This window comes from Rosa chinensis, chromosome 2, assembly GCF_002994745.2.
Source record: "Rosa chinensis cultivar Old Blush chromosome 2, RchiOBHm-V2, whole genome shotgun sequence".
NCBI classification, from domain to species: Eukaryota; Viridiplantae; Streptophyta; class Magnoliopsida; order Rosales; family Rosaceae; genus Rosa; species Rosa chinensis.
Genome location: NC_037089.1, coordinates 70821201 through 70964166, shown reverse-complemented (window position 1 = coordinate 70964166; position 142966 = coordinate 70821201). Strand labels below are relative to the sequence as shown.

General features: G+C 38.0%; 11 protein-coding genes and 1 pseudogene across 18 annotated transcripts; 8 read left to right on the top strand and 4 right to left on the bottom strand.

The window, feature by feature from the left end:
* The first annotated feature begins 12429 nt into the window (after positions 1-12429).
* On the top strand, positions 12430-13707 carry LOC112184906 (NAC domain-containing protein 2-like). Its single transcript, XM_024323139.1, has one exon. The coding sequence runs from the start codon at positions 12430-12432 to the stop codon at positions 13705-13707; it is 1278 nt and encodes a 425-aa protein (XP_024178907.1).
* Positions 13708-15208: 1501 nt separating this feature from the next.
* On the bottom strand, positions 15209-22405 carry LOC112189270 (myosin-9). Its single transcript, XM_024328562.2, has 7 exons — positions 22209-22405; positions 20167-20270; positions 16828-20061; positions 16438-16680; positions 16183-16341; positions 15849-16007; positions 15209-15708 (listed from the first exon to the last, which is right to left on the bottom strand). Exons 2-7 carry the CDS (start codon positions 20233-20235, stop codon positions 15475-15477), a joined length of 4098 nt encoding a protein of 1365 aa, XP_024184330.1. The 5' UTR covers positions 20236-20270; positions 22209-22405; the 3' UTR covers positions 15209-15474.
* A 7773-nt stretch (positions 22406-30178) lies between these two features.
* Positions 30179-31795, top strand: LOC112184905 (annotated as a pseudogene).
* A 2054-nt stretch (positions 31796-33849) lies between these two features.
* LOC112187726 lies at positions 33850-34485 on the top strand. The gene is made up of 2 exons (XM_024326623.2): positions 33850-34112; positions 34217-34485. Exons 1-2 carry the CDS (start codon positions 34017-34019, stop codon positions 34328-34330), a joined length of 210 nt encoding a protein of 69 aa, XP_024182391.1. The 5' UTR covers positions 33850-34016; the 3' UTR covers positions 34331-34485.
* Positions 34486-34636: 151 nt separating this feature from the next.
* On the bottom strand, positions 34637-41365 carry LOC112187725 (gamma aminobutyrate transaminase 3, chloroplastic). The gene is made up of 19 exons (XM_024326622.1): positions 41202-41365; positions 40050-40165; positions 39809-39893; positions 39576-39648; positions 38877-38974; positions 38530-38622; positions 38023-38096; positions 37894-37932; positions 37730-37818; positions 37569-37645; positions 37394-37468; positions 36484-36531; positions 36321-36404; positions 36141-36228; positions 35991-36069; positions 35418-35508; positions 35242-35320; positions 34947-35062; positions 34637-34863 (listed from the first exon to the last, which is right to left on the bottom strand). The coding sequence occupies exons 1-19, from the start codon at positions 41241-41243 to the stop codon at positions 34789-34791; spliced, it is 1521 nt and encodes a 506-aa protein (XP_024182390.1). The 5' UTR covers positions 41244-41365; the 3' UTR covers positions 34637-34788.
* Positions 41366-51682: 10317 nt separating this feature from the next.
* Positions 51683-57146, bottom strand: LOC112187423 (probable protein S-acyltransferase 19). Its single transcript, XM_024326195.2, has 9 exons — positions 56711-57146; positions 55983-56096; positions 55042-55449; positions 54655-54723; positions 54472-54543; positions 54243-54371; positions 54055-54135; positions 53620-53817; positions 51683-53188 (listed from the first exon to the last, which is right to left on the bottom strand). Exons 1-9 carry the CDS (start codon positions 56753-56755, stop codon positions 52115-52117), a joined length of 2190 nt encoding a protein of 729 aa, XP_024181963.1. The 5' UTR covers positions 56756-57146; the 3' UTR covers positions 51683-52114.
* Positions 57147-60160: 3014 nt separating this feature from the next.
* Positions 60161-65995, top strand: LOC112185782 (protein FAR-RED ELONGATED HYPOCOTYL 3). Of its 6 annotated transcripts, none has more exons than XM_024324101.2 (10): positions 60161-60395; positions 61900-62055; positions 62293-64509; positions 64592-64648; positions 64884-64952; positions 65040-65108; positions 65201-65269; positions 65355-65399; positions 65486-65544; positions 65659-65995. In XM_024324101.2, exons 2-9 carry the CDS (start codon positions 62053-62055, stop codon positions 65540-65542), a joined length of 2586 nt encoding a protein of 861 aa, XP_024179869.1. In that variant the 5' UTR covers positions 60161-60395; positions 61900-62052; the 3' UTR covers positions 65543-65544; positions 65659-65995. The 6 variants fall into 6 exon arrangements, with proteins under 6 accessions (XP_024179869.1, XP_024179868.1, XP_024179867.1 ...); XM_024324100.2 differs by having other exon boundaries at positions 65486-65564; XM_024324099.2 differs by having other exon boundaries at positions 65486-65567; positions 65658-65995.
* Positions 65996-66889: 894 nt separating this feature from the next.
* Positions 66890-71664, top strand: LOC112187493 (protein FAR-RED IMPAIRED RESPONSE 1). The gene is made up of 8 exons (XM_024326315.2): positions 66890-67209; positions 67792-70020; positions 70119-70175; positions 70420-70479; positions 70577-70645; positions 70752-70817; positions 70920-70967; positions 71073-71664. Exons 2-8 carry the CDS (start codon positions 67867-67869, stop codon positions 71127-71129), a joined length of 2511 nt encoding a protein of 836 aa, XP_024182083.1. The 5' UTR covers positions 66890-67209; positions 67792-67866; the 3' UTR covers positions 71130-71664.
* Positions 71665-88529: 16865 nt separating this feature from the next.
* LOC112189531 (protein FAR1-RELATED SEQUENCE 2) lies at positions 88530-94205 on the top strand. 2 transcript variants are annotated; one of them, XM_024328872.2, is made up of 9 exons: positions 88530-88711; positions 88958-91239; positions 91327-91383; positions 91466-91531; positions 91635-91698; positions 93414-93476; positions 93559-93624; positions 93759-93833; positions 93927-94205. In XM_024328872.2, exons 2-6 carry the CDS (start codon positions 89008-89010, stop codon positions 93443-93445), a joined length of 2451 nt encoding a protein of 816 aa, XP_024184640.1. In that variant the 5' UTR covers positions 88530-88711; positions 88958-89007; the 3' UTR covers positions 93446-93476; positions 93559-93624; positions 93759-93833; positions 93927-94205. The 2 variants fall into 2 exon arrangements, with proteins under 2 accessions (XP_024184640.1, XP_024184639.1); XM_024328871.2 differs by having other exon boundaries at positions 93921-94205.
* A 280-nt stretch (positions 94206-94485) lies between these two features.
* LOC112189790 (cytochrome P450 97B2, chloroplastic) lies at positions 94486-99493 on the bottom strand. Of its 2 annotated transcripts, XM_024329145.2 has the most exons (15): positions 99364-99493; positions 99053-99255; positions 98375-98555; positions 97983-98090; positions 97599-97683; positions 97246-97484; positions 96671-96844; positions 96398-96445; positions 96228-96287; positions 96023-96109; positions 95826-95914; positions 95412-95503; positions 95156-95217; positions 94931-95077; positions 94486-94833 (listed from the first exon to the last, which is right to left on the bottom strand). In XM_024329145.2, the coding sequence occupies exons 2-15, from the start codon at positions 99193-99195 to the stop codon at positions 94609-94611; spliced, it is 1740 nt and encodes a 579-aa protein (XP_024184913.1). In that variant the 5' UTR covers positions 99196-99255; positions 99364-99493; the 3' UTR covers positions 94486-94608. The 2 variants fall into 2 exon arrangements, with proteins under 2 accessions (XP_024184913.1, XP_024184914.1); XM_024329146.2 differs by lacking the exon at positions 99364-99493 and having other exon boundaries at positions 99053-99348.
* Positions 99494-107353: 7860 nt separating this feature from the next.
* Positions 107354-108451, top strand: LOC112189934 (VQ motif-containing protein 22). The gene has a single exon (XM_024329330.2). The coding sequence runs from the start codon at positions 107440-107442 to the stop codon at positions 108187-108189; it is 750 nt and encodes a 249-aa protein (XP_024185098.1). The 5' UTR covers positions 107354-107439; the 3' UTR covers positions 108190-108451.
* A 4447-nt stretch (positions 108452-112898) lies between these two features.
* LOC112190732 (probable pectinesterase 8) lies at positions 112899-115174 on the top strand. Its single transcript, XM_024330205.2, has 5 exons — positions 112899-113337; positions 113433-113604; positions 113684-113890; positions 114438-114694; positions 114969-115174. The coding sequence occupies exons 1-5, from the start codon at positions 112931-112933 to the stop codon at positions 115126-115128; spliced, it is 1203 nt and encodes a 400-aa protein (XP_024185973.1). The 5' UTR covers positions 112899-112930; the 3' UTR covers positions 115129-115174.
* Positions 115175-142966: the final 27792 nt, after the last annotated feature.

Below are 142966 nucleotides of genomic sequence, written 5' to 3'. Positions count from 1 at the left end.
TCATGTTTTTGATCTAGATCTGAAATCTATAGTGGCTAAAAGAGGCTGGAGTTTATGGAAATGTCTTACACTCAAATATCAGTAAATATTATTTTATTTACACATATATCAGTGAATGTTTTCACACAGATATCAGTGAAAATCATTTCAAACTGATATCAGTGAATATTATCTTATTCACACAGATATCAATCGATGTTTTCATACCGATATCAGTGAATATTATCTTATAGATATCTGTTAATGTTTTTATACACGGATATCAGTAAATATTATCTTATTTACACGGATATCTGTAAATACAATTTATTTCATGATTGAAATCTCAATGTGTTAATTTTATTACGTACAGATTTCTGTGTATATAGTTATAGTCATGGATATCAATGTAGGTTAAGAAATACTAATTTAAAGTCTTACACAGATATATGTGTGTCTTCTTTATTCATACACACATCTGTGCATACAATGACAATAAATATTCTGGTGGTCCCAATCTAGCATATTAGATACAGATATCTGTGTCAGTTAATCTTTCACACAGATATCTATTAGCCAAATAGCCACCCTCAAGTATAAGGGGTACAAGTAATAGTATAGGGATTTAAGAAAGGTTGTCGAACCCACGAGGATTGGATTCCTTACACTAGCTAGGGTGTTAACCTAAGGAGAGCTAGAATATGCAAATGTATAATCACAAACCTAAATTCACAAGGAAATCTAGGCTCATGGTGAGTATGTGCATTGTGGTGGTACTGAATTTGTTTGTTGGATAGAGTAGTTAACCAAATTAAATTAAATGCTCAAATGTAAACTAAATTACTCTAAGCTAAACTAGTAATATAATGGATGAAGTTAGGGGTTGGATTGTCTACCACTAACCTCCCTTGCAAGTATTGAAGTTCAAATACAAGTGATGCTATTCTAATTTCCCAATTACCCTCTTTGCATCCGGATAAGACTACAAAGGCTTAAACTCCTTTTATTATATCAATTTCCACTGGATAAGTGCGAAACTAACTACCCAATAACAAGTTATATTACCGGATAAGTATCAATTCCTTGCTCCTAGATGCATAAATATTTGAGTTTAGATAATCAAGCAAGCAAACCAATCCTAGATCTAGGTGATTTTAACTCACTACCCTTACATGCACATAGAGGATGCTATCATGCTATTAATGTTCAAGGTTAACTACTCCCTAAACATTTTTCCATGAGATGACAAACACAACACATTCAAAATAGTTAAGTTTGAATGAATGCATTCACTTCTTGAATTAGCATATGAAGATGAAAATCACAAATAACAACAAATGTCAATTAAAACATCAATTCATACAAGTTTGGCTACGGTTTTTAACCCTAGCCCCAACAAAGTAACTACTCACTCATAATCATACAAATTGGCATCAAATCTATAAAGTAAATCAAGGTAAATTAAAGAGTTAAGGGAAGAAAGAACTAGTTGAAGCTTGACAAATTAATGGGTATCTTCTCCTTCATTTTTCTCCTTCAATGCTCCTTGAATCCTCCTTGATGGTGGAATGAATGGATATGAACTTCTTGATGGTGATGAAGATATGATGCTCCTTTGGCTAACTTTGAGTAGTGGTGATGAAGTTTATGGTGGTGGAAGATGGTAGTTGTGGTAGTGATGATGGAGTAGATTGGGTATTGTGGGTTTGGATTTTGGGAGGTGGAGATGGAGGTTTTGTGAAGGAGATGAAGAGAGAAATCAGATGTAATGGTATGAAGGAATTGGTTCTTGAGAGTGAGAGGATAATGTGTTTAAATAGGGAAGAAAAAGAAGAGTGAAATGATGAGAGAAAGAAAAATAATGAAAGTGGAGTATGGGAGTGGTTTGTAAAATAAGTAAAAGATGGGGGTAATGATGAAATGAAAGCAAAGCATGAAGGTGTAGAAACATGGAAGGGGATCTATTAAAGAGAATGGAGTAGAAAAATATATCCAAGGAAAAAGAGAAAAGCATCTAGCTTTTTTCATGTGGGTGGGAATATGTTGAGTTGTTTTTCAGGTCACTTTCTGCCCCTTTATTCCTTCAATTATTTTTCTACCAAAAGTTCAGATTTTGCTCGTGACTTCTTCATAACAAATGTTCCTTTATGAGTGTAGATCATCCTGCTAGAATTTCAGAGCTTTTAGAATAGTGGTTGGGCCGAAAATGCTACTGGACTCCTTACAGGTCCAGTTTTCCAGTTTTGCTTCTGCAGAAAATTGGACTGATTGTTTGAAGGCCTTCCACTTCTATCTGCCTCTTGCACTCTGCATAAGAAATGTTTCTTAGGATGTCTAGACTTGATATGCAGAGTTTTAGCTCATTTGAAGTTCATTTGTTCAGGCGGCCGCTCCTTCTTCCTTATCTAGCACACTTTCTCCTAGCCGGAGTAAGAAAATGTTCTAAGGTTGACTTTTTAGTGCATTTCCATTCTTCTCCATAATTTCCTAGCATGATAAGGAAAACATAATAAAAATATATATAAAAACACAAAGGTTAAGCAAAAGTATAAGATTAGGGAAATAATGAAATTGGATTAATCAACATTAAATTTGGACTTTAGAACAAGTAATTTCCATGTTTTAGGGGACAAATATGTATATGAATTATGATCCAACAATATCTGTCTAAAATAATCATTCATACTGATATCTATAGCTAATATAAATCAGTATGACAAAAATCAGTGTGCATTGATTGTTTTGCTAGTAGTGATGAATAAACATCGGTCCGAATCAATGAACACTAGAGATTTTGACACAACCTTTTATACTTCATGTGAATCTGTAAAATCATTTATGGAAAATGACACGGAATTAAATTTCTTCCCAACAAAAGAGAGGCATTAACTGATGAGTTTTGGAAAGAGGAGGTGAGTGAAGGTTGGGGAGATGGCCTCTGCTAGGGTTTCCCTTTTCGAGGGTTTCCAATAGCCTGGGCCTTGTATCTTGATCTGTTTTTTTTCGCTTGCCTGTCAATGATGTCTACATCTGGTTTTAGTTGCCCATGGTCTTTCTTGGATGGAAGTGCAGTTGTGCCGCCAAGGTCTTATGCGGCTGTGACAGCGACGCCAGCGATTACAATAGCTAATCTTCCCTTGCCTGTAATCCATGAAGGGAGAACTACAATTACTATCTCAGAGGATGTGTATCAATCTGGGTTGGAGAAGTGCAAACATATGCTGCTAGGGCATCTCCATCTGTCTGCCAATGTTAAACCCTACTCTCCTTCTGAATTGCACAGTAAGCTAGGATTGGTTTGGGGAGAGATCAATCCCTAGAGACTTATACCTATGGGGAAGGGCTACTTGTAATACCCCGAAAATTCAAATTATTTTCCGAGGACATTTTGGAAATTATTTCGTAGTCATGGAAGGAAGTACGAAGCTTTGAGGAGTTGTGAATTTAGCTCGAACAATTTTATTTCGAAATCGTACGTTATTTAGGGGCGTCTCAAAAAGTGACTTTTTATACGTACTGAATTTTGGAAAACTTCCTTCATGAAAGTTGTAGAACTCATCGATACGATCGCGTGCATATGTGGAACGCAAAAATCGGAGATCGTATGAATTAGTTATGATTTTTTGAAAAAGTCCCAAATTAGTATAAATATTGGATTTTCCGAAAAAAATTCAAGAAAATCCGAAAATTTCAGAAAATGGAGCTCTCGCCCGGAAATCACCCGATTTCTTCTTCAATCGATTTCTCCCTCATCCGGCAACCATTTGAGGTGAAACAAAGCCTAGAACAGTTCGCCACTTCGCCACGAACAGCCTGGTGCCCTCCTTTCCTCCCCTCACGGCGGCTACGTTTTAGTCAACGCCGGTTTTCTCCTAGCTCCGGCCACCAAAACTTTCGATCCTTAGTTTCCTGAACTCGCCTCAACCTGGTGATAATCATACCTGAAGGATCGCACCTGGAGTGACCGGTTTCACTCGACCGGTTTTCGATCGAAAACCAAAACCTTTCGATCGTGATATCTAGAGCTGTAGTGCATCGTTTTGATTTATTCTTGAACCAGTGAGTTCGCCTTGATGTTCTTAACAACTCTCCAGAAGGAATAGAGGCTTGAAATTGAAGTTTTTAAGTCGAAATAAAGGCTCGCCAGTTTCTGCATTTCTTCGCCGGTTTCTGGAAAATTTTCGGCCACCTTCAAACTGTTCTAGGTAATTTTCGACCACTTCCGTTCATTTTCAGACTTCATACTAGTTAGGAAAATTGTTGGGCTTGATGAGATGAAGAGGGGAAGCCCGGCCCCGACACCATTGGCGGTGGTCGGCGGCGGCTCTGTCAAAACTCCGGCGGCTCTATTCCAGCCACCTCCGGGGGTCCAAAATGTGATTTCTTTACATTTTTAGATACTACATTCCAATATGATCATTTTGATATATTATACGCAATTTTTGGATATCGTATGATTTAGTTATGAATTTTACGGTTTTGATTAATTTCGATTGTTCGATTAATGATCTGTGAAGATCGGACCGTCCGATGGACTTGTAGTTTTGATATGTTGATCGTATGACTGTTCCAGTGACCATGTGTGGTCATGAGCGAAGATCCGACCGTTGGATCTTCGTATAATTGCTAAATTGTTATTCGGAGTGCGATTCGTGAGAATCCGACCGTCGGATTTTCATGAAACTTTGTGCAGATGTTTAAAAGGACGATTCAGGAAGATCCGACCGTTGGATCTTAGTGATAATTTTGGAGGATGATTCTAAGGGCGATCTGTGAGGATCCGACCGTTGGATCATCATATAATATCGATCCGACCGTTGGATCACCTTTATTTTCGAATCCGACCGTTGGATCACCTTTATTTTCGAATCCGACCGTTGGATCGTCTTTATTTTCGAATCCAACCGTTGGATCACCTTTATTTTCGGATCCGACCGTTGGATCATCATATAATTTTGATCTGACCGTTGGATCATCGTTTAATTTTGTTTATGAGTTGTTGGCTAAGTTAGGATCATGTTTGATTAGGTGATTGACGGTCTTCCTTGGTGAGCGGTTTTGGTGTGTATTGTGAAAGTGAAGACGCAGCGGGATTAGAGGTGAGTAAACCTCACGTGGTTCTTATTTCAAATCGAGTACATTTAATTAATTTATTTTGTCGTAATTGTGTGAAAATATTTATGGAATAAATATTTGTTTTAAATCATATGGACTTGATCAACTACGGTCCATAGGTAAGTAAAATGATTTTAATTATACAAAATGAATTTCACGATTTTTGTGCTTGATTTATAGTTGGTATTAGTGATTATCCCTGAGCGGATGATTACGTATATATATATATATATTTACGTGGATATATATATGGAATTGTGTGACATTGAGGTGTGTGTGGAATTGCGATAACTTGGTTATGATATGATATTGTCTTTGAAATTACCATGATTATTTAGGATAATGCTAATCGATAAATGTGTGTGATAATCATGTTTACCTTCTGAGTTGAATAGAGGGTAGAAATGTAGTGCTCTGAGGACAGGGGGAAAGTCCGAAGACCGCCGGTTAAATAATAACCGAGATGTAGTGCTCTGAGGACAGGGGAAAAGTCCGAAGACCGCCGGTTAAATAATAACCGAGATGTAGTGCTCTGAGGACAGGGGGAAAATCTGAAGACCGCCGGTTAAATAATAACCGAGATGTAGTGCTCTGAGGACAGGGGAAAAGTCTGAAGACCGCCGGTTAAATAATAACCGAGATATAGTTGGATCCAAACAGTTGGGATGGACCAAAGTAGTGATATTGTGGATTAGAGGATTTTGGAAATGTATTCGTTGTGGATTTTCCGTGTTTTGGTTTGATGTTTCCTTACAGATGTTGAGATTGTTGGTTGTTTACTTGAGTTAAAAGAAATATGATTTAAAATCAACATTTCCTTCTTGTTTACTCATACGGGCTGTCATGGCTTACCGAGTTTGGTGTTGTTGCAATCCCGGTACACTATTCAAATTGTGTAGCGGGTAGTCCTGCAGGTCATGAGGATCATGGCGGAGATCGTGCGGATTAGAGTATTTGTTTTTAGTTTTACAGCCTTGTAAATTGTGAGGTGAGTGATGCCCAATTTGAGCTTTACAAATTTACTTTGTACAAGTGAGTTGTATTAATTAAACTGAGATTTTTCGAGATTTGAAATTTGAGTGGCGTGTGTTGTAGTTGTTTATTCATGTTTCGGATTTGAATTTATTATTCAAAATTCGGGGCGTGACACTACTACTCATTTAGCTTTTCCTCAGATGCAGTACGCTCTCTTGTTTGGGAGAAGGGTGCGATCGCGCTTAAGCCTGGAATAGTTAGGTTTATGCGTTGGACCCCTAATTTCTCCCCTGCGCATCAGAAGAACACGAGTGCTCAAGTGTGGGTGAATTTTTGGTACCTTGGTCTTGAATTTTGGGAGCCAATCACTTTGTTTGAAATAGGGGATGGAATTGGAGTTCCAGTGAAGGTTGATCAGAATACCTTAGATCGAAAATTTGGACTTTTTGCCAGGGTTTTGATTGACATTGATTTATCTACAGAATTACCTGGTGAATTGGCTGTACGTCGTTAAAATAAGGAGATGGTGATCATTGAGGTTGGTTATGAGCGCCTTCCTGATCTTTGCTCTCATTGTAGCAATGTTGGGCATAGGGTTACTGCATGTAAGCTTGTGCAGAAACCAGTGGTAACAGATGAGAGGAAGACTAGTCGTGGCCGATCTCGAAAGCCTAGACGGCGTCGACATAGAGCAAAGCAGGTTTATGTGCCCAAGCCTATTTAAGAGGACAAAGGGAAGAAGCAGGTTGAACTGGCTCCAACTACTATAGTTAATGTGGATGGAGAAGGTTCGTCTTTTGCAAGAAAATCTCCTCTTCTAGAGGGCAGGATTGATGCAGTTGTTGAACAAGCAGTTATTCCAGTTGTTGAGCACACAAATATCGCGCAGGTGACTGTTCCAATTGTTGAGCAAGAGGTTGCTCCAATTATTGAACAGGTTGTACCAATTGAGGGAATGGTTGCTGCTACTTGTCCTAATGTGCAGGATGTTCCTATCTCTGGGGAGAACACAGGGATTTCACCTTTACTTGCAACAACTCATAGGAGTAATGACGTTGTTATAGGGGATAATGATCACAACGTTGGTGATTCTAGTGAAGGCACAATAGTGTCTGATAGTGAATCGGACTCAGTTGCTCCCACTAATGACATTTCTTCTACTCCTATTGAGAGTTGGTATGAGGAAACTAAACAGAGGGAAGATGGGACTGCCCAAGAGTTTACTAAAGTGACCTCTAGGAGGTCAACAAGAAAGGCAGCGAAAGCAGAGAGCCGGGAGGCTTATCTACAACGTTTGAGTACTCAATGAAGATCTTTTATTGGAATTTAAGGGGTATTGCTAATGACCCCACTCAGGATGCTTTAAGAGAGTTTGTACGGGCTCACGACTCGGACGTTCTATGTATAGCAGAGCCTTTTGTTACCTTGGATTCAATTCCCCTATCCTTCTAGAGATCGTTAGACATGAGAGTTGTTGGTACAAATGATCGAGGTTCTTCATTACCTATTCTTTGGGTTTTTTGCAAGATTTCTCTTGCCCCTTGTATCCGGGTGTTGTTTGCCTCTGATCAACATGTTTCTTTGCAAGTGATGTTTGATTCGGTAAATTGTTTTATTACAGCTGTTTATGCTCGTACTACAATGGCTGGCCGTCAGAAGTTATGGGAAGATATTGCTGATGTTAAAGGTCGTTTTGTTACTGGGCCGTGGTTAGTTTTCTGTGATTTTAATGCAGTTCTTGGGGCTCATGAAAAGAAGGGTGGTGCCCCTCTCTGTAGGCGTTCGTGTGAGGAATTTCAAGCAATGTCAGATGTTTGTGAGCTTATTCATGTGGATACTAAAGGGGTCGAATTTACATGGGTTCGACGTGTGGTTTTCGTGGAAATGTGGAATTACGGTTAGATAGATGTCTTGCTAATTTGATTTGGAGAGATGAATGGGATAAGTTTGATTGATGCACCTTGCCCAGGGTTTGCTCAGATCATAATCCACTCCTCATGTCTTTTTCAAAGTTTTCAGGGGCCTCATTAGTCTTTTCCGATTTCGTAAGATGTGGTTGGAGCATAAAGACTTTATGAGTTTTGTTAGAAGTTGTTGGTCGTCTACTACTTCTTTCGGGTGTCAGTTTTCTATTCTGCAATATAAGTTGCGTAACTTGAGGAAAGCTCTCCGTACTTGGAATTGGGAGGTGTTTGGGGATGTTCATCGTCGGGTTGAGTTGGATCTTGCAGCCCTTGCTAATATTCAAAGTATGATTGCAGCTTCTGGAGGTACTGAGGAAGATTTAGTAAAAGAGACTAAATTGCAGGCTAATTTGAATGAGTCTATTCGCCGACAGGAACTTCGATGGCAAGAAAAATCAAGGTTGGGGTGGTTGTCTGAAGGAGACCGCAATTCTTCTTATTTTCATGCTATGTGTAGAGTTCGCCGGAATCGTTCTTCTATTACTGTACTTCGTGATGGTGATCAGGTGCTTGAGGATCCTCATTCTATTCAAACTCATATATTGGACTATTATATTAATCTTTTTGCTAAACAGGCAGACTATCAAGATAATGGTTTGGTATCTAGGGTGATTCAATCTATGGTTACTATTGAGGAAAATATAGCGCTTACTAGTGTTCCAATGCCAGAGAAAATTTGGGCGGCTGTCAAATCAATGGATCCTGATAGTGCTCCAGGGCCTGATGGATTTAATGGTCATTTTTTTTATCTCTTGTTGGGAGGTTGTCGGTGCCGATGTCATTAATGCAGTTCAGTATTTCTTTCAGCCTGGTCAGTTGTCAGCTTCTTTTAACTCAGGCCTCATAATTTTAATCCCAAAGGTTGATCATGCTGATTCCATAAAGCAGTTCCGCCCTATTTCTCTCACCAATTTTGTGTTCAAAATTATTCCAAAGATCATAACTCTTCGGTTGTCTCCAATTGCATCACGTATTATTTCTCCTCAACAACATGCTTTTGTTGCAGGAAGGAACATATCAGATTGTATAGTGACGACATCAGAATGCTTCAATCTGTTGGACTCCAAATGTCATGGAGGAAATCTTGCAATTAAGGTTGATATTACTAAAGCTTTTGATACTCTATCATGAGATTTTCTTCTTCATGTTCTTCAGGCTATTGGATTTCACCCGGTCTTTGTGCAATGGGTGCGTGCTTTACTTTTGCCTGCCAAGCTTTCTCTTCTTGTTAATGGGAGACATGTGGGGTATTTTTCATGTGAGGGGTGTGCGTCAAGGTGATCCTCTTTCTCCCTTACTCTTTTGCTTGGCAGAGGAGGTCCTTAGCAGTGGAATCACTTTACTAGTTTCTTCCGGGCAATTGCAGCGTATTTCATCTCCACGAGGCACTCTTTCTCCTTCCCATGTTTATTTGCAGATGATGTTATTGTTTTTTGCCGAGGTGACAAGCGCATCTTATTGAAGATTATAAGGTTCTTTGATGAGTATGGTACAGTTTCTGGGCAAGTCATTAACAAGGAGAAGTCTCAGATTTTTATTGGGAAGAGTAAGCATCCAAGGCGGCATTCTATTTCAAATTTCTTGGGCGTTCCTTTGGGGTCTGCTCCATTCATGTATTTGGGTGCCCCGATATTTCATGGCAAGCCTCGTGCTTCTTATTTTACTCAAATTGTGGACAAAATCAGGATAAAATTATCGAGCTGGATGAGCACTCTTTTGTCAATGGCAGGGCGTTTACAACTTATTAAGTCGGTTATTTCCAGCATGTTGGAATACACATTTCAAGTTTACTAATGGCCTGTGTCTGTGGTAAGAAAAATTGAAGTTTGGTGCCGTAACTTTCTATGGTCTTTATCTATTGATAAAAGAGGAATTCCTCTTGTGGCTTGGAAATCTTGTTGTTCCCCAATTGATGAGGGTGGTCTAGGGCTCAAGCAATTAGTTCTTCTCAATCGCTCTCTCTTATTAAAACGCTGCTAGGAAATCTTTACTGCTCACTCTGAAGGTTGTTCTTTTATTCGCAATCGATTCTCTGGCAGGAAATCTTATGCTCCATCTTCTATATGGCTTGGTGTTCGTCAGTTTTGGGGGATGGTTCAGGAGAATTCTCAATGGTTAATTGGTTCTGGAGATGGGATTTATTTCTGGAGGGATAATTTTATGGGTAGGCCACTTAATGACTTTTTTGGTGCGAATGTGGTGATGCAAGATAACCCGGATTTGGTGTCTAAGTATATAGACAATGGCTCATGGGTTCTTCCTCCGCTGCTGCAAATTCATTTTCCAGCATTATGTGATGTGATAAATCAAGTTCCCATTGCATTAGATCCTTCAACGAATGACAAACTTATATGGACTTATTCTGATTCAGGTGAGTTAACAGCAAAGAAAGCCTATATTTTTTTGCGTCATACTACTCCTCCAATGGTATGGGGCAAAAGATTATGTGCTAAGTATATTTTGCCAAGAATGTCTTTACTTGCTTGGAAGGTGTTAAGGGGAAGAATTATTTCTGATGATTTACTTCAACGTCGGGGTATGGCTTGGGTTTCCAAATGTGATCTTTGTGGTGTGTGCTCAGAGACTTTGAATCATACCTTCCTCTCTTGCTCATTTACTACGGCAATTTGGAATCACTTCGCCTCACTTTTTGAGTTGGGTTTGATTCCTTTTTCTATTTTGGAGCTTTTTTATTTTGGTCTGCAGGATGGGAGAAGTCCTCAATTAAAGGAATTATGGATAATTTGCTTCACCTCCATTTTGTGGTTTGTTTGGCATGTGAGAAACAAAACCAGATTTGACGGTCGTCGCTTCTCAGTTCAAGCTGTTTGTCGGCTTATTACTGGGCATATAAGAGCAACTAGCCATCTTACAACGGGTCCCATGCATAATACTGTCCAAGAGCTACGAATATTGAAGTGTTTTGGAGCCCCATGTCGACCTCATCGTGCTCCTAGAGTAGTTGAAGTTAATTGGCTCCCTCCCTCTATTGGTTGGGTGAAAATTAATTCTGATGGATCATGGAAACATGAAGAGGGACTTGGTGGTTATGGTGCTATTTACCGGGATTATAAAGCTACATTTCTTGGAGCTTTTGCTTCAAATCTTGAGATTCCTAGTTCGATTGCAGCAGAGATAATGGCTGTCATAAAAGCCATTGAGCTTGCTTGGGTTCGTGATTGGAAACATATTTGGTTGGAGGTTGATTCATCTCTAGTACTTGATTATATGCGTACACATTTTCTTGTCCCTTGGTCTCTTCGAGTTCGTTGGTTGAATTGCTTGTACAAAATCTCTCAGATGAATTTTTGAGCTTCTCATATTTTTCGAGAAGGAAATAAGATAGTTGATGTGTTGGCAAATCATGGTACAACTTGTTCTAATTTGGTGTGGTGGGATGATCCTCCACCTTTTATCGTGTCGTATTGTAATAGTGACATTAGAGTTCTGCCTCAATTTCGTTTTAGTTAGTCTGTTGTTTGTTTTTGTTAGGAGGTTTTGGTTTTGGTCCCCCTCCTTCTCTCTTCTTCTCTGATTAATAAACTAGTGTGATAGGGAGGCTTTTACCTCTCCTATCCACGATCTTTTAGCAAAAAAAAAAAAAAAAAAACTTCCCAACAAGAACGGCCAAATTCAAAGCCTAGATCATTAACCCTAATTTCAAAAATGATTTAGTGCAACACATTTGTTGGAAGCTAGCTAGGTTTGACCATGGTCCCGCTGAAGTGTAACATATATGTATTAATGTGTATATAAATATAGCTCTTTTAGTGATGTTCTGGTTGCTGATCTAATGCCATATTCTTCTCAATTCTTCTTGGAAAATCATTATTAATCATTAATCTAATTTTATTTTATAATTTTGTTGGGGTGCAATTTAATTCCATCTTATTTGCCATAATTAATCAGGGCCATAAAAAAATATTTATATCTAAAGACTCAAATGAATTGTAAAAATTTGTGTCAAATAATATTTTTTTATTTATCCGAACACCCTAAGCTGAGAATCTGATGCAACGACGTTAATGTTCATTATTGATGACCAATTACCTTCACTTTCGTCAAGGTAACTATGAGAAAGAAGTACTGGATGAAAACCCTCAGTTTTTAAGTCGGTTCCTTATTACACTCCAAGGCGGTACTTAAACTCCACGCTAATCGCCATGCATTAGTTGTTATAAATTGGACCCCATCTAAACCCTCCTCACATTGTCTTAGTATCCGAAGCCCTATAGTCAATCTGATTTCTATAAATTGATCCATCAAACCCTACGTAGTCATTAGTTTCTTCAAACTGTTCCATCGAAACCCTAGCTACTAGCTATTCATATCTTCTTTCGAGAAACAACTCTTTCCAAAACCAAGAAAAGCAAGAAATATGCAGCAAGAGTTTGCAATGGAAGAGAGCAGAGGCAATCAATTTCCTGGAGTGAGGTTCTGCCCCATGGAGGACGAACTAGTTCTCTTCTACCTTAAGCCCCTCTTGAGCGGAGAGAAGGTGCCGGGCAGAAACAGCGTGGTGTTCGACTGCGACCTCTACGGTCGCCAAGAACCTTGGGAGATATGGGAGGCCTACAAGACCAGAAGACCAAACGACTTGAGGCTCAACAAGGACATCTACTTCTTCACCCAACACAAGAAGATGAGTTCCACAGACTCACGCATACGCCGGACCGTTGGAAATGGCACCTGGAAGGGCGACAACTCCGGCAAGCCAGTAAAATCTTTGGAGACTGGTCGTGTGGTTGGCTTGAAGAAAAGACTTACTTACAAGAACGAAGCATCGGTGCACAACGGTTGTTGGATCTTGCATGAGTTCTACCTTGATCGATCACTCAGAGACAAGAAACAAAAGGCGAAAGACTATGTTCTTTGTCTGCTACGAAAAAATGGTGAACCCGAAACCAAGATCGAAAAGAAGAGAAAGCAACGTGAAGAGGAAGAGGTTCTTGAAAACAATTATGCCTGTGATGATGGAGAGAACACAAACAAGGAGCAAGAAGAGTTGCTTGAGCCACAAGCGAAGCGACAACGAAACGTTCCTTCCATTGATTATGCACTAGTACCAATGCCATCAGAAGAGGATGCATTCGCAGCTGAGTTAGAAGAGACTTTGCCATGCTTTGAAGATGATAATGCACCCTCAGAAGCTGAAGCAATTGTCTTTCAAGGTGAGGAGAATTGGGGACTCCAACAGTTAGCTTCCGAGGTGCAATCAGGCCCTTCATTTGGAGAGGATCATGGAATATTTATTCCACTACCAGAGGAAGATTTTCTCTTGGAGGAAATGGTAGAACAAATGGGTATGGTAGAAATGGAAGACCTGCTAGTTGTTAATGGTGCGACTAGTAATATGGAAGTGGCGGAAGAAAACTTGCTAAACAACACCCTTCTTCACACTCCCGCATCATCCTTGTCGGCGGCCTATGATGGCACTGATTTGCCATATTTATCCATGGAAAATGGTTGCACTGATTCAGCTGGAAGCAACAATGTTTGTGGAGGATCGATTGGCTTTCAGGATGGTGCGTACTGGCCTGAGTCTTTAGTGGAGGTCCTTACTGAAGAGCAACAAAAGACAGCTGATGGACATTGTTCAGATTGGTTGGAGTCGATCAGTTTTAGTCCTGAGGAAAACAACTTCCTTTGGAGTGAAGTGCAATGGTGTTTGTAGCTGACCTTGGCATGCAATGCTCTTATTGCCTAGTTCTTGAGATTGACAACAATGTCAGTCAATCTAGTTTTGGTTTGTTGTATCTTTTTGAGGAACGTGGTACTCTTTCCTTTGTCCGGGTTTTTATCCCAAAGGGTTTTACCTGGAAAAGGTTTTAACGAGGCCACACAATTTGCATTTCCTCTCCTTTGTAACTTACAAATTGTAAGACGGTTCTACATTAATGAAATCCTGAAGATTTCATTACAAGTACAAAGAGTCAACATTCAGATTCAACAGTTTTTACATTCCAATATATCCTGTGGCATGAAATATGTTAAGCTTATGTCAGTTTTTAAATTTCTTCATATGAGTTGCTAGAAGTAAAAGTAATCTCACAGAACTGCTATTGTTCTACTATCTTTCATTACGATAATCTTTATACATGGTTTCCTTGTTTTATTGGAGGTTTTAATGTAGGACGTAATTAATCTGATACTCGTATAGCGACTAGTTCATCTTTAGTGTCTGAATTCTGATAAACCATATCATTCAAATAATTCAAATTCAAATATATTGAAGCTGTTTCTTATCATCTGTTACATCTGATCATATTGTTTAGATTCAAGTACCTCATCATTTCTTATCTTGTATTTTGAATTCTAGGATATTTTCTGTTCTGATAGAGTAGAGTTCTGTTTTGATAAGTTTGTAATCTAGGACTTTATAATGTAAACGTCTATAGATATATACAAGCATACTGAACTTGATTTCTCAAGCCATTCAACACAAAAAGTTATTCACTTAAAGTTCTTGACAAGCAATGATTCAATAGGAAAGACCACCCGGTGTACCCTCTCCTTCTCTTGCAAAACAGATATGAATATCAGAAGAGGCAAGTGAAATGACCAGACTAGGACTAGTGATTTGTTATTTGTTTATGAGCTGGGGGTTATTGCTTGTGTTTTGCAATGGGAAAAATATAAAGGCTTAGACAGTGGGAAGGTTCTGAGATAATAGGTGGGAGAGATGAGGTTGCAGGAGGGACATGGTTGGCTTGTTCAAAAAGGTGGGAGAGTTGCTTTCCTTAACCAATGTGCTCGAGCTTCTTACTCTTCCGAAGGCAAAAGAGCCGGGGAGGCCAGCCTGTGCTTTTCTTTTTCAAACCGAAAAAAATTGTCATGGCATGAAATAATATTTCAAGAGCGCACTGCAGCTACGACCTCCTATTTACTCATACTTCTTGGCCTAACGAAGAATATGATGTGCCTTCGCTATATACAATTGGTTATTGTGCCTTAAAAAAGGCGAGATTGGCGCAATTCTTTCATATTCTACATGTTATGAGAAATAGGAAAGTGTAAAGGTCTGGTGTATGTTTGCAATAATCGTCAACGGGTCTTGGTAAAACTACGTCACATGCGCATATAAGATGCTGGTCCAGTCGAGTTATTTGAAATAGAAAGTTGAAAGAAGTTCATAACAAATGAAGGTGAAATTTTAATTAGAACTCTGAAAAAGCTGTCAAAATAAGATTTCTTAAAGCACCTGCAACCCAATCGAAAACTAGATACAAACTTGAATAACAATACATGAATTAGCTGTGTTTTGCTTTGCAAACAAAGCAAGGGGCATAGGCATCAAAATAAACTCCCAGACCAAAAACCTCAAAAACTATAAGCTTGAAAGCATAAAAACAAAGCTTTCAATCAGCTGTGCATAATTTATACCAAGGGAAAATATAAACCAAAACCTGAGGGGCCAAACCAAAACCACAATACACGAAAGCTAATATCGTTTCCCAAGAATGATGCCAAGGATGACAGACACAAGAGCCACTCCAAATATGACCTTAATGGTCATCATTGGGGAAGCATTGGCAGTGTGAGTAAGGCTCTCTGATGAGGATGAGGCTTGAGCAGAAGTTGTTGCTTCAGACTTTTTCTTACTCTTCCTTTTCGATGGAGTTGTAATGGTTGATCCAATGTCCCGGGATTTCACTTCCAATCCTGAGATATCACCCTGCAACAAGATTCAAATATAAGTACCTTTACAACTTCTTTGCTGGAAGACTTGGCTTCATGATTCTAGCAATTTTGTGCATGCCTGTGTTTGCATTTTGTATATACATAAAATTTAGACGGGAAATAGATGGAAAATACCTTTTCGTTTATATTGGCATCAGAAAGCTGTAATTTTTGCTCAAGGTCTTTGACTTGCTTATCTAGAAGTGCGACTTCCTTGTTCTTAGCTTCAAGTTGCTCAAGAGACTGCTTCAACGCTGCTTCTCGTTCCAGGTCCTTTTGAGAATCCGCTTCTTTCTGTAGTTGGGAATTCAAACATGGAAAATTTTATCAGAAACAACATTAAATAAATGATGTAGGCATAAGAGTGATACTTTGTTTGGTCTGAACAATCGGCAGCTCTCCAAGTATCGAACATCCTATAGTAAGGTCAAAGTAGTCTTATACTCTTAGATAAGGACTATTGCCTTACCTTTTCAGAAACAGCGGTCTGAGCAATTTCTAACTCTCTCCGAAGGTTTAGAACTTGTTCATTTAATAAATCTCTATCATGGACTTTAATTGCATGATCCTCCAATTTTGTAGTCAACTCTGCCTCTCTCGCAGCAGCAGCCACCTTAACGCTTTCAACCTACAATACCATCATACAAGTCAGAATGAAATAATGCAGGATACTAAAAGCTTGCTTTGTCAATTTATTTGATTGTTGCAATTGATAATAGTCTACCTCTTTTGCTAGTTGAGCTTCAGTTTTCACCAACTGTTCTTCGAGTTCCTTGAGAGACTTCTGTAACAAAGGTTTTTCAGCAACCTCAGCCTTGAGATTTTCAAACTCAGATTTTAAAGCATCTCCTCCTGCTTTGTGTTCCTGCAGTTGTTCTTCGAGCTGGGATATCACTTGCTGAAGTTCCTTCTTGGTACTTTGATGCAGTTCATTTAGCAGGTTGTTCTCATCCATAACCGAAGATATCTGTAGCACAAACATATACATTTTCAAATTATTAAAGGGCCGAAAAGCAACATACCAATAACCACAAAATAATATAGAAAAGTTTATCAATATATATATATATATATATATATATATATATATATATAGTAAAGTCTGATTGCAAACCTGAGATTGTAGTTTTTGCCCCTCAGAAGAAAGCTGCTGTGTTAACTCTTCTATAGTCTTTTGTGAAGTATGAAGTTGTTCAACCGTGTCATCCTTCTCAGTGATGGTGGTAGATAACTTTGCTTCTAGGTCACTCACTTTGGACTCATATATAGACACTTCCTCTGTAAGCTTTACATTTGCCTCAGCTAGCTTTCTGCTTTCTTCTTCAAAGTGAGCCGACTTAGTTTGTAGTTCCTCAACAGTAATATCAAGCTGCTTCAGCTTCAAGAGAGCCTCTTCTAGCTCTACTTTACTGGTTTCGGAAATTGCAGACGACTCTTGAGCCTTCTCTTCATAGACCTTTATTTGGGCTTCCAGTGCACTTAGTTTCTCGATCAGATCTTTAGCTTCCAAATCCTTCTCACTGAATCTCTGAGTGGCTTCTTGTAGCTTTGCTTCTGATTCCAGAATGCGAGCTTCAGCAGCAGAATGGAGATCAAAGGCTCTCGAGTGTTTCTCTGTTAACTCCTCAATAGTGCTCTTGTGGGAAATAAGTTGTCCAGTAGTGGCTTCTTTTTCAGATAGAGCAGAGTTCAACGATTCCTGTAATTCATCTATCTTGCTTTTTAGCTGAACATTTGTCCCAACCAACAGTTCGTTTTCTGAGAATGATTGAGAGGCTTTGTCTTCTGCTTCCAAGAACTGTTTTCGGAGTTCTTCATTTGTACTTTCTGAAGAAGCCAATTTACTCAAACAATTATCCAGTTCTTCTTTCAAAGATGCAGATTTTTCGGCTGTTGCAGCAATTTGCTCTTCATAAGCCTTCACCTGATCTTCAAGCACATTCAGCTTCTCAGTAAGAGATTTTGCCTCAGAATCCCTGTTAGTGAAGTTTCCTATTGCTTCTTGGAGTTTAGTCTCTGAATCCCTCGTCAGGGATTCATGTAGCGATTCAAGTTCTAAGTTTCTTGATGATGTTTGCTCTATCAGTTTGCTATGTTGTTCCAGTTGCTCCTCCGCCAACTTGAGTTTCTCTACGACCTCACCTTCTCTGATTCCAGCAGCCTTAAGATCATCTTCGATTTTCACCAATTTCTCTTGAGTTTCAATCAATTCATTCCTCAAGACTTCCACTAGATTTTCCGCTTCGGAATACTTCTCAGTCGAGCTGCTTGAGGCATCTTCTAACATTTTCTTCTCTTCAGTAGCAACATTCAAGGATTCTGTCAACTGCCTTTCCTTGTCTTTCGCCGTCTGCAGTGCAACTTCAAGGCTAGATGTTCTTTCTTGTAATGCCTCGAGTTCAGAAGCAAGTTCAGATACTTTATTTGAGTACTTCTTTGAATCTGCTTCAGCATCCTCATATTTCTTCTCCAATGTGCTTATTTGTTCCTCAAGTTCTTGAATTCTATACTTCTCAGTTTCAAGTAACAACTCCAGCTCACTCGCCTTTTTACCGGCATCCTCCACTTTGGAATGAGACACTTGGATCAAATCTTCGAGTTCCAGGCTTCGCTGATGAATTGTAGTGGCTTTGCCCTCATGTTCAGAGCATTTCTCGGTGGAAATCTTCAATTGCTCCTGAAGCTCTGCATTTTGCAAAGATGACTGGTTTAAGGCAGATTCCAGCTGTGGTATCTTCTCTTGGTATTCTTGAACCTGACCATTTAGCTGATTCTTTTCTGCCTCAACCTCTCCCAATGTTGCAGTGAGTGCCGATACTTTTTCAGAAAATTCTTCCAGATTTCTCTCAGCAATTCCTTTGTTCAACTCTACCGCATTTAATTGTTGCTCAAGCTCTACATTCTTTTGTTCGACTGCTATAAAGTGTGTCTGAAGCTCTGTCAGTTGCAATTTCGCTTCTTCTGCTGCTGCAGTTGAAGATCGAATAACACCCTCAAGCTCAAGATTTTTTTGAGTAGCAGTTGCATGTGCAGCTCCTGATTCGCTATGGAGCTCCTCCAATGACTTCAACTTCTGTTCCAGCTCTACATTGTTCGACAAAGCTTCAGACAATAGAGAATCTGTTTTTCCAAAATTCTCCTCCGAAAGTTTCAATTTTTCTTCAAGATCACTGCACAACTCCTTCATCAGCTGTACATTACCAGTGAGATCAGCCACAGCTGCTTCCACTGCTTCTTTTTCTTTAGTTACTATAGCCAACTGCTCCTGTACAACTAAGACCTGTTCTTCGTGGGTTCTTTTCGCAGCTTCAACCAATTCCTTAGCGCTTGATTCCTCCTGCAGCTTCAACTTGATTTCTTCCAACTCGGAAACCTTTGCCTGGAGATCTTCTTTAGTCGAGGCTAACAGATTTTCAAGAGCTGAAATGTCTTCCTTCACTTGAGACTCGGAAGCCTTTTTCAGGTCCAATTCCGCAGTTAGTTCACTTATAAGAGCTTCTTTATCAGAAAGTCGTTGCTCCAAGTCTACACCTTGGGACTTTGACAGAACCAGCTCCTCTTGAACTGCAGAAAGCTCAGCAGCAGCAGACTGAAGTGCTTCCTTAACTTTTTCATCTTCAGCAATCTTGTCATGCAATCCCTTAAGTTCTCCTTGAATAGCACCCATCTGCTCTTCCATCTCTTTAGCACTCACTTTTGCCACTTCAAGCAGCTTCTCGAACTCCAAGGCCCTCTTTGTCTCAGACTCGGCGTGCGAACCACTTTGCTTGTGCAGCTCCTCAAACTTCTGCACTTCACCTACAGAACTCTGCAGCTCTTGCTCCAGCTCCTGCATCCTTTTTCTCGAGCTTTCGAGCTCGAGGCTTAGACCATCGAATGATTCCTTCACCCCAATAAGATCCTTGTGCTTTTCTTCTTGAGCTTGCAATGCCTCTTGCAAAACACTGAGTTGTGAAATGTACTTCTCCTCAGCTTCAGTGATCTGCTCTTGCAATTTCTTGTGACTGAGTTCCAGCTCCTCGTTCTTCTTTCCAATTTCTTCGAGCTTCTCCTTTGTAAGTAAGACCTCATTCTTCAGCTCGGAATTCTCTGACTCCGATTGCTTCAACACACCAGCCAATCTTTCAATCTCTAGCTCAAGTTCACCTGTCTTCTCCCGCGCTTCTAGTAACTCCCTGCTTGAATTGCTTGTGCTTCTCTCAATAACAGATGACTTGCTGTCCTCCTCCGCCAATGTCTTTTCAGCTAGTGATTCCTTCTCAACTTTAATGAACTCTCCATCGAAATTAGCTTCATCCTCTTCTTTCTTTCCTTCTTTTCCAATCGGCAGGAAGTCTCCATTTGACACCTGTATGAAACCATCAGAATCAACACTCAAATCCTATTCAGATTTTTAAAAACAAATTGAACCCATGAAAAACGTGTAAATCAGAAAACACATCATGCAACTTACCTTTTCATTAGTCTCAGCTTCTTCAACACCCTTCACTGGGATATCTGCACTCACTTGTGTTTCATCCATGTTGCAACAAATGTTCACCTACTTTTCTTGCTTCTCTGAAAGTTACGACAACATCATGAGCTCCTTCAATCTTGTTACAGATAAATCATTAAACATTTCTTGTTTTGGGCTGAACAAATCAGTCAACCTAGTCACTCTAGAGATGATCATGTTGCAAAGGTGAAGCATGATAGAGGGCAGTTCTGTAATTACAGGAGACAACAGGCCCCATTTGTACCATGTTTGATTTGTGTTCCAAGCAAAAACAAACAACTTGACGTGGTACCCTAAACAGGGTTGCCCTGGTAGCCCATCAACATCATTTCAACATATTTAACTTCTTTTTCTTACACACAATTATTCCTAAATTTCCGTGTGCCACTTACCATTTTCTTTGTTCTATTTTGGTTTTAAAAAAAAAAAAATTGAGAATATATTTTGGTAAAAGTTTAAATAAAGAATTAATTTAAAACTTAAAAGAGCTCCTATTATAATTTTTTTTTGGACAGAAAATCATATTAATTATTACTAGTAATGAAAATAATTGCGGTAAAAATAAATAATTTTTGGAGGATTGAAAAACATTCCATAATTGTTTTTTTTTTTTTGTGTGATCTACCATGTGATGATTTCATGTGGATACTTCTCACCGTCTGTGGGACCCGAACTTCATTCATTCAAGCTATTTATGCATCAAGACAACAAGAAGGCCTAAATTTCATTTTTAAAATAGGCTTTGCATCATTTCATGATCTAATTGATGAAAAAGAAAAGAAAAGGACACATCTTTAGTTTTGGCCTTTCGGGTGAAATCAAGACCGTCCATTGCGCCGAGGAAAATATAAACAAATAAGAAAAAAAGTTAATGAAATTTTCAAATACACCAAAATTGAACCATAGTGGGTGGAGCCTACTACCATGGTAGGCACTCCCATACTTTTAATTTGTTTTGATCCCTTGTTTATTCAGATGGACAGATCACATTCAGTTATTCAGTGATCACAAACCCCCATCTCACTTGAACTGCTTTCTTTCTTTCTAACTAAATTTATGACCAAAAAGAGGATGGATGAGAAAAAATAAAAATAAAAAGGAATCTTTCAAAGGTCTTAAAGGTCATGGACAGGTAGCTTACCCATCATTTTCTTTTTTCCTATTTTTGATTTATGGCAGAGCCTTGGTCACTTTTGGGCTCTGTAAACAACTAAACACACACAAAGACAAGTACCCAGAAGGCCAGAAGTGACATATCATTTTTTTTTTTCAAAAAGAGGCAAATCAATTATGACTGACAATTGGGAAAAAGAAAAAAAAGGGTGCCCAAGTCCACCAAATGAGTTTGATGATCAAAGAAAAGTCCACTAATTGAGGGAATGAATCAAGATTGGTAATGAACACTGTATCTTCTTTACTGGAAGCAATCAAAACCTTAAGAACATATAAAATTACTGGCAAATTCATACTTTATTAATATTTACCACTTGATCTAATTAAAACAGCTGACGAATAAAATCCCCACCTAACACATCCAATAAAAACAAATAAAGGAACCGAAATAATATTAATTAGAATTTACAGATTTAGTCCTCCTTGAACAAGGATCTCAAAGACAGGTCTGGTCAAACAAGAGTAAACCAATTACAAATGAACTTGGAGCTTCCTCTGATCCATGATCAAGATGAACATGATCATGATCAAGGTGATGGGATTCTTTCAAATCCTTCAAAGACACAAACTTTGATATCAAATGATGATCTAATTCACCCACAAAGATTCAAATGCTTGGTTTCAAACCACATCTATATGTTCAGTACCCAGACATCAAAATCAAATAAAGATCAAAACTTGATGCTTGATCAACAAAACCAAGATCAGAACACTAATATATGAATCAGTAAAACATGAACCAGCAAAGCCAGAAACAGTGAGAAACCAAGTACAACCCAGAAAACAGAGCATGCAAAGAAACAGAAAAGAATGATTGATCGGTTTACCTGATGAAGATAATTGCTTGTCTTGCTTAGATATCTGGGAAACGTATTGTTTTTGTTGTTTGGTTTTCGAAACACTGAAAAATGTTTCGAAAAAACAAAGATGAATGGGGATGACAATGATGAACTGGAAATGAAAATATAAGACAAAGAAGAGAGAGAGATTCTTGGTTTTATATATATAATAGAGAGGGAGAGGGAGAGGGAGAGGGATCGAGGAGTAAAAGGGTCCACTTTTAGTGTGCAAAGGGACACTAAATGGGGGGTCTTCAGTGGGCAATCGGAGAGGAGGCAACTTTGCTGTGTCCGCAGTTTTGCCTTCCGATTTGATTTTAATTACATTTCCAACCAGAGCGTTATAGGAATGCTGCAATTTTATTTGCTTTGGAGGGAATAGTATCATGACAGATTTTTGGGTTTGGCTTTTTATGTTTTTTAAATGGTAGCATATTTTGCATATCAATAAATCAGTTAAAATCTTTGAACCAAAATAAATAAATCAGTTTAAATGTTTCAAAACCTGTTGATTTGGAGATCCATTGTTTTGACAAACCATTTTAAGACGTAGGTTAAGGTTTGGCGTTTTTCAAATGGACAATTTATATCATCATAAATAATGAATTAGTAATCTTATAAAAATTACAATGCGTTACAATCAATTTAAACTCCAGTGACAATGAATTATGAACTCATTTGTAAGGTTCGCTAACATTGAGCGCAGTTGGGTGTGGATCTCAATTGACCCAGCGTCTCATTTTCGCATTTGTGCCTATGTAGATAGTATTTTTGTCCTTTGGTTTAGCGGCTAGCCCAATCTCATACATTCTTGTCCGTTCATGTTCCTATTGCAATGCATCTAGTATGTTGGTGTGGTTTCTTTCCTATCTGAATCACATTTCATTTCAAGTCATCACACCGGTTGTTGGATCTCTTTATGTCAGAATTTCACCATTGATAAACCTATCCAAGTTGGTTAGTAGTCAAGTAGTGATGGTGATGAACCCATTTCTACAGTTCGCAAATGCCGAGCGCAAATGATAGGTTTTGCACCAACAAGATGTGGATCTCAGCCGACCAACTTCACATAATCGCCTTTGTGCATAGTATTTTGTCCTTTGTTCTAGCGGCTAGCCTAATCTCATGCGTTATTGTAAGTTCAGGTTAGCACCGACGTGCACTTGCACGGACATGAATAGATGGTTAGATTTCATTAAATAAACCTTTTGTTTTTTAAAAATAAGGTTGATAATAAATATCAATAATTGAGATTATTTTGTAAGTGTAGGGTTATTTGCATCGTCGGTGCATTGAATAATTTCTACTAGTATGTTGTTGTGGTTTCTTTTTTATTTGAATCATATCATTTCAAATCAGCGCATCAATTGTTGGATCTCTTCGTGTCAGGATGTCATAGTTTGTAAACCTCTCTAATTCGGTTAGTGGTCGTGTCTCTTCCCGGCCTGGCAGAAGGTTAATTTTTGGTGGCATACGTACGCTAAAAGGTAGTTGGCTTTTGAAATGTTAATTCGATTTGATAAATACTCTAATCAAATTATCAACACTAGGGACAAGCGATAACATCTTTGGATGAATGTATAACATAAGTTATCCTAAGGGAGGCTCAGATGGATGGAAGCATTCATTGAATGTTCATGTTGTAAGGACACAGTCCTGAAAGATGTTGTACTCCGAAATGCGTATTTTATGGATATTAAATTCCTTATACTTAGTTTTGAAAGCATGCTGAAGATGTGCAATGGACGTGCAAGTGCTTATTTTGGAGATTTGAGTTCACCAAATATTGATTAACCCTTCAAATGAATGCAAGAATCATCAAAGCTGTGTGTGTAACTACTATTTGATTTGTCGTTCATCTCGTTTGTTTTAAGATATTCATTGACTTTATTCACGAATCTATACCACTTTTAAATTGTTTACCACGTTGATCAGTAAACAATAACTCCTTTGATATTGCAGAAATGCACAAAAAGCTAGTAATATGTATCCTTCTATGTAATTGAGGAAGATAATATGTCAGTGACCCTATAAGTATCAATCTATCTTTAAAAGTATTTGGACAAACAGCTTCGAGAAATCTCAAGAAACCATTGTAAAAACGACTTTATAATGATCATATAATAAAATATTAAATTATGTTTAGTCCATGTATTTTGTCTCTTTCATTGTTTCAGTCCCTGACATTCTAATTTAATTTAAAAAAAACTCCCTAACCTCACAATTTCCCTCCAATAGGTCCCTCCCGCATCAAATTAAGAGTTTGCCTTAGGTGAAATGTCTAATATACCCCTTTGTTATTTCTTTTTCTTTTTTCCTTTCTAATTTCTTTTTTCCTTTTTTATTTTTCATTTTTCCTTTTTTATTTCTTTTTTCTTTTTCCTTTTTAATGATCATCGTATCCTGCTACATCGGTAGCGCCACGTCGACGAACCAATCCAGATCGACCCGAAACTCCAATTCTTGTTCTCCATGCCGGCGGCCCTTTTTTTTTTCTTTTTTCTTTTTCCTTTTTAATTTCTTTTTTCCTTTTCTTTTTTTTATTTTTCTTTTTTCCTTTTTAATTTCTTATTCCTTTTTCTTTTCTTTTTTATTTTTTCTTTTTCCTTTTTAATGACCATCATATCCTGCTGCATCGGTAGCGACACGTCGGTGAACCACTCCAGATTGACCCGAAACCCCAATTATTGTTCTCCACGCCGGTGACCATTTTCCTTTTCCATCACTATTCTTCTTCTTCACTTCTGGTTTTGGTCAACTTGGCCATCAAAAACCATCATTTCAACCAGACCCAAAATCCAAATCACCATTTTGAGCAAGACCCAAAAACCTCAGGGTTTGAAAAAATAGTAGTTTTCAGTGAAAAGTTTCCAAATTGAGGCTTGATGTGGAGAGAGAAAGTGAGATTTGAGTGGGAGAGAGAGAAGTAGGCTGTGAAAACAAGAGGTGAGTGGTTTAGAGACTAATTTCCGAGCTGATTGGGATCTGCTTGTGTTTGGGAGATGGCGTCGGCGACGATGGAGGCGAGGGCGGATCCCAACAGAGGGAGATGGCTTCAGAGAAGGTGAAGAAGTGATCGATCAGCTCCTAGCCTCTTGCTTTTGCTCGATGTCCATCTTTGCACCGCCAAACTAGGTCTTTGCTGGGTTTGGTTTCAATTTTGGGAGAGAAACAGATGGGTTGTGGAGTTTGATCGGAATGGGATTGGTGGGTTGAGGAAGGAGAAAGTAGGCAAAATGAAAAGAAAAGAAATTAAAAAGGAAAAAGAAATAACAGAGGAGTATATTGGACATTTCACCTAAGGCCAACTCATAATTTGACGCGGGAGGGACCAATTAGACGGAAATTTTGACGTTAGAGACTATTCAGATTAATTGAGATTTTTTTTTTTTGAAAAGTGAATTCATTGAAACTTTTAACGATTACAATCGTTTAGAATGGCATCCCGAAAAACCTTGGGAGCAGACACAAGCCACATACGGCTTGAAGCTAGAGCTAAGCTAGAACAAACCAAAAGGTGTACTACACCAACATGTTGTTCATGTACAATAAAATATTGCTTTGAATCACTTATAGAGAAACTAACAGAAAACTAAAGGTAACTTTCCAGCCTCCTCAAGATAATTACTAACAATGAGACCATTGCCACGACCTTGAGATTTGGAGACTAAACCATCAGAATCTGCAATCCGGGCATGCAAGATATCAGTAGACCAATCAAAACTATATTCGTCCCAGCATAAGTAACACTGTTCGTCAGGCACGCAATTGTGGTACTCACAACAATATTATACTGAGGTCTCTTATAGAATGTAGAGATGAGCAATCTACCTGCACATAAACACGGTATACCCGAAATAATATGGATAACACAATCAATAAAAAATATACCCAAAACACCTCCTGGTTCCCAAATCCTTGCAGAACTCAAGCCCGAATGGACTTCTCTACATTGGGCCCAAGACCAAATCATCCACAAGCTCCATTCTGATCTGGACTCCCATCTGGTCCTTCTGGTGTGACTGACCAACACCACCACCACCATCAGACGCTGCAATCGCTCGCGCCCGACCCATGAGCAGGCCCTCCGATCGACGACGTACAGGGAACCGCATTGGCCTTGCACCAAGAGCCACACAGGCCTCCATAGACTGTTGATCAGGCTCCCCAAACCAACGATCATCCTTGTTCTAATACACAGCAGCCACCCCGTCTCCCACGAAGATTGCTCAACGCCGGAAACCACTCCCAAAAAGTCGTGATGTGCACCGCCTTGGACTCGATGCCAAAGCACCGTTTCTCGGCGCTGCCAAAAGACGCGGCTAGGGAGAAACCCTAGCAGAGCCCCTTTTTGCTTTTCTAGCGTAGTGTTTGTGCTAGCTTATTTGGATTGTATTAATCTCAATTCAGATTAATTAAGAATGTCAGAGACTGAAACGAAAAAATGGTTATAGTACAGGGACTAAACATAGTTTAATGCTACAATAAACTTAGAAAACCTTCTCGTGCCTTTATGCCGACGGCTCTAATAGAATTAATTGTTTTTGCAAGGCTTTTCATCTTATCATGTAAAGAAAAATCACTAAATTCGGCACAATGAGTATCCGCAAGTAATTTAGCAACGAATCGTTGACCTCATATAAGTTGTAATAGTTTTCTGTTGATGCACAATTGCACAGGGGAAGGCATGATGTAACACCTCATGAAATAACTCATCATCTCCTTTTCAAGTGGCCCGATATAGGGATTCTGATTTCTTTTTCTTTGGAAATGTATGAAAGTCTGAATTATCATAGTAGTGAGAAAATAGACCCAGCTATAAGGTCAAACAAGTCATTTTCTATAAACAAAAAGAAATATTGGCTTTCTAGGTCTGTGAGTGGCGGCCATATCCCGACCGACCAAACCGCCCTTCCAGGCGTGCCAGCATCACCACCGCTGTCTTTCTTTGGCCCAATTACGACATTTTCCCTCTCTTTTCGGCTTCAATCTTCATCAACTTTTTAAACAGATCAAATTTCTCAATTGTCCTACACATATTTTTGAACAATCTTTCTTTCTTGCGATCTTCTTTTGTTTTGATCAAAAAAATATATTTTCTTCTGCTATATATTACAACAGGACATGGTAGGCCGAACATGCAATCAGCACACCTTTCTTTTTTTTAATGTCAATTCAACTTAAAATGTTAAGTATGAGAATAAATGTTCTTCATGACTAGCTCATACGTATAATAAAATTATTAGTTAAGTGAAATATATTTTTGATTAAATCCGTGCTTGAGTCTTTAAGATATAAAATCCAACCTATGCAAAATGTGTTTCTTCATTATCTCTGAACAAAATAAATGATAACTTGTTTAACAAGAAAACATGACCTCACTCGCCCTATTAAACTCTAGTGTATGCATTTTGTGACGTGAAGGTAAACATAGTAAAACTTCGTGATTTTTTTTATTGTTATGTGGTTACACCGATGATTAATTGCATGCTTTGTCTAAATTATCCCATAAGTGAAATGTTTGATTCACGTCTTTGATGAAATTCCTAATTTAGAAACAAACAGATGTGTACTATTAAAGTCACAGATATATCAATAATACTTTGAAAATTTACTGTGAATAACCATGAGCAACCATGAGCAAGTTAATTCCAGAAGAATTAGCATATAAATTCATTGCGTCTACCTATAATGTAATACTAATAAATGGAAATTAGCATGTGGTATCAAAATTAGCTGATAATTAATTACTTTACATGTACAAAAACAACTGGCTGCAAATGGTACGTACTGTGAATAATTGCTAGTTATGTGCGAAGTGGGAATGCATGTTGCATGTTTATGTGCATTTAAATTTGCTACATTCATTCATTATTGATTTAACTCTAGAGATAATTCAATCTTTTCAAAAGTATTGATTATATCTTAGTGAAGCATGAAGCTATTGTTTTACACATTAACAAAAGCCTAGAGTTTGTACAGTGTGTTTCACTATCCTAATTAAGTTCCTAACAACAGCTCCTTTTGCGTGCATAACGCTGATTTGGTTGTTGCTAACCATCTTTATTGGGTGGGGGACGCTCCTTTGCACATTAGGCAATGCTTAGTCAGACTTCATCAAAATGTACAATTCAAGATCATTAATGGCACCTAACCTATTAGCTAGACTTCGTTCATGCAACCAATCAATTACTTTAATGCACTGTTTAATTATAAAATCACGAGATATTTTAGAATTCGGCCTAATACCTCCGTCTTTTAATAAAAGTGAATAACTAAGACTTTATTTTTTTGATAAGATTAACTATTACCAAAGTTAATATATATATATGACAAACACTGAAAGAGGTTGATAAAAGAACCCAATATCTGACCATCTAATGAGAATTCCATATTAGAATTCATATATATAGCAATTCGAAAACATGATGACAGTTGGCACAAAATAGGAGACTAGCTAGCAAGTATTTATATATTGAAGAGAATGTTTAAGATTAATCAAATATAGCCGGCTAAACATGTTTGACTAGTTGTTTGAGACTTGTAAGTTGGAAACCAAGTCAACCAAACTACTCAAAATTTGGCGGAATCAAAAAAGAAGACAGCAGTCTTAATTGGTCGTTGATCATAGATGAGCTGTATATTATTCTCCAACATATAAATGGATGCTTACATTGGCGTCAAGAAACAAATTAATATGAATAATTGACTACTTGAATATGATTTCAGGCGGTTTTATATGGTTGATTCTGCTAATTTCACTATTTGAGCTAGACTTAGACGTAATGAACACTGGACACGAGTGCATACAAGATTAGGCTAACAAATGATTATACACACACACACACCAAGTTCACAAAGCAACTGTGGATTCGAGAATCTTTTTAATTCTTAATTTGTAGTGAGTTAACTTTGTTTGCTTAGCTATTTCATATTTGTCTCTCTGAGGCGTTTACTTAGCATCTTTGTCTTTCATGTTTGTGAAAAATTATTGAAGCAACTAGGAACCCTGGTATATATAGTTTAGTCACTTAGTGGATGAATTTCAAATTAAGCAGTGACATTTTTTTTTGCCATGCTAGTTAATTAGTTTACTAACTCTTTTCCTGAACTGTTGATTACTTAGTAATAACTTATGCTTGAAGCTTTTATATATTTGTTAATCAAAATTTGCATTATGATCATTTTACCATTTTTCCTAGATATATACCATCTAAAACTCTCAGAAAAGAAAAAAATGAAAAATAATATAAGGCTGGTAATTAATACCATTCCAAATTTCCAATAGATGTACATCAAGTTGTTTCAGTGTTCTCTTTCCTGAGTATTCTTCATCATCTTCAATTCCATGCCATGTTCAAATATGCGTGCCGAAGTTTCTTTCTTTCCAGCACTAGTCATTTCCTATTTTAATGTTGTTAATTTCCTGTTTCCTATAATAACCTTTATGGTTTCTGAGATTTTTCTTTTATTTTGGTTGGTTAATTAATTGGTGATATTTTTGTTCTGGTCTTGGGCCTTACCTCTCTGTTGCCTACCTAGAAGATGCAGATGAAGATGATGATTGATGACGTCGATCATTGGGAATAAGACCGGATTCTTGTATACTTGAGCTTTTTATGATAACCAAATCGACTGGTTTTCATTAACTAATAATTAATAACAAATAACAACTGATATATAGATTCCTAGATTAGTATTAAGATGAGAAGTTGCTAATGAATCGTTTAAAGCAATATTGGCTGAAGTCTCCTCAAGCACGAGCCTTGTACGTACTAAAATTGGCTCTGTGATGATGAGTGATAACATGCACCATTAGTTGACACGTCATTCCCAAACACAGAGTTTTCTATACACGTGTTGTCTACAAGCCAAGTTACAACGATGGTAAGAAGCTACTGTAGCGGTGCAGCAGCTACCGTATCTAATATCTTATACTCCGAGAGGCATAGAGAGTGATGGTATTGAGTAGTATGTTTTGCGCAACGAGGGCTTCTCTGTATCTGATGAACATGAAAACCTCAGTTCCTTCCTCTAGAGGCTTTTCTTCTGGTATGTTTTGTTATGGAATTTGTATACAAATCTTTGGTTTCTGTTTTATGGCGTTTCGATCTTATATATCTGTATAAATAAGACGTACATCATCTTCTGTCATGAAATTGCTCCGTCGATCTGCTTTTAGTGCTTTCTGGAAATTGGAGAAGTACCTCATGTGCTTTCTCAGGAAACACTTCCCAAGTCTTTTACCAAAGCAGTGAAAACCTTCTAGGTGCTTCTAACAAAAGCTTCTATATATGTGCTTCTAACAAAAGATTTTATGTGCTTCTAACTAGTAAAAGTTCTCGTGAAAACGTTTCCTATAAGCACTGCCAAACGGGATAATTAATTTACAATTAGTTAAAACATAAACAGCTTTGGTGTCGAGTGTTCTTTCACTAAGAGAGAGTGTTACAGCATAAAAACCACACTCACAGCAAGCTAAAATAATTTCGTGTCTGCAGAAATTAATGTCAAATAGATATTGAGAGGCTCAATCATATATTTGTTTCTGATTCCTCAAAATAATGATTAAAAATGGATTATTTTTAAGCTGTATATATATAACTATATATTATGTGTATCTTCACTTCTTCAGTTGTGAAGAGTTTAAAGTATGACAAGTCGCATGAGTGGGCGAGAGTTGATGGGATGTTGGCTACAATAGGGTTAAGTGATCCTGTTCAGTAGCACTTGGGTGGTATTATTATCCATGTTGAACTGCCTGATGTCGGTGAAGATGTAGCACAAGGCACCAGATGTGGTACTGTTGAGTCTGTCAAAGCCAGCAAGGGCCTCCACTCTACTCTCTCTGGCAATGTAGTTGAAGTAAATCAAAAGCTTCGTACCTCTCCTGCTTTGGTAAGCACAATTGCTTTCGTTAATCATTTAAGACTATCTGATCATTAGTGAGAGTCTAAATCAACAGCTTCTTTACTTCTCCAGCTTTGGTATGCATATATTCTCATTCAATATCTCAAAATTAGTTGACATTGTCTTGGCATATATGTTTATGCTGCCATAAAGTATACAACAGCATAAACATGTAGCCCATTTGTCAATTTCGACCATCATCAAATGATTTCTTGTTAGGCCAAAGTCGCATATCCCTGGGGTCATAAAAATTTACCATCACTCTTTGGGTGAGAATTGTTGCCAACTTCAATCCACTTATAAAGTTTTTATCCAATCTGTGTCGATTCCTTCGTAATATTGTAAAACTTTTCTAGAGGAATTGGGGATAGGGACTGAATTAATATAGGCAATCTTTCTCATCCCAAGCATGTATTGCAAGAATTTTAGCCATAGGGTTTAATTCTTAATTTGTTACTTCAAGCAATCACCGTTATCTCTTATGTTTTTATCTTTGTGATGGCACTATTATGCAGGTGAATCGAAGCCCGTATGAAGATGGATGGATCATGAAGGTAGAAATGAGCAACAAAGTGGAGCTGAATAATCTGATGGACTATGATGGGTACGCGAGCTATGTGAAAACCAAGTTGCCAAACATTGATGAACCAGTTGAAAACACTTAGAATATGTTGTATCAGAAGTAAAGAAATCACTGTCAAGACGGTTTAAAATGACACTTTCAATATATCTTTTTTTTTTTTAGGAGCTTGTTTTTTTTTTTAGGAGCTCATTGTTGTATATATGAGAAAATGAGTGCTTGTGTCTCCTTTAGTCCTGACGTGGTAATTTTGTTGTTTATACGTGGATGGTTTATATTTTGAAATTTATTTTAAGAGAAAATTAGAAAGAAAGAAAAAATCTAAAAAATAAGCTCCTCTTAGGAAAAAAAATTATTATTATTTTTTTAATCTACACCCATTCACATAATTAAACATTCCTTATAGGTTTTAAGTCTATAATTATGATTTTTTTTTTAGTTTGATTATTTTTCCCTTTTAATTGAATAGGTAAAATATTTCTCAAGTATAGCCGTTGAGTTTTTAGTAAAATATTCATTTCACCTCATTTACTAGAAATAAAATAGAATAATCTAACACCCTTGTCATTAACTTTCAATTGCTAATTTTGGTATTTCTGGATAGGGCTGCACACGGATTGAGTTGGATCGGTTTTGACTTCAAACCGTCTCTATGCCAAAGTGAGCGGTTTAGGCATTTTAGAAAACCGGTCATCAAAAAAAAAAAACTCAATCCGATCCGATCCAATCCAATTAAAGATGGTTTGGTTTGGTCAGTTAGCCGGTTTTCACCTATATAATATTAACATGCTATTTATGAAAAATTCATAGTAAAAATTCAACCTCAATAATTGAAATTATGTTAAATTATCTAATTAAAATCCAAAACATATAGTCCAAAACTAAAACCTAAATTAGATTCAAAGTGATTCACTTATTTAACGACTTAGCCATCAATACTAGCTTAATATGATAGTATTAAAGGTCAGAGAATGAGAGATTGAGAGATTAGAGATGTGATATGAAAGGATCAAAACAATTATAGCGATTATATACTAAGGTTTTAGGCCTTTGGGCCTTGAATTCAATATGATAGTATATCATTTTAGAATAAAGTTATAACTAGAGATTTAGAACTTACTTAGAACAAACCAGACAAATAAATATATATTTATTATGTGTATATATATATAAAAAAAACAATTCTCTTATATTTCAAACATACCGGTCGGTTCGGGTTCCGCGGTTTAAGTACAAGAGAAACCAAACCAACTCAGTTCATAAATGGTTTGGTTCGGTAGTGAACCAATTTTCAATTTCTAAAGTTAAAAAACCTTAACCAAACCATATTTATTGGTCGGTTTTGACCGGTTTGGCAGGTTTGTACCATGTTTTGCACACCTCTGTTTCTGGATGAACTATAGGCTAATTATTCCTATCATACGTACATGTGTTAAATATCATGTGAGTTTTAACATAAGCAAATGATTTAGGTACCTATCATTTAGGAGTTCACAATTTGTACCTATCAATCAGGGAATAACTTAGGTAAAATGAACCATAGGTAAAATTGCATAATTTTGTCTATCATTCAGATGTTAAACATCATGTGAGTTTTAACATAAGCAAATGATTTAGGTACCTATCATTCAGGGAGTTCACAATTTATACTTAAATCATTCAGAGAATGACTTAGACACCTATAATTCCAACTTTTAAATGTGGAGATTACATAACCTCCAACCCAGGTATTGATTTAGATTAGGCTTTTGAATGTGGAAATTACATAACCTCCGACCCAAGTATTGATTTCAATTGCTGGAATCAAGAGTTGATTAATTATGAGCAACGTCTTTGCGCAACCGTTTCAAGACTTGCATCTGCAGAAAGTTTGGGATAGTGGCAGCTTTAGTAATTTTTAACAACAATGAGTTTTAATATTTATCCTATTTAATAGGGTTTTTTTTTAGATAAACTTAATTAATAGGTTTGGGTGTATATTAAAATAATCTTGTAGATGGGTTTAATATAAAAGATGTGTGAATTTGGGTGTAGAATCAAATTCTCCTTATTATTTTTTATTTTTTTTGGTTACAGAATCAAATTCTCCTTATGTTAACTCGTCTTTTGATTTGTTTCTTTAGTGAATATTGTAACAACGCTAGTAGCATTTGCAAGCAAGAAACACAGAACTTGAGACAGTTGAAACATATTTAACCACAGTGGTGAATGATTGATACAGCACCTTATCCACTCTCTGAGTCTCAAAGACCACAAGATATACATGCTTGAAAGGAAGGTAGCCCGAGAGAGGAAAGTACAGAAATATGGATGGATTGCAGCAACTTGGTCTTCCTGTTCTGGGTATTGTAGCAGCTGCAGCTATCACCTTCTATGTTGTGAGCTTTTCTGAGCTAAGCGAGGTACCCTTCAGCTCTCTGTCTCCCTTTCTCTTTCTCTCAGATGCATAAGTTTCACACACACAGTTCCCTATCCTGTAGTTCCTGAGATTACTTTGAATCTGCAGAAATCTTTTAGGGACTTGGATAAAAAAGATTACGATGATGAAGGATATAAGCCATCTCCAAGCTCGAGGGTAAAGAGGGCCAGAAGAAAAGCTAACAAACAATCCAAGGGTTAAAAGGCATTACCAGGCCTATGCCACTTTAGTTCTTGCTGTTCCTTGCAGATTTTTTTTCTCCTGTTCTTTGTCGTCCTCAACTATCTGTTAAGTTTGTAAAATATGTTTCTAAATTTGTATGCAATCACTATCTGATCGAGAACTATAACTTATTAATCCTCTCGAGGTACCCTTCTCTGCAATATCAGCGTTTTGACTGCTAATCACGAAGTCAGCATCTATCATTGTACCAATGCTTAAATCGATTTCATTTTCGCGAAGTAGAATGTATAACTAACAAAAAAGGAGAGATAGAAACTCCAACAGTAACTTAATGTTCAAAATGGTTTATTTAGATATATCAACCTCATAAAACAGAGTTTGGAACAAGGGGAAAGAAAGGAGAACAGCGAATGGATTTTTCTTTACATGAAGTCTACATATTTTTCACCATCATCATCAGCTATTGTATATAACAACTACTTCTGCTGAGACTTGAGCTCCTTCACCCTCTCTTCAGTAGCCTTCAATGCTTTCCCATATTTGCTTATTAACTGAAAATCAAAATACATTCTTGCTCAGAATTTTTCTTCAAATTGTAATCTTTTCAGGGGGACAGGAATCATATTGAGCTTACCTCATCAACCTCACTAGGAGAAATTATAAATGGTGGGGACATCATTATAGCATCACCAGCAACACGTACCAACATCCCCTCCTTCTCACATTGGGCTCCGAAATATGCTCCAACCCCTGTTGACACATATTATCAGTAAGCCATATCAATACGAAAACATGGTTCTGGTCTCAACTAGATACCACTGTCCGGACAGAGATCATATAATTTGGGAAATGTCCCACAAAAAACTAAACACAACCATGCTAGATGAACTGAAATCTGTGTTTCCTTATAATACAAAAATGGTACATACCCCATTCAGGAGGGAATGGGTCGTTAGGTGACTTATTGTCTGTAAATTCTGTACCAAGGATCAATCCAGTTCCCCGTATCTGCAAAATGACATAAGCACTACCATGTTAATATCTCGGTGATCATAATTTCTCTTAGTGACATCTATAATTTGGAAAACTAAGGAACAGGACATACCTCTCCTATAATGGGACTATCAGAGAACGCTTTCACGCCATCTTGAAACTGTGGGGCAATCCTCTTTACTTGTTCAACAATATTTCTTTCCCTACAACAAGTGAAAGGATTATGGTTCAATAGTATAACAATAGAACAAAGGTTGAAGTATAGTGGACTCCTTCCGATTTCTAAGTATATTAAGTAAATAAAATATGCTTTCTAAGCTCTTTATGCTTATAAATCTACTAAGTCAAGCCGTGCCACAACAATCAAGTATAAGATTTGTCACTCGAAGTGCAACTTGGTCGGTTCAACTTGCATATTTTAATATATGCTGAAAGAACAAACCATTGAAGTATCAAAAAGAAAAGGGAGGAGCCATATTCATCCACTTTATAGCTTAGTCTTCATCTGGATTTATACCTCAAGTCTTTTCCTTTCAGACATACTTACAGGGTTCACAGAAAGATTTTGGTGATTTAGTCAGCAACTTCCTCCAGATTCTAAACCTAATTGTCTTGAATCCTGGGAAGTCGGAATCTAGATACATAAATTTACTTTTGAATATTTAGAAGAGAGATGAGAACACACTTGTAAATCTTGAGCGCTTCAAGTGCAACGGCACATGCTACAGGGTGTCCAGAGTATGTGAACCCATGAGAAAATACACCTGTCACCAAAGAACTCATGTCACTCAACAATAATGACAACGGGTGGAATTTCATACAGCTGCCAACATACCAAGCTTGCTGCTTTGAGAATGTATGACATCTGAAATTTCTGGGCTCACAAGAACAGCACCAATTGGCATATATGCAGAAGAAAGTGCCTGGGATATCCAACACCAGAGTGATGAGAAAAATGAATATCGTCATGGGATGGGAGAAAGCAGCTTGGTATTTGTACACTATCCTTACTTACCTTGGCTACAGATACAAGGTCTGGTTTTATGTTGTATTTATCACACCCGTACATGTACCCAAGTCTTCCAAATGCACAGATTACCTTGAGAAGTAAAGAAACAAAACCTTAGTAACCAACATATAATATCACTCAAACATTAAAGGAACAGAATACAACATACCTCATCCGCAATAAATAGAATGTCATATTTCTTCACGACAGCTTGAATCTGCATCAAAAACAAAATGATATCTCCATTAAAACTACCTAATTTGGAGGGTAGCAGAGACTGTCATGTGTATTTTACATGGAATAATAACAGCTAATACAAACCTAAATTGAAAGCTTTTTACACTAGTACATCAATTTTCTTTACCACTGTATCTTTTTTAAACCATATCAATTTAACGTATAGCAACACACTCTCAGAAGGAGCTCATAGCATAAGTTGCAACTGGGCATCATAGAGGTCTTTTTCTCATATAAGATTTTCCCTTTCAGATGAAATGTATTGATGCAGATCACATGACCAATGCATTGATGTCTACTCCAAGCAAAACATTTTTCTCTGTGCTGATTTTGAGTCAATCTATTATCTATACCAAATTATAGCAAATGATCTATAGCCAGATCAGCAGTGACTTGTTACACTACTGGGTCAAATGGTCTAAACATTACAATTGTATTTACCATGCTTCAATCTACAAATGGAGCAATTAGAAAACAAGTATACGAATAAGTCTCAAATAACTTATACGAGAAGTTTCAGTTGATATAGTGAGTTGCAGAGAACTTGATGACATGAATGAATTTCATGGAACCAGTGTGAGTTTAATTTTATATACAGAACCATATAATATGGAACTATAACAATTTACACAACATGTAGTAGAAAAATTAAATTTGAGCTCAGGCACCTATATGTAAGCATATCCATGTAACCTGGATAAGCATTTTTAAATAGTGAACCTTGAATATGTATTGTGCAGAACACCGAAGAAGTGTCTCATCCCTATCCAATTTAAAAGGAGAGCAATATGGTCATGAAACGTTTGCAAATACTTCATGCTTCTTAATTACTATAAGCTCACCTTGTCAAAATAAGTTGCAGGGGGAGGTATCACACCTCCTGCACCCATGACAGGTTCGGCAATGAATGCAGCAATCTGAAGGTAATAAAATGTGTCAGGCACATAAAGTATTCTCTGCACTTGTAGAATGATTTTATCTGTGCAAGGGTTTAAGAGAATATTATGAATAACTTACAGTCTCTGGTCCTTCTTTGAGGATAAGATTCTCCAAATTATTGGCTAATCTGGTTGAGAATTCCTCCTCCGTCTCACCTGTCATATCCATTAGCAAGATAAAGTCTGTTAGAACTGGTCGAATATGAATCTGAAAGATTAAACCAGTGAAAGTAAAAGGACCTGGCTGGTGATAGCGCCAATAATGGGGGCAATCCGTGTGCAATACAAATGGAGCAGGAAGATCAAATTTTTGATGCAGAGCTGGAAGGCTGTGAAAAGAAATTTACAGTTAATGAACTGAAGGCTGATATTTTCCTGAAATTTCACTAGAATATGTATCATACCCAGAAAGGCTTGCTGATATCAAAGTTGAACCATGGTACCTGTCATAATACAAAGATAACATCAAAGGACTTGAGTACAGTGACCAGAGAAAATAAGGAGAAAACAAATTAATTGAGTAGTGAACATACGATTTATGTCGAGCTATGAATTTCTTTTTATCTGGACGTCCAAGTGCATTATAATAATACCAAACTAGCTTCACCTACAAAGAAAAATAGTTCCAGTTATAGAGACATTAATAAATTAATAATCAGACTGATTAGTGATAGATATCATCATCTTTGAGCTCTTGATCAAACAGAGAATTTGAAGTTGCTATAAATGTGGGTGATTTAGGTCGAAGGGTAACTGAGATATCTCCAAAATGTGTCATAGGTGTTTCGAATTTCTAACTTTTATTTGATATTTACAGGAACCAAATTGAACAAGTCTTAAGAGTTCCGCCTGTATTCTAAGAAGAAAGATGACAATGTCCTTCGTTCATTTATCTAATTTGATTAATCCTATTCTCTCAACAATCCTGACAGAAATCTACATCATTGTTATCATGCAAAGGGAATTTGTAACATTAGGTTACTTCCCATCATATACATATGTAAATGGAATCAAATTGTGCTCACATAAGCTAATCAAACCTGAGTGTCATTGGCTTCGGATCCACTATTGGTAAAGAAGGCCTTTGCCATTTTTCTAGCTGTAAAAGTTTCCAGAAGATCTTTTGCCAAATCCTGTGAAGTGAAAAGAACTCCTGTTATTGATGAACTGCAAGCAATTTATGTAGGCATCTTTCAACTATGGCACTGAATAGATTTGTAGCAGCAGTGACGTATAGAGTACAGATATGAAGAATGATTTTTCTAAATAATACAATGAAAGCCTATAAAATATCCAACTAGGACTTGAAAGCATAATGACAAGCATGTAGCAGCAATTAACATATAAACCTTCACTTCGATACAAGGGAGGTTATAAAATATAATACCAAAGAAGGTTTGGTAGTACGATTCCAAAAGGAGTGGTAAAATGGCAAGGTATTCAACTGTCGAGTTGCAGCTTCCACTAGTCGAGGCTCATTTCCTCCTGCAATTTTTTTTTTTTTTTGACAATCAACAGTTTGAATTCAAGTACTTTCACAAATGAACACACAAACAAGCACTAGTATACATAAATAGATGTCATGGAAATTTATTCAAAATTACTTTTGGACAAATGCCTGATGCATAACTAACTTACACTGGTAAGGTCAGGCAAAGCTATTAGTGAGATGGGGATCAATGACGTCAAGTACAGGGTTTAAAATTGGTCAAAGAGAACCAATGGACATTGGTCCTACTCAGGAGGTTTTGAACAAGAGAAGGATGTTCCTAGAACTTCCATAAAGAAATGGACATACTTATACGTATACTCATAGTGTCCTCTGAAACTTTTCCCAACTTTTTTAAGGAATATCATAGCTTGACATACTTGGTGATGACAGTTATTTTTCTCTGCTTTCTATTTGAGATAATAATATTCAAACATAATAATGAAAAATGCACTGGCAAAGACACTCCTAAATTCTTTTAGGGACTTACGGCAGTTTCAAGTGAATAACAGAATACTAAGATCAATGGAACATCTTAAGAAGAAACCAATTGAAGCTGAGAAAAAACTAGTAATGCGAAACAAAAAAAATTTAAACCTAGTGCTGTGCACCATAGACCAGCAAGAGCATCAAGATACTTCTTCCCATTGATGTCATAAACATAGCTACCCTGAAACCAAGAATCAAATCAGTTAAAAGACTCTGGAACAAATCAGCTCTGGGAAAAAAGGGAAAAAAAAAAAAAAGGCACAGATGTAAACCAGTTACTTTTATTTTCTGAGAGAATGTTTGGACAATTAAAGGACACAACTAGGAAGACAGAAGTTTACCTCTGACTTCTCTATAACCAAAGGATTCACATCAGAACTTAGGGAGCCAGCTGTGAAGGGCGCAAGCATGTCATGCCCTTTAAACCTGAGTTCATCAATAAATGTGTTAGATTGGATTGTCTTGGACTCACGAACACATATGAAAATGCATACGCTACAACAAAAGTAAACTAGAATAGTTGGCATGCCCTTCTTCTGGGAAGGTTAAAGTGTAGATAATTAACATAGAAACACCACCTACCCTTCTTCTGCTTGCAATGTTGCACTTGTCCCATAGAATCTGGCTAGAGTGGGAGCCAAAAAGAGATGCTCTTGTGAACTTCTTGAGGCAGCAACATATTTTATACATGACCTAAGCTGTAAACCGAAAAAGCATACATTATCAAGGATGGGTAAGCATCGATTATCAAAATGAACGAACAGCAGAATTTTTAAGTGATGTTTTTATACACCCTATGATTTTGCTCCAGCAAACATAAACAGTACATGTATACACAAAATCAGATTCCATCATCAGGAATGGGGCCATTAACTTACAAACAAAAGAATATTTCAACTCCGTGGGCATTTGAAGGTAAGAAAAAAAATGGGAGAGCCATCCCTCTACATTAATGAGGAAACAGCTACACGGAATTCTTTGAAATAGAGATTATTTTCGGCTAGCACAGCTAAGTTTTATTAGGGTCATAGTATTCTCCTGCTTTCCGAATCATAGAAACCAAACAATTCGAATACGTTTCCTTTACATCATTTACTTGGGAACCAAATGGGTATGAGAGCTGAACATGAAGTGTATTAATATACCAACAAGAACTTTTAAGCAAGGGCATTAAATTCCAATTTCCACTTTACAAAACTTTTTGTATCAATCAGGTACTTTTGAAAATTAAAACAAGCTGGAAATCCTGGATCAAAGTCCTCCCTTTCCCACATTTTCTCAGAAACCAAACAGAAAGTCAAAAATTTAATTTTCTTCCAAAGTGCATTGAAAAGTCATCATTGCTTATACAGAAAAAAAAAAAAAAGGAGCTCTCTCTCTCTCCAATTCTAGATAAGAAAAGAAATAAGATTAATAAACTATTTCTACACTCTGATCCACAAAGTTTCAAAGGATTCAGATAAGTCATAATTTTGAGAAAAGTCAAAGGCGGTGCTCATCGCTTCCAACATTTTCTGAGCAGGAAAGCATCAACAAAGTGATCAAACAGCCAAAAAAGATTCCAACTTTATCTCAAAATCACAAAAATGATGAACAAAGGGTTCGAACCATTCATCAACTTGCCTCCCCAGAACAAAAAGATTCACAAGTCGATCACAAAAAACAAAAAAACTTGGAGACAAACATCGCATAATATACAAACAAAAACCAAAATGGGTTTGTGAGATTTGATACCTGGGTTGTGAGATTGGATCGAACAAGGCGATTGATGCTCATTTTTGGCAACAAAACATGCAAGAAAAAAAAAAGGAGAGAGCTTTCGAAATCCCCAAGTGTAAGAGGGAGAAGGAGAAGCGAGAACCTTGAGCTTGGTGGTGTTTCTATTTATGGATTTGTGGAGTTGAGCATGATTGAAAGCGACAGTATTGTATGTAATTGGCCCATTGTGTCCAAATGCGTTTCACGCTTACTATATGCTTGCGTGTATCATCGTATATTTTAGTCCAGTTGATGTTATCCAAGTTTGGTTCTTTTGCCTTATCAAAAAAAAAAAAAAAAAAAAACTTTTGCTTTGTCTCCTTCTCCGCAAGTCTGGGATTTATTACGCACCCCAAATCGGTATGGAAAAGAAAAGTAACTTTTACTTTATTTGTAAAAAGATTTAAAATTAATAAATTTGATACTCTCTTATTATAAGCAAAGTGGGAAAGGAAACGTATCGAATAAATGCATTTTAATTATTTCAACCAACCGATGTGATTTTATGAATTATTATTTTTGGTTTGAGGAAAGACTAAAACGGCCTGCTTACTCTATTGTCCACTTGTCATCCTCAATTATTAACAGATTCTTTTATTCAAGTATGATTCATGTCCCTGCAGTCTTAGAATCTCACAGGGTAACTTTGTAATTGCAGAACTGTGATATTCTGCCTTTAATTTTCATGTAGTGCCACTTTTAATGCTGTCAGTGTTCCCCATCATAAATAGTAACATTCTCCAATTAATGATCGTGAAAAGTGAATTGTTATACCATGAAAAAAAAGGGAAAAACTTACAAACAGTACCTGAATTACGGGCCACTAATAACTTTCGTACCTCAACTTCAAAAACTATCACAATAGTACCCAGATTATCTAACACGACCTAACATTCATACATGCCGTCCACTTTGCCGTTAACGGTGTTAAATTTACAAGGGTAAATCTGTCATTTCACTGTTCATCTATCTTATCATGGTACTGTTCATTTTTTAAAAAAAATTAAAATTTTTTTTTCTCTCTTCAGGAAGAAAAGATTTTTAAAAAAAATTAAAAATGAACAGTACCATGGTAAGAGAGATGAACAGTGAAATGACAGATTTACCCTTGTAAATTTAACACTATTAACGGCAAAGTGGATCCCAGGTATGAATCTTGAGTCGGGGTGAAAAGTTCAGGTACCAAAATGATAGTTTTTGAAGTTGAGGTACGAAAGTTACTAGTGGCCCATAGTTTAGGTACTATTTGTATTTTTTTCCCTGAAAAAAATGAAGTGTTCCCGGACCAAGAAATAAGAGTCTTTCTAAATGTAACTAGTAAATTTTTATATACACTCAATAAATAAAAAGGGTTAATGCTCATACACCCTGATTCTATCAAAATACTTCCCAAAACCCCCCAACAAATTATTTTTATTCCTCTTCACCCAGTCATCTGTCCCTTTCTTTCTTACCTACACAACTTTCTATTTTTCATTCCATCAGTATCCTTCTGTTGTTTCTTTGCATTAGTTTATAATATGTTTAATATTTTTGTTACATTTGATGAAACGTGGTGGACCCATTCTTAAAATTATTTGTTTAAACAAAAGTGTGATAGATAGAATTCATCCTCTATTTCAAAGGTAAACAGTACGATTTACTATTCATAATTTCGATCGTTGACAGACTCGAATGAATTGCTATCTGTAAAAATACTAGCAAAGAATTACAAAAAGAGAGAGAAAAATTGAGAAAACTGAAAGCCTATAGAGATAGTCTTAATAGAGAATCTCCCAACTATTGGGATATCATTTATAGACTTCAAACTAGAATCTATAAAATAGAACAAGAAATTGATAATCTCTTATATGTTCTAGAAGAGGAACAAAAACTTCTTGATTATTTGAGCATTGGTTAGATCCGCAACTCACTGGTATCAGAGCTTGTAAAATAGCTCAAAGGAGAACCCCTCCTAAATGGGGACAATGTCAGAATTGTTATTAGAGAAAATAAATTCTCTACTAAATTCATCTGATGAGAAATATCAGAGGTTGTTACTAGAATTATCTAGATGTCAAACTCATCTAGAAAAATTACCTGCTATAATCCACCAATTGGAAAGATTGGAAAACAAACTGGATTATATCAAGGAACTTCCAAAAACGAAAGAAGAAAAGCTGACAGTCGTCAGTAGAAAAATCAATGAACAGCAAAAAACACTGGATTCTATGAAAAATATACTGAAGGACAAGAAAGTGCATACAGTAAAAATAAAGAAAGCTAATGGATTCAAACCATTAAAAAAACCAGATACAAATCTTGTTCCAAACATGATTTTTCTGGAACCATCTATCCGGTATGAAAACCCGGAAAAAAGAGATATCAAGATGTTAAGCATCTTTGGAAAAAAGAAAGGAGTACAGCTCCTGAATGCTGAAGAATTCGAATTCAACGAAATTGAACAGGAGGTAAAAAAACTCCTCAATCTCAAAATTAGATTTTAAACAAATCTACAAGAGGGGAAAGTTTGATCTAATGGATAGCCATTATTTTAAACTACTGGAAATTACAACCCCCGCTAAAGCAGGAGGAGAGACTGATCTTCTACTGATCACTCCTTCAGAAGTTGCCAGAGCTCAAGCAAAAAAATATCAATTTATGCATATTGGAGCAGTCCAAGTAGGCATAAATCTGGTTGCTTGAGAAGGCATAGACTGTTCAGTTCTGTGTGTTCTACAAGACAACAGATTAACAGACTTCCAAGCTAGTCTGTTAGGAACACTTGAAGCATCCTTATGCGATCAAGTAGCATATTTCAACTGCTTTCCAAACTTCACCACCAGCTTGAAAGATGCAGCTCACTGTTTACGACTGAGAGTTAAGACAGATGGCATATCCATGAAAGAAGATATGCAAGAACTTGCAACAGTATATAGAATACTATAAATTGATGAGCACCACAGTAGCCCCCAAGACCAAAATAACAAATATTACAGGTCTTACTACTGGTTTCCTCACCAATCAGAAGAACCATTCACAACAGATTCATAAAGTTACTTGGAATGAAGTGACTTTTCCTCTTGAATGGAAACTATCCGGTCTAAAAAAGCTACCGGAAAGAGCGAAAGCAAAAATCTATGAAAGTAGAAAGACTGGAGAAATCAGTCTCAATTTTGACAATCACAGAAAAAGTGATGTCTGTCCTGAGAACCTCAGGATAAATAAAAATCTTCTAAGAAGAAGCTATAGCACTAGAGAAGCTAGTATTAGTAGTACAAAACCCACTATTGAAGAACCAATATCTGAAGAAGAATTGGAAGCTGATCTAAATAGACCAGTCCATATGTTCAGAGTCTTGCGAAAATCCTGAACGATTAGAAAAACTAATCGAAGAAATGAAAGAATTCAAAATCAGAAAGACGAGAAAAGTCTTTCCTTACCAAGATATAGAAATTGAAGAAGGAGAAAGCTCCAAAACTTTCATTAGCAGAGAAAGAGGGAAAACAAAACTCCCACTTCCGAAAGCCCCCACGGGTAAAAAAAAGGAAAGAAATTAGCAAAGATTTGTCCCAGAGGACAATATGCCCAGAGTTCCAATCACGAACTATGGCATCTGGTTAAATCTAGACAAGAGTCTAGACAAAAGAAAAACCATTGACCAATGGGTAGACAGCCTGATGATGGTTTCTGCACTTACCCTTGGAAAATTTGAAGCACCAGATTTGCAGGTATACTATGAAACTACTCTTATTGGAGTAGCAAAAAAGTATTATCTGTCGTTCAAAGAAACTGCCAGAGGAAGAGACTGGCTTGAAGAAATCAAAAATTCAAAGTCTCCGTATGATTTTGCAGTACCTTTGTATGATCAGTTCTGTGGAGATCTCTCAAATCTGAGTGAAAAGGCTAAAGAAACTACCAAATCGAATATCTATGCTCTCAAAATCTGTGACATGATATATTTCAAAGAATACTTGAATGAATTTCAAGAATATTACTGTACAATTGGTGAACTAGAGAATACTGATCTAGTTAATCTATTGCACAGAAAACTCCCTGAACCATGGAGAACAGCTGTGAGAGAAAGCATAGCTGAAAAACCAATTGAAAGATTTTCAGTTGGAGGAATTGCCGACAGAATCCGGCAATTATTGAAAGAGCAATGCAAAGCCAATCTTAGAGCTAAGATGGCCAAAAAAACAACTCAAAGGAGTTGAGAATTTCTGTTATGGAATACTAGATATGCCCACAAACTGGGGATGTCATGAATCCAAATTCCACAGAAAAAAGAAAGAAAAATATTACTCTAAAAAATTCAAAAAGAGTAATCAGAAAAAAGATTGGAAATTCAAGAAAAGTTCCAATTACAAGAAACAGCATGATGAAGATCCTAAAAAGAAATTCTTCAAGAAAAAGAAGAATACCTATCAGCATAAGCAACCAAGCAAGAAAGCTTGCAGATGTTGGTTATGTAAAGCTTGCAGATGTTGATTATGCCAATGAATGCCCGGAAAATGGTAAAAGATCTACTAAAGCTCTCTTCGAAGAGTATGAGCAAATAGTGGAAACAGCAAACCTGAAAGGCTATGAAATAGCCTATTCTGATGATGAAGAAGACGACAGGTCAGTTTATTCTGCCTGGTCTGAAGAAGAAGATTCATCTGAATCTGAGTCAGGTGACTCAGGTTCTGAAGTAGAGTACTTCGAATCCAGACAGATGAATGTTCTAAGAATCAAAAACTGGGAAGAAAGTAAGACAGAATCTTTAATGTCTTCTTATCAGGTTAACCCTGGTACATTCGTCTGTGACTATTGCCTATGTCACCAAAAGAATGGCCTGCCTATGTTCTGTGAAGAGTCAAAAAAGACTTATCACAAATAATGCTTCATAGCTGAAGCAAGAAGAAAAACTAAGAATGGCTTTGTCAGCCAATTGGTTGAATAAGAATAGGAAGAATATTTCTCTGAGCAAAAAGAGAAAGAAGTAGAAACTCTGTTCCAAGAAATCATGGAACCATCTTCCTCAAAAATAAAGGAAGAAATCATCGATGAAGAAAAAGTCGATAAAAAAGAAAACTTTGAACTTGTTGAATCACCAGAAATTGTTCCAGAAGAATGTAAACCATTCATTCCAAAGGAACAAGCTCAAGAAAATGAGCTTCATCAATCAAAAGTCGTCTCTACCAATAGATACAGCAACTACATAGAGATTGGACTGAAATTCTCTGACCATAAAAAATATCATCTATATGCCTTTGTGGATAATGGATCAGGATTTACTGTTGCAAATAGATTTGCAATTCCAGATGAACTCTGGAAAGAAGATAAGAAAAAATCCGCTACTGGTGTTACATTTGATGGCAGCCATCTCACCATGAATAAAGTAGCAAAAAATGTTCATATCACCATTGGTGGCGGAACATTTATCATTCATAATGTTTGGCAATCTGAAGGCCAAGGATCACATTTCCTGTTGGGAAATGATTTTATCCTCCAACAGAGATTCATTCAGGATGAGGAAGCGATAGGCTTCAGAAAAGGAGAACAGGTGTTTTGGGCAGACCGACTTACACAAGCAAAAAGTGTAGTAGGTCCTGGTTTTACTACTCAGTATCAGAGATTGCAACGGAATAGTGGTGATCTTACCCCCTACAAACCCAAATTCGAGCCAATACTCCAAATCAAACAACAAGAAAAGTTACTTGTTGAAGAATCTTCTGAAGAAGAAGAATAAGGAACTAGTGAAGATGAAGAAGCTAGTTTCATCCATGAGCATAACCTCAAGCACTTTCAGAATAAGCTTGAGTCTCAGAAAGTTCCTACTCTTGATAAAATCAAGAAACTATTAGAACAGAATATCAATGTAGATCCTCAGAAGTTTTGGGAAAAAGACCCAGTGGTCTGTGAATTAAGATTGCATGACATGAATGCCATCTGCCATGTCAAAGCTATTCCTCAATACAAAGAGGAAGATAAAAAAGAATTCAGAAAAGATATTGAAGATCTCCTGAACAAGAGATTAATTCAACCCTCCACTAACCCTCATCATGCTCCAGCATTCTATGTAAGAAATCATGCAGAAAATTTAAGAGGAAAAGCTAGAATGATAATTGACTACAGAGATGTCAACAAGAAGACTGTCAAAGACGGTTATCAAATTGCTCAAGTAAGAGTATTGATCAACCAGCTCAGAGGAGCCAAAGTCTTTTCGAAATTCGATGCAAAGTCGGGTTTCTGGCAGGTCAAGATGCATCCTGAGAGTATTCCTCTCACTGCATTCGGAACACCACAAGGTCATTACGAATGGTTGGTAATGCCTTTTGGTCTAAAGCAAGCTCCCTCAATATTCTAAAGAAAGATGGACAACATCTTCAAGCATGTGGCGGAGTTCTGCGTCGTCTATATAGATGACATCCTAGTCTTCTCCAAAAACAGAGAAGAACACATGAAACACCTCCATGAGGTAGTAAAGCTGATAGTCCAGCATGGAATTATCCTAGGCGAAAAGAAAATCTTCTTTATCCTCGATGAAGTTGATTTCCTAGGAATAAATATCAAAAATGGAGTAATAAAACTCCAACCTCATATCCTTGAGAAAATCTGTCGTTCCCAGATAGAATTCTTGATGCTAAGAGTCTAGAGAGATTCCTTGGAGTCATAAATTATGGGAGAGATTTCATTCTCAAGATCTCAGGGTTAACAGCAATGTTATCTCCTAAGACAAGTTCCAAAAGAAAATGGAACTTCACAGAAAATGATGAAAGAATTGTCAAGCAAATTAAAAATCTCTGCAAAAACATCCCTCCTCTTCAACAACCATAAGAGAATGATGAAATTATCCTCCAGACATATGCGAGTGATAATTATTGGTCCGGTGTAGTCTTGGCGAAAACTCATGGGACTAACATTGAAAAGATTTGCAAATTTTGTAGTGGCAAGTTTAGCCCTGCAGAACTAAATTATCCCACAGGAGAAAAAGAAATTTTGGCTGTCAAGAAAACGATTTTAAATTCTCCAGCTTTTCTTGGAAAACCCTTTACTATCCGCACCGATTGTGCCAGAGTAAAGAATTTCAAAAATTTCAAACTTGATAAAGCTGCTGATAGAGTAAGATTAGCAAACTGGCAATTATTTCTTAACCAATATGATTATAATGTTGAATTGATTGCAGGAAATAAGAACTATCTTCCAGACGCATTGACCAGAAAAATGGCAATGTTTAGCCAAAGAGATGACGACGAAGGTCGTAATCCCAGAAGCAGAAGAACTGGGAAAGAACATGAAATTGAAGAGGATCCCAAATAAAAAATCCTCAAAAGGTTTCTGCTAAGTCCAAAAGGACTAGCCACAACTGATCAATCCCAGGGTAAAGGATTGGCTAGCCCGTCTCAAACGGCAGGCGGTAAAGGCTCATCAAGACCGTTGACGGCTGCTGCTTTGCCAAAAAGCAGACCAACTCCAACTGGAGTTATAAATGTTTTTAATTATGAATTAAGAACTTTTGATACTCCTGTGTTCAGAACTGGCAGGAGACTAGCTTTTCACCAGAAGGCAATCTTGGATAATCTTTTATTTGCCTTTCAAGAAAGAAGCAGTGGTCTGATGTTCCCAGCTCTCTTTGCACTAGCTGAAGAACTCTATGAAAATGCTAGGCCACAGTTTGAAGAAATTCATACACAACAGAGTGTTGTAAGAAAAGAAAAAATTCACTTCCTTGAAAGCCCTGAAAGTGCTAGGGTCCCTATCATGGCACTCAATGAATCAGACTGGCATGGATTCCATAGTCTGATAGGAATTCATAATTCTGAAGATCGAGTTGCCCCAACTCTCTTTATCATTGCAGGACCTTATGTTGGGAGATACTTAGTCAATGTTCAGAGAGAACATCCTCAAGAACACAAGCTCTGGCTTGTTGAAAATGGTTTTGTCCATAATCTGTGGTCTAAAACAAATGATGATCTGAAAGGTTTGCCACCTATCATTGTTAACACAGTCAAAAATATAAGAAAAAATGACTGTATGCTTCGTCTGAAGTTTAGATCCACTCCTCCAGAATGGATCCAGAAGGCAAACGGTGAAGTTGAATATATTCCTCCATATCATTATGTGAGAATTATTCAAAGGAAATATCTTCAACCAGCCTGTGTAGGGTACAATGGCCAACCAAACTCAAGCATCCCATGGATGAAGGCCATGACTCTAGAATACATCAAGAAGATCATCTCTGAAGATATCCACAATACATTCCTGGCAGCAGGAGAGAAAACTATTATCACTGCTTACGATCATCCTGACGTAATCAGCAGTGACCTATTCCTATCTCTTACCAAAAAGGAGATAGATTCGACACTGGCATGCTTGCAGTGGGTGGAAAGGCTTGAAACTGACAACCACTACAAGATGTATGTTGATACAGATGTCGAAGATAACGCTACCACTGTTAGAATGGTCCAAGCAGACAACAACTCCTTTGTCTTTGGCCACAATTCAGAAACAGATGAGAATATGTAGCATCACGGGTGAAGCCACAGGTGAAAGAAGAAAGCACCAAAACAAAAGGCAACTGTTATCTTTTTCAAAAGATACTTTTGCTTTTCAAAAGAAGAAAGTGAAAAACATTTCACCTAACTACTTTTACTTTTCCCTGTCCGACCTCCACCAACAGGAGCACTCAGAAAAGCAGAAGTTCACGGAGTTGTTCTGTACATTTAGATGTTTTGAATTCTAGTTTGAGTTCCGCTCCCTATATAAGGAGCTTTAAGTTCCTATTGTAAGGCATCAGAAAATTGAGTAGAAGAGTCTTCTCTCAAGAAGTAAGAAAGCCATAGTAGCAGTGTGCCTTTTTCTGTTCGGTGTGCAGTAGTGTGTTTTCATTACAAGTAAGTATACAAGTAAGTATCTGTTCTCATTCTTATGGATAGCTAAACAGCCTGTTTACCTGAGAATGAGGCTCTGGATTTCTAGCATGTATTTCTGTTGAATAAATAAAATAAGGATTACCCACCCATTTTGTCAAAAGTAGCAAAATTAAATATCTTTAGCTATCACTATCCGCTTCATAGTTTTGCATTCTATCTTTAACTATCCCTATCTGTTTCATAGTTCTGCATTCTATAGCTATCACTATCAGTTTCCTACATGAAGTCTGAAGTTTTAAAAGTTTTGCCTACCAGAAAAAACCAGTTTTAAAATCGAGATTAAGACAAGCAGCAGTGATTCCGCCTGTTAAAGTATCCGCTAGGCAGGGAGCCGTTAGGAGAAAAACTTGGGCATGTTGAAGGCTAGTCTTGTTTTCATTTTTGTTTTTAACAAAGTTTCTAAGGTATACGAAAGCTCTAAAAGCTCAGGACGATATAGGAGACTACCATTTTTAGTCTTTTCCCAGGCAAATAGTAAGATACGAAAAGGTTGGGGCATTTGGGCACAATACATAGAATTTTTGGGCAAAAAGGAATTATCCCAAATAAAAATTCTATATTTCCAATTTTACCCCTATTGTTGGAAAAATGTTCAACCAGCAGTCCTCAACTCCTCACCTGAGTCGTCTTCCTTATTCTCAGATTTTGTGACATATACTTATCATATTAGCGCACCTTCAGAAAAGAATTAACAATTTTAATCTTCAATAGTTCAACTTCAAACCACCCTTCTTCTTCTTCTTCAACCCCCCTTAGCCCCAAAATTCTTAATGCTCTCCACATCTGTACATGAAGTGTCGACATACAGCAACTTTGTTTCACCGTCGCCGTGCAGGTTTTGTGGGTACATTATCGGCAAGACTCCAAATCCCATTCCCCTGAGAAACGCTCGCAACTAAGCCTCTGGTGTGAGGATATTGCACCTGTTCGGGGAGTCGATTTAAACCCCAAATTGCAAAAGAAAAATAATTTATCGCACCTGCCATCAAAAAACTGAACATCTTCCCGACCCATTTATCAGAACTCAGTGTATGAAATGATTCACAGTCCTTGAGGAGGCAAAAATTCGATTTTGGGCAAATGGGTATACAAAAGAATGCGTTTTTAGAAGATGGGCATAAATGAAAGCTTGGAAATTTTGTAGGGAAACAATGGTTTTAAGAAAAAAGTGAGTTAAAGTTGAAGTTGTCAGCGACGGTCAGCGTACCGGCGCTGGGTCCAAAGATGGGTAAAATTGAAAATTAATGGGCAATTGTTTTGCAGCTGGGTCTAATAGATATTTGTTAGGTATATTTAAAAACACCCAAAAATAATTGAAAATGAAGTGTTTAAAACTTTAAATCTTCAAGGTTGTGGTGTCAATCTAACTGGCCCCTCTCGTACATCATGTGACACGAGGTTCGACAACAGAGCTCACCCACTCGACTGGACCCTATGTATCACTATCACCTAGAAACCAAACAGGACATTACTACATTTGAATCAATTCCAAAAAAAAAAAAAAAACAACAACAACAAACCAAAATGAAACTCTGAACATTAGGGAAACAGAGAAGTCTGTAAGTAAAAGAAGAAAAATAATAAAAATGATAAGTGAATGGGATAAATCTAAGAAATTACATCCACATGTTGTCCAACTGAATAGTGGTAGACTACTGGCCTACTGGGACAATAGAAAAATTTCAGTGCATAATGGAGCTGTGCTAGACAGGAACCATTAGGCTACAATGTCAAGAAAGCGCAAGAACCACCTCTAAGTTGCCTCATTTACAAACCTCAGCTAAAGCCGGTGTGCTAACTCAGAATTTCATCAAAGGAATGGCTTGAACCCTGAGAGAAACTTCTGTTCGCAACAATTTCACGCAGCCAAGCAGGGATCAAGTGTAGTTCACATCAGCAGTTTCAAACTTGCAAACCCCTCCACTGTGCCCTGTCAAGAGGAGGAAGAAATTTCACATGCATTTGTCTGAACTTCAGGTCATAAGCGAATCATTATTTACCAGACCCGAAATTAGGGTTTTGCTCAAATCCTCCTGGGACAAACACAGGAAGCTGGTTTGACGCAGAATCACGTCTGAATCTAGACTCCCTAGGCAAGTTCAGTGCTGCCCTCTCTTGGCCCTCTCTTGAACCTGAACTCCTTTCATTTCTCAAATTATCCCTAACTGGTGCACTTAAAAGTGGACCGCCAAAGAATATGGAGTCTCCCGTGTACATCAGTTTCTCTGTTTGTTGCACTGGAGGCTTCGCTGCGGAAGATGAAGCCTCCTGTGGCGGAATAACTGGCCTTCTAAGATTGCTTGTTTCTGCATTAGGATTTGATAATCCTGGAATGGATAACCTGTTGTTTCGAGCTTCAGAAGCCGATACAGGAACTGAGACATATCTTCCGGCTTCTTGGTCCCAAACAACTGATGTCCTTCTGACGTCTCTGAGAAGAGAAGTAGGTGGACCAGAAAGTATCATAGGATCAGTACTACCCTTCTGTATTATCTTTTCATCAAATCCCAAGGGCTGTGACATTGTCTGATTGACATTGGGGAATGTTGTCCTGGAAGGTAATGGACGTTCAGGAACTAAGCTGGGGACTGAAGTGGCTGCACTGAAACGTCCCAGAGGACCAAGACCTTGACCCTGCGGTAGAGGGCTAAGTGTGACTGCTTCATGAATATGGCTTGGACTACTGAAGCTACTTATGCTTTGAGTTCCAGTTTCATACTCATCTCGGCTACCTTGACTTGGCGCATAAGAGTTCCTTGACAACCTCAGATCATTCTTCATCTCTCTATTTGTCCCAGTATCAGTGCTTACACTACTCCTCACACTCATATTGCCACTTGAGCTACGCTCATGATCAGGTTTATCAAGTGGTCGTAGAACCGAGGATGAAGCCCTGGCTTTGGCTGCTGCTCTCATGGCCTCATTGGAGTCTAGCTTTGCAAGCTTCCAAGCACTAATACGAACAGGCCTTTTTGGAGCTTTTTGCTCTCTTTCTGTAGTTCCAGCTGCATCTGGATCAATAGTTGATGGGACCATTCCAGGCTCCAAATGTGGTACAACTTCATCCTAATGTAGCCAAACTTGTGTCAAGTGTAAAATTTATAAAAATATCCATTTTATCATGCATGGAAAATAATAAGAAAATATCAGACGAAAAAGTGGGAACATAAATATGGGAGAATGCAGCCAATTCCAGAACCCAATTTTACAAGACACTGAGGACTAAATAATTATAGGAAGAGGACCCGAAGGACAAGCCACTAGTGAAAATAAATAGATATATGATTAACTATGCTTTATGATTAGTTAAGTACATGTTTTTAATTTCATATCCTCCCTTTTCCCTTCCAAGTTGTTCCACCCAGGAAGTGTAATTTATCACTTTATCAGAGGTTTCAAAGATATGCATATTGGAAGCCTAAGATCATTTCATTTGAATCATAGTCAATTGTTTTCAGGAAATACAAAACCAAGAAACAAAATGTATACTAAAGTACCTGATAGTCCACAAATACTCTTGGAGGGGTACACCATGCACCCTTGTATTGCAGACCTAAAGAACTTCCACCACTCAAGCCGGTTGTAGCTGATCCAGTTGGTGAGTACATGATATTATTGATAGCCTCATCCACATCTCCTCCGGGTGCCTCACTCATTGCTCTCATTGCCACAACATATTCGTAGGTAGTAATACCCTAATTCCAATAAACAATTTAGAGAAACAGGATTATTTCACTTGAATAACTATTGAAAAAATTGCCCCTCCTACTCTGATAGTTGTCTTTTCACCTTTCTGCCCATCTTAGGCTGGTACTACTAGAATTCCAACCCAACATTTAGTCGCATACTTCCAAAGTATAAAATTTCTCTTAAACCCGTCCTAACTAACCATGGCATGATGAAAAATGAAATTAACAACCATAGGTACTGACCTTCCTGATTAATATCATGTGGAAGAAAAACAGTTCACTGAGGGGTACACATGCCAGAATAGAAACTGCAGTACAAATAGCCTGGGCAAAGTGGAACCCAATGTTAGCAAAGGAAACCTTCTGCATTTGATACTTGTAAAAGATTAGGATGCCAAGTGTAGTTAAAGCATTTTAAATCCAGTACGTACCACAACTGTTGCAAATGGCGCACGAGTAAAACCATTTCCAAGTCTATCAATAATTTCTGCCTCCATGCTTCTCTTGTTAACAAAGCAGCGCACTAGTACAGCAATACCAACTCCAGCTTCAATAGCAAGCTGGACCAATATGGGCAAAGAGAAATAGAAAGAGAGAGCATCTTTAGTACTCAAGATTATTGTTGCACATAAGACTTATCAGACTGCAACCAATACCTACCCAAACAAGACTGATGGCCATCAGGCTTATAAAAGTCACATAATTTTTGTGCCCCACGCAGTTGTTAAGCCACTGCAAACCAACATATAATTACTGATGTTACTTTCGTGTGAAAGAACACTAAGATCTGTCCACCCAAAACAAGTACAATAGAAACAACATGAAAGTGGAAGAGTTGAATACCCGACAGTGGTGATCAAAACCATCAACACACTTATCACAACTTCTACAGTGTTTGCTGAACTTGCGAACCTACAACATGAAAAGTAACAATATTTTAAATAGTCCTAGCCTCTTATCAGCATATGGCCACTATTAAAGAGCATATAATCCATTTGGAACACGAGTATTTAACTAACTCATTTAAGAAGAATCTATTGACAGAGCGTATATGAGAGCATAATATTGAGTATGTGCTTAGCTAGTTCTTGGAAAAAGGAAGAAGCTTCACAACTTCCCATACAAGGTACTGGGAGTATTAGTTCGAAAAGAAACACATGATCGCCTAATACAACTAGATCAATGTTTGGAACAATAATAATAGCCCTAGACTGTTCATGATGCAAGTACCTCAGAATTGCACAATGTACAGAACAAAGCCTCTTCACCACCTTCACCACCCTGATGCTCAGCTGCCCCTTCCTGTTGTTTGCGGCAATCTTGATGTACAAACAAGGCACATAAGATTCCAACTCCTCCAACGCTGTTGGCCGTTGGTTCTGCTGGAATATTTACACCTAGATCTCCTATTGAGCCTTTCCTACTAGAGTTAGCTCCTGCTATTGAACTTCTGGAGACTGATGATGGAGAAGAGGCCCCAGTTGCACCATCATCAAATTTTCTTGGCAGGTCTTTTGCTGATAGCCCATGATTTGCATTAAAACTATTGGTTACCCCATTGTAAAACCTGGACATAATTCCAGGATCTGCAGGGTTTATTGCAGTACATCGTACATAGAGAATAAAGACAAGAAGTGCCTGCAATGCCATAACAACAGTATGGGAATAAGAAAGAAATAAAAAGGTAAGGTGCTACAAATAATCATGATTGAAATACACGATAAGTGTGGTAAAGCATTACAAAAGGTGACTGACATTATGAAATAGATAATTAATTTATCTCCAGTTAATCTAGTTTGGCCTCCTTGCTTTATATATTTAAAGAAAAGAAGTAAAAAATAAAATTTGGACACATGATAGAAAAATCATAACAGAAAACAAGCTCTCAACTGCATTTCCAAAAACTGGATAAATGACAGAGAATCATTATTTGACCCTATAATACTCAAGAGCACAGACTCTTTGCCAAGGTTTTACTATTAGTCCTCAGATGACTCTTTTTCACACTGATACAGTGGAACAGCTTAAGTGCTAAATTTCGAATCAAAAACTAATGGCATTATTCTTCTATGGTTTTCTAAATGTCTATAAAGACAATGAATGCATATAAAAATGTGAAACTTCTTATAGAATAAAATACTATTGCACATAAGTTAAATAATTTCACATACCACCGGAGAGTAACTTCCAATCAGAACATATTCCCAGATGCGGCCTCCAAGGAAAGGAGCAAAGAAAGCATAGAATGCGACCACTAACAAGAAAAATACGGTAATTGCGACAACCTATCAATTAAACAGCACAGCTGAGGTGAAAATTCAACAAACTAATTGGTAAGAAGCACAACAAATAAAACAAGACAAAACAAGAAAATGATGATCCTCCGGTATCCAGAAAAATATGCATAAATCATAAAACAGAAAAGCTTTCCGATACATTTAGTGAAATACTGCACAACCAACGTCTAGACCACCATTATGTTCAGGGAACAATAAATGTCAAAGGTCCAAGATTAAACAAGCCTAAACAAACATAAGCTCGAGGACCCCCAACATTTCCTTTTCACTTAAATGCGAGCCAGATACTTCATATATCACCCCCATACTCCTCAAAAAAGTAAAAGCACACCTCAAGCACCTAACTAATAGTTAAGATTAATAATGTCAGCTATATAGATTCTAACATTCAGCCATACAGATTCAACCTTTTACAGCAATTCGAAAAACCACACTCTCAAACAGGGATCAGACTCTAAATTTAGCCTTCTGACACAAACCCCACCTCACCAAACAAGTATTTCAACCAAAACCGAATCAAATTACAATGGAAAGAACGAAAATTTACAGCCATTCAACCAAACTGAGATTCAAGAAACAAAGTGGAGGAGATATCCAGATACCTGAAAGGTGTGAGCAGGCAACTGCCATCCATGCTTCCTCACCATAACTAATCAATCCAGACCAAAAACCCAGAAACCCCAAAAACCCTAGCACACTCCCAAAGCTTGACCGAGCAAGACCAGAACTAGAATGTCAAAAAGGAAGAAACTTTAGGCAGAGTGTGGTGCCCTATATGAAACCCAAAAGCCAAAAAAGGAAAGTAGCAGTCACTTTTAACGGTTAATTGCTACAGCCCACAGAAAACCCACATCCCATGGATTAAAGCCAGAGCAGAAACGAAGAGAGGCCCATTTCAGATAGAGGGAAATGGAGAGAGACCCAGTTGGGAGTGGTTAAGAAGAGAGAGCTTGAGTGAGAAAAGGAGTGGAATTTTGGGGAAGAAGAAGAAGAAGAAGAAGGGAGGAGTTGGGGAAGCTTAGTATATGCGAGGGCGTATGATATACGGTGGACATGTGTATTAGGTGGAGAAAACATGGTGTGGGTGCGGGTTATTAATGGTGGGGGTCCGCCTACCCAATAATATTCTCTTTCTCTAATCTTTCTTTGTCTCTCTCCTCAACTTTTTCCTCTCTGTTTTGTTTTATGCATGCTTCTGCTTTTATCTCGACATTCTTTGACTAATATTTTGTTTTTCTAGTCTTCTTTTGGTGATCCTTTGATCTCTTCAACGAAGACACATTGATTTTTTGTCAAACGAGAAAGATTCCTACTTTTAGTGATTTACATTTTTATCTGTTTGTAATTTGCAGTGATATCAACCTAAAAAGTTAGGCAGCGATCAACAGATTTAATACATGATTCACGTAAACAGAATTAAACTTTATCTAACTATTAAACACACCACCAATATTAGACTTAAGTTATCTCGAAAAAGCAGCAAGGAGTGGAAATAACATCGTGGACTCCAAGCCTTAGGTTGCACCACTATGGCCTTTTAGTACAAGACTACAAGGTAGCTAGTTTGGAGACCTATATCAACCAAAAGACAATCACTTTTCGAACACAATTTTGTTTTCCAAACGTTGCATGCTAATATATATGTGACTAAAAGAGTGAAATGACAAGAAAATTGTGCCGATAAAGCGAACAACATGTCATTGGTATTTCTCCTTCGAGTTGAAAGGAGGATTTTGTCCTTGAGGTTGAGTGTAGACCTCTATTTTACATATAACAACTGTTTATAATAAATTAATCTCGTCTAATTCTTTATTTAATTATAAATAAATAAAAATTCACACAGAGCCAACAGCTATGAAACAATCATGATCGAGGATGTTATTAGCAAAACCACGACGTGCTCTAACAAGCTTGCTTCCAACATCACTTATATATATATATATATATATATATGTTTATTAACCAACTCCATTTCCATAATTCCATTGTTAATTAGTTCTATGCTTAGAGAAATAGAGAATGCCCTTTTCATATTAAAAAAATAAATCAGATGTTCCCATCTTAGCGATGGTTGGCGAGTCAGACTTCAGAGACAAATATTCATGCAATTATGGTAACCTGGTAGTGATGCCTGGAAAAACCATTATCATTTTAGTTATGAATCAATGTGGGATATGATCCAACCATCTTAATGATCTTATGATGCAGTGCGTTTTGAAATGATGGAGATGCTGGCTTTTTTACCAGAACACCAATGAATCGTACTTTGAATTCATCTTATGATGGAGTACTTTATTTGATTCTAGTTAAGAATCAATATGGGATATCATTGTTCGTTGCCTTTTATTTGTGGTTCCTCAAAGTGATCAAATCGTAAGAGGTAGCTTGTAAAACGCTTATAATCATCTCAACAATTGGTTTGAAAGAGATTCAAAGATTCTTATTCATTGTCTAGGTGAAAAGTGTTATATTGTGAAGTTTTTCTTATTATCATCAATGATTTTAAATTATTTTTTAATTTTTGGATTTTAAAATTATTATTTATCGTCAGTCTGTCACCAACTGCTTTAAGTTGTCACATAAAAAACAATATATATATATATATATATATATATCTAAAAAAAAGGCGAACAGGAAGATTTATAAACCATACATAAAACTCGATCATTCAGTTTTGTTCGATTTTGTTTAGTCCAAATCCAAACCAAATTGATTAGAATATAGCTTGACAAAAACCACATTTTTGACTACTTGTCAAAGTCACCCTTCAACTTTTCCTTCCAAGCTTCAATTTTCATTTTCAATTTTTTTTAACTGTTTTTCGATGATCAAGCTATTAGTGTTACAGCCTCAATTGAATACCTCTCAAGTTTGAGTAATCTCATAGAGGATATAATGAAAGTGTTTGCTTATCCATGTTCATAGGCAAGCTAATAAAGTTGCTCATAGGCTAGCAAATCATAGTTTTGAATCTAATACTTAAATTGAATGGCTCAATTATGCTCTGAACTTAATTTCGGATGCCCTCTTCTATCTTAATTATATTAGATGAATAAAGCCTTTGTTTTGTAATAAAAAAAAATTATAAACCCTTCATCCCTCAAATCATTATTTTTTCATCTACTTCCTAGATTCATTGCTTTAGCCCTATGAGCTAACGAAATATTATATGCTATTGAACCCTCCAAAATCATACCATGACAAAATAGTCAGTATATTCCTCAAATTCATCGGAGTCACCTAAACCACATTTGAGCCAAACGTTCCCTACTTGAATAATGACATCTCCTAATCTTATGACTTCCACATACGAGAAAGACATGCAAACTTTGTAGCCTATTCTTTATAAATAGGAGACCAAATCCCACATCCAATACAATTTTCTGCGCTGCCAACATCTTTATTCTATCAAAAGTGTCACTCAACTAACTTGAACGTCAGATAATCCTTGACATTTCACACCAGTCTCTTTTGTGAAAATTGTCACTCAACTGACTTAAACATCAGAATATTCTTAACATTTCAAACCCGTCTCTTTTGTAAAACCTATCACTCAACTGACTTTAAGCGGCAGAGGGTGCTTAACGCTTCACACTAGTCTCTTTTAACTATGCCCTACATAAGTCTCTTGATCATCTCATTCCCAATTTAGGTAAACATGCCCCTCAATTGTCAAATATTCTCAATTAATTTTGGTCAGGATATGGGGCTTGATTAGACGACCAAAATCCAACGCGTGATCTCATTATTTTTTTTTTTTCTTACGAACGCAATTAATAGAACTGGCCAAGTGTGCGTTTTTATCTGCGTCATAAATACATAAAATTTCACACCCTATAAACGGTAAAAGCCTTGACTTTGGTGGCCAGCCTCCACGCGTCACACGCGCTCCCTCCACCTAATAATGCTGGCTGAAACCAAATCCGGGACCCACCACCTCCCCCTTGGCCGACTCGCTGGTCATAATTCACAGCCAAACCGGCGCAGCTGGCACGCGCGACGCGTGTGGGCTGTGACTGCGGGGCTTGAATAATAATAATAAAAAGGGACAGAGAGGGTCGGGGCGAGTGGGCAAAGGTGAGAGTCAGATTGGGCGGTTTCGAAACCCTAAACAGAAAACGAATTTGGGGCAAAATTAAATCACCTCCGTATTCTCCCACTCGCCCAACCCCCTCGCGTGTGAAATCTTCGCACTCTCTTCCCAGATCGAAGCTCGCTTTCTCTCCTCCTCCTCCTTCAACCTCCTTCTTCTATTTGTAATACAACCACAGATATATACATACACAGGTACCTCTCTCTCTCTCTCTCTCTCTCTTTTTTTTTTAATTTAGTGCTGTGGAATTTGGATTTTGGGTTAATTGTGAAGAAAGGCTTATGAATTTGATGCATTGGTGTGTGTGTGATTTGAGTTGTTGCACTTGACGCAAGGTATTGAAATGTAATGGAAAAATGAGGAGTTAAGGAACTACGAATTACTAGAAAGTGTGTATTTATGCTATGAAAAGTTGGTAGAGAGTAAATTGGCAAAGTTTGAACTAAGCTGAGCTTATTAATTTCATTTACTGGGTGCTTATAGCTGTATAAGACTATGAACTGGGGCAATTTTAATCTCTAGTATGACTTTGCCGAGTTATATTCGTGTGGACTAAAACTTTACGAGTTTCGATTGCAAGTTACCGAAGGGGGTTGGAAACGGTGTATGAATGAATCAGGAGATTGATTATGGGTTGTCTGGTTGGGTTTGTAGCTTGGCCTTGTGTTGGTGGCTCCATCTCTGAGCGTATTGCTGTTTGGTATAGAAAAAACTGTCCTTGTTTTGCTGGGAATGTAGCTCAAACTTTTATCTGTGTCGAAAGAAACCCACGTTTGCGGTAGAAATGAAAAGTTTGCGACCGTTGTGCTGACAGTGTAGATTGTTTTATCGATTAGGCAGTTTTTTTTTTTTTGTAGTCGATAACTATTTAAGTTGGTAGCTGATTAAGTGCTTTCTATGATGTCATTAGTCACTTGTTCTTGCCGATATACATGTTTTATGATTCTTGAATGGAAATTTATGAATAGATCTTATGCTGATATGTATGTTAACATTCTGTTAAATGTACATTAAATAGAGTAAAGTTTCAGTTCAAAAGGAGAAGTTATACATTAGAGATGCAAATGAGTATATATCTATTTTTTTAACTAGAAGTTGGAAGATTTATTAGAGATGCAAATGCTGCATCTATGAGAAAACTATAGCTGAAGTATGAAATGGCATAAAGATTGACTGATTGAAGCATGAGGGTCTCTTGTTCAACAAAATTCGGTTCTATTTAATTGACTATTAACATGTCCATTGTTCCACATATTTTTTGAATATAATTCATCTGAAGTATGTCCCTTTTTTTTTCCTTTTGAATCTAGTGAGGCTTATTTGGTGCTAAAGAGTCTCATATGGTAATACCTAGCTAATACTGTGAAAATTACACTGAATTTTCTGTATAATGTCAAAAATGAATTTTAAATTTTGTTATAGGGATAGGGTGTTGTCCTTGAATACAAGAAGAGGGGTTGTTCAGGTTAATGACTCAATGTTTGCCTGAAGAAAAAGGCGTTAGACCTTTTTTCCTCCTCAATTTTCTCTAATCTTGATAATCACTGCTTTTGTGATGATCACAATTTGAATGTGTGAGGGTGGTTTTTTCCCCCTATTTCTGTAGAATAGTCAGTCCAGTAAAATAATGCTTTAGTTTTTGTTCTTTAATGTCATCAAGGACGAAAAGTTATCTTCTTCTGTCTTTTTTCTTCTCAGCCAAAGCTTTATAGTAGCATTAAGATACCATGGGAGGTGGTAGTGGTCCCTTATGTTGGAAGAGGAGGATGCCATTATCTTCTTTACATTGACAAGGCTAGACCAATCTAGTTGGAGCTGTTAGTTGGTACTAGTGTACTCTGAACTTCGAAAATGGTGTGCATCTCTTTTTCTGTAGGAATGTAGATGTATTACTATTATCTTTATTATCAACATTACAGCATAGTTGTAATTTTATCTACGACTGTTTGCTACCCTTTTTCTTACTTTTATGTAAGATTATGAGAGAGTTATAGTGTTTCTTTATCAGCATCAGTTCATCATGATAAAGTAGCATAGTTAGAGCTTTATTATTTACATGTTTAGTTAAGTGCTGTAGTTTTTTTCTTTCAGATATTCTCTGATGATCATCAGTTAAAATTAAATAGTCTCACCATGGACATAGACCTTCGACTACCTTCTGGTGACCATGATAAGGAAGATGACGAGCCAAATGCAATTGATAACATGCTGGAACATGAAGAAAAACTGCACAATGGAGATATTGAGAGTGCACATATTGTGGATGTTAGAGATGAGGTACATGCTGAAGATGGGGGAGACTTGAATTCTCCCACAGCAGATATGGTAATCTTTAAAGAGGACACAAACCTTGAGCCGCTTTTTGGGATGGAATTTGAATCTCATGGCGAAGCATACTCTTTCTATCAGGAGTATGCTCGCTCTATGGGATTCAACACTGCCATCCAAAACAGCCGCCGCTCAAAGACATCAAGAGAATTTATTGATGCAAAGTTTGCTTGTTCCAGATATGGTACCAAGCGTGAGTATGACAAAACCTATAATAATAAACCACGGGCCAGACAGAACAAGCAAGACCCAGAAAATGCAACTGGTCGGAGATCATGTTCAAAGACTGACTGCAAAGCTAGCATGCATGTGAAGAGAAGATCAGATGGGAAATGGGTTATACATAATTTTGTGAAGGAGCATAATCATGAGCTTTTACCAGCCCAAGCTGTTAGTGAACAAACCAGAAAGATGTATGCTGCAATGGCTAGACAATTTGCTGAATACAAGAATGTGGTTGGTCTCAAAAGTGATCCAAAAAATCCATTTGATAAAGGTCGGAATTTGTCATTAGAGGCAGGAGATTTGAAGATGTTGCTTGATTTTTTTACTCAGATGCAGAATATGAATTCCAACTTTTTCTATGCCATAGATCTGGGAGAAGATCAACGTCTCAAAACTTTGTTTTGGGTTGACGGCAAAGGCAGGCATGACTACATCAATTTCAATGATGTAGTGTCATTCGATACCACTTATATTAGGAGCAAATATAAGATGCCTCTTGTTTTATTTGTTGGTGTGAATCAACACTATCAGTTTGTGCTGCTGGGATGTGCCTTGGTCTCAGATGAATCTGCAACAACATACTATTGGCTAATGCAGACATGGCTGAAAGCTATGGGTGGACAAACTCCAAAAGTCATTATCTCTGATCATGACAAATCAATAAAATCAGTTGTTTCAGAGGTCTTTCCAAATGCTCATCATTGTTTTTGTTTGTGGAATATTTTGGGGAAGGTGTCGGAAAATCTTGGTCATGTAATTAAACGTCACGAGAATTTTCTGGCGAACTTTGAAGAATGTATTCACAGGCCATCTACAACTGAAGAGTTTGAAAAAACATGGTGTGAAATTGTTGATGAATGTGAACTTAAAGATAATGACTGGATTCAGTCATTGTATGAAGATCGAAAACAGTGGGTGCCAACATACATGACGGATGTTTGTTTGTCAGGGATGTCTATGGTTCAGCGATCCGACAGTGTGAACTCCTTTTTTGATAAGTATGTTCATAAGAAGACCACTGTGCAAGAGTTCTTGAAACAGTATGAAGCAATTCTACAAGATAGGTATGAAGAAGAAGCCAAAGCAGATTCTGATATGTGGAACAAACAGCCCACAGCGAAATCTCCTTCACCATTGGAGAAGAGTGTCTCCTTGATATATACTCCCTCAGTATTGAAGAAATTTCAAGTGGAGGTTTTGGGTGCAATTGGCTGTAATCCTAAAAGGGACAGACAAGATGAGATGACCACTACTTACAGAGTGCACGATTGTGAAAAGAATCAAGATTTCACTGTAGCATGGAATGAAATGAAGTTAGAAGTTTCGTGTTCATGCTGCTTATTTGAATACAAAGGTTATCTTTGTAGACATGCTTTAATTGTTCTCCAAATGTGTCAGATTGGTACAATCCCAGATCAATATATATTAAAGCGTTGGACAAAAGAATCAAAGAGCAGGCATTTGGTGGTACAAGAACCTGGCCATGTAGCATCCAGGGTGCAAAAATTCGATGATTTATCTCAGCGGGCAATGAAGTTAATTGGGGAAGGATCTATGTCACAGGAGAGTTACAGTATTGCCTGTCATGCACTAGAAGAAGCTTTTGGAAGTTGTTTGGCTGTGAATAACTCTAGTAAGAGTCTGGTAGAAGCTGGAACGTCAGGCACTCAGGGCCTGCCCTGCATTGAAGAGGATAGTCAAAATAGGAGTATTGGCAAGGGTAATAAGAAAAAGAATCCAACCAAGAAAAGAAAGGTTTGTTGTTTATAGTCACTGAGATTATTAAGTTTTTGTTATAATTGTTTTCATTTAAGGTGACCTTCTAAATATTTTGCAGGTGAACTCTGAGCCAGGGGTTATGACTGTTGGAGCACAAGACAGCTTGCAACAAATGGTTTGTCTTGTCCTATAATTTTTTTTCTTTTATTATAAGCAATCATTGACTTTTTGGACTATTTACATGAACTATGATCTTAATCTGGATTCATATTCTGGTCAAACAATTTGGTTAACCTGCTTATGGAAAATCTGGCATTATAATGTGGGACTCTAGTAGAACGTGTATGGAATTGAAAATAATAAAATAACAAATGTATTTGACTATCGTAATATTTTGTAATTGAAAATAGGATAAATTAAACTCAAGAGCTATAACCATCGATGGTTATTATGGTGGACAGCAGACTGTGCAAGGAATGGTATGACCATGTCTTAATTTACTAGTGTAGTAAATACTTTCTTTTTCCCTCTTTTTTCAAATTGAAAGGCATTTTGTTTTTGGTCAGGTTCAATTGAACTTAATGGGACCTACGCGGGACAATTACTATGGGAATCAACAGACCATTCAGGGGCTTGTAAGTCATAGCAATTGAAATTAGTACTATAGCATTAGCAATACTGCATCTGAAATGAGTATAATGTTGAGACCTGGGTTTCATACTTGTAGGGACAACTGAATTCTATAGCCCCGAGCCATGAAAGTTATTACAATGCTCAGCAAAGCATGCATGGGCTGGTACAGTACCCAATGATAAGAAAATATTTAGCTTATGACCATGGTCAATAGACGCCTATTATAATTTTTGCTGTTATGTTTGCAGGGACAGATGGATTTTTTCCGAACTGGTTTTACTTACAACATTCGGGTTAGTTTGCTATATCTGGTGCTAATGCTCTCTTAATCATAATTTCTACTCGAGTCACTTTGCCTTAATTATCTCTTTCATGCCAGGATGACCCCAATGTAAGAACGGCTCCATTGCACGATGATGCATCTAGACATGCTTGACGGTACATATATCTTGCTAACTGTGGTGGGTATGCATATTTATTTAGTGTTTTGGCTATTAGCTCAAGTTGTACTTGAAACTGCCGATAGATCTGATTTGAATGAATTGTCTGTAGGTGAAGGAGAGGGAGATGTGTTGAAGATGTCTCTTGTAAAAATGAAAATGTATCATGCCTTGCTGATATGATGGAAATATTTACAATGGAAACGTCATTTGGTACCTGTAAAATAGGACACGACAAAGTAGGCTGTTGTTAAGTATTTATTAACTATTATGTTTCTCATAGGAAGTTGGACGTAAATTTGAGCAGGGTTCATATATATTTTGTAAAGGTTGTTGTATTGTTGTATCTCTGATTCCTTTGCCACAGTAGGATCAGTTGAAATCTGAAAAACTTAAACCACAGTCATTGCCATTGACTGGTGCCAATTGATGTTTTCCTTTTCATCTTCCGACTTCTGTATCGTTTTCCAAATTGTATTTCCCTATTCAGCTGCTTTGCCATTCTGGGGGATTCAAGACGTGGAATACGGGTTTATAAAGCAAGTTTTGGGGCATCTCTAACGACGGTCAGTCGGTCATAATTTTGGGACCCAAGTCACTATTTATCAAATTACATTTGATAATGGGGAATGCCCTTGTAATATGGATCAATAAGTACACATTCTGGGGTTGTTAAGGGTATCGGTCAAAGTTCACAAATCGATTGGTCCGTGCTTTCTTAGTTCAGTTATTTGTGCATCGTACCTCTTGCATCTAATCAGACATTGCATAGTTAGTTAAAGATGTTCCAGCATTAAGTGATAGGAAGAACTAATACGGCATTAAGTGATAGGAAGAACTAATACGGCATTCAGTGATAGGAAGAACTATTATGGCAACAGACGTATTCTAAAATTCTCCATGGGCAGTCTCCTAGGCACTATAAGGTGACTAATACCTTCTAGTGCCTAGTGTAGGCGGCATCTAGGCATGCCGTGTTCATAAAAAATACTCAAAATAATTTTTTCTAATTATATACTTAAAAATTAAGTTTCGATTTGTGAGTACTCATTACATAATTAATTTTTCTCCATGTTAACTATAATTTTTTGTTTCAATTAGATACTTATTTATATATTAAATTGAAATATAAAAAAATATCCGTCTAGACATTCGCCTAATCCCCGCCTAAGCCGCTAAATATTCTAGGCCCCTCTCCACCGCCCTTCTATAGTCGTTAGCCGGTCACTCACCTTTAACGTAATATCAAGATTGATTGATCACAAAAATTGTTGGTGTTGACCATGCGATCATTCTTAATCGAAATATTGGATAAATGTATTTTGGATTCGTAGAATCAATCACGTTAAAACAAAACAGCATTTGAACTAATCACGCGCCACGCGTAGCAGTTAACCCCCACCGATTAAGCGATTAAGCGAAGGAGAGAGAGAGAGAGAGAGAGAGGCACAGTAGACGCGCCGAGAGGGAAAGGAGGAATAGAGAGCGTGGGAGGAAGGCGAGTGGCGTCAGATCCCCAATTGCTACAACAGAACAGATCCGAGCCCTAATTTTTCCCCCGAAATTTCCCCCACTCGCGCAACACCCCACTCGCCGCGCGCCCGCGCCCCCCCTTTCAATTTCCGTTCCCTCTCTCTTGACTCCATTGCCTTTCCACCTCCAGGTTTCTCTCTCTCATTCCAACTCCCCACTTTGCAAATTTCTCTAAATTTAGTAGTTCAATTTCTTGGTTTGGGTATCATGAACTGTTAGGTTTCTGGGAAATTTTGCTGGAACAATTGAAAAAAAAAATGGAAAATGGTGTTCTAATTTGGATTCAAGGCCCCGGACTTTTGGAGTTTTATTATGGTTCATTAGCTTTTTCAGTAAAATCAAATTGCTATGGAATTGTTACCATTGACAATAAGATGAATTAAGCTGTCATACTGGTGTGACTTGGGGCTTAAGTTTCTGTAATTTAGTGATATTTTGATCAGTTCATACTTTAGTGAAGCAATGACATTTTTGTCTGATCGTCGAATAGTAGTTTCCGAAAATAGGTACTTACTGGCCCAGTGCTAAGCAACTATTTTTGTTCTTGTTAAACTTGTTATTTTCCTAATTGAAATTTTGTGCTGGAAACAGCAACAAAAGAAAAAGAAACAGACTTCTTACATGTTCGATACTGCAGAAACGCATTTGTTAGGTTTTCTGTTCGCTGCCTTGTTCTTATTATACTTTTTTCCTGTGGCTGTTTTTCTTTTAGGTATTAGTATGAGGGTTTGTTGGAAAGATTGGAGTTTCTTATCGGAAACAGATAATAAACTACTGTTAGGTGAGCATGATGGATAAAAATCAAAGATTGGTTGGAATGTTGGTGGACGGTCAAGACAATATGAATGATGGTAGGGTAAATGAGAATATGAATATGGTTCCTCTTGTGGAAGAAGCGCAAAATAGTGGTGGCGGGATCATCGGTTCTCCTAAAAGGGATGTTCAAGTGTTTGAGGGGGATGCAGATTTTGAACCGTGTAATGGCATTGAATTTGATTCACATGAGGCGGCATACTCATTTTATCAAGAATATGCCAAGTCCATGGGATTCACCACATCAATAAAAAACAGTCGGCGTTCTAAGAAATCAAAAGAATTTATTGATGCCAAATTTGCGTGTTCGCGATATGGAGTTACACCAGAATCTGATAGCGGGAGTAGTCGTCGACCGACTGTGAAAAAGACAGACTGCAAGGCCAGCATGCATGTCAAGAGAAGGGCAGATGGAAAGTGGATTATTCATGAATTCATTAAGGAGCATAATCATGAGCTTTTACCTGCTCTAGCATATCATTTTCGGATTCATAGGAATGTGAAGTTAGCTGAAAAGAATAATATGGACATCTTGCAAGCAGTCAGTGAACGAACTAGAAAGATGTATGTTGAGATGTCTCGACAATCTGGTGGATATCAATATACCGGCTTTCTTCGGACTGACACAAAGTATCAGTTTGATAAATGCCTGCATTTAGGTCTGGATGAGGGAGATGCTCAAGTAATGCTTGAATACTTTAAGCGTATCCAGAAGGACAACCCCAACTTCTTCTATGCTATAGATTTGAATGAGGAGCAGCGTGTGAGAAATTTGTTCTGGGTTGATGCAAAAAGTAGGAGTGATTATAAGAGTTTTAACGATGTTGTCTCTTTTGACACCTCTTACATCAAAATCAATGAAAAGTTGCCATTTGCTCCTTTTGTTGGGGTGAACCACCACTTTCAGCCAATGTTGCTTGGTTGTGCGTTAATTGCAGATGACAGTAAAGCAACATTTTTATGGTTGTTGACGACATGGGTTAGAGCAATGGGTGGGCTACATCCTAAAGTGATTATCTCTGATCAAGACGATAACTTGAAGGCAGCCATTGAAGAAGTCTTTCAAGATGCACGTCACTGCTTTTCACTTTGGAACATATTGGAAAAGATTCCTGAAGTTCTTGCTCCTGTAATCAAACGGCATGAGAATTTCTTGTCAAAGTTTCACAAGTGCATTTTTAAGTCATGGACAGAAGAACACTTTGACATGAGATGGTGGAAAATGGTTACCAGATTTGAACTTCAAGATGACGTATTGATACATTCGCTGTATGATGATCGTAAAAGATGGGTGCCTAGTTATTTGGGAGATACTTTTTTAGCTGGAATGTGTACAACTCAGCGTTCTGAGAGTATGAACTCTTTCTTTGACAAATACATACACAAGAAAATTACACTGAAAGAGTTTGTGAAACAATATGGGACAATTCTACAAAATAGGTATGATGAGGAAGCAATTGCAGATTTTGATACATGGCACAAACAGCCTGCATTAAAGTCTCCTTCTCCTTGGGAAAAACAAATGTCAACAGTTTACACGCATGCAGTATTCAGAAAGTTTCAAGTTGAGGTCTTAGGTGTAGTTGGCTGCCAGCCAAAGAAAGAACATGAAGATGGATCAACTGCCACATTCAGAGTTCAAGACTGTGAAAAGGAAGAATATTTTATGGTAACCTGGACTGAAACAAAGTCAGAGGTTTCTTGTTCCTGTCGTATGTTCGAGTACAAAGGTTTCCTTTGCAGACATTCACTGATTGTTCTCCAAATTTGTGGCCTTTCAAGCATCCCGCTGCATTATATTTTGAAGAGGTGGACAAAAGATGCAAAAAGCAGCCAATCGATCCTTGAAGGATCAGAGCTAGTACGTACTAGGGTGCAACGCTACAATGATTTATGTAAACGAGCCATTGAATTGAGTGAAGAAGGATCATTATCTGAAGAGACTTATAATATTGCTTTTCGCACACTCGTAGAAGCTTTGAAGAACTGTGTGAATGTAAATAACTCTAATGCAACTGTTGTGGACTTGAGTAGCAGTGTTCACGGTATTCGTGAAGCAGAAGAAGAAAATCAAGGAAGCCTTACTGCAAAACCAAGTAGGAAGAGAAATACAAATAGGAAAAGAAAGGTCAGTTCTGAAGTTGATGGTTGACAGATTTATACTAACCATTTTTACTTATGCCAAATGCAATAAAAAAATTAATCGTAGTTTGTTTTATATTTCAGGTGCAAGCAGAGCAAGATGTCATTCTTGGCGAAGCACAAGACAGCTTGCAGCAAATGGTTTGTCCTTCCATGTAGTTGCCATCTAATTTTACTGTCTGTGTTCAGAGTTCACTGGATAAAAGACTATTGATATTGTAGCTGTTCCTTGAATGCAATCCATAATGTAATCAGATCACATGAAAGTGTTCTTAAATGCTGAATAACATGTTCAAGTTACTTACAAAGTTTTTGGGGAATAATTCCATCCTCCTACATGATCTTAGCTGATATGCTTTCTTAATCCGGGTCTTCGTGGTTGTAGGAAAATTTGAGCTCCGATGGTATGGCCCTTAGTGGATATTATGGTGCTCAGCATGGACTGGTATTACAACTTCTCTTTTCTGGAATCATCTATGTGAATATTTTACAGTGCTTGTTTCTTGCATGATCGTATGACATTTTGAAACCGATGCTTGCAGGTGCAGTTAAACTTAATGGAGCCACCCCATGACAGTTACTATGTTAACCAGGAAAGTATGCAGGGGCTGGTAAGTCATAATATAGTTCTGATCATAAAATTTGCTAGGAGTCACTTTGGAACCATATAGGAATGGCTGTATGAGTTATATTGAAGTGGGTTTTTCTCATGTGTAGGGCCAACTGAATTCAATAGCACCCAGCGATGATGGTTTTTTTGGGACTCAACAAATTCATGGGCTGGTATGGTATCTTCATACACGAGCAATTCACTTTCTAGAGAAATTTTGTCATGGATTTATATTCACAAGCCAACTTTCCTGAAATTGTGCTTTAATCATGTAGGGACAATTGGACTTCCGACCATCATCTAGTTTCAGTTATAGCTTACAGGTTTGTTTAAATTTGTGGCATCCATTTTTACAGAAGAAACAGAAAGGCAAACAGAAATGGTATTATCTGTAGTTTAACTATATTGGTTTATAACCCCAACTGCAGGATGAACCGCATTTGAGATCTGCAGAGTTGCATGGCAGTTCTTCAAGACATTCATGAGGAAGAAACTTATTCATAATCAGAACCTCAACTGGGTGGTTGCTTCTTGGAGTGGGTTGATGTTCCCTGCTTAAACTTATTCATAGTCAGAAAAAGTATATCCAGTAGGTGGTTCCAAATTCCTGGTTTGACCTCTGTTCTGCTTCCAGTGCAGAGGTGCATTGGTTAAGCCTAAAACGCTACATTGACTTCGACAGTGAAGGTAAATATGTATTTAGATACAAAGGGGATTCTACTGAGTTTAGATTGACTTTGTCAACTCATCAAAACTTAACTTAGCACCCCACCGTACAACGATAGCAACAGAATCTGATGTCAGTTGTTATTTAGATCCATATACTGGAATGAAATCTTGAAGGTGCCAAATACTGCCTAGCTGATGTAACTATTGAGATTAATGTGCTGAGGAGCAGAGTTTCATACTGTTTCCTGAGGTGTGATACAGATGATTGTCCAAGTTGTATCAAATATTCAGAATGTACTTTAGCACCTTGTAATAACCTTTCTGTCCAAAACAGAAGAAGCTGTTTTGTTAGGCTTGAGATTGGTTTATTAGCTTGTTTTGTAAGAGGATGATGTTTTGCAGAGCAGGTACTAACTTCATGTAGAGGCAGACAGATTCTTGTAATTTCCGTTTGAATTGAATGGATCCATCGTCTCAAGTTATGTTTCTCAAAAATTGATGATTTGAGTATAAACTTGATGGTTTTTATGGATGAAAATAGAAATTCACCTTTACTATGTGAAATTAAATGTCGTCCGAATTAGCGATGGCAATGGGGAGAGCAAGGTATGAAGATGGTATTTAATCTGAATCAATGTATACGTAAAGCAATGCCTTTTTTTCATGTTCTTAGAACATCTTTGCCTGCCTAGATTTGCATAACAAGGTAGCGTAGCAAAAATAACAAAATTGAGGCCACGCCATATCTTAGCCTAGCTAAAATATTACGATGGTAGTGATATATTTAGGATAGCCTAGCTAAAATATTACGATGGTAGTGATATATTTAGGATTTTAGGATATATGTAGCAAGAGGTTTCAACTGAGGCCAATCGGTAATAAAAAATTTCAACTCGAGACATTTGAGGCCTCTCCTCTTTATGCCTATTTTGGGACTCAAATTGTGCTCAAGTATTCCAAAACGCTAATTATGTTTTGTCATTCAAGTTTAAATTACATAATAAATCATGGGAATCGTGTTCAAGAAATGAGTGTTTTGTGACTAATCATGGTTGCATTAGTTTTAGTTGAAGAAGTAAATGGTGACAAGAAGAAGTATATAAACTATGGACCTTTGAAAAGAGATGAAATTCCCGGATGCAGCCCTAAGAATTGACACAAGTGCTACTGTGCTACCATGGACAGGCAAATCTTTGATAGGTTGTGAGGCGGCTACGCGATGCGGACTGTTAGAACTACTTTCTTGAAAGAGACAAAAGGTGCAGTGGGAGACGAAGTAGACTGCACGTGTAGGAGACAATAACCAAATGCTAGAAACACTTTCTTGAGTAAGACAAAAGGTGCAGATGGTTGTATTGTTGACTATGCTTATGTCTGGCATGGTCTCAACATAGATGCTCAATCTTTCCTATATAATTGTAAGCGGATGCTATGGGGAGCAGCAATGAAATATTTGAAGTTTAGTTATTTTATTCTTTCCTTGTTTTTTTCTGTTCTTGCTGGTCTGGTGCTATCATCTGGTATCAGAGACCTTGACCCATGAGAGGCCTGCAAATCTCCTCGACGTCACACAACCAAACCCCACCACCACCGCCACCTCCCCCACCACCCCTGCGCGGGGACCCCTCCACTCCAACCACTAGACTACCTCAAGATGATGATCCTTACACGGTGTTTCAAGACACTGTCGACCTCCTCCAATCACAGCAAGAGAATATCCACACCTCCATTGAGGCATTATCTCGGAGCCAGACCACCATGGCACAGCAATTTTCTGCTTTCCAGCAGCTACTCATGAACCGTCTCCAACCTCCACAACCACCTGCCTCTACGACTACAGCACCATATGATTTTTCATGGCAATTGGGTTCCTCCGCAGCCCAATCCATCGCCCAAATTCAACCATCAACACCAGCTACACACCCACAAATCTCCTTTGGATCCATTCCACCACCACCCAATTCCTGGCCGGCTCTGACCATCGCCCAAACACCGCCACCACTCTCTGGTCCCGGTCCCAGCAACTCCCAGCCTTCACCTGCAACTCCCAGACCTCCTCCATACTCCAACCACCTCTCCACCCCACCCCAATACTCCACCTCTTTCTCAGCCCCGCCCTACTACGTCACTGCCCCTGCCCTAGCCCAACAACTTCCACCCCCACTGAGCTTTGCCACATCATTCCCTGTATACACCCCAACCTCTAGACCCCCCCAGCAATACAATACCTACACCCCACCCGACCCACATTTTTTCCGGCCACCCAAGGTGGACCTTCCGCGCTTCACGGGTGAGGACGTAACCGGTTGGCTGGCCATGGCTGAGAGGTACATACGCTCCCAGCACATCCCTCCTCACGAACGGGTATCCACAATTGCATCACACTTTGGACCGGATGCATCCATTTGGATGACTGCATTTGAGCAACGCAACCCCACAGCGAATTGGGATTGTTTTGTGGCTGCGTTCTTAGAGCATTTTGGGTCCGGCAATGTCACCGACTTCAAGGCTGCGTTGTCACACATTCAGCAATCATCCTCTGTCGATGAATTCATTACGGCCTTCACCAAACTCTCTTGCCGTGTTCCGGATTGGTCGGACGAGCAACTACTTCCGATCTTTCTGGGGGGCCTGAAATCGGAACTCCGGCATGACGTTATGGCCCTCGAGCCTAATACTCTGTCCCAAGCCCAACGTCTAGCCCGACGCTACGAAGCACGCCTCCTTGATTTCCGCGCCATGCACTCCCATCGCACGAGTTCTTGGTCGTACTCCCACAAGCCACCAAGTGGTCCCCATTCCTCTGCCAACCCAAGCTTAATCAATACACACATGCAGCCGCCCAACCCTACTTTCCAACCTACCACCAACAATCAGTCATCTCAAAGACCCCGTCAAGAGGCAAATTACAGGCGCTTGTCCACACCAGAACAGAGAGAGAGACGAGCCAAAGGGCTTTGTTTCCATTGCGATGAACAGTGGTCGGCAGCCCATGTCTGCAAAAAGCCAATCCTTGCCATCCTCGAATGTCCCATTACTCAAGAGAATAATGTAGAAACCGATGTTGACCATGATAACATGGAAGAGCCGACAGACGCAACAGACCCGCCTCTGCTTCTCAACGCTATCACTAATTCATCAGTAAGCGAGATGATGCGCTTCAAGGGTCTTGTGAACGGCATTCCAGTCAATATCTTTGTGGACTGTGGTTCCGCAATGAACTTTCTTAATCCTGCGATTGCCAAACAATTGGGCTCTTCGGTTTCTCGTACACCAGCCTTCCGTTTCTCTACAGCCACCGGCGAACCGGTTACACCATCAGGCATGGCGAACGACATTACCGTTCGCATTCAGGATTACGAATTCACTGACTCCTTCCTTCTTCTGCCTGTCACTGGATGTGACTTGTTACTTGGGGCACCATGGCTGGATTCTTTGGGCTTTATTGGCTGGCACTTCGCCGAAAAGGTAATGATTTTTACGGTTAACAGCCGCTGTCATGTTCTTCAGGGCCTCACCACTCACAATTCTACCCTTGACCAAACTTCCCTCTGTGCATTGCTACCATCAGACCACCTAGAATGCATGCAACCTAGCCCAAAGTCCACAACCTCATTACCTCAAGCCCACGACCCCTCTATCCAAGCCCTATTAGCCACCTTCTATGATTTATTTGAGCCTCCATCGAGTTTGCCACCCAAACGAGCCATTGACCATACCATCCCACTACTTCCAAACACAAACCCCGTCAATGTCTGCCCTTACCGTTATGCTCATTCTCAAAAGACCGAGCTTGAGAATCAAGTCAAAGAGATGTTGACCCAAGGTTTAATCCGCCCTAGTAGAAGCCCATTTTCATCTCCAGTGCTCTTAGTTCGCAAAAAGGAGGGCACATGGCGGTTCTGTGTGGACTACCGCGCCCTTAATTCGGTCACCATCAAGGATCGCTTTCCCATTCCTGTTGTGGATGAACTCCTTGACAAGTTACATGGCGCCAAGTTCTTCACTAAGTTGGACCTTCGTTCGTGATACCACCAAATTCGTATGAAGGAAGAAGATATACCAAAAACCGCATTCCGGACTCATGACGGTCACTATGAATTTGTGGTAATGCCCTTTGGGCTTTCTAATGCCCCCTCAACTTTTCAAGCTCTCATGAATCAACTATTCAAGCCTCTCTTACGGAACTTTGTCTTAGTGTTTTTTGATGATATCCTGGTATATAGTGAAGATTTATCATCTCATATCCAGCATCTTGAAGCCGTGTTCTCCATCCTACGGGATAACCACCTTAGAATCAAGCTATCTAAATGCACCTTTGCTCAGACCTCCGTGAAGTATTTGGGCCATGTAATTTCTAGTGAAGGAGTATCAGCTGACCCTGACAAGGTCCAATGCTTGATTGACTGGCCCAAGCCGACAACTATCAAAGCCATGAGGGGTTTTCTCGGCCTTGCGGGTTATTACCGGAGGCTGGTTCGGAATTTTGGTATAATTGCCAAACCCTTGACCGAGATGTTGCGCGCTAACAATTTCCTGTGGACATCTGCGGCAGAGACAGCTTTTTCTGCATTGAAAACTGCGGTCACCACCGCACCGGTATTGGCCTTGCCGGATTTTTCTAAACCTTTCACCATCGAAACTGACGCATGTGGCTCTGGAATCGGTGCGGTACTATCTCAACAGAAACATCCTGTTGCCTATTTGAGCAAAGCGTTATCACCCAGAAATCAATCATTATCTGTCTATGATAAGGAAATGCTGGCCATCCTATTTGCAGTTGAAAAGTGGAGGCCATACCTTCTGGGTCACAGGTTCACCATCATCACTGATCATCAGACTCTGAGGCATTTACTCAATCAACGCATCAGCATGCCTTCTCAACATAAATGGCTAGCTAAACTCTTGGGGTACGACTATGAAATTGAGTACAGACCGGGTAAGTTGAATATTGTTCCAGATACACTTTCTAGACAATTTGAGGTTTGTGCAATCCAGACTATCTCTGCCCCTATATTTGATTATATTCGTCAAATTGATCAAGCATGCCTTCGCGATCTGGAAGCCCAATCTATAATCGCATCCTTGAAAGAAGGCACAGCCACAAGAAAAGGCTTCACTCTCAATCAGAATAGTTTGTGTTACAAGAACAAGATCTTTGTTCCTCAGTCATCGGAATGGCGCCCTAAGTTACTCTTTGAGTTTCACTCTTCTCTACAGGCAGGGCATTCTGGTTATCTCCGCACTTATGTGCGCCTATCTCGCAGCTTTGCGTGGCCTGGGATGCGAAAAGATGTCAAGTTGTTCATTGCCTCGTGCGACCAATGTCAGCGGCAGTCGTACGAGACCATTAAACCTCCCGGTTTACTCCAGCCATTACCAGTCCCGGAAGAAGTATGGGTCGACATCTCAATGGATTTCATTGATGGTCTCCCCCATTCTCAAGGCAAGAATGCAATCATGGTTGTGGTCGACAAATTATCCAAGTACGGCCACTTTATTGCCGTTTCTCACCCCTACTCCGCTGCCGGAATCGCTGATATATTCATGCACGAGGTGTTTCGCCTTCACGGTATGCCGAGATCGATTGTAAGCGATCGAGATCCCATCTTTATCAGCCAATTTTGGAGAGCATTTCATCAGTTACAAGGTACCAAGCTGTGCCATAGTTCTGCGTATCATCCCCAATCAGACGGACAATCGGAAGTGGTCAATCGCTCCCTCGAGCACTATTTGCGATGTTTTGTTGCAGATAAACCGTCTTCTTAGCGTGATCTCTTGCATTGGGCCGAATGGTGGTACAACACCACATTCCATTCCTCCATCAAGATGACCCCATTTCAAGCACTATACGGGTCTCCCCCACCTACGGTACATCGCTACTTGCCGGGTTCTACTTCGGTTCATGCAGTCGACTTGGCACTGCGCAGTAGAGACCTTCTTTTGCAGCAGCTCAAATATCATTTGGAAGTCTCCCAAAATAGAATGAAGCAACAGGCTGATAAAAACCGCACTGAAAGAGAATTTCAAGAAGGTGATTGGGTTTTCTTGAAGCTTCACCCATACCGGCAGCAGTCCTTGGTCCGTCGCCCTTCTCACAAGCTCTCTCCTCATTTTTACGGGCCTTTTCAAATTGCAGCCAAAGTGGGCAAAGTGGCATACCGATTGCACCTTCCTCCACACTCTAAAATTCACCCCACATTTCATGTTTCTCTCTTAAAGAAAAGGGTGGGTGACAGCATCCCAATTTCCTCCTCACTACCCCAATTTGATCAGAAGGGTGAATTACTCTGGACACCTGACAAGGTGCTCGACATGGCGGTGAAATGAAAGAAGCAGCGTTCTGTGACTATGTGGCTTATTCAGTGGAAAGGTCTACCTGTGGAGGATGCAACGTGGGAGGAGGCTCACGCGATTGCGTCGAAATTTCCAGATTTTGGTGCCCGCGGTCAGGCACCCACTCGAGGGGGAGGAACTTGTTAGAACTACTTTCTTGAAAGAGACAAAAGGTGCAGTGGGAGACGAAGTAGACTGCACGTGTAGGAGACAATAACCAAATGCTAGAAACACTTTCTTGAGAAAGACAAAAGGTGCAGATGGTTGTATTGTTGACTGTGCTTATGTCTGGCATGGTCTCAACATAGATGCTCAATCTTTCCTATATAATTGTAAGCGGATGCTATGGGGAGCAGCAATGAAATATTTGAAGTTTAGTTATTTTATTCTTTCCTTGTTTTTTTCTGTTCTTGCTGGTCTGGTGCTATCACAGACAAGGGCATACACCACTAAAAGCGAAGGCGTAGGAACACATGACACAACCATGCATATGGTGACGAATTTTGAATTATACCTATATCGAAATTACTGCTCGCATAGAAATCAACAATGTATCAATTATGATATTCTTTTATTTTGCATGGTTCTTAACTTCTTATGAGTTGCAAATTTCCACCTCACGTGGTTGATCCAAGTTCGCAATTATAACATTCAGCTTAAATATGACGGGTCTAAGTTTTTTATTTTATCTTCTAAATGTAAAAAAATGAATTATCAAAAATTTCATGCTCTAGAACATTACAATTGTCCGGCCGTCAAATCTCTACTATTATAAATGTAGGCCATCTCTTAGTTTCAAAGGGTTTCACTAAATTTTGAAGTGTTTATGATATACCCTTCCATAACATTCAATAAAATATAAAAAGATAAATGTGTAAATTAAAAAAATAGCCAAACAACCACTAGTACTAGGATGAGTGACCTCTTGGGAAGTCCTCGTGTTGCACCTCTCTTTTTGAAAGAAAAAAAAAAAAACCACTATTATTTGTCCTGTTTAAGGATATCTCTATTTGTGTTTGATCCAAACTCTAGGTTACTTGACCTAGTAGTAATAGGGTTCAATTAGAAGAATCTAGAGATTATCTTTCCTTGTATGATTCTAACTCTATGCATTGTAATCCTCTATATACAGAGGCCCCTATTATCAATGAGAATAGACAGCAAATTTCTCTCAATATCTGATTCCCTAAAACACGTTATCAGCACAAAGACCTAACCAGCTGAGACCCTAAAATCCCAGAAACCTCCGCCGCCCTCCTTGAAGCCACATACTCCAGGAACTCGGAACCTGCGGCGCCACCCCCTGAACCGGCCTTCGGAAGTGACTGAACCGGCCCAAGAAGAATCCTTTGGTTCCCTGCCTGGTTCACATCCTTTCAGTCCACTTTTCACAGCCATCCTCTGTCAGAAGTTGCAGCACCACCCTAGTTTTCGGCATCGGAAAAATCCTTCCCGGAACCAGCTGGAAAGTACCCGAACCGCCCACCAAATACCACTGCACCGTGAACCGCTGCCTGCAAATTCCATCTGCAAGTTCTCTCTGTCCCAAGAAGCCCAGCCCAGAAGTATACGGCCCAGAAGCATAAGAGAAGCCTCAGCCCAGCCCAGAATCAACAGATCAGCCTTCGGCCAAGAAATAGAAAGGATAAGCCTGAAGCTCAGTAACGAAGCCCACTGACACCAGCCCAAGGTCAGCGTCCACGTCATCGCCATGTCAACATCCTGTCTGCTTGCCGCGTTAGTGCCTTGTCAGCTCCAAACAGTGCCACTTCAGCACAGACCCACTGCCGCATCAGCACCAGTCAACGTTGGTCAACGATTTTCCGGCAACTTTTCAGGCCACTTTCCGGCGACTTTTTCCGGTCAAGAATTTCCGACCACTTTTCAAGGTAAATCTTTTCTAAAAGTTCCCGTTTTTGAAGTTTTTTTTTCAATTTCTTCTTCTTTTCTCAGGGACTTCCAACATCTCTTCTCCTACCCCCCTTTCTTCTTCATAGGGGAGACCAAAAGCCAAACTATGGGGGTTCGTGCTCACTCCAAGCTTGGAGCTTGTAGAATCTTCCAAACTTAGAGTTTGTTGAGAAGAAAACGATCGACCACATACATCGTTGTTTCGATCTAATCCAAAACCCCTCTTGGAATCATATTTTTCTTAGAAGCGACTACGCTCAGAAAATCCCTAATTTCTTGGAAGCGACTACGCTCAAGAATTTAATAGTTTTTCGTGGTAGCCTTTTTCGCTATGAAACTAACCATAATCTTGTGTTGTTTTTCAGGATGAGTTACCTGAACAAGTTGAACTTTGTTCCACTAGAGACAACTGGCGCAGGATACCATAGGTGGGTCCAAGATGTGCGCCAACATCTTAAGGCTGATGGACTTCTGGAAGCCATCCAAAAGCCTAGTCAGAACGTGCTCTCCATTGAGCAAACTACTGCTTTTGAAGCAAATCAAGCTAAAGCCATCATTCTCATGACAAGGCACATGAATGACGCGCTCCAAAGTGAATACCTCAATGAGGAAGACCCAAGAAAGCTATGGGTTGAACTTGAGCAGCGATTTGGCAACGTTCGTGACTCCCTGCTTCCTGATTTAGACGTGCGATGGCATAGCCTCCGCTTCTGTGATTTCAAGTCTATGCTTGATTATAACTCGGAAGCTCTTCATATCAAGTCTCTGATGGAGTTTTGTGGCCAAACCATAACTGATACGATGTTGATCGAGAAGACTCACTCTACCTTCCCCGTCTCTGCCCTGATGGTTTCAAAGAATTATCGGATTGATGTGAAAGCAGGATGTATCACAAGATTTCATGAGCTTATTGGTGCCATGAACGTAGCTGAAAAGCACGACAACATACTTGTGAAGAACTATAACGCTAGACCCTTGGGAACTAAGTCTATTCCGGAGTCTAACTATAGTCGCTCCCCCAAGGGAGGACGCAAGGAGCGAAACCCTAAGAGTAAGGACAATTCTGGACGTTCTGGTCCATATTCTAGCCCTAAAGAGGATGGAAATCGCCAAGAGAGGCGTGCATGGAACCGTGGAGGTCAACGTATGAAGAGAGAGAGAGGCGGAGCCTCTGGCTATGGTGGTGACGCCACCAAGAGTAATAGTTGTCCAAATCATGCACCAAAAGCATCTTGATCAAGGGAGCCTGACCATAAAGATGTTTGTCTTCGATGTGGATCAAGTGGACATTGGGCAAGGAAGTGTACTGCATCCCAGAATGTTGCAAACGCATACAAGAAGTATCGTGAAGCAAGGGAGGCAAATTACATGGAACAAGAAGATCAAGATGGCGATCTCGATCTAAGGGGAAGACTACAAGGATTAAGACCCAGAAACTGGCGATTTTGATTAAGTCTTTTTATTTTCCAAGAGATGTAGGCAATTGCCATATTACTTTTGTAGTAGATGCAAATGATATTTGTCTTTCTCCAAAGTAGGCATACTCAATGTAAGTGTGATGTCTAGGAAGGTTTTGAGATAAGTGGTACTTAAGCGAGTTTTGCTCCACCGACATCTCTCTACTCACTTGGTCACATTTACATTGGAATTATTGAAAGGAGTTAGACGACTACCATTATTTTGCATTAACTAGTTTATTGGATTAGATTTTCTTTGGTTAAAGAAACAATGATGTAATTCCGTTTGGCTTATTAATAAAAGTTGAGTTCTTTTCTTTATGACTCCTTTTTTTTAAGGGAAAATGATCATTTACCCAATTTTAGGCTAAAAATTGCCCACTTGCTCCACCAACTGTTTTTTAACCTCATTTACCCAAAACACTCTAAGAGATTATTTCCCCTTTACCCAATTAATTCTTTTTTTTTTTTTTTGAGACTTTTTTGCCCTCTCCTTCTTTCTCACTTGGAGAGATAAGTCACCTTCCACCTTGCTGTGCTACGGTGACTAGTGGCCGGCGCGGTCTCCGGCGACCGGTGACCGGACTCCGGCGAACGGTGACCGGATTCCAGAATCCGGCTATTATTGCCCCCCAGTAATCATATTATTGCCTCCCAAAAATCATATTATTGACGTCCAGTGAATTGTATGAACTCCCAAAACCAAAATGAATACACTACAGGAACAATTGATCAATTTATAATCATATTACTGCCCCCCAGTAATCATATTATTGCCCCCAATACAAAGTCTAATGTTTCTACTGCCTCCCAATAGACCACCAAAAATGCACCTTTTTGTAGGATTCACAGATAATTTGACTTTAATACACAGAAAACAACATATAACTTATCAAAACACCACACTATAGTGATCCCTGTCCCTCATATCGAAGTCTACTGGGGGCCAATAATGTGTCTACTGCCCCCAGTAGACCATCAAACAAACCCCACAGTTACATTGCAATTCCTTCCTCATTCTCGGGGTTCACAGTGTACAAAAAAAAAAAAAAAAGCTTCTGGCACCCAGAAATTGCTCTGGGCACCGGATCTGAAGGACCAGGGACGGAGGCACCGGCGCACTATTTGCTGTCTGATCGGCCGGCCGGAACTGTGAAATTGCAGGTGCAAATGGCCGGACCTTGAAGCTCCAGAATCGATTGGATTTGGGACGAGGTTGATGGTGGAGCTCATCGGCAGTGCACGTCGACTGCTTCTCCAGAAGCTTGACGACCTCTTTCGACTGGTCATTGGAGAAAGCTCTGACGCGGATCGAAGTCGTCCACGGCGAGGAGGAGAACGACGATAGCACCCGACGTGCCCGGCGAGGAGGAGCAGTTTGTCCCGACGGTTCGGGTCTCTGACAACCCGATGGACCTGGACATGTACAACCAGTGGAGATGCTCCAGTGGCACTGGAAGTTCGACGATCTGATTCGTCAGAAGCCTAGGTCGCCGGAGGCCTGGGTTGAGCATCAGTGAGAGAGAGAGAGAGAAGTCGTTGCGGTCTGGGTCGCCGGATTCGTCGAGCGTGACGGAGTTCAGTGAGAGAGAGAGAGAGAGAGAGAGATCGGTGAGGGGGGGGAGAGAGAGAGAGAGAGATTAAAAGGAGGGTAATTATGTCAGTAGAAGTTAGATTGGGTAAATGGGGTCAAAAAACTCTTAGTGGAGCAAGTGGGCAATTTTTTGGTTAAAATTGGGTAAGTGGTCACGCCCCCTTTTTTTAATTATGAGCTTTTCTTTTAGGAATGGATGAACTTCAATGTCTTGCGGATAGTGCTACTACGCACACCATTCTACGAAATAGGCAATTATTCTTGGAGATGTTGCCTACATATTCATCTGTGACTACGATGGCTAGGCCATCAAGTTTAGTTCAAGGACATGGAATGGCCCAATTCCTTTTGCCCAATGGCACCTTGATTAAAGTCACTGAAGCTCTCTACGCTCCTAAGGCAAATCGAACCTTATTAAGTTTTAAAGATATAAGAGCCAATGGATTCCATGTCGAAACGCATAGTGAGAACGGAATAGAATTCCTTTGCATTACCTCTAATGATTGCGGACGGAAGCGCATCTTAGAGAAGCTTATGTTTCAATCTAGTGGACTTTATGTCACTACAATTCGACCAATTGAATCCAATAATGTCATAAGAGAATATCTCTTGGATTCAGACACAAATTGGCTTTGGCATGACCGACTAGGACATCCTGGTCATGATATGATGCTCTGTATACTTAAGACTTCACACGGGCATCCTTTCTTCAGAGTGAGAAGAAGCAAGAATCAAAAATTTATTCCAGGACTTAGCAAGACCGCAAAAATTGCAGCTTCTGGCGTTGTTGCTGTCTTGGGCTTTAGAAAGGCCGCCCCCGTCCCTAGTGATGACGCCACATATGGCGCCAAGCATGAGCATGACGCCATGGTTGCTCCTCCTAGTGGCCATGACGCCACAAAAACCAATTTCCATGGCTCTATCGCCATAATGGGAGATGTAGTCACACACTTTGCTTCTAATAGCGCCACAGCCGCTCAGGCCCGACCAACATCCTCCTTGGTTGCCTCTAAGGCCCCTCGCTAGTTTTGCAAAGCCTGTTCCTTAGGGAAATTAGGACCGAGACCATCCTACGCAAATGATCCAAAAATACTCATTCCGTTCTTACAGAGAATCCAAGGGGATATCTGTGGACCAATTCAACCATCATGCGGACCTTTTAAATACTTTATGGTATTGGTTGATGCGTCGACACGCTGGTCACATGTCGCGCTATTGTCCACTTGAAATGCTGCTTATGCTAAACTCCTCGCCCAGATTATCCGTCTACGGGCTCACTACCTTGACCATCCTATTCAGTCGATTCAACTTGATAATGCTGGGGAGTTTACATCGAAAACGTTCGATGACTATTGCATGTCACTGGGGATTGATGTAGAGCATCCAGTTCCCCATGTTCATACCCAAAATGGTCTCACAGAAGCCGCTATCAAATGACTACAAATGATAGCGCGGACATTGGTTATGCGCACCAATCTCCCTGTTTCTGCTTGGGGATATGCAATATTGCATGCAACAACGCTGATTCGTCTACGACCCACTACAACCCAATCCTACTCTGCGTTACAGCTAATGACTGGGTACGAGCCTTATATCTCTCATTTACACATTTTTGGGTGTGCCATCTATGTTCCTATTACGCCGCCACAACGTACTAAGATGGTCCACAACGACGAATGGGCATCTATGTTGGCTATGAATCTCCAACTATTGTCCGCTATCTTGAACCCTTGACAGGCGATCTCTTTACGTCTAGATTTGCGGATTGTCACTTTGATGAGACAGTCTTCCCATCGTTATGGGGAGATAAGAACACAGATGTTCCACAGGAACGGCAGGAATTGTCGTGGTCTGTCCCCACTATGTCTCATCTCGATCCCCGTATCGCACAGTCCGAACTTGAAGTGCGACGAATAATCGAGCTCCAGAACGTAGCAGATACTCTGCTTGATGTGTTTTCTGATGTTGCCAAAGTGACGAGATCACACATACCTGCTGCAAACGTGCCTGCAAGGATCGATGTTCCAAATACTGGACATCACGCCACTCTTATGACACTAGGAGATGGCACAATTGCCCAGCATGGCAATGATGTGGCGTCTATAGCCGCAGGTCCCGCGGTAGACCAATTGGTTCGAAGGATACTCGCCCTAGAAAGAGAGCGAATGATACACAAACAAATCCTTTGATCATCGATACTCAAAATCCGTCCCATGAGAATGTTCCGGATTATGGTTATGTCCAAGAGACATCATTGGGGGACACCTCAATGTCAGAACCTATCCATGAGAACGTAGAGATCTCTGTAAATTACACTAGTGTACATGGGACGTGGGAACGAAACTCCATCAGCATTGATGATGTATTCGTGTATTCAGTGGCGCGTGAGATTATTGAGACCGATGACATCGAACCACGCTCCGTTGATGAATGCCAATGTAGAGCTGATTGGCCAAAATGGAAAGATGAGATCCAGGCAGAACTTGATTCTCTAGCGAAAAGAAAGGTATTTGGCAAAGTTGTACCAATACCGCCCAACACCAAACCAGTTTGTCACAAATGGGTATTCGTTAGAAAGCGTAATGAGAAAAACAAGATTGTAAGATAAAAAGCTCGCCTTCTGGAGCAAGGCTTCTCATAACGCCCTGGAATCGACTACGAATAGACCTATTCTCCCGTAATGGACGTCATAAAGTTCCGCTACCTTGTCAGTTTGGTAGTTTCCGAAAAACTAAACATGCAGCTTATGGATGTGGTTACTGCGTATCTATATGTGGATCTAGATACGGAGATATACATGAAGATTCCAGAAGGAATTCAGTTACCCAAAACAAGTGGCTCTAAACCACGAAGCGCGTTTGCGATTAGATTGAAACGCTCACTATATGGATTGAAACAATCCGGACGGATGTGGTATAACCGTCTAAGTGACTACTTGATTGGAAAGGGATATGTCAACAATGAACTATGCCCATGTGTGTTCATAAAAAGGACAAGTTCCGGATTTGCAATAGTAGCGGTTTATGTCGATGACATGAACATAATAGGCACCCTTAAAGAGTTAAGCGAAACCGCTGAACACTTGAAATCCGAGTTTGAGGTGAAAGATCTTGGGAAAACATGGTTTTGCCTTGGTTTAGAACTTGAGCACCGTAGAGATGGTATCCTGATTCATCAATCAGCTTATACCCTAAAGATGCTTAGGCGCTTCAACACTGACAAGATTAAGCCTTCAAACACCCCAATGATCGTCCGTAGTCTTAATCCAAAGAATGATCCATTTCGTCCAAAAGATGACGATGAAGAAGTGCTAGAGGCAGAAGTGCCCTACCTTAGTGCAATAGGCGCATTATTGTACTTAGCACAATGCACAAGACTAGATATCTCATTCGCTGTGAACTTGCTAGCTAGATATGGCTCTGCGCCAACACAACGCCATTGGACTGGTGTTAAAGATATCTTTCGATACCTAAGTGGCACGATCGATATGAGCTTGTTCTATCCCTATAGAGAGAATATGGATTCTGACCCATCTAGTGTCAGAGGCGCCACATATGGTGGACCGCGTTCCATCTCCCCACCCCAAAACGATATAAGTGTTTTGGAAGGTTTTGCTGATGTTGAGTGCCTCTCTGACCCACACAAAGGTCGCTCCCAAACTGGTTATGTTTTCAGTATGGGAAAGACCGCGATATCTTGGAGGTCTACAAAGCAGACCTTAGTCGCTAACTCTTCGAATCATGCAGAGATTATTGCTCTTCACAAAGCAGTTCGTGAATGTATATGGCTTCGATGCATAGTTATGCATGTTCGAAGCAATTGTGGTTTGAGGTCTACCACAGATGAGCCAACGAGCATTTATGAGGATATGCTGCTTGTATTGAACAAATGAAGCAAGGCTACATCAAAGCCGACAACACCAAGCACATATCGCCCAAATTCTTCTATAATCAGCAACAACAGAAGCTCCTCAAGATCAAAGTAAACCAGGTTCGATTTGAGGACAATGCGGTAGACTTGTTTACTAAGTCATTGCCCAAATCCACGTTCGAGAAACATGCGGCAAGAATTGGCTTGCAGAAATTATCTGAACTCCCATGATCGTAGTCATCAGGGGGAGGCACAGACATCAGGGGGAGATGTCTACATGTTCGTCTCGAATAGTGAAGGGTGTGTTGTGCTCTTTTTCCCCCTTCAACCGTTTATTATTTTTGTCCCACTGGGTTTTTGTTACTCGGCAAGGTTTTTAACGAGACAACGAGAGAAGCACTGCGTTTGGAGAACACAAGGGGGAGTGTTTAAGGATATCTCTATTTGTGTTTGATCCAAACTCTAGGTTACTTGACCTAGTGGTAATAGGGTTCAATTAGAAGAATCTAGAGATTATCTTTCCTTGTATGATTCTAACTCTATGCATTGTAATCCTCTATATAAAGAGACCTCTATTATCAATGAGAATACACAACAAATTTCTCTCAATATCTGATTCCCTAAAACATGTCCAAATTTTTTTATTCTTTAGAGTCTATCTATTTTCCATTAACATCACAATATCACCCTCGAGAAAAACGAGCACATTGGTCTAAATAAATTGACATGGTAGAAGGTCTCAAAACGAATACGTTTTTTTTTTTTAAGGAGAAAATTGCATAACACTGAGCAATTGAAATAGTTACAAACAGTCAACATATTATCTTCATATCAAAGATGGCAAGAGAATGTTTATGAAACGGACCTAGAAAAAGATGGGAGAGAGCGAGAACCTATCTTCCGTGCTAAACCCTAGCGCCGCCGCTGATAGGTGGCTTTTCTGGAGGCTTCATGCGCCTCCTCTCCAGCGTCCGCTCAAGCGCATGAGCCCTTCTCTCCATAGCTGCAAGCCGCTCATCTCTCTACGGAACTTTCTTCCAACGGTGAGTGATCTGATAGACTGGGTTTTCTTTATGCTATGCCTTCAAGTCTGGGGTTGTCTGAGGCTGTGGGATCCCGGCGGTACTCTGATCGATGCGCTGCCAATCCTAGTCGGCGATTGGTGGAGGAGAGATTGGGTGCAGGCACGATGGGGATTGCTGCTAATGGGTTTCACTTGGATCTGGTTCGGGCGGCGACTTCGACATCGAGAAAGGCTGGCTTCTGCTTCCTTAAACGGTGATGGCTGGGCTTTACTTTGGTGGCTGATTTGGTTGCGGTCACTGCCGTGATCAGAGATGGCAGAGCTTCTTGGTGCCCGCCGTTGGGTGCCCAGAGTAATTTGGGTGTTCCTAGTAGGCTGGTATTGGGCCCACGCCAGTATGTTGGGCCAACCTTTCCCATGGTTTTGGATTTGGGACCCGGGTGACCCTTTACCTGACTCTATGTTACGTTGGATTATCTCTCTGAGTGTGATGCGGTTCTTTTCATATGGATCGAGCCTTCCTAGATTCTATAAAAAGTCTTGGTATAGTCACGCTGTGAGTACCACAATTGCGTGCATTGGCGAGCAGTGTCCCTTATGCTAGGTCGAGTTTAGGTTTAATTGGTATGCTGATCTTTTGCATACCCGACTCGCAAATTCTGATTGTTGGGTCTACAATTTTCAAGGTCAAGACAATGGTTTTTTTGTTGGTAATTATCTTGAGGATGATGAAGATTTACCTTATGAATTTGCTAGTTTTTCTAGAAAAGTTTCAGAGCAGAGTTTTATTGTACAAGAACAACCGGTTGATGTAGTACATCTTCTAGTTTGTTCTATCTTAGCTCTAACACCTAGGCGTTTCTAGCCTTTGTTTGCTCCCCATTGGGATGCCATCTTAAGCGATTTCAATCGCTAATTCAATGAACTTTTCTTTCAAAAAAAAAAAATAGTTACAAACATTGAAAAAAAAATCATCGAGTCATACCCGAGCTACATGGATAAAAGTCATTAAACCCGCTCCGAATTAAAACCTCTCAAGTCAGTGGCAGCGCGTAAAATCGACGCGCGAAGGCACACTCTTTGTTCAGGGAGCTTCATTTCTCGTCTGTCTGGTTTTCTGGGCAAAACTGAATCAAAACAAAAGCAAAATTGAAATACCCAAATCTCATATCTGACTGGACATGTTGATTTGCTCATCTTTTTCTGGTAAGATTTTGAATCCTGGGCACCCAAAAAGGCACATACTTTTAACATTTCTGATGCACAGTTATTCATTCTAAGCTTTTTAATCTGTTATTTTACCCTGTAAATTTCTTATCTTTTTAAAGTTTTAATGTTATGGAGGGCGTAGGAAATATGGGTATGTGACTAAAAAGATGCTAATGCTTAATTTTTTAAGGTAGCTATAGTTCATAGTTTCATGAAAGTTTGGTTCTTTATTTTCTTTTTCAGGTAAAGATTGATAAACTGAGCTTTTGTATTGAATTTGCATAGCTTGTTCTATGGAGATAGATCTTGAACTGCCCTCATGTGAGCAGGGCAAGTTAGAGACTAGGTTGGATAAAGATGTTAATATTGTGGAGACAAATGTTGAGAAGAAGAGTGAGCATGTTAAAGAAGCTCATGGATTGAGAACAAACGAGAGTGTTTCCGGAGTTGAGGATCAAGATGATGCAAACAATGTTGAAGTTAGAGTAGTTGATAAGGGGGTTGTTAATACTGTGGATGCCACAGATGAGATGAATGTTGAGAAGAGCGGTGAGGCTGTTGGGGAAGCTCGTGGGTCGAGTGCAAACAAAAGTGCTTCTGATTTTCAGGGGCAAGATGATGTGAACAATGTTGTGGCGAATGTAGTTGATAAGGGGTTCGTTGTTCGTGAGCCTGAAAATGGTTTGGAGTTTGAGACTAAGGAAGATGCTTATTCCTACTACAGAGAATATGCTCGCTCGGTGGGGTTTGGAGTCACAATTATAGCCAGTCGGCGCTCTAAAAAAACTGGCAAATTCATTGACATAAAGCTTGCATGTTCTAGATATCGAAAGCAGGAAGATGGCGATACAGAAAATCGAAGAATCCAACTATTGAGCACAGGCTGCAAAGCTGGCTTGCAAATGAAGAAGCGAGAGAATGAAAAATGGTATATACATAGTTTTGTGAAGGAGCATAACCATGAGATGGGGGATGGTTTTATTAATGCTTTAGGGGGAAGAAACAAGAGACCTGCAACTGTTGCTTGTCAGAAGAAGGGTCTGCAGTTCACTTTAGATAAGGAAGATGTCCAAGTAATGTTTGAACAGTTGATGTGTATGCAGGACGAGAATCCCAACTTCTTCTATGCCATAGAGTTTGACAATGACAAACGATTGAGAAGTGTGTTTTGGGTTGATGCAAACGGTAGGCGTGATTATAACAGTTTCTGTGATGTAGTCTTGTTTGATACTCATTATGTTAGAAACAACTATAAAATTCCTTTAGTTCCTATTGTTGGAGTTAATCATCACTTTCAGTACATTTTACTTGGATGTGCATTGCTTGGAGATGAGACTACAGCGGCTTTTGTTTGGTTAATGCGGACATGGCTAAAAGCTGTGGGTGGCCAAGCTCCAAGAGTGGTTATTACTGATCAAGAGAAATACTTGAAGGAAGCTGTAGCAGATGTATTTACTGATGCATGCCATCGTTTTTGTTTATGGCATGTATTGACTAGGATTCATGACAATGTGGGTTCCATAAATGAAGATGCAATATTTCAGGCAAAATTGAACAAATGGATTTACCGGTCTTGGACTGTTCAACAATTTGAAAAGAGATGGTGGAAATTGATTAACAGATTTGAACTAAGGGAAAATGAACGCCTTTGCTTATTCTCATTGTATGAAGATCGGAAATACTGGGCTCCAGCTTATATGCAGGATTCGTGTTCAGCTGGAATGTCAACAGTTGAACGATCTGGAAGTATAACTTCATTTTTTGATAGGTACATATCTCAAGAAGCTATGGTTAAGGATTTTATGGAGCAGTACAAAACATTTTTGAAAGATAGGTACGACATGGAAGCAAATGCTGCTTTTGAAGCACAGAATAAACAACCTGAATTAAGATCACTCTCACCTTTTGAGAAACAAATGTCAACTATATATACAGATACAATATTTAGAAAATTTCAAGGCGAGGTTTTGGGAGTAGATTCTTGTCATTTGCATAAGGAAGGTCAAGATGAAGCAACTGTAATATTCCGAGTTGATGACTTGGAAGAACGGCAGAATTTCATTGTAGCGTGGAATGAACCAGAATTAAGAGTATGCTGTTTATGTCATTCATTTGAATACAAAGGTTTTCTCTGTAGACATGCACTTCTGGTCCTTCATATGTCTGGTGTTTCCAGAATCCCATCCCATTACATTTTGAAGCGCTGGATGAAAGATGCAAGAGTTAGGCACACTGTTAGTGATGTGTCAAAGAGGCTTAACTACAGGGTGCAGCGGTTCAATGATCTGTGTAAATTAGCCGTTAAATTGGGTGAGGAGGGGTCTTTGTCTCCAGAAACTTACCAGATTGCATTTCAAGCATTAGACGAAGTACTGAAACAATGTGTCAATGTCAACAATTCTGTAAGGGGGGTTTCAGTACCCAATCCATCATCTATTCATGGGTCAAATGATCTTGAGGAAGGGAATCACAGCGGCGGAATGGCTAAGTTGTCTAAGAAAAAGAAAACGCACAGAAAAAGAAAGGTTGGTGAAGGCTTGATCTTTGTCATGCAAACTAATTATTTATCCTAATAGATATGTGCCATGAAATGAAATTTTTATATATTGTAGGGGCAAACTGAGCCAGATGGTACACCTATCAGGTTGCAAGATAGCTACCAGCAGATGGTTTGTCTCATGATTATCGTTAAAAAAATGTGTTTGAACTGTAACATATTATACTGCACTTCATTGTTGATTTTAAATGTAGGAATTGATGAACTCCAGAGCACATAACCTTGATAGTTGTCACGTTCCTCAGCAGGAATTGCAAGGGGTAAAATCTGAAATAGCTATGTTATCCCAATATATGGCAATGAATATGTCAAGTATAAGAGTTGATATAATTTTTTCACATGGCCTTTTATATGTATTTGTAGGAACTTGGTTCTAAAGGTCGTGCTCAGGATAGCTGTTATGGTGCTCAGCAGAGTGCAAGAAATGGTATGAATCTTTTCTTCTTGACTACAATGTTTAATGGATTAATTTCAGTTTACCCCCCTGAAGTTAGGGGTCGTCATCATGTTAGTCCCTCGAGTTTCAATTTAATCAGTAACACCCTTGTACTCTCCAAATTCATCACCCGTGTCCAATTTCTACTATTCCGTCCAATTTTGACCGTTAAGTTTGACTTTTGAGGGCTAAAATGGTCATTTCAAGACAAAAAAAAAACAAAAAAAAAAGATTTTTTTTTTCTTTTTTCGTTTTTATTTTTTTGCATTTTTTTCTGTTTTTTTCTTTCATTTTTTTTCTCTTTCTTCACTTATTATTATTATTATTATTTTTTAAATAATTTTGTCTTCAACCTATACACCACAAGTTATAATAGGTTTATAAAACAAAAAAAAAACTCTAGGTGGTCAAAAAGCAGCTCGCTGGTCTACGATATTTGTGATATATCTCCAATAAAGCAACGAATTTTAGGATATCATTTTATTGGGGATATATCCTAAAATTCTTCGCTTTATCGGAGATGTTCCACAAATATCGTAGACCAGCGAGCGAAGAATTTTAGGATATATCCCCAATAAAGTGAAGAAATGTCTTTATTTATTTTTTTAATTATATTTTACAAATATTTCTTCACTTTATTGGGGATATATCCTATTATTCTTCACTTTATAGACCTATTATATTTTATAGATATATTTTACAAATATATCCTAAAATTTTTCGCTGGCTGGTTACAAATAAACCCTATAATAGGTTTATAAAAACAAAAACAAAAATACTCTAGGTGGTTAAAAAGTCACTCGCTGGTCTACAATATTTGTGATATATCTCCGATAAAGTGAAAAATTTTAGGATATATTTGTAAAATAAATCTATAAAATATAATAGGTGTAAAATATATCCTATAATAGGTTTAAAATATAGGTTTAAAATATAATAGGTTTAAAATATAAAATAGGTTTAAACCCTATAATAGGTTTAAAATATAAAAAATTTCGCTTTATCGGAGATATATCACAATAAAGTGAAGAATTTTAGGATATATCCCCAATAAAGTAAAGAAATATATGTATTTATTTTTTTAATCATATTTTATAGATATTTCTTCACTTTATTGGGGATATATCCTAAAATTCTTCACTTTATAAACCTATTATATTTTACAGATATATCCTAAAATTCTTTGCTTTATCGGAGATATATCATAAATATCGTAGACCAGCGAGTGACTTTTTGACCACCTAGAGTTTTTTTTTTGTTTTTATAAACCTATTATAACTTGTGGTGTATAAGTTAAAGACAAAATTAAAAAAAAAAAAAAAAAATAATAATAATAATAATAATAATAAGCTAAGAAAAAGAAAATAAAAACAAGAAAATAAAAAAATGGAAAAAAAAAAACAGACAAAAAAAATGCAAAAAAAAAAAACAATTTTTTTTGTTTTATTTATTTTTATTTGTTTTTGTCTTGAAATGACCATTTTAGCCCTCAAAAGTCAAACTTAACGGTCAAAATTGGACGGAATAGTAGAAATTGGACACGGCTGATGAATTTGGAGAGTATAAGGGTGTTACTGATTAAATTGAAACTCGAGGGACTAACATGATGACGACCCCTAACCTCAGGGGGGTAAACTGAAATTAATCCATGTTTAATGTTTTAAATTTGTAAAGTTTGATCAAGGTTTGTTTTATACTTGTCTCAGGGACGGTTGGAGTCAGTATCTCCTATCTGTGATGGTTACTATGGCAATCAACAGGCATCACGGGTACGAACCATGCTTACATTCTTGTATTTAGGATTTGTGATCATCATTCAGGATACAAACAATTTCTTGTGATTTTCTACAGGGACATTTGCATTCGTTACCAACCCGTGTTGGTCATTATGGGACCCAACAGAGTATGCAAGGAATGGTACTGGATTTTTGCACTTCTTATTCTGGAAAACTGTATCGTAGTTTGTCATATAGAATTCCTAAGTTCAGACCCAAAAAAATAAAATAAAATTACTAAGCAGCAGTGTGCTTTGTTGGGTTTTTTTCTTGTAGTTTCAGGGGCAACTTGTTTTCAGAGCACCAGCTGTGCATAGCTCTTTTGACATAAGGGACACTCTAAAAGATCTGGTGTGCATTATAAGTACCCAAATTGGTCTGTTCCATATTTGATATAGGATTCTTATATCATAAAGCTTAATGTTTCTTTGGCTACAGGAACAGTCTGCAGGATCCTCACGCTGTCATGGTACATCAAAGCATCCACTCAATAAGCACTTACCACAGTAGCTGATAAAGCAAGGGATCTCAATTGTAGTTCAATTGTAAATAAAGCCTCATGTTTGTAGATGGAGATATAAAGAAATCTCCTATGTAGTAGTATACCCAAGTTTTTTTGTATATAAATTTACATATAATAGTACTTATGTCACACCATCCACATTTACTATTGTTCTCTTGCACAAACATTGTTTGAAATGGAAAAAGAACGGTTAACATCAATGGCGTCTCTTCTTTTCTTCTGTTCTGCCATGTTTATTCACAACAAAGCGGGTCATGAGTTTAAATATCACTGAGATCAGGGATTAGCTCCCTACTCTCATTGTCACCAAGAATTTTTTTTTTAAAATAAAAAATAAAAAAAATTTAAAAAAAAAAATTGATACTGACTAACATGTTCATTTTTATATTTTTAGGGCTCAATGGGTTGGGAGCCATACCTAGAGGCCCAATGCTGGCCCTCATTCACAACCGTCTTGCATACATTTCAGGAAAAGCTTCATTTGCTTATCATGGAAATTTTGGATAACTTTAATTCATTTATATGTCAGCCTTAGCTGGTTAACAAGAAGAACACACTTGACAATTATCATCCGCGTTGTTTCTATTCATTGTGTTTGGTATGTCACTGTACATCAGACCTCTTACTTAATTTGCACCACATTCCATTTTTGGTATGGATGGTTGCCCCTGTTACTAGTCCAACCGAGTCCGGAGATCCTCTTAGCTCTACATTGAACTTCTGCAACAGCATTGCCAAAGATACAGTCGACTCCAACAGAGCAAATTGGTCCCCGACACATTTTCTTGGCCCTCCACCGAAAGGTAAGAAGGAGAAATCTGCCATAATCTGAGAAGTGCAATAATAAATTTCATTACTTGACACCATAAATATGAGATCATGAAGTTATGCTACAAAAAAGGTAGTGTGACTGGTAAACACTAACCTCATTTGGATAATATGCTCCAGGGCTTCGAGAAGGGTCAAAGCCAGCCCATCCTTCTATGTCACTATTCTTTTGCACTGAAAACCTCTCTGGTTCGAATACATTAGGACGGTCCCAGTAATATGGAGATCTATGGAGATTGTATACCTGATTGAACATTTTTTCTTTGGAATATAATTATAATGTTCAAGAAATTCATAATGAGATTTAAATGCTTTTACTCACAGAGATAAAGATGTCGGTTCCGGCGGGAATCTTATAACCACCTTTTTCACCCTTGTACCCTCCTGCACAATGGACATAAAGTCTTTGTGTTAATCTAACCAAAAAGAGTCTGTACACATTTCTATGGATGTAATTTCATACAATCCACAGATGATAATCTTGATTTCCAAGTTTTGCAGTTCTTATATCTCTTACTCTCCAAAAATTATTTATAAAATGTTCTTGCTTGACCATATTGCTTTTGCCACATTAATACCTGGTAGTGTATCTGGTTTTAGAGAACGTCTAATAAGCAAGGGGGGTTGAGGATACAAACGAAGAGACTCCGCAACAATAAATCTTGTGTACCTGAAAGGATAACATCACGTGAGTATTACTTTGAGCAACCAACAAGGGTGCAGATGAGCCTAATTGAAGTAATCATTGTGCCTCTTCTTGGCTCTAGCATTGCTTAACCTCTAAATGAGATCCAAATGCGCTGTTCAAACATGTTAGCGCTTGGGCTCATTCATATAAAGAAGAAAAAGTTCAGAATTTACTGAGCCACCATCAATATGATTCAGACCTCCCATTCCCTTTATATTAATGTTCAAAATATGACTAGTCTCATTGTATGTATAAAGCATGGAAAGTGAGTGGAAAAAGTTCAGTAAATGTCTTAGGGACATACTCCAATTTTTTAATTGAATCTAAAGTTGGTCGACTTTGTCCAAGTACTGAATCAATTTCTGTTTGTGCTTTCTTCATCTTGGACGGGTTCTGCAACAAAGCAAATTCATTACATCTGTATCATCACAGATGTGGGATGACAGAGTTCGTATGTGCAAATTGACAAACATTATCTGTGTTAGAAATGAATATTCATACTTGTGCAAGGAAGAAAACAGCCCAGGTAAGGACAGCTGCTGTTGTTTCATGGCCGGCAATAAGCATCGTCATCAAGTCATCTCTCAGCTGTCAAAATCCATTAGCAATTTGATAGAACAAGCACCATAGATCAGTATATCCTATTAAACCTCTTTTTCATCTCAAAATCCCGTCTTTAAAAAACTGAAGTTGCACAAGTATTTACCTGACGGTCATCAACATCAGCTCCGCGCATATCAACTAGGAAACGCAATAGACTTGCATCCTGCAAACTTTACATTATTATAACGCTTCAGCAAAGTGCCTACCAGTAACCACTTATCTTTAGCATAAGTAAATGACAACGGCTTAAAAGGCATTTGGATATTTCCCCACCTTCAGATTAGAGTAGTCCCTTTGTTGCAGTTTTTCGACATCTGTTTCCTGTCACAGAATGTAATCAAATTTATATTTGTAGATACTGGCTATTAGTGAAAGGGATAGCTAAAATTTTCACAGCACGTAAATCATGACCTTGCTCAGATGGGACATTTACTGTGTAGTGGTCTATCTAGTGCAGAATCTAAATTCAAATCCCCAAAAGTAAATATCAATTATTACATGACTACACACCTGCACCATTGTTATTCAGCTTAAATGTCATCTAACCTGTCTGGTCTCTTTTGCATTTCTGATGAGTCCATCAAGACAATCATTTATAACCTTCAGGTCACCATAAAACTTCCGTTGCCGGGGAACAATCCACCTTGCCAGGGGAAATTTCCAATATGGGATGTAAAAAGTGGACCTATGTTCAGCTTCAGAGAGAGTACCATATACTGCCTGTAATGTATTAGCAAAAAGCTGAATGTTAATTCTTAGCACTGAAGATAGCTGACATGCATGAATGCTACTACAATTTACAATGATTCAAGGGGCAAATAGGTAATATTGCAAACTCACGTAGAGCAACAGTTACACAAAACTAGGTCAATTATTTACTCATTTGATTAGGTAAGGAACAAAAAATATAAAGTATTTAGTATTTACTGATCTGATTTGTCAAGTTCTGTTCACTCCAGAAGTTAGTAGGAATAGAAACTACAAAGAGAGTAAGAGATGTATACACAACAGCAGTAAAAAAACACATAAGCAGCATATCAAAACCAAATATTCTTATATGCACTGAATGCAACATACAACCATTACAACACCAAAATAATGGTAAGTTCCTTTTACCAAACCTTAATGACAGGAGATTCTTTAGTAACAGAACCAAAGTCATAGTTGAAGACACCAAGCCCAATAATATCAAGCCCCAGACTCAAAAACTCTGCTTCAAGGTCCACTTCAATTGTCTTTCTCCCATTCAGCTCCTCTCTTTCTAGTAACTTCTCAAATTTTAATACTGTTCTTTCCGAACAATCACTGAACATGTTGACCATAGCTTCCAAGTATACAGCATGGAACCCAGGAGCAATAACTGCACAATCATACATGGCTGGTAAATATCTATATTTTGAACCATTATCAGTTACAAATGAGGTGATCAAGCAGCTGAGGTGCAAACCATATAAATATAATGTTTACTGCTCACCTCTTCTCCTCTGCTTCCAAGTTTCAAGGTCAGCAGGTATAAGTCCTTTTCCCATTATTGGTTCTAGAATATCAGCCAGAACTCCCTAAGTGAAAGTGTGAAACCAGAAGCAATTTGATCGAACAAAAATATAAGTTATAATGCCTTGGTTAAAAAAGCTTTGAAAGCAGACAGTAATGCCCTGGTTAAACAGCTATCTATGTTAATGGGAGTGAGGAAGGATTAAGACTAAAAGTTCTCCCAAGCTTCAAGCTGACTACGAAGATATACTAACGAGTAACGATTGGTTTATCTCTGAAGGTTAATGGAAAGTTACGCCACAGACCTGGACATAATTTCTTGTTACAAAAAATGGGATTCCAGGAGCATATAATTAGATAGTACCTTATCATAACCAAATGCATTTTCTCGAAGAATATGCCTTGCAACAATAGGATCTGATACAACAACAAATGCTTTTGGTCCAAATGCAAGCTTATACACAGAGCCGTGCTGTAAAGTCCAACAGAAGGTTACAGAGAGTTAATGAACAATAGTACTCATAAGGCCCAAATAAGTTAATTAACAAACCTCAGTACCACAGTTGCAAGAATATGTCATCAATATTTAGAACAAGAAAGTGAACTTGTAATAGAACCTCAATCCAACCACTCTCTCCATATCTTGCCGCTAAATCTAACCTCCAAGCCGAGGCCAAAACCAAGCAAAGGGCAGAGGACCATAAATGAATTCATGACAAGAAATTACAGAGACCAAAGTTTGGAAAGGGTGGATACCTCTATGAACCAATCATATAGTGAAAAGAAGAGAGGCCGATCAAATAAATCGGTGACTGCACCTTCAGCTATGGGCATAGACCCAAGATTTCCCCCACTTAAAAGATTTGTCAGGAGGTTGCTTGCATTATCCAGTAAATTTCTTTTTGTTTTTGGGTCTTCAGTACTAGTCGATTGGCACCTACATTTAGCAATGCCACCCCATATTGATAATTCTAGTATAATTCTAAGGTGTAAAAGCTAAATAAACTCTTAATTTCTACATGCTCTGCTCTGGTTTTCCTAACACAGCATAATTTCAATGTTTCTCAGGACTTGATCCATTTTTTGCATGCAAAAGATACTTCAACTTTTCAATTTCCATGGAACCAAAATGAAGTATGAGTTTCAAAATTCAGATATCAGATAAAGAGAAGACGTAACAAAACGAAGTATAAGCTAAGCATCAATAAAGAAGCAAGCTTGGTCTCCCAGAACTTGTAGAACAAAAGCCATAGAGTAAAGCTAGTATCTTTCTCTCTCTCATTGTTGAGAAAACAAGAGACCCAGATGTTATAACATGCTCAAATGAGTATCTGGGTATCATCCTATTCATGCTTTTCTCTCAATTCTCCACCAAATTCTGAGTACCCAAGTTGAAGAAAACTAACAAATCAACAGTTAAAGAAATAGAGGTACCTGATAGAAGAGCGTTTGAGCTTGGAGTTGAGAAGATGAGTGGTGGAGGAAGAGTGAAGATAACCAAAATCACTTCTCTGAAAGCTGAGATTAAGCAGAGTTAGGGAAGAGGGATTCAACAGTGAATAAGCAGCCATGGCCATGAGGCAAGTGTTGGGTCTCAGACTCTCAGCAGAGTTGGTTCAGGTTTATAATACAGAACACTACAGAAAGAAAGGCGACTACTTTAAGCTAAGCTTGACACATGGAAGAGAGTAAACTTTTATCAAATCGAGTGCAAAGAAAGCTAACACTTTTGAGTAATGAATTACAGTTTCTATTGGAGGTTGCTTGTCACAATGTCTTGCATGCCCACTAACCATGGATGGTTCATGGCTGTTATCCAAAGTGTAACAACCAAAGCGCACTAAATGTATGGATCTGTGTTCTTTGTGCTTCCCCTCCAACACTTTCATAATGCTTTGTGGTTCTTGTCCAACTTTTGCATTTGGTTAGTGGGCTGGTCTGGTATGTATGGGCCTAATCTAACCCGGAAGCCCAAGACAATTGCTGAATCTGAATTTGGCCTCGCCAAAGCGGGCCGGGCCGGGCCGGGCCGGGCTGTATTATAAATCGAAGGATCCAGGCTCGTTCATATAAAGCGGGTCTTGGGGTCTTTTTTGGAACGGGCTTTGTGGGCTTTATTTATAATAAATATTTAAAGACACTAATTTTTTTTATAAATCTATATTTATATATCATACATTCCAAAGAGCAACCTCTATCAATTCAAAGAAAATGGGAAAACTGACCGTTGGATGTGATTATTACAATAAATTATGCGTGTGGTTAAAAATTTAGTCAATTTCACCATAGTTTATAATCCGATCGGATTGGTCAACCGTATTCATTTGTATGTTTTCTTGGTTGACCGATGGCATAACGACCGCGAAACGTACTTATTTTTTTACATCACGCTTGTAAATATTTCATCGATGGATGCGTGCGTGGACATAAGATAAAAATTTCACTTTTAATTACAAATACATTAGTCTATACCAATTTACCTCCTAAAGTTGTATAATTTATACATTGCATTTAAATTGTTGAGGTTCATTCTAAAGCAAACATGAAGTGAAAAATGAATTTGGATAAATCAACCGCTCGATGGAGAGATTGTAATGTTTTATGGTGGTTGTAAAAATTTCAGCCAATTTGGTTCTTGTTTCGAATTCAATCAACTATGTCAAACTTAGTTACTCTTATAAACTTATATTTATATATCATACACTCTAAAGAGCAACCTCTATCAATTCAAAGAAAATGGAAAAATCAACCGTTGGATATGATTATTACAATAAATTATGAGTGTGGTAAAAAATTTAGCTAATTTCACCATATTTTCGAATCCGATCGAATTGGTCAACCGTCGTCACTTGTATGTTTTCTTTAGTTGACCGATGACACAACGACCGCGAAACGTGCTTATTTTTTCATATAACGTCTGTAAATATTCCATAGATGGATGTACGTGAACATAAAATAAAATTTTCAATTTTAATTTCAAAGACATTGGCCTATACCAATTTGCTTCCTAAAGTTGTATAACTTATACATTGCATTTAAATTGTTGAAGTTCATTATAAAGCAAACATGAAGTGAAAAATGAATTTGGCTAAACCAACCGCTCGATGGAGAGATTGTAATGTTTTATAGTGGTTGTAAAAATTTCAGCCAATTTAGTTTTCGTTTCGAATCGATCAACTAGGTCAAACTTAGTTACTCTTATAAACCTATATTTATATATCATACACTCCAAAGGGTAACCTCTATCAATTCAAATAAAATGGAAAGACCGACTGTTGGATGAGATTATTATAATAAATTATAAGTATGGTAAAAAATTTAGATAATTTCACCATATTTTTGAATCTGATCGAATCGGTCAACTGTAGTCATGACATGTAAAATATATATGCACATATTCTATATAAAAATATGAGAACGTCCAATTCACCATAAGCCAAATTACAACAGAATCACACTCACACACACATAAAATGATGATGTGGCACACTGAATATTTCCAAATATATGTGCTGGGCCTTCTAGATTTCCTTCAAAGTTGAACTGCCTTCACTTAAATTGCCATAACTCCTTCTAGAAAAGTCAGAATCGCAAACCGTAAAATTTTTCAGAAACTAGACACATGGGGCTTTCCGTGCATATAGGGTACAGCTCCTAGTTCTATCAGAGCAGCTCCCAGTAATTCAGCGAAGTTCGGTTCTAGACATGAACTTGTAAAAAATGTTGCAGATTCCCATCGAAGCAGAACTGCCTTCACTTAAATTGTCATAACTCCTTCTAGAAAAGTCGGAATCATAAACCGTAAAATTTCTCATAAACTAGAAACATGGGTCTTTCCGTGCATACAGGGTACAACTCTTAATTCCATCCGAGCAGTTCCCAGTAATTCAGTGAAGTTAGATATTCTGCACAACAGTTTATGTGTTGCAGATTCTCGTTCAAGCTGAACTTTCTTCACTTAAATTGCCATAACTCCTTCTAGAAAAGTTAGAATTGCAAACCTTAAAATTCCTCAGAAACTAGACACATTGGGCTTTCCGTGCATATAGGGTACAACTCCTAATTCCATTTGACCAGTTCCCAGTAATTCAGTTAAATTAGGTATTATGCACAATAGTTTATGTGTAATTTATATAATATTTTTTGTTTGCGGGCTTTTACTAGTCGGGCCTAGCGGGCTTGTGGTGGGTCGGGCAGGGTTTTTGCGAGCTTTTGACGGGCCGGCCCACTACCCACCAAGACGGGCTTTTACGGGCTTTTTGACGGGCCTGGCCGGACTTTTAGCCCTCAGAGTCGGTGGGCCTCCATCGGCCCACTTGATTCACGGGCTTTTTGATGAGGCCTAATCTGAATGAGAATTAAGAGATGGTGGATGACCAATCCTAAATCCCAAATCCCAAGTCCCACCTATATAAATTTGTTAGACAAATGTGAAAGCATGTTGTTGATCCTGGATTTCTTGACCAAACAACCAGTACATATGTATTGGGATTTTTAATAAATAATAGTCTCTTACTCTTAGTTTCTTTACATGTAAAATAAGATTTATTTTAATAATTTTTGTCAAATAAAATATTTGAAAACTGAAATTCAAAATTCTCTTACAAAAAAAGGTGCAATTCAAGACAAAAAAAAAAAATTGACAATTGCAGTTGTCCTATATTGCTGTCTGCACTCGACTTTTACTAGAAATGATTGATGTGTTGCTTAATTAATACTGTTAATTAATACTGAAAAAGTAAGGGAGAAGATTAAGAGCACCGACGTGCACTTGTACCAACATGAATTGATGGTTAGATTGCATTAAATAAACCTTTTGTTTTTTAAAAATAAGGTTGATAATAAATATCAAGAGTTGAAATTATTTTATAAGTGTTGGGTTACTTGTATCCTAGTTGCATAGAATAATTTCTACAAGTAAATAATAATTTCTGTACGGTATAAGATGATTTTCCAAGTGTAAAACCGTTTCTTGTCCTGTATTTTCGGTTTGGTATGGAGTATGGACCAACCCAAACAATGAAATTTTCGGTGTTAAAACCGCACCAAACTTTGGCGCGGATTATATTCAGTTTTGGGGAATTCCAATTTATATGCCCAACTATATAAACTTATTGACAGATTTGAAAGCATGATGTTGATCCTGGAGTCTTATTGGGTGTGAGGATGGCCTATTTCACCTGCCACAGAGTACTGACAACCTAAACATTGGAATTGAAAGTTCGGATAAGGTAGATTGTTACTGAAACTAGTGGAGTTGTTAAATAATTGCTACCTGTGAGTTTTCTCCAGAGTGTGGATCAATAAATTTGCCCATTTACGTTGCTTACTTTTCTGATGGTGCTGATTGCTTGTGTTCTCTTTCAAGCAAATTGCTTGATCCAGTTTTTGGCATCTATTGCTTCCATCTAAGTTTCTTTCGGATGTTTTAACATATATTTTATCCGACACCATTAAATTATTAGCAGAGCACGCAAAGTTCTAACTCTGAATTATGTAACTATAACATTAAGGTTAAGTATTCGCATTTACTTACATCCGTTTAAGCTAACCAAATTAGAGTTATCCACAAAAACCTGCACATAGAACTTGGGACTAGAAGATTCAAAATCATAAGTTTTTTCAATTTCATATTACTCAATCACGGGATATCAAAGCCACATATGCGAACAATATATATGAGAATAATAAAATATATTTTAGTTATTCATTTAACATAAAAGACATCATCTCCACATACAATATCGATCTTAGTACTTTGATTCTCATAACATGCATCAGAGAACCTTGTCGTATGTTTCATTGAAGTGGAGGATTATTCGGTGGTTTTGTTGGATCTTTCCGGACAGAAACAAAGGCATCGATCGATCAGTCATGGTTGCCGCAGATTGAGCAAGAAGATACAAACTTTAAGAGACATTGTGAGTTCTGACTAGTCAATAAGAACGTGGGCAATACTTCAATATTGCCAGTAGAGGGGTCATGCGTTTCAAATCAACATCACTATCATCTTTGTATTAATATATATTCTTCAATCTCAATCATACATTTCTGCCTAACATGTTATATACTCTTTGACCCTGCGTCTGTGTGGTTGAGAGCTGAAGGTGACGGACTTCATTTATCTGTTGGGGGAGGGAGGCAAAACTATATATTGAAGAAGAATGTGGTACAGAATTTTATAGATATATCTTTCTTAATCAAGTTTGAACCAAATGTGGCCGACTGACTGATGCCTTTGGAAATTTAGGGTTAGATACGTTGGAGAATTTTTCAACTGAAACAAAGAGAAGAAAACCATATATAACCTCATTGAATACGTATTATGAAATGACATAGTGAAGCGCTCGACGAATAATTAAAACTTGGTAAGAGGAAAAACTAAAATGACATAAAATGAAGAACATTCAAAATAGAAAAGTCTACATCCATCAACCCTAAAGAGAACATAAAGAAATTAAGAAATAATCAAACAATGACTAATGCTTGACTTCTGTTTTCTTCTTTTGCGTTCCTGTTTTAGTTTTAAAATGTTTTGTTTCGGGATTTGAGACACGGCTAGTTCATAGTGGTTAGGGGTCTATGCATGTTCTGGAAAACTCAGATCTTTAAATTGCTAATTAGGATGAGGAAAACCAAAGCAACTTCATCTACTACTAAGGTCTCGTTTGGTTCTTAGAAATTAAAGTAATTATTTTATTTTTTTCATGGAAAGAGAAATGACATTTTCTGTGAATTTTCATTTCTGATGTTTAGTAACATTGATAAGTTGTTAAAAATTTGTACTTAATATAATAAAATAATATATTGTGAATAATAAATGCAATGAAAGAAATGGGGAAAGTGATTTTTTTGGGCCTCGTTTGGTTCACGGAAAGGAAAATAGTTCCTTTGTCTTTCCCATGGGAAGGGAAATGAACTTTCCGAATAACTTTCCATTCCGATGTTTGGTAATGTAAGAAAAGTTATCCGGAAAGTTGTTAAAAAGTATGTAATTAATGGAATAAAATAATATGTTGTGAGTAATAAATGCAAGGAAAGAATGGGGGAAAGTGATTCCTTTGGAGTATGAAATGAACCATTTTCCCCCCTATTTTCCTTTGCTTCAGGAAAGTACTTCCTTTCCTTTTGCATCCCAAACACAGGGTAGGAATAACTTTCCTTTCCTAATGCTTACTTTCCGCGAACTAAACGAGGTTGGTGTTTGGAATGAATCACTTTTCACCTCATTTTTCCTCCCTTCAGGAAACCAGGAAAGTATTTCCTTTCCTTTTGTATTCCAAACGCAGGAAATGAACAAATTTCATTTTCTGATGCTTACTTTCCGTGAACCAAACATGACTTAATAAGAATGAGAAAAATGATCACATAAGATAGAAAAACCTGGTTATTGTCTAACTATTTAAGAAGGTAGATCAAATTATTTTCTAAAAAAGAAAACAAAAAATTCAAATTATTTTCTACATTAATCTCTATAAAATCAGCGGAGGTTGAAATTTTACATGAATGATGGAGCAAAGTTATAAGCTAGCTAATCTCTCATTCTCTCAGCATCACTTTAGTTTAAGTATTAAATTTTTAGCTAATGAAACAAAATAAGATAATAAACAAGCACTAACAAACAAATGAAAAACTTAAATTAGTTCAACCTATCTGCTCAGAAGCTTGACTTTTGCTCGCCTCAGCAACATAAAGGCCTCAATAATAGGACAAAGATACTTCTAGTGCTTGAGCTATCCAAGGGATATGCGTCTGGTTTTGAACTTTAGTCATTCAAAAATTTCTGTACAGCTTAATTCGAATCTAGCTAGTTTAGCCTGTCCAGATGGGACTCGACTTGAAATCAAAGAAGGTCTGAATTCTTTATACTCATTTAATATGTAACCAATCAAAATAGGTTTGAACTCAATTTAATCATTTAAGTTCGACTCATATACAAAAATTGTTATAGCTTAATTTTTAATTATTTATTTTTCGTAAGATTTAAAACCAAATATCGAACTCTGAATTTTTGTTTGTTAAGAATTAGATATGTTGCACAAATTGTATAAATGTCAGGAAAGGAAAAGCAAATCATTAAAGCATGCAAAGAGAACAAAGGCTTTGTACAAGAAAGAAATGGAAGAAACATGGTATAATTTATATGAGACAACTAGAAAAATATAAGAATGTCAAATTGCACATCCCAAAAAAAAATAAAAAAATATTGTCTAAATATCTAATTTCTTGTGATCGAGTTTCAAACTTGAATTCGGACATTTGAGCTCAAAGAATCGAAACTCAAACTTTAATAAAATTTACAAATTAATTAAGCTCGATCCAAATCAAATTAAATCCCAAAAGTAGATACATACATGCCAAAAACCCAACGATTTGGCTCAATTTGTTTAGGGTTTTTGTCCATTTACCCCATTTTTTGGGATTTTTTTCCCACTTACCCAATTAAGTTTTTTTTTAATTCCCTCTTACCCAATAGACATTCAAAACTCTTAGACAAAAACCCTAAACAAATTAAGCCAAACTGTCTATTGAATAAGAGGAAATTCAAAACGTCTATTGGGTAAGAGGGAATTCAAAACATCTATTACCCCCCAATAGACATTCAAAACTTTTTTTTTTTTTCTTTCCTTCTGTCCCATTACTTAAAAAAAAAAATCTGATTTGGGCAATTCAACCACACATCCTCTCCCTTTTGTGAAGTCGTGAAGACATGCCACCGTAGCTCTCTCAGGCTTCTTCCTGTTGGCACCACCGCAGGTCGCCCCGCCTTGGTTCTTCTCTTATCACCTCCTCTACGATCAATCCTCGCCTGCCACGACCCCAGCCTCACTCTCGCTCCTTCGTCGCCTCTAAATCACAGAGGATCAAACCTTTCCTTGGCCACTGTTGTAAGGGCATCCTCTACTAGATGCAGTGTTGAGGTCGAATAGGAAAGCAGCGTCGAGCCTCGAGGAGGTAGTCAGATCCAGCGGTGATTTGGCTCCTCAGAAGCGGAAGTTGAGGTCCGATTCGTTGTCGCTGATGAAGTTGAGTTCAGTCTCGTCGCCGATGAAGTGTAAATCGGCTCGCCGGCGCCTCAGTGCTTGCACCAACACTCCTGCAAATTTGAGAGAGAGAGAGAGATGACATATGGGTAGTTTATTAATTTGATTGAGGGTAAAATTGTCTTTTATGTTAAATTGTGTAGTTAGGATTTGGGTAAGTGAGATAATTTTTGCTCATTTTGATGTTTTGGGTCAAGGACCCATTTGTTTACGTCCATAAAGTTGTAGTTAGAGTGCTAAACCATACTTAAGTAGCACCGTGCCATTTGGGCCGCCATGACTCAGCATCATCAAACAAAGACAAACCTTGGAAGTTGGAAGCTACTCAGTTACTTCTTCCTTGTTCATAAGGCCCAAAAACCCTACTTCCCTCCATTCTCCTCTCACCAATTAACTAGAAGACGTCTTACAAGTGTCACACAAGTCACCTACCTCCACCACCACGTGTCCCACCCTGACGTGGCCACCATCTCCGGTGACGCCATTCCGATAAACCTAGGGCGACTGCTGTTGCTTCCGGGAAACCATGCACACGCACTAACATTACACCAAGCTTTTATAAAGACCAGACTACAACTATTACTTTTCCTTCCAGAAACCACACCACACAGGTAGCCCACCCCACGTGCCATGCCACGTGACCAAGAAAGTCTGACTTTTGACCAGCCTCCCAGAGCCACCATATATACCTCAATCCTACGCTCTCATATTCCTTCCCCCAAACCAGAGAAAGAAAAACCACTTCCTTTTCTCCGTTCACATTTCTTTCTTTGCTTTATGGCCCTGAGTGGAACCATGTCCAACCCCAGCGACTGGCTCCAATACTACAACGTCCAGAACAACACCCTCTCCGGTCAAGCCCTCCCTTTGTCGTCCCACGGCGGCCACTTGTCCTCCGGTGCCGGCTTGTTCGGTCAAGACCAAGCTGTCTCTCATCACGAAGCCACTGCCGTCACCACCACCACCACCACCACCGTTACAGCTTCTGCTGCTGCACCGAATCCCAGCTCCAGTAACAACACCAACAGCTTGAGCCCGGAAGGCCGGGTTTCCAAGCCGGTCCGAAAACGGTCCAGGGCTTCCAGAAGAACCCCCACCACGCTGCTCAACACCGACACTGCGAACTTTCGCGCTATGGTGCAGCAGTTCACTGGCGGCCCAAGTACGGCGTCGTTTACCACCCAGCCCGGTGCAACCAATTTCAGTTTCGGACTTGGGACCAGACAAGGGTTTGTGAACCCTAATGCTTCAGTGATGGTGCCACCTGGGTACAACCATCTACAGCTTCAGCAGCAACAGCAAAACCCGTATCTGCTTTCACTGAACAACAATAATACCAGTGATAATCATGGGTTTGTTCAGAGATTAATGAGCTCGTCATCATCGGCAAGACCCACAAACATGGGGGTTTCATTTTCTTCTGATGAGTTTTCGTCCCAAGTGCAAGGGCAGCCTGGTCTGGTTGGAAGTGGTAGGCCTAATTCGAATTCCTCCAATGAGAACAGGAGCAACAGTTTCTTGTATTGAGAGGGACACAAAGCTGAAAAGGAAGTTAGGTAGACTGACTTATCTCTAGGGACACAATTCTTGACCAATGTACATTATTTTACTACATCCGCTTTCTTTTCCATATAGATTTTCATACTAAAATGTATTTGTTTCCAAATTTTATTTCCACCGTTCTGCTTGTTCTAAAATATGTATCTCGATCCTTTCAAAAAAAAAAAAATGTATCTCGAGTCAGTAATGAACTAATGATCAAGACTTGTAGGTCTAATAGTTAAGAACATTAATTTTTTTCATATATTTAAGTTTAAGACGAATTTTTCATTTTTTATTTGTCATTTTTATTTCATATCTTTCAATTTTAGATTGCTTCAATTTTTTTTTTTTCCAAATCCGACAATGCTTTAATTTGCTTTGTAGCTTCCTTCCTTTTATTTGGTAAAGTTATACAATAATCCGATGAACCAGTCATGATGCGAAGGCACAATATTGCTCAAGTAATCCGTATACATTTTCTCTTGGATGGAGCTTCTTTGTTTAGGAGTAAAGTAATATCACATCAATGTAGCTCTGATCGATGTTGGATTTTGCTATTTACAAAGCTGTACGAATTCAGCCACCCTATGATAATGGAGGATATTAACATTTTCCCAGTTGTTTGGCCATCTTCTATAATAGTTAATTAGTATAGTTATACTCTTCGATATGAACAAGTCTTGCAACCATAATAGTTAATTAGTACTCTTAATTAAATGTTAGCCTAACTCTAAACGGTAGCATGCTAACTCTTTCACATTCGCGAATTGGAAACTAACAAAGATACTAGAGGTTCCATATATGGACATATATTCCCTCAATACCCCAATATGAAAACATATCCTTTGCTCATTCTGATCTTTCCAAAAGATCGGACTAGGTTTATATAGTAATGAGGGGGACCATACATATCTTATTTAGTTTGATTGTAAACCTAAAAAACGTTTTGTACACACATCATGAGCTTCTTCAAAAGGAGAACCTAAGGTTAAGGTAATTGGTATTTTAATCCTATGTTTACTGCGGTCATGTAACACGAGCTTTCTTTATTGAAAAATAAATAAATTGTAAAGCCGAGAATAGTAAATGGACAGAGTGAGTGACATTACAGCTAGCCAAATTGATTCAAGCAAAATTAGAAACTGCTAACATGTTTGTCACATTGCCTGTTGAAATCAATATAAAAGATACTTACATTATTTCATGAGCGTTATTATTCAATCATCATCCATTCTTGCGGTGAAGTTTGCTGGTATATTGAGACTCAAATCAATTGACGATCTCACAGCAATCGACAATTACTAGTTATGTACTTGCGTAGCTATCTACAAATACAAGAGTTCTTGCGAATATTTTTCTTACACAGATTGTAATGTGTCCAAGTGTGATACTAAGGACCAACCAAGAAGGAAAGTGTTCTTTTTTCATCTATAAACAAAAATAAGCAATTAAAACTAAGTGCTAAATCTTTTTTCGTTTTGCCCTTTTCAAAAAGTGGGCGACGGGAGTGGAGCGTCCGGCGATGCTTCCATGAATCCGTGACTGATAGGGATCTGTTTGAGTGAGAAATGGAGAGGGAAAAGGGGCTGAATGCGAGCTCAGCAAGGGACCCATTTGGCGTGAAAAGCAGAAATTGCACTTTTCACAAGTCAAATATATATGCCCTAATGTTTGCTAATTTGAATTTAAATGGGTGCCTTTTGATCCACAAAGATTACATCAACCTTTGATTGGTTTTTCAGTTTCATTCGTCCGGCGGGCATCATTAGCCACCTGAAACCTTTCGAGATATATATATATATATATATTTATTTATTTATTTATATGTATATATAATTTTTTTTATATGTCAAACACGTGGATATATTTACTATTCTACCTTATGCTATACCAAAGAACCATGTACATAATGACCCATCGTACTCCTTCAACAATTGCATTTCCACACACATCTACAGTATATATACGTCCCATCTTGGTTAATAAATCTTGTGTTAGAAAAACGTCTTTAGAAAAATTTAGATTATGTCATACTCCGAAGGTTGAAATATGTGCATGATTATCTTTACAATTGACATATCACTAATAAAAGATTGACAAAGATATTACGTTTATTTATTTTTGAAAGTTTAGGTACATCTTTTTACCAATCTAAGATTTAAAAGTTGAATATCATTCTGACATTTGACCCGATGCACCAAAATTAAAACCCTATGAATTGAAAAAACCATTCATAATGTATTGCGGTACGCCTATGAATGAAAATGTAATATGTGGAACTCGTATGTAGGCCTGGTTACCCAATAATGTGGCCACCAGTCAAGCATAACCCTCTAATGCTCAATTGGTCATTGTCATGGATGCCCAAGATTAAACTCACGCACAAGGCATGACGGATTCAAATTCAGGACCTTCTTCTTCTATCGCTCTCATAAATATTACAGTAGCATTATACTTGAAAAACAAAAGATAGACGAGTTCAGACTCAATGAACGGAATCCCTTATTACTAGTATAGGCCTACATTAATTGGCGTCTCCTTTAGAAAGTTGCAGTTTTAGCTAGCTTGGGGCTGGTTGAATTCCAAACTAAGATGAGAGCTATCCAAGCAGGCATGCTTACCATCATCGACAGCAGTAGATACCAGAGAGCACGCTTGTAGTAGTAGTAATAGCTTCTTCCTCGAATCTCACTTTGATCAGTATGCACATTGGGTTCAGTCTTTGCAGGCTCCTTATGTTTATCAGCAATACAACCTATCTGTCTTTCTTCACTCTTACCATTTTTGTCACACTGCAGATAATTTTTGTGTCCCCATTTCTGCTTCAGCTTTGTTGACACTGGAGAAAAATTGTTAGCAAAACGACCACTCCCACAGCGGCTCAGATGATTCCTACGCCCGATCTGAGTCTCCTGCTGCCTCTTTCTCCTAGCCAAAGCAGAAATGATACGCGTTCCAGCAGCAACTGCCTCACATTTTCCATGACGATCCCTCTTCTGCTCAAGAATCCTTCTTTTCTCGTGAGACAGATTAGCATACCTCAAATTTGCATCCCATATATTATCCTCTCGGATCTTGCTTCTGAAAGCCATGATAGTAAGGTTAGTAGGGTAAGGCCCTGTGGCAGCCATTATACAATGCCCAGCAAGAGTGAGAGCGGACATGTTAACTTGATTCCTACACACCCAATGCTGCCTAAGAAGCTGGAGAAGGAAGCGCAGTTGACATTGGCATGGTATTGATCAATCATACGCCTCTCGCCATTGGCAGCAGCAACAACGCAGAAGTTGAGAAATTCAGAAATGGATTCTTGAGGGAACAAGTCGATGGTTTCTTCAACTTTGGTAGCCACAGGGCTGGGGGTGCTGTCTGGAAAAAAAGGAGTGTAGCCAACAAGGTCATATCCCACACTTCCGGCCAAATCTTCATCCGAATGGTACAACATGTAGTGATTTGGGCTCATTGGGTTGTGTTGGTTATGCAACGGCATGCAGCAAAAATATTTGTTCTTCTTGCAGAGAGGAGCAATAGAACAAGAGTGCGTACGCTCTGTGATCATTCCATCTGTATGTGAAATAAATATAATGAACTCATGTTATGGTTGGTAAGTGTAAATTATACAATAAATAAGATCAGAGAGAAAGTTTGAAAGACGTTTTACATACTTATCGAGACCATTAATTATAAGAACTAAAGCACATCACATCTTTCTAAATGTATCTAATTAATTCACTTAATAATTGGGGAGCTCAAGCGGTGAACTCTTGTATAATTGTTCACTGATTGCGTATTTGCCCAATGCTTTTTACTTCATCATTTAATATTCCATTCCCAGTTCCCTAAATCACACATACAAGGGAGTACAAAACTACAAATTGTACAATGCATGTCACTTCCTAGTTCGAAGGTTTTTTATTTTCTAATTAATCCGCGTGTTAATTAAGGAGCCAGTGTCACATAATTTGATCTGTTTGGGATTCTAGTTAATTAACGAGATATATAGTCACACCTAACTTGGCTTCTATCATATATTCGTTCAACTATCAATCCTTTGTGATTTTTTTTCCATAATCACGAACTTAATTTAGTCGGAAGAAAATTGCAATGTCCTCATTGTATAGCTCTAAAAACCATAAGAGAAGTCCATTTCTATATATGTTTACTTAAAACGGAAGCTTCCGTATATATTATTTGAGTTTGCCTTGCTTATAACCAACCCACAAAAGGAATTTGTAGTTGAGCCTGGAGCTAGAGAAACAATATATCCAAAAAGAAGTAAGAAATTAATTTTAAGCATGAAAGAAATGTTGGTCCTTCAGTTTTCATATTTGAAAAATAGCGAAGCGTTGATCGATATGCCAGAATTTAGAGTAGAGAGAACCATCACAAGCAATTCTGAAGAGAGTTCAAGCTGGAAGAGAATTCTCAACTAACAGAGAGTTGAGGAGTTGAGAATTTTGCATAAAACCGGGATGTACTTTTACTAATATAGTGCATGTGTGTGTACAGTCTGAACTTTACCTATGAATTGGTATTGTATGGAAAGAAAAAAAAAATTGTTTGGTAGGATACATACTGTCTCAAGATATCTAGGGACAGGGTGATTTGCAAGACATTCCATCAATTCTTTCACTTCAAGTGCATGTCTATTTAACCAATTTCAATGTATGGTTCCAAATATCTAAGGTTCCGCTCAACCTCTTTTTCTTCTCCCTTTAATCAGAAAATGACGAGTCTCAAAAGCATATCCCTAACCTTTCTTGTTGCTATTTTTGCAGTTTTATGGGCATGTAAACATCTCATAGGTTTTAATCCAAACTCAAAATACCTCAAATACTTTGAAGATCTTGGTCTCACCACCTCTTCAATATCACCTATTTTGTCTCTTCTCTTCCCATACTCCATCAACTTTAATGCTAGGCATCACAAAAAGAAAGATAATAAGGCCAAAAAAGCGTCAATTTGTGATGACTTCCCTCCTGGAATACCTCCTCCAGATACCAACACAACCTCCTATTTTTGCGTGGATCGAAATGGGTGCTGCAATTTTACTTTAGTTCAAGCAGCTGTTGATGCAGTTCCAGCTCTTAGCCAGAAAAGAACAGTATTATGGATCAATACTGGCATATACTAGTAAGTATTAACTATAAGTAGATTGTCTTCCTTAATTTCCAGCTCTCTTTGATATGTCAATCTTATTCTTATCTATACATGCTGTGATTAAATAGTGAAAAAGTCATTGTTCCAATCACCAAACCAAACATAACATTCCAAGGACAAGGGTATTTATCGACTGCAATATCATGGAATGACACGGCGAATTCATCACATGGCACATTCTACAGTGGCTCTGTTCAAGTTTTTGGTGCCAACTTCATTGCTAAGAACATAAGCTTCATGGTGAGCAATAAACCTGAAATTAGTTGCACAAACGAAGATACTAACATGTATACTAATGTTAAACTATACTTAACGCTAGAATGTGGCTCCAATTCCAAAACCTGGTGATTTTGGAGCGCAAGCTGTAGCAATTAGGGTATCGGGGGACCAATCTGCATTTTGGGGTTGTGGATTCTTTGGAGCTCAAGACACCCTCCATGATGATAAGGGCCGCCATTACTTTAAGGAATGCTATATTCAGGGGTCCATTGATTTCATCTTTGGCAATGCAAGGTCATTCTATGAGGTAATCTCGGCTGTTTTCTATTGTTTTCTTCCTCTCATGCAAGTGTCATGACATGAAAGAGAGGTGTGTACTAACTTCCACTGCACATGAGTAAAGCCAGAGGGATCACATTTGCATACGTACATTTTGAATCACATTACTCAATGAACTGATTGAACTCCTGTCTTGTTAAAAGGCTATTAAGTTTGGATTTGAATAATTGAAAAACGTACCGCCACATAATTTGGCAAATAAGATCGATCACGTTAACAAATATGGATGTAGGCCCTTAATTTTATGCACAAACGTAAAGCATGGAAAATAAAATATTGGGCGGGATTTGAGTCAAATTTCAGTCTGCTAGTTAGATGATATTGAATACACTGGACGAAACATAATTTCTTCATAATAGTACGTATGTGGTACAAAACTGTGATCCAAGTAGCTAGGTTACAGATTGTAAATTAGTAGGCTATTGTTCATTAGGATGCATATACCTAAAATGTTTACTAATAAACTGACACTAACAAATAAGCAGTGAGTGTGTGAACTGTTTGATCTCTCACAGAATTGCCAGTTGGTTTCGATGGCAAACCCAGTAGCCCCAGGATCAAAGAGCATTAGCGGAGCCCTTACAGCGCATGGCAGGGTTTCAAATGAGAACACTGGATATGCATTTGTGAACTGCTTTGTTGGAGGGTCTGGAAGGGTTTTGTTAGGTCGAGCATGGAGGCCTTTCTCACGTGTGGTGTTTATCAACACAACAATGACAGACATCATAGCTCCAGAAGGCTGGAGTGATTTCAATGACCCGACAAGAGACCAGTACGTAAACAATTAGCGCTTGGAACACAATAATCATTCATTTTCAACTTATCTAATAGGTTTTTAATAACTACTGCTCATTTTCCACTGCTTGCCAAAAGTGCTTTTGCTCGCATTCGACAGAACAGATATGGTTAAAAGTGTTTTCAGAAATATAACAAAAGTACTATTGAAGAGAAAATCAACACTGCTACGGAACGTACAACTGCAAACTGTATTTAATTTTATTATTCCAATATATTCAACGACCATGCTTATTATGTATGTAATGCAGGACTATATTTTATGGAGAATACAACTGCTCAGGTGCAGGGGCTAATTTGACCATGCGGGCATCTTATGTACAGAGACTCAATGACACTCAAGCTTCTCCCTTCTTGAATGTGTCCTTCATTGATGGAAATGATTGGTTACAACCCATTAATGCTAACTAGCATCTTGATCTTATTAATATATAACTAATTAGTTCCTTCTCATTCATACTTGAGAACTATGTAAATTAACTGCATATATACCGTGTACCAATTTGATTACAAGTACATTTGCAACAATTAAGAATGAAAATTATTTTATGCACCAACGGTACAAGTGACCAAATCCTTATAAAATAATCTCAACCCTTGATATTTATTATCAACTTTATTTTTAATAAACAAAAAGTGTATATAATGCAATCTAACCATTTATTTATGTTGATGCAAGTGCATTTACCTCTCACCTTTTGGGAGGATTCAGTGCACCGACGTGCACTTGCACCGACATAAATAGATGGTTAGATTATATTAAATACATTCTTAGATTATTAATAAAAATATTAATTATAAATATTAAAGGTTGAGATCATTTTATAAGGGTTCAGTTTCCAATATTAATTATAAATATTGGAAAAAAGAATAATTTCCAATAAAAAAAAGATGCATAGATGTTTAAGTTGCTCCCAATTACATGCTTGGTTTTATTTATTTATTAAGGGGATTCACTACTACACAAAAGGCTTCACACGACGGTTTAAAACTGTCGTCTCGCGTTTTGCATTTCCGTGGTCTATCGAGGCGTCGTCTGATGAAACGCTGTCACACGATGGTTGAAAACCGTCGTATACCGTTCATTGGGTCGACGGTTTGCAGCTAACTCCGTCGTCTGATGGACCGGCAGATCTGCCGACATGCTGTCGACAGAAATATGCCGTGGTGTGACTTCTACTCATACCACGGTTTTTAGGATTCCAGTGTGGTGTGACTTCTACTCATACCACGGTTTTTAGGATTCCAGCGTGGTGTGACTTCTATTCATACCACAGTTTTTAGGATTCCAACCTTGTCTCTTTGTTGTTAAGAAGTCAGTTTTTATTTTTAAGACGTTGTGTAATTTGTATACACACGACATTTTTTCCAGCATAAAATGTGGTGTGGTGACCTAAAAGTTCAGTGTATGTGTGCCTTCACACGACAGATATAACTCTAACCGTCGTGTTGTGACATTTGAGACAATGGTTTTTGCTCATACTTGGTGTCTGTGTGTGCATCCAACAATGATATCAGTAAGAACTGTCATGTGAATTGTAGAAATTTTGTTTGATTCCACCCTATAATCCTCATCAGACGATATATTTTTCTATATATTGTTGTTGTAATGGCAAGATTTAGATTCTGGAATGAAAAATGACCAAAAGAACAGAAAATTAATCATAATAGATAGTTGTTATAATTCCATAGCAATCTAAATGGGTCTAATAATGCTAATTGTATCTACAAAATAGGAGAACATAAAAAAAAATCCAAGTCAAGTTCTAATTCACTGATCTCCTGCTCTTCTTAGCTTTTGTCTTCAAAATTAGGCTTCACTTCATAACATTGGCACTCTCCATGGCCTAAAGAACAGTAATGGGACTTCCTCATTGAAAGAGTTCTAGGATGTTGTAGTGCTCCAAATACAGGAAGTTGTTGTGCTAATTATACAGCAGCCAAATACTCTCATTTGGTGCTCCAAGTACTTACATTTACGGCAGCTACAACATTCTCAGAATCCACCACTGCCAACCAGACAAGAAAATAAGCTTAGCAGCTATCCAAAGAATAAAGTTTTAGTCTGTATATATGCATGTTTTGTATACAATTAAAAAAACTATTAGCTTTACCAACATTTTTCAGTGCATCGATGACTTACAGAAGCAACCAAGAAGCAGAACTTAAATGTCTCCCCTCCTTCACAATACCCTATCACAATGCACACAAAGCACACGACTAAAATTGATATATTTAAGCCAATTACACCAATTCTCGACAAGTAATTCCAAACAGATATCACTAGAATAGAAGTAAAGGCCATTTTACTCTAATTCTTCATTCAAACACTGCAAACAGAAAAAGTACGAGCAACACAGTGCAACACTTGATTTGTTCAAATAGCCAAAACTCCCTAAGTGTGAAACCAGAGGCAATTTGAAAAAACAAAAATATAAGTTATAATGCCTTGATTAGAGAAGCTATGAAATCACACACAGCTATCTATGTTACTTGTAGTGAGGAAGGAGCAGAGTTGACCAAAGAAAGAAAAGGAAAAAAAAAAAAGGAGCTGAACATTGCTTGTCTTGCAGACTTTATCAATGTAACCTCTTGGTCCAAATAAATGACGTGTGATAAAGTAACTGATGAGTAAAGAGAACAAATCAAGACTAAAAGTTCTCCCATGCTTCAAGCTGACTAAGAAAATATACTAGAGTGACAATTCGTTTACTTTCAAGGCTAATGGAAAGTTACATTACCGACCTGGACATATGTTCTTGCTATAAAAGGGGATTCCAGTAGCGCTCCTTCCAAGACGCCGATGACAACGCCATCCAGTAAGGCCTCCGGATCATATCTATGAGTACGGCTTTGTAGAGCTCCGGATCGGCCAAGCCGTACTCATTCCTTATCTGGTACCTCGTCAACGCCATTCTTCCCACACACATAAATAAAACCTTGAATCAACTTGACTTTTGTACTCCTCTTATGAAGTGTAGAGAATTATAGAATTCCAAATAGACTTGAAAGAACAGAGATACTCAAATAAATAGCAAAACAAAACTACTTTTACAAGAAGGGAAAACCACGTTTACACCAGATTGTGATCATTTTCAGTATGACCACCTTAAACTTCCTTTCTTGAACAAATGAAAGATAGGCAAATGAAGCTAAAAACAAACCAGTAAAACCAAAACTGACTTCAAGTATCTAAATTTAAACATACCCAGATCAAGAATCTTTGGGAACTTGCATCAAACTGGAGCCAAACCCATCTTCTTGTGCACACTTTAACATACAATCCAACTCTCTCCCATGAGAACATAAAAAAAAAATAACAAGAGACTCTGAATCAAACCCAGAAATTTCAATTGAAATTACATTGGGGACGTTTACCTTTCGGGAGAGAATCAGCTTTGGAGCTGGACTGCTGCGATGGGGTTCTTCGTCATCTGTGCTAGGCACCGACTCGATCCTCTTAACCCTACTTCACATAAGTTATCAACAGAACTTTGCAAAACTAAGTTGCTATAAAAATTGACCTGGATGGTAATTTTGCTTAGATTTTATAGACTTCCATTTTGACAACATTTCACCATTTAGTTATATATATGGAGTATAACATGATGTAGACTGAGAATATATAATTATATATATAGAGTAGAAAATGAAATTCATAATAATATAGAGAGAGCATTTCCCCATTTATAGACTTTTATTTTGGATAAAAGAACGAACACACTAAGCTGAGCACGATCATAAAAAAAATGACTAGATATGCATACCTGCAAAGAATATAGCCAATAGGGTGCCATTGGAGATCCCACACACTGCTATCGTGTGCATTAGCAATTTCAACCTGGGGAGTCTCATGCCTGTGCATCAGATTGGAATATTGTTGCCTTCCAATCTAGCAGAATAAAATAACTCGAACAAAAGGGAACCATAAGTTGTGTACGAGGCCTCAGTCATTTTTCTCCAGTCATCAAATAGACCATGGAGAATGTAATTCAGCTTTTCACTAGAGATATCATAATTTATTAACGTATTGCTTCCAAATGACACCCTACTTCAGAACCCGCACACCTTGCATTAGTAATACCCTACTACACTCATAGTCAACTTCCATCCATAACCATCGCAAAAAGCTTAAGAACCAGAACCAAACTACTAATAAATCCAAATTTCTCCTGAAATGAACAATAAATTTGGCAAACTATAGGTCGGCTGCCTGAGTCCCCACCTTAAGAAACTTGGAACACAAATAACTTAGGTGCTATTCCAAAAATTTTAATAAATTCTAGGTGCCAAATATATTTTTACAGAAGCCATACAATATGTAAAATAACTGGATGCAGGATCATGCAGCAAGTACTATTTGTCAATGTTTGCTCACTTGGCTGTCACAATATTTAATTATTTATTGCTGGCTTAATTGTTATTTAATTAGACCATGACATTCATGATAAGTAAAGATCTAAGAAATGAATAGATCAAACTACTCTATAACACTGATTAAAGAAAATTGACACATAGAAACTATGGATCAGGAATCGAATTTACCCAACAAGCCAATGGAAAATGGATCCATCAGAATTCCCACTGACAAAATATTCTTCATGAAAAGGATGCCAAGCCAGAGCTAACAAAATTTAACAATGCCAACCATAAGCACTATAATCTTAAAAGATATTAGCAAACACACTAAATGCACTTGAAAATTTGGCCCACTATTAGTCTCTGTAGCATAAAAAAAGACGCAGGGGAAACTGAGAGGAAGCTTTCAAGATACATATCACACAATTTTATTAAACAATACAACTAGCTAAATCATTTGAAAGCTCATATTGCCCTTAGAAAGATCACATATGAACTAAATTTCTACAACTGAAAACAAAGAAAGCAAATGCTTCATAGCAAAGAACACATCACATGTTCTAGACTTTTAGTTTTAATTCTGATAAGTAGCAAAGAAAATATGATCTTCCCCACCATTTTTTAAGAAACCTACAAACCTTCTACCTTTGAGACAGAAATTCACATCCCAATAGCCATTATCCTTAGTTAAGTAAACCAAATCAAAGCCTATGGGATAATTCAGGTCTAATCAACAGTAAGTATATCAGAGTTAATCCATAAATTTAACTACGAATCTAACTAATTAAATCAATTTTTTCAGCTTAGTGTTCTACATTTATCAGTAAATTACTCGTTCATATGCCTTTGAACTTCAAGAGACAACAAACATCTACAGTGACATGAAATTGAACCAAACCCTAACAATTCACACTCGCACAATCACAGGCTCATCGTACAGAAGAGAGAGAGAGAGAGAGAGAGAGAGAGTAGTGCCATTTCCAGATCTGTTTTCACAGAAGCCTGCTCCTTCACCAATTTCTCTGCAAACGAAGAGAACGAACAAGAAATCATCATAGAAATTCAAAATCACCAATGAAATCAACTAGAAAACTGAGAAATTCTAATCAATCAGAACCTGCGGTGAGCTTCAAATTCGCCGAGCATCCCAACAAGGTCGACTCCGGCGGACGTGAAGAGTAGGCGAATGTCTTTTGGAGGTCCTCCTGAGACCGATTTGGAGAGGGACTTGAACTAATCCAAGCTCCTCATGCTCAGAAACCCTAGCTTCTACATCTTTGGAACTTGCATTGATCGCGCAGAGTAAACCCTAGAAACGAAAAATCGCTCTCTTTCTCTCTCTTTGGTGCTCTGAGACTTCCTAGAGGCTACCTATTAAGTTTTCTTCCCTTCCCTATTTCCCAAATCGAATAACCTAGCTAGAGGCAGAGATGGTTTTTGTCAGGGTTTGTCGAAGAGGGAGAGCTTTTGTTGGGGCTTGTCAGAGAAAAGATAGGTCGCGGTCTGTGGAGGAGATAAGGTTGGGGCTTGTCAAGAAGAGGGAGGGAGAGTTGTGTCGAAGAAGAGAGAGGGTCGAGGACTCGAGGTCGAAGAAGGGGTTTCTCAAGGAGATAAGGTTGGGTTTTGTCAATTCTTTCGTTCCCAAAATGAAGTATACGCTAGGTGGCGTGGTTTTGAATAGCATTAAGAAGCCCTCGTTTAATTCGTGGACAAGCCCTCAAAGGCTCAGACAATGGTTTTTCATATATGTTGTCTGAATGCCCACTTGAAAATTTTCAATTTTGCTTCCTCATGCTACCTGGTGACTGGTGAGAGGGAAATAAATTTGGGGGGAGGGGGGCGAGAGTGGAGGGAATGTCGGTCAACATGTTTTGACTTGCAAATCTACTGATTCACACCACAGTTTTAAAGAAACCGTCATATAAACACTACATGCTGAGGAAATTTAAATGGTGTCAATTGGTGCGAAACTTGCCGCCTCTATAACAATTTAACCTCACACCACGCTTCTATTTATAAACGTCTTCTGAAGCAATACATAATTCCAGCATGAAAAACACTCATTGGTTGAATTCATATTAGAAGACGGAAATTTTACAACCGTCGTCTCAATAATGAGAAATTATTTACACCACGGAAAACAATGTTACGTTGTATGAGAGGTGTTGTGTGATTCATTTTCTGTAGTAGTGATTGGACGTAATTGTGAAGATTAATTTACTTGGATGAGACAGTGTATTCCATGCACTGTCAGTGCATGGGTACTTGCAATATGAATGGATGTAATTTGTTTGATATTAAAATATATAAAGGAGTGGATTAGATGAGTGGCTGTTATTTTTTTAAAGATTAAAATAACCGTCAGTGCACTTACACTGTCGGTGCATACAATCCTCTCCACTTGGATGATGCTTCTTTATAAGTTGGTTAGGGACAACCTTTCTTGGCTCGTGCAAGTCATTGATAATGACAAAATTTCCAGATGACTCCGTGGTGATGATCTGTCACACAGTTGTAATCTTTTCAAGTGAACGATGAATCAAAATTTCCTTTTCTAAAAAAAGAAAAAGAAGACATGAGGCTTCTTTATCACTAATATCACACAACTAAGAATGTTAAAGAAGCTGTTACGCGTGCATGATGAAGAAATTGTATGGATGGCCTACCCATCTCACCACATTAATTAGCTACATATCAATGCCATGACATAGCCAGGATCCAGATTTGGGGTGGACTAATTTAAGGCTTGCTTATAAGAATTTCTTTTCTTTTCGATAATAATTAGATAGATTTTGGCACTATATTTTAGAAGAAAAACAAATGGAGAATGTTGTAAGCAAAGAAAAAAAAGGAAGAACAAAATGTGGCAAGAGCAAAGTGTTGAGTCACAAATTACTTATGCAATTGTGCCCTATAATTATGAAAATTGATTTGTCTTCCATGCTATTTTACCCTTTTTAATCAATTTCCTTTTATTTGTAGGAAACCTTGCATTGAGAATAAAATAACTATTTGAGGCTTGAAATGTGGAGATTTGAAGCTAGGGGAAGAAGACATGGAGATTGGAAGAAAATTGCAAATCGACTTTTCCGGCAAGCCGCCACTCATGGAGGGCCTTTTCTCCAGCAAAGGAGGACCATGGTTGTGAGAATATCCCATCACTTGAAATTCAAATATCTCCCTACACCTTGTCCTTTTGTCACCTTGCCAATTTGGGACCATTTGGGGGGCAATGGTGTAAGAGCGTCTCTTGCACACTTTGGGACCAAAGAGGACACACATAGCTGATCAAAGAGAGGCCAAAGATGAATTATTCAGAATTCTTGACTCCATTCAATCATCTTCATCCTATCCAAGATCCATTTTCTCTTTAGAGAAGACACCACCATTTCCACCACTAAAACCACCATCTCCACCTCTAAAACCTCCATTTCCACTACTACAATCTCCATTTCCTCCACCACTCAACACCACAACTCATCTTAGAGATCCCAAATTTCACTATTCTTACCAATATTAAGAGCTTGGAGCAAGGAGAAGGAGGTGACTACTACCACATCATGTTCTTGGAGACCCATCTCCACCACCTCTTCTGGCATCATTAATAGTCACCGTTTACTCTCTATCTCTTTATGTATTTGATGTTTAATAGAATGTTGAAGCTTGTGTATCTAGCTATGTGTGAGTAGTGAACTAGTTGGGGTTAGGTTGAAAACCCTAGCCAAACTTGCTTGTATTGATGCTTTTGTTTATAAATTGATGCAAATTCATGTTGTCATTCTCACATGCTAAGTCAATAGTTGAATGCATTACTTAGACCTAATCAATTTGAGTTATGTGTTTACCATGACATGAAGTTTTTCCTAGAGATTGATTACCTTTAGGCAAAAAGGGAGCATGAAAGCACACCATGTGTGCATGTGAGGGTAGTGAGCGAAAATCACCTAGAGATAGGATTGGTTTGCTTGCTTGGTTACCTAAACTCTAAGCTTTATGCATTTAGGGGCAAATGATTGAGACATATCCGGTAATTGAATTTGTCTCTAGCTAGTTAGCTGTAGACTCATCCAGTTAGAGTTAATAAAATGAAAAGGGTTTAAGCTTTAGTAGTCCTATCCGGATGCTAAGAGGGTAGTTGGACAATTAGCTTTGCATCATTCATATTCAATTGCTTTAAAGCTTGCAAGGGAGGCAAAAGGTGAAACCCGATGCCCTAACTCACATCCATTTGATAACAACTTGTTTTGTTTAGCTTAGTTTATATTACTTACTTTCATTGTTTCAATTTGAATAGAAACCAATCTCAAAATCAAAATCAAATCTCTACACACCATCTTGCACATACTCACCATGAACTTTGGTTCACTTGTGAGCCTTTGTTTGTGATTGTACATTTGCATATTCTTCTAGTTTTTCCTTAGGTTTTCCCCAGCTAGTAAATGATTTACCAATTCTCGTGGGTTCGACATCCTTACTTAATTCCCTATTCTATAACTTGTACCTCTTGTACTTGAGGGTGGCTTTAATGCTAACACAAAGAAAAACAAACAAGATTTGCCTTTAAGAGAAGAAATTTTTAAAAAAATACTAATCAGAAAAATTAATAGAAAAGTCGTAACAAGAAAAGGGAAAAACAAAAAAGTAAAAAAAAAGGAAAAAAGAAAAAAGAAAAAGGGAGGAGAAAATGAGGAAAGAGACAAAAAAGAAGAAAAAAAGAAGAAGAGAGGAACTAAAGAGAAGAAAATGATGCAAAAAAGGGATAAAGATATGGGTTAATAACAAAAGAAAACGGAAAATTCTACAATGTGTTAACGTATGAGTGTATGACATGCATACAATTGCTTTAAAAGTGATAAAATGAGTCATCAAAATAATAATATTAGTTCTCAAAATAGTAACATGAGTCCTTAAAGTGATAAATTTTCTTAGTTACCATATGAGTCCTCAAAATAGTAATATTAGTCCTTATGATGCCTGTAAATCCAATATATTTACCTTATGATGCCTGTAATGTTTGTAAATTAACACTAACAGATTAATCAGTGCATAAATGATGAACTGTTTGACACAGACTTGCCAGTTGATTTCCGTAGCAGCCACGGCATCAGATGCGGTTATTACAGCTAACGGCAGAGGCTTTGCCTTTGTGAATTGCACCATTGGAGGGACTGGAAGAGTCTTGTTAGGTCGAGATTATTGGAGGCGTTCTGCACGAGTGGTTTTTGCCTACACAAAAATGAGTGACATTATCACTCCTGAAGGTTGGCGTGCAGAAATCGAAAACGAAGGGTAAGTAAACATTTGGATATAATTAATCAAATCTCAATTAGGTTAACCTAACTAATTGAAGTACTAATTAGTATGCGCATGCATGGCAGGACTCTGTTCTATGGACAATACAACTGCTCGGGTCCAGGAGCTAATATGAACAAGCGTAGGCCTTTCGTGCACAGGCTCAGTCACACTGTACTCAGGCGTCTCCTTTCCTTAATGCGTCTTTCATTGATGGGGCTTAATGGTTGCAACCCTTCAATAATTAGCCTCTCTCTCTTTTACGCTCTTTGTTATGTAATGTGATAAATAAGTCATCATACTCGGTATTTATAAATGGCATATAATCATGTACCAATAAAAGTGCATATATATATTGCAACATTTTATAGGCTTCTTTTGTTATGAATATAAAAATCCAATAGACACAATAGTAGAATCGCAGAGTGTGATTGTGACATTTTTTTTTGAGAAGTTTTGTATACACACCCCTAATCACTTAATACACACTCCTTACACTACTACAAAAATTGAATCAGACGACACCTCTCCGACGACGCTATGCAATTATCTGTCGTGTGAATGATTTTTTTTTTTTCAGACATCATTTTGTTAAGAGCAGTCGTTTGATAAGGACTTAGGAACTAGTTCAGAAGACGTTTAAGATAAAAACTGTTGTGTGACGCTAAAAAAAAATTGAGCGCCAAGTTTCCAACCGTGTTAGTGGTGCCAAACCCCATATTGAAGTCCAAAATTGATATAGGCTGGGCTTGAAACCCTAACACTAGAGCCAAAAAAATAACAAAAAACTCAAACCTCCTCACTCTCTCTCGACACAGATTCAAATTAAAGGCCAAAACCAAAACCAAAATCTCCTCACACTCCCTACGGCGTCTCCCCAAAACCAAAACCTATAACCATCACCGCCTATACTTCAAATCCATCGGATCCAAGACAACCAAAACCTATAACCATCACCGCCTATACTTCAAATCCATCGGATCCAAGACCTCTGTTCTACGTCGACACCAAATCCATCGGATCCAAAACCTAGACCTCTCTCTTCTCTCCCTCTTATCTTCTACACGACTACACCTATACCCCAAATTCATCTCTCCGACAACCAAACCAGTTTCCACATCAACCTAATCTGCGAGAAGCCTCTCCGGCCTCAAAGATGACGTCGTCACAGGTGGCCAAAACTGGCTTGGCTCAGATCGAGCCTTCACTTTCCAGCACCGACGGGTATCTAATTTCTCTTCTTTTCAATTTCGACCTAACTTTTTATTTTTTTTGAATTTTGGGGATTTTGATTTATGATGCGATTGTTTTCTTTGTTGTAGTAAGAGGACCAAGAGGGAGGTCATCGAGAAGGAGGTCATCGGGCTCAAAGTGGAGGGTCCGAAGATCAGAATCGGAGCTCTGGTAGACGGCGGAGGTGGAATCTGCTTTGGTCAGGAGCAGCGGAGTAGCTCTGGTTAGGAAGGACTTGGTGTTCGAGCCTTTATTAGAGGAATCCTAGATGCTCTGGTGCCAGAAACTTCTCAAATTCATTGATTCTCTCGGTAATTGTCGTGGGTTAGGCCTGCTCCAGATCTACCTGCTTGTACAATGTTCAAAATACTAATGTCTATCATTCATGAAAATATTTGTGTACAAAAATTGTCATGCAGGGCCATTGCAACTAAAAAAGCATTATTGAGGGGGTTGAAGCTTCTAGCATTAGGCCTGTTTCTTTAGGGTGGATTTTTCCATGGCATCAAGGAACTAACTTTCGGGGTCGATATTGCAAAGATGAGATGGATGGGCATTCTACAGGTGTGTATGTTGTATTGCTGTATTATTAGTGTTACTTTTCTAAGTTCTTTATATTCTGGTGTCTATAGCACCTCTAAAATGCTAGCTGTCTCCCACAGAGAATTGCAATAGGATATTTAGTAGCTGCCTTGTGCAAGATTTGGCTAAAGGGTGATGGTACTATTAGTTCAGGATCATCTCTGCTCAGGAAGTATAAACTTCAGTTGTAAGTAGTAATCACCTTTTCGTTCTTTTAGTTTTCTGCTTCATTTCTTATCATATCTATATGCTCAATTTTGAATGCATGTGACCTCTTTCTCAGGGTTATATGGCATTGATGATAACTGTGACATATCTATTATTGATGGCCATTGTTAATTACCTACTTGGTTGGTTTACATTATGGCCACATCATTAACCATTTTAAGGTCATCAGAACAGAGTTCTGCACTAGACTATGTCATCCACGTCTGTCGTAGTCTAGGCCTCGCCTTGGACTTATTTGGTAAGGGACTTGTTCATAATTTTCTTGTATATAGTAGCAACCATCAAAGTCGTTGTGTTGTGTTTGTTTCTAAACTATCTACTTCCATGTTTTTAGATATGCATATGAACAAGGCTCTCTACACATTCAGTGGAACATGTGTATGGCAGCTTGTGGGAGATTTGGCTTTTTTTTTAAAAAAAAATTTTTTAATTTTTTTTTATGTGGGTTCTGTGTGGTTTTCCATTTCGACTGTGTTTTTTGGAATTAGATATGAGAAGTAGTTAGATTCGGCAGATTGTTTCATGCATGTGTGAGTGCATTGATCGACCAGCTGCTTTTTTTCACTTTTTTTTTTCCATTAATGTTACCATCTCCTACGGTCAACAATTAGTCTATCCAAGCGAATCAGGAAGATTCTGATAATCAATTGCTTATTGACTCTACGGGGTGGTAACATTGATGAAAAAAGATTATGTCAAGGTAAAGGTGCTGCAATTGGTTGATCAAGTAATCAAATTCAAAGGGCATAAATATCTGTTTCATGTAAAGTTCAGAGCACATAAACATTGCTTTTTGATATTAGTATGTCTTTTCAATTTACTATAGTGCATAAAAGTTGATACTCCAAACAGAAGTGGCAAATGGTTTAGAATGTCTTCATTTTGCATGGCACGCAGTAAGCAAGTATACTATGTTTTTAATGAATAATGATAGATAAGTGCTATGACTGAACGATGAAGAAAATATACACAGGAATTTTTTTGAACTAAGATATCTTGGTATGATGTTAAGGATTATTACTATTTTCTTCCATGTGAGTGTTTAATTAAGAAGCTCTAGGTGAAAGAAAAAGGATATTCTATTGTGTAATGTTGTTCTAAATATACTGAATGTGTGCAATATCATGGGTTCCTCTAGAAACCATTTCCTAGTCTTAATAAGTCAATAACACCCAGTGGCTTTATATGTTTGCATGTTGCTCTTTGCTCTTTTCTCTTAGAAATATAATACAGTTATTAGTCTTTACTTCACTTTATGGTAATTTGTAAAGGAAGATCAGCTCACCTGAGATGCTTAATCCTTTCACTGCTTTACAGGAAAACTGGGACATAGAAAGAAGGAAGATATGGAATTACCATTGTTTTTGACTTGGCTGCTAATATTATCTATCCAAACAACTATTTGAGCCACAAAAAGGTTGGAGAAGGCAGTTTCAGATGTCTCTTTTAGGGCTGGCAAATCCTCCCGAGACAAACCAGCCAACCGAGTACCAACCGAACCGAAAATGTCGGCTACCGAAGTATTGGTACGGTAGTGCCGAACCGAGAGGAACATCGGTACTGGTACTGATTTGAAGATAAATACGGTATACCGTACCGTACAGTATATTGTATATATTATTTATATATTTAAATATATTTTATATCTATAGATCTAAACCGTTGATTATTAATAGTTTTATTTCATATTAAATTATAACCGTTGATTAGACTCAAACTCTCCAAACCCTAAAGGGGTTATACTACTACTACCCAGAGACCAGAGACCCAGACTGCTCAGCCACTCTTTCCCTCAGCCCCTCGAGGATTCGAAGGCTTGAGGCTCGAATCGAGCCCTTTCTCTCAGACTCAATAACTCAAACCCTTTCGGCCTCTCGATTTGATTCAAACACAGAACTCTTCGATTTCATTCGAGGCCTCGAAGGCTTGAAGTTCGATTCTATTCAAAGCTTCAAACCCAGAACTCTTCGATTCTATTCGAGGCATCGACGGCTTGAAGTTCGATTCAATTCAAAGCTTCAAACCCAGAAAATCTCGTATCTAATCAGAGATTCATGGCCTACGGCCGAAGTTCGATTCGATTCTAACCCAGAACTCTTCGCCTCTCGACCTCTTCTTTGAAGTTCGATTCGATTCAAATCTTCAAACCCAGAAATCTCGTATCAATTCATTCGATTCATGGCCTACGGCCTGTGCGTTCTCTCTCGTATCAATTTTTGGTAGATTTGAGTTTTCTCTTTGGTTAATCTTTGGATTCTAGACTGAGTAATCTCTAAAATTGTAATGGTTTTACTTTTTTGCATCTTGCTGTAGTTAATCACTTAATCTCAAGTGGAATCAGTCTCTTTGAAGTGGAATCCTGATTTTTCACTTGTATATGTGAGTTCTAAACCTGTGAGTTGGGACTCTTTCTTAGTTTCTTAGTTTCTTTACCAATTTATTATGGGTTTCATGGTTTCCCTTTTGTGCCTGCAGGAACAGGAGGATGAGGACTAAGAAAGCAAAGTGACTGCACAACTGAAGGTATAATTCATATTATGCAAAGTGACTGTATGAATGTATAATTCACTTGTATTTGACTTGAGAGTTTCTTACTGTAATTACTAATTTTCTGGTGTTGCTCCAATCTCAACAATTCAAGAGGTTTAGGAGCACAACAGTTGGTTGGTTTGGAGAAAGAGGCTAGGTTAGTTTTTTTATTGCAAATTTAGATGATGAAAATGTTATATGTTTTATGATGAAAATGGTTTGAAGTTTCAATTGTTATAAGCTTTCTGAATTTTTGTTTGTAAGAATTGTGAACTAAGAAGACATGTTTAATGTTTTTGTGAACTGTTTTATTGTGTTATTGTTTTCTGTTTTCTGTTTAGGGTATGGTTTGTTGCTATGTGGACTGTTATATATATGTTTGATGTTTGTTTGTTTCATTTCTTTCTTCTTCTTTTTTGTAGCTATGGGTACTCAAAGTGCTAACCTCAGTCAAGCTAGTAGCTCTAGCCCTTCGATCAGTTCTGCAGCTAATATGACGAGTACTGCAGCTTTAGATCATTCCCCTTTAGGACAACCACCCGTAGGTCAAACACTCCCACCTTTAGGTGCTTCTGGTTCAGGTGTTGAATCTGAACTGTCCAACTCACAACCTCATGGATCAGCTACTGCTGGGCAGAAAAGAAAAGAGCCTGCTAACAAGAGCCCTCTGTGGGCTCATTTTACTAGATGTAAACACCCAACCTCAGACTAAATAGATACTTGTTGGTGCACTTGCAATCATTGCAATGAGAGAGTGTTGTGTGACAGTAAAAAGAATGGGACAAGCTCAATGTGGGCACATACTAGGAAATGCATTAGTTGTCCTCTACATGTAGGAACTGATCCCAAGCAAGCTAAATTGAATAGGGATAATGTGAGTGGAGGAGCCACATACCATAAGTATAGCCGGCCGAGGTGTGATGATAGGTGTATCGATATGATTATCAAGGATGAGCTCCCTTTTAGGCAGGTAGAGAAGGAGGGATTTATAGCTTTTTGCAAAGAGTTATAACCTCAATGGCCGGGATTGAACAGAAAGCAGGTTGCCAAGGGTGTGTTAGATAAGTTCAATTTTGAGAAGGCTATTTTATTGAGTCAATTGAAGGCAAATGAGACTAGGATCTCCATTACCACCGACACCTGGACATCGATCCAGAATATAAACTATTTGGTACTTACTGCCCACTTTATGGATAATGACTGGAAATTGCACAAAAGGATCATCAACTTTTGTACAATTACTAGTCACAAAGGGGACGAGATTGGAAGGGTAGTAGAGCAATGTTTGAGGCAGTGGAAGATCATTAAAGTGTTTACAATCACAGTAGACAATGCTAGTGCTAATGACTTAGCTGTGGAGTACATGAAGCGAAGGTTGAGGAGTTACAAGACTTTGATGTTTGACGGAGAGTTTATACATTTAAGATGTGCATGCCACATTATAAATTTGGTAGTTAGGGATGGTCTGAAGGAGTTACAAGAAGGGATTGCTGCTATATGGAACTGTGCCAAGTATGTTAGGAGTTCATCAAGTCGTCTTGACATGTTCAGGGAGTTTGCTGTTTTGGAACAATGCAGGGCAAATGCCAATGTTCCATTAGATGTAGTCACAAGATGGAACAACACATACCTTATGCTTGAAGCTGCACTCAAGTATGAAGCTGTGTTCGGCAGAATGGCTGAAGAAGATTGCCATTTTAAAGCTTATTTCGACGAAACGGATAGAAATGGTAAAAGCAGGGTTGGACCACCATCTAATGATGACTGGAGGAATGCAGAAGGGTTTTGTTTGTTTTTGAAGAAGTTTTATGAAGCTACTGTGAAGCTTAGCGCTTGGAAAAAGATCACTGCAAATATACTATTGGTTGAAATGGTAACATTGCAGACTGAGATTGACAAGGCTGTCATTGCAGAAGACCCTGTTTTGAAGAGGGTTGCCACTTCAATGAAGGCCAAGTTCAACAAATATTGGGGAAGCTTCGAAGTGGTGAACAAGATCATCATGATAGCTAATGTTCTTGACCCAAGATACAAGCTGCAGTGGGCTAAAGTAGCAATGGAAAAGGTCAATGCAAGCTATGAGACAATTCATTCAATACAAGGGAACTTGAAGACAATATTGCTGAAGATGTATGATGAATACAAAGGCAATGAGGCCAGCAACCAAGCTGAACAGTGCATGGGAGAAGATTTTGGATTGGACGGGGATGACATGGAGAACCTTGATGAAGTCAGCAAGCAAATAGCAAGGGAGAGGATGGCGGAGCAGTCACAATGCATACGAAATGAGGTTGATCAGTATTTATCGGATAGGTATGTTAGCCTCCTTGCAAAGAATTTTGAAATTCATAAGTGGTGGAAGGCCAATGAGTTAACCTATCCAGTCCTATCAAAGTTAGCAAAGGATGTTTTTGCTGTTCCTTGCTCAACAGTGGCCTCGGAGAATGCATTTAGTTTGGGATCAAGAGTGGTGTATCCTTTTAGAGCTTCATTGACACCAAAAATGGTGGAAGCCCTTGTTTGCACTTCGGATTGGTTAAAATCTGACCCCCCAAATTTGTACAAAGATCCCACTGAAGATGACCTTGAAATGTACCACACTTTGGAGGAACTTGAGAGGGGTAAGCTACTCATATTTTCTGCTTATTTATTTTATGAATCATGATATTGTTTTTAACCTCCTCTTTGTTATTTTGCAGAGAATGCTTTTAATCAAGGAGTGGCGGGAACAATGACCAATACCAGCTCTACACAGTCACAAACTACTGCCTCGCTGCCCTCGCAGCCTATATCTTGAGCTTTCAGCTTTCTTGTTCATTGATTGAAATTGCAGAAACTACCTAAATTCTTCTTCATTGACTGAAGTGATGAATGATTGATGAGATGAACTGTGAATTGATGAGATGAATTATTGAACTGTGAATTATTGAATTATAATTTGTATGAACTATGAAGTGATGAATGATTGATGAGATGAACTGAACTGATGAACTGAAGTTATGTATGACAGGTTTTTTGCTTATTTTTCATTTGCTTATGGTTGGGCCTTTGTTTGGAAATTGCTGACAGGTTTGAGCCTTTACAATTTCAGTTGGGCCATAGTTGAGAGCTGGCCCAATCTTAAACTCGGTTGGAGGCCCAACCAACCGATTCCGAGAAGTTGGTATACCGTCTTTTGTGGCCGGTAATGGTAGCCTATTTTGCGTACCAAGAGTGTCTGGTACGGTAGATGGTATTGGTCTTGAATGTCCGGTACCGAACCGAACCCACCCCTAGTCTCTTTAAGGTAACTTCTGATCTATGTGGCATACATATAGTTTTAGTCATAACATGGACCGTTGAATGCATATGCAGACTGTAGTGTGTGCACTTCTTTTCCTTCACATTCCTTTTTTTTTTTGTCAATGTCACTATCTCCTATAGTCTCTGTAGTTGTTTTGCTTCATTGTTAGAGTTGATCCAATCTAACTAATTTGTTATCATTGTGAGGTACTTTCCGTGATTGTAGATATTGATTTGCATTGAATAGAAGGTTGATTGAAATTTGAATTTATTCTGTTTTGAAGGAACTTACAATTCCAGTATCCAAGTTCTTTTTGACACATTACAGTATTAGACATATCTATTGCTTCACACTATTGCTATTTGAGATAAGAAACTTACATCTTTTAAAATTACTGACCTTTACTATCTTTTTTATAACACAGGGAAACCAGTGTTGAATCAGCAACATCATCAATAGAAATCATCACCAAAGAAAAAATATACTGAAGTGTCGCAGCACTTTTTATGTAAATAGAGCTGGAGGAAGCAACTTTTTGGACAACCTCCACTACAGAGCACTACTAGGCTAATAACTTCTCAGCATGCATGATTAACAATCGACATCATCACTTATTTTTAGCAACCAGATCAGGCATTTGCTGTAACCAAGTTAGCCTATAAGTACACAACTTATTTTTGGCAAGCTATTTCGACAGCAACTGTTATCTGTTTTTGAACACTGAATTTCAGTAAAACATGATCTATGTTAGTTCTTAACTAGATGCTCTATCCCCCTAAACTTTCAGATTTCATTCTAAAACCCGCAGCAACGCGCGGGCATCCATGCTAGTTAGATATATATGCGTACACAACGTTCACAACAGCCATATAATAAAAACTGTTGTGTGAGAGTAATACAGATCACAGATGCTATCAATGTTTTAGTTGTGTGAATAACAGTCACACAACAGTTATAAAAAAAAAAAGACTTCTGAATCACAATCACACAAGGGGTTCTTAAGTTGTCCGTCGTCTGAGTGGCGTTCACACGATAGTTAATGATGTTGACAAACTATCGACAGCCTGTAGACATGCTGTCGACATGGATGCCGAGTTCTTCAGACGACAATTCTCTAAATCATATTTCATCAGACGGCAGCGAGATATACGACAATCAGCTCTGCATCAGACGACAGTTTTTAGCCGTCGTCTGGTTCAATTTTGTACTAGTGTTACTCAATACACCTACCATTTAATTTCTCATTCTAACATTTTACTAAATACACAACCCAAATTACCTAAAATATCCTTAAACTTAAAAATCATGAAATACACTATTATTTAACATTTGATTACCATATATAATTGACCATATTAATTACTTGTGTTAGTTATTGGGAAATCCATAAGAATTCATTATTGTTCCCTTCAAAGTTCAAATAGATGCTTATAAACAGGTTTTGTATTATTTGAGTTCTCATCCACCAAACACTCTATTAATCAAGTATAAAATTTTGAGTCGAACATTCAACCAAAACTGTATCAGTAGTTTCTCCACAATGGTGGAACTACGAAGTTATCATTGGACAGTCAAACACATTAACAATTACAAAGTTTTATACATGTGATGTTTTATATTAGAGAAGAAATTGTCTAATCATCACTGTTAGATAAAAAAAAAAGAACTAAAAAGTGGGAGTAAAGGGATATGTTTTAAAAACATTTAACGCTATTGATTTCGAAATTTTAAATTACAAGGTATCTCACCCCATTTAATTACAATTCATTTAAGAAAAATTTAAATTAGATGGTTTCTAACTTTATTATTGTTTTAAATGAGGATGCCATGTATAGAAATTTATTGTGTTTATAATTATAGAATAATATAAGGAACATATGATTATTATTATTATTTTTCTTTTAATACATAAATGTCTATTTTGGTTATTTAACCTACCTATAAAATCTGATTTGAAATATAAAATAATAGGGATATGTATTAAGTAGTTTGGGGTGTATATTTAAAATTGATCTTCCTTTTATTTTTTTATTTTTTTTATGAAACTGGACAAAACAAGTAATTTATTAAGAAAAAAAAAAAATTAACAAAAATGATGGGGTCGACATGAAAACCAGAACCCTCCTACGAAAACAGAATGACAAATAGCTAAATAAAAAAAAAATTCAGAACAACATAGGAAATTATAAGAAAATTCTCAAGAAATTATAAGAAAAATCAAAGATTAAGTTTCGCCGTACGCATCATGTTCCTTGAAGGGTAATGACCTTGCAAGCTAACTTGAAACTTCTTAGGACAAGTATCCAATGCACTTAATTTATTCTTTGGTTGGTTAGGATGACTCATATTATATATATATATATATATATATATATATATATAGGGAAAATTTCTCAAACAATACACCAAGTAAAGGCCACTAATAATTCTTATACATAAAGTTCCAAACCAAGCATTTTGGTACACGAAATCTGAAATTCGACCCACTATCAGTACACGACGTCAATGACGCCGTTAATTTGACACCAAAATGTCTATTATGCCCTCAGTTCTTTTTTTTTAATAATTTTTTTTCCTTTTTTTTCCTTCGTTTTTATCTCTTTCTTCTTTGCCTTTCTCTTCAGTAAAGGTTCGTTCTTTCCTTAAAAATTGAGTCTTGGACTTGAACCCTCTTGCTTCTAGTGAGAATTCTTGTGGGTTTTACTCAGAATTTGATTGTTTGTGATTATGGATCCAACTTACACTGGACTCCCTGATTTCATGAACGACATTGATTTCAATCCCATGTCACCCAATTCATCTCAATTCCCAGAAATCCCAAATCAGTACCGATTTAACCAGCTCTCTCCAGATCTCAACTTTTTCAGCAATCAGTTTTCAATTCCACTTGAGTCAGAGATTCCGGTAATCTTATTCCTCCAATTAGTACTGTTAGCATAGATGGAGGTTCAATTTCTGTTCCTACCACTGTTAGCCCTGGAGTAGATTCTCCGTCCTCTGATGATATTGACTTCTCTGAAACTGGACGCCAACCTGGACGCCTTCGTCAACGACTTGCTCAACATTCTCGATGCTGTGGGAGTCAAAAAGTGCGAATTGAGAGTTAAAGATGACATCTTCCCGAAACTTGAAGCTCGCCGGAGGAGGAGGAGGCCAGGCTCTTTCCGACCCAGCCCAATTCGTTTCCGGTGAGTTTTCATTTTCTGGGGATGGTGGTGTGATTAAGGTGAGTTGAATTTTAGATTGTTTCGGGATGTGAAAGGTTGAATTTTTGATTTTGGGTTTGTAGGAACTGATGAGTGATGACCGTTGTGAATTTTTGCTTGGATAGCTGCAGCTCGAATTGATGAAGAAGAATTTTTGCTTGGTCATCAGTTTCCCCAATTTAGGAGGCGATGAAGAAAGGAGAAATGGATGAAGAAAGTAAGCAAAGAGAAAAAAGAAAAAGAAAAGGAGAAAGAGAGAGAGAGGGATCTGAGGAAGGAGGAATCGAATAGATGAAGAAAAATCAGAAAAAAGAAAGGAAAACTGAAGAACAGAGGTGGGTTTTGAAGTGGGTGAGCTCGGGCTTCTTCTCACATGAAGAACAAAGGTGGGTTTCGTGGAGCCGGAAGAAGGAAGAAGAAAGAGATAAAAACGAAGGAAAAAAAAAAAGAACAGAAAAAAAAATTATTAAAAAAAAAAGAACTGAGGGCATAATAGACATTTTGGTGTCAAATTAACGGCGTCATTGACGTCGTGTACTGTTAGTGGGTCGAATTTCAGATTTCGTGTACCGTTATTAGTGGCCTTTACTTGGTGTACTGTTTGTGAAATATATATATATATATATATATATATGCTTCTTTTGTGTTTAAAAAAATTACAAAAGAATTGGAAGCCAAACTCCGATCTCAAACTAATTAACAAAGACAGCACACAAAATGCTAGAAAATCCGCGGCACGACTCCTTTCTCCATCCATGTGGTGAATATACTGTAGGGGTCCATGGGAAAATAATCTCTCCACTGCACTATCATAAGAAAATCTGAAAATGTGGTTTTCCCTATTTTTTTTTGCCGGATTATAATATAATGAACATCTATCACCCGCGCGCTTTGTTTCATTACCTACTTAAAGAACCCACAAGATCTAACCATTTGAAATTTATTTTAACTATTTTAAAATTAAGAATTTTGTCAATTTACCCTAATTCGATCTAGGGATTTTTTCCCTACTTATCTTATTAAGTTTTTTTTTTTTTTAATTTCATCTTACCCATGAAGACTCTAATAAGGTCTTTCCTAATACCAAATTTATGTTTTATTTATTTTTTATTTATTTTCGAGACAATATTACCCTCACCCCTTTGTTACACACACACACACACACACACACACACACATATAGAGAGAGAGAGAGAATGGAAAAGAGAGAAGCCATAGGAGATTCCGGCGAAGTCCCGTCACCGACTACCGGATTTCCGTCACCAGTGGTCGAAATCCGGCCACCGGTCGCCGAAATCCAGTCACCGACCGCCACCTACTAGACTTATTTGAAAACCTCGCCAGAGATCCTCAAAGAGGTCGTCGGAGATCTCATAGGTAACCAAAAATGTTTATTGTTCCCCAATAGAGGGGGTAATAAACCTCTATTACCCCCAATAGACCTTTATTGGGGGGCAATAAAGGTTTATGAAACTTCGCCGAAAGTCTCCAAAGAGGTTTTCGAATATCTCATATATGGGGTCGGAGAGGTTTGCCTCCCTGAACAAACCTGTATTGCCCCCCCCCCCCACTAGACGTCTATTGCCTCCCAATAGAACTTTTAGTCGTCGAAATGGGAACTAATCTCAGTAAAATTAGACAAATAAAACTTTGATTAAGGAACAAAAGAGGAGATTATATCAATTCAAAACATTTATTGACCCCAATAGACGTCTATCCCCCTTAATAGACCTTTATTGTCCCCCAATAAAACTTTTTTTTCCCTTTTTCTTCTTCTTCTTTATGAGCTTTTGCCCCCATTTTGCAAAAAAAAACAAAAAAAGTTTTGGGACCCACACAAAGATGCAGTCCCATCTAGCTCGCAAAAGCCTCATGGTTCGGGTCCCCATCAGTGTCGCTAGGACTGCTGGCTTGGGGGCTGGTGATTACACGCATTTCTATGCATGTAATTGTATCTAAAACACTAGAAATAAGTTAATCCTCAAGACAATTATTTTGTAATTAATTCATTTTTATTTATTTATACGTAATAAGTGGGAGTTACGGAAATTGAGAGAAAAAGTGCAAAAATGAAGCAAATTGAAGTATACCGACAAAAGGACAAAATAGTAGGGCATCGGCCAACCATGGTCAATGAAACATGCAATTAGAGGGATCTTAATTCATTAATTAGTGGCTTAATTGGTTGATTAAGCCTTTAAGCATGCATGCACTTTCTCTAATTGTTTAGCTTATCTAATAAGCCCATGACACATGGCATTAAGCTTTCTTTTCTCATCTTCATTCACTCTAAAAAGTGAAAACGGTGGCTGATGGTTCTCACAATTAAAGCCCACGTGACCTTTCTATCTACTCTTTGACTGAGACTTGATATCTGGTCCGTCCATTCTCTTTCTCTTGCAATCACTGCCACCCATCCAATCTATCCTCTCATTGAAGCAGATCAACCTGACTCATATATATTCCTCTTCCTTTCTCTGAACCTAGGGCGCCGCAACTCAAAGGGATGGGCTTTGCCCTTTCCCATCAGACCAATCACGCATTTCTCATTCTTCCTCCCAACCACCAAGACCACTACTTCCATTTTCCATTTTTCATTTTCTTTTCTTTTTCTCACATCCTCACCAACAAATCTTCATCAATTTGTTCAAGCAGCATCAAGATTTGAATTTGGGTAAAAGTGAGAACCTATAAATCAAGGCTTGTCATATTTGCTCCATAGCAATTGTGACTTGCCCTTGTAACTTCTCACTTCTCTTTACCTTACTCTCTTTAATTTATTGTAATTTGATGTATATTGTTGTTGATTTGTTGATGGGTTGTGAGTAGTTTATTTAGGAAACTAGGGTTTGAGTCATAGCATAGATTTAATGTAATAAATATGTTTTGATTTAATGGTATAATATTTGTCATATGTTCTATTGTATAATATTTGGCTTAGATGCATGATTAGGAGCTTGATTAACTCTTGAATGTGTAGATAAGCATGTCTAGAACAAATTAGGGGACCTAATCACTTCTCTAATTTATGGCTAGGACACTTGTTTAGAACATGGTTAGTTACAATACCAATTTTGACTGCCATATTGGCTAGCTTGGGAACCTTGATTGTAGGACTCTTTGTCTTTTGGTGCAACTAGAGACCCTAACAAGGCTCTACATTGTCCCAATTGAGTTTCTACGGCCCCTGATCAGGAGTAGGAATACCCTTTAAGGAATCTAATGACCCATGAGCCTTGAAAAGCCTTGGGTACGGTTCGTAATGCTATATATTATGAATTGTTTGGCCATTGTTGGAGTATATTTGTACATTGAATTTGGCTAGGAGGAAACCCTAACTTTCATTTAAATTCTTGCAATTTAATTTTTAGAAAATTACAATCGCAATTTCAAATGACAATTTCTACCTCATTGTAAATATCCGCCACTAGGCTCTTAGTTTTGATTAGGCTTTGGTGAAAACTAAAACCGAGCATTGCTAAGGCTTGGTGCCTTAGAGTAATATTTTTATTTATTTTCTTTTTCTTTTTCTTTGTGTGCTAAGTGTCTTTATTTGCGATTAACCAAGAATTGTGGGTTAGCCACTATTCCCCGTGGTACGATAACTTTGGGCATAATATTTTCCCTACCTTGACAATGATACGTACGCTTACGTAAATGTGTATCCAAGTCAGCTGGCAGTCGCTCCGTTAAGGACAAGTTTGAACTGTAACCAAAAACATCAAATTCAATCAGAAACGTCACCAATTCCGCATTTTCTTGAACTGAAAATTACAGTAACAAACGCACCCTAACCTCAAATTCAACATTTTCTTGCAAATTTAAAAATTCAAAATGAAAGAAAATTGAATTGCGTAAAAGATCCAAACCTGTTTTGGAGGTTGAAGACAGCTTCCAATTCGTAATTCGAGCAGCGCCATGAGAGAGATCGAGTTGAGAAAGTTCGAGGTGAGAGAGGTCAAATTGATCAGGACCCAAATTGATCAGATTTCACGAGAAACCTAAGATCTTATCTCTTCTCTGCTGAGGACAACGACGAGGAGGACATGGTAGTCTGAGATTCATCAGTTTGTGTCCTCCTCCTCCTCCAATGAAGATAGAGAGAGTGGCAGTGGCTGTAATTCATTAATTGAGTTGAGGGCAAAATGATCATTTACTATTAAATTAGGTAGGTGGGAACAAAAATTTGTTGCTGAGGTAAGTGAGATAATTTTTAATCATTTTGGTGTTTTGTGTGGCGATCCGGAGACTGGATTACCAAAGCGCGGCCTCCCTAAGGAACCCTACACCCGCGAAACTTAAGGAGTAGGTGTTTTGGGCCTAGAATTCATCAAAGAGACAAGACCTTTAGGATGGAAAACAAGAAATCTATAAGCCCAAAATTCTTAGGCTTGTATAGTGGGCTTGGCTCGTAATCACAAGATTACGATCTAGGAGAGGAAGAGGAAAGGAAGGTGGTGTTGTGTTGAGTTTTAGAACCTACGTCAATTTTTTTTTAGTTCTTAGCCCAAGTTTGCATTAGGTTCATTGAATGGTAATTTACGTGAGTCTTCTAGGTCTAGCCTACTAGGTCCTAAACTCAAATGGAGGTTCTAACCCTAGGGTTCCACTTTGGTGGTAAGCAATCACACGCATCATCAACCATACATAACGTTACAAAAATTTAACGAGATCGAACATGCCAAACAAAAATAAACTTTAAATAAAACAAATTGTGGCCTCCAAGGATTATCCTCTGTACCCAAGTTTCGACAACAACAGCCTGCAAAATAAACTAAATTAGGGGTTAGGCTCCTACATCCAGTCATTGCCCATGCCCGCCCCCATATCTAAGTTTAAAAATATGAGTTATCATTTTGAATAAAAGTAGTAGATAAAAACTGGTTTGCTATTCCAAGTGATCGTCACCATGTAATTACAATCCCACAGCAATTATCTCCTTCCACAACTTCCATCATAACTGTCCATCTAGCCAATCACTTTTCGGAATTCAATTATCATAAGGCTAGAGACAAAGGGGATAATCCAATAACAAGGGCATGGTGCACACTGCCCACCACCGATGGCTCAAGGAGGAACAAACATCTCCTTACATCCCCATCAATTGACAACACATCAATCCAACCACGCAAACTATTTCAAGTGTAAAACAGATTATTTTCAAAACCATGCAACTGGCCTCATATAAAACATAGTATATGCATGAAAGCATAGATAGAGTTAAAAGCATCCCCTACTTGGAACTCGAGCTTTCTCTTGCAGTACTTGTCCTCAATGCAACCTTGTAGCAACCACCAACTTCACAAGATCCTACCACGATATTGAGCCTAGATCAATAAGCAACATTAATAATGATATACAAGACTAGCTAATCACTCTCAATGCTCTCTGGAGAAAACCTCTCCTTTAATCTAATTTATCAACTAATAACCAAACCATTTGGGCTCTAAGGGAGAATTGGTTTTTCAGGAAAAAGTGGCAAGAAAATCTTTAAAAGACAAGTTGTCAAAAGCTAGAAACAGAGTTTAAATAGGAACTATCAAGAGTAAAGAAAAAGTGTTCAAAATACTAGAGGTAAATTCTTGAAATTTTTTTGGAAAGAAGATGGTTTAACAACCAACTCAGTAAAATTGAAATGGTTATGGAATTTTAAGTGACGCCATGTGAAGGGTAAAGGTTTTAAAGGCTAAAGTAAAACGATGTGTAGATTCTTTCCAGAAATACCAGCTTCTGTCCACATATTTCAAAATTACATAACTAATTCTAGAAAAATGTTTTTGGAGTGATTAAAATTCTGGAATGTTTATCTTTGTGTCTAATATATTTCTCTAGAAGGAACTGATCTCAAATTCTCAGCGGTTTAGCTCCAGTTTTAAAATCAATGCAGCTGGGTCAGATTGTACTAAAAACTGAAAAACTGCAGAAAGTGGTTCTTTTGTTCCAAGCTCTTTTGGTACCCAAAATGGTTGGTTAAGTAGACTCTAAGACACCTACATAAAGTATCTAAAGCTTCTAAAGGCCTAAAATTTCAGTCTTCCTTTAATACTATAAGGGTGAAGGAATGGATGAATTTCAAAACTTTTTAATTAGTGCGGAATTAGTTTAACCATTAAACTACTAACTAAACATAAAATCCATTCCTTTAACCCATGATCTTGGCTTATTGTGATATGTATATAAACATAGCATGCAAAGTAAGGAAGAACAAAGAAGTAGTTTATGTTCTACTCACCCTTGGAGCGTGATCTCAATCCGATCCAAGTGAACCACCAAAGTTCCTCTCCTTGATCTCTCCTTGTGTGTGTTTCCTCCACCTTGAAGCACCTTGGATTAAGAACTCCTTCTTGTACTCCTTCTTGTGCTTGTAATCTTCTCTTTGATGTAACAAGTAAAGCCACAAAAGGATATGGCCTCTAAGGATCTTCACCAAGTGAATCAAGAGATGAAGAAAGATGAAAGAAAAGAAGAAATTATGCAAGTGTTCTTCTTTCCTTTAATTTTGTAATGGACTAAGAAAGAACTCTTTCTCTCTCTCTCTCTCTAATCTGAAAATAATAGTGTGGAGACACACTTATTCTCTTTGTCCATGCTTTCACTTTTATATAATAGGAAATAACTCCAATTACTAAAAGAAAATATTGACTTTCATAAAGCCAATATTTTTGGCTGGTCCATACTTGTTATTGGGCACTAAAAATGTGTCTTGGGCTTTCATTTAAATCTCATTTAGTGAAGCCCAAGTCCACACCAAAAACCCGACAATCGTTTAGGCCCAATAGGTTCGGTTTTACCCGAAAATCCTAATTATGTCCAAATAATAAATCTAATTAATTATTTGGTCATAACCAACTCTTGTTTAATCTTCTTCATATACAATCTCAATGATCCACTTATATGGTGTGCGATCTCTTAGGTTCTAATTAACAAGGCAGTGAAGTTTATAGAAACCATTCTATTTTGTTTACGAATCAAAAACTCCATTTTTGATTCTCCCATGTTATTAGGATTATAAATGTTTATTAATCCTCGGGGACTTCACAAGTCATGAGTGACGTCTTGCAACATATCATGACTACCCTAGTTAATGTAGAATGACAAAGAACCTATTCAATTGGAATTACAATACAATACGGTCCTTCTCTAACACTATGTTCTAAATCACATCATCGGGGTATGGAATTGATATGTCAATCCCCTAATGTGATTTTCATTCTTATGTGATTCTTAGAATGTGATTAAAAACTCCTTTTTAATCTCATTCAATGCTTTGGCCAAAGACTCATTGAATCACATCTTTGAACATACACCTTATTTACTTAAGGATAGAGATTCCTTATTGTACACTCACATGTCTCCATGACCGAATTGATTATACCAATGAATGCATCTATTATATCCATTAAGGGACACAATATTATTGCATCATCAAGAAATAATCAATTCACTCATAAGACAACTATGGTGTCTCAGGTCAAATGACTAATTTGTATTATTGCAATTTAGAGTTCAAGTTTGACATGTAAGTAAGACTCCATAC

Bases quoted from the DNA above. Each gene is read 5' to 3' on its own strand.
- LOC112184906 (XM_024323139.1), top strand. From the start codon at position 12,430: ATGGAAGAGAGCAGAGGCAATCAATTTCCTGGAGTGAGGTTCTGCCCC.
- LOC112189270 (XM_024328562.2), bottom strand. From the start codon at position 20,235: ATGGATGAAACACAAGTGAGTGCAGATATCCCAGTGAAGGGTGTTGAA. The intron at 16,681-16,827 runs GTTTGCAATCAG...TTTGTGCTACAG, and splicing joins GGCAAAAACTACAATCTCAG to ATATCTTCGGTTATGGATGA. The intron at 15,709-15,848 runs GTATTTTCCATC...ATCTTGTTGCAG, and splicing joins ATGCCAATATAAACGAAAAG to GGTGATATCTCAGGATTGGA.
- LOC112187726 (XM_024326623.2), top strand. From the start codon at position 34,017: ATGGATGGATTGCAGCAACTTGGTCTTCCTGTTCTGGGTATTGTAGCA. The intron at 34,113-34,216 runs GTACCCTTCAGC...TTGAATCTGCAG, and splicing joins GCTTTTCTGAGCTAAGCGAG to AAATCTTTTAGGGACTTGGA.
- LOC112187725 (XM_024326622.1), bottom strand. From the start codon at position 41,243: ATGAGCATCAATCGCCTTGTTCGATCCAATCTCACAACCCAG. The intron at 38,623-38,876 runs GTATTATATTTT...TTCACTTCACAG, and splicing joins GTACTACCAAACCTTCTTTG to GATTTGGCAAAAGATCTTCT. The intron at 38,097-38,529 runs GTTTGATTAGCT...TTTTCTTTGTAG, and splicing joins CCGAAGCCAATGACACTCAG to GTGAAGCTAGTTTGGTATTA.
- LOC112187423 (XM_024326195.2), bottom strand. From the start codon at position 56,755: ATGGTGAGGAAGCATGGATGGCAGTTGCCTGCTCACACCTTTCAG. The intron at 54,372-54,471 runs GTAGGTATTGGT...ATATTGGTCCAG, and splicing joins TGGCCATCAGTCTTGTTTGG to CTTGCTATTGAAGCTGGAGT. The intron at 54,136-54,242 runs GTACGTACTGGA...CACTTTGCCCAG, and splicing joins CGCCATTTGCAACAGTTGTG to GCTATTTGTACTGCAGTTTC.
- LOC112185782 (XM_024324101.2), top strand. The intron at 65,109-65,200 runs GTAAGTCATAGC...TCATACTTGTAG, and splicing joins AACAGACCATTCAGGGGCTT to GGACAACTGAATTCTATAGC. The intron at 65,270-65,354 runs GTACAGTACCCA...TTATGTTTGCAG, and splicing joins AGCAAAGCATGCATGGGCTG to GGACAGATGGATTTTTTCCG.
- LOC112187493 (XM_024326315.2), top strand. From the start codon at position 67,867: ATGATGGATAAAAATCAAAGATTGGTTGGAATGTTGGTGGACGGTCAA. The intron at 70,021-70,118 runs GTCAGTTCTGAA...TTTATATTTCAG, and splicing joins ATACAAATAGGAAAAGAAAG to GTGCAAGCAGAGCAAGATGT. The intron at 70,176-70,419 runs GTTTGTCCTTCC...TCGTGGTTGTAG, and splicing joins AAGACAGCTTGCAGCAAATG to GAAAATTTGAGCTCCGATGG.
- LOC112189531 (XM_024328872.2), top strand. From the start codon at position 89,008: ATGGAGATAGATCTTGAACTGCCCTCATGTGAGCAGGGCAAGTTAGAG. The intron at 91,384-91,465 runs GTTTGTCTCATG...TTTTAAATGTAG, and splicing joins AAGATAGCTACCAGCAGATG to GAATTGATGAACTCCAGAGC. The intron at 91,532-91,634 runs GTAAAATCTGAA...ATGTATTTGTAG, and splicing joins CTCAGCAGGAATTGCAAGGG to GAACTTGGTTCTAAAGGTCG.
- LOC112189790 (XM_024329145.2), bottom strand. From the start codon at position 99,195: ATGGCCATGGCTGCTTATTCACTGTTGAATCCCTCTTCCCTAACTCTG. The intron at 98,091-98,374 runs GTATCCACCCTT...TGGACTTTACAG, and splicing joins TATATGATTGGTTCATAGAG to CACGGCTCTGTGTATAAGCT. The intron at 97,684-97,982 runs GTACTATCTAAT...ACTTTCACTTAG, and splicing joins ATGCATTTGGTTATGATAAG to GGAGTTCTGGCTGATATTCT.
- LOC112189934 (XM_024329330.2), top strand. From the start codon at position 107,440: ATGGCCCTGAGTGGAACCATGTCCAACCCCAGCGACTGGCTCCAATAC.
- LOC112190732 (XM_024330205.2), top strand. From the start codon at position 112,931: ATGACGAGTCTCAAAAGCATATCCCTAACCTTTCTTGTTGCTATTTTT. The intron at 113,605-113,683 runs GTGAGCAATAAA...ACTTAACGCTAG, and splicing joins CTAAGAACATAAGCTTCATG to AATGTGGCTCCAATTCCAAA. The intron at 113,891-114,437 runs GTAATCTCGGCT...GATCTCTCACAG, and splicing joins ATGCAAGGTCATTCTATGAG to AATTGCCAGTTGGTTTCGAT.